Source organism: Chiloscyllium plagiosum, unplaced genomic scaffold (genome assembly GCF_037043375.1).
Source record: "Chiloscyllium plagiosum isolate Xiang-an unplaced genomic scaffold, Cpla_swu_hap1 HiC_scaffold_26, whole genome shotgun sequence".
NCBI lineage: Eukaryota > Metazoa > Chordata > Chondrichthyes > Orectolobiformes > Hemiscylliidae > Chiloscyllium > Chiloscyllium plagiosum.
The window spans coordinates 12,386,407-12,508,302 of record NW_028270164.1 but is presented as its reverse complement, the minus strand read 5'-3'; the positions used below and the strand labels follow the sequence as shown (position 1 = coordinate 12,508,302).

At 41.9% G+C, this 121,896-nt stretch overlaps 2 protein-coding genes and 1 non-coding gene across 6 annotated transcripts; 2 read left to right on the top strand and 1 right to left on the bottom strand.

Moving 5' to 3' along the window:
* Positions 1-14,042: 14,042 nt before the first annotated feature.
* On the bottom strand, positions 14,043-14,115 carry trnak-uuu (transfer RNA lysine (anticodon UUU)). Its single transcript has one exon. It is a non-coding gene; the product is annotated as a tRNA-Lys (tRNA).
* Positions 14,116-14,550: 435 nt separating this feature from the next.
* zc3h11a (zinc finger CCCH-type containing 11A) lies at positions 14,551-41,895 on the top strand. Of its 4 annotated transcripts, XM_043716418.2 has the most exons (19): positions 14,551-14,648; positions 17,894-18,108; positions 18,914-19,113; positions 19,683-19,802; positions 20,221-20,344; positions 22,707-22,922; positions 25,011-25,121; positions 25,391-25,471; positions 26,023-26,145; positions 27,244-27,348; positions 27,904-27,999; positions 28,891-28,956; positions 29,845-30,177; positions 31,663-31,875; positions 33,840-33,934; positions 35,358-35,667; positions 37,322-37,494; positions 38,050-38,123; positions 38,894-41,895. In XM_043716418.2, the coding sequence occupies exons 3-19, from the start codon at positions 19,060-19,062 to the stop codon at positions 39,147-39,149; spliced, it is 2,550 nt and encodes an 849-aa protein (XP_043572353.2). In that variant the 5' UTR covers positions 14,551-14,648; positions 17,894-18,108; positions 18,914-19,059; the 3' UTR covers positions 39,150-41,895. The 4 variants fall into 4 exon arrangements, with proteins under 4 accessions (XP_043572353.2, XP_043572355.2, XP_043572351.2 ...); XM_043716420.2 differs by having other exon boundaries at positions 14,589-18,108; positions 27,247-27,348; XM_043716416.2 differs by having other exon boundaries at positions 14,590-18,108.
* An 8,174-nt stretch (positions 41,896-50,069) lies between these two features.
* Positions 50,070-61,439, top strand: snrpe (small nuclear ribonucleoprotein polypeptide E). Its single transcript, XM_043716423.2, has 5 exons — positions 50,070-50,219; positions 53,100-53,126; positions 53,435-53,497; positions 57,307-57,385; positions 61,223-61,439. Exons 1-5 carry the CDS (start codon positions 50,166-50,168, stop codon positions 61,276-61,278), a joined length of 279 nt encoding a protein of 92 aa, XP_043572358.1. The 5' UTR covers positions 50,070-50,165; the 3' UTR covers positions 61,279-61,439.
* The last annotated feature ends 60,457 nt before the right edge of the window (positions 61,440-121,896 follow it).

The window sequence follows — 121,896 nt, the reverse complement described above, 5'->3', positions numbered from 1 at the left end:
TAACAATCTAAAAGGAAAATAATATTTCCAACAAAATATAGGAGAATGCTGATTGATCTCATACAGTATCTATGTTATTTTCTTTATACATTGACATTTCTTGTGAAGTGTGCTGGTCAATGTAAGATGAAAACCTTTGACGAAGGGTGTATTTTTTTCAGTCAATATTCAAATACTGTACTACAGGGTGAAAAAGCACAGCAAGTTCCAATATCGAATAGACTGCAGTAGCTCACTACCTTAAGGGCTCACCAGCGATGAGGGAAGGTCAGCAAATGTTCAAATTGTAAGAATAATTTTGTTTAGGTCCATTCTAACATCACCTACCCTTTTTCTACATGGATGTGAGGAAACTCTCTGCTGTTGAGTGTTTAAACATAAAACTAATACACATAAATATTAGTGATCACTTCTTTGTATCAGTGACTTTACTGTAAGTTTGAATTGCATTTATATGCATTATGTGTAACCTTGTTAGTGTGATTAATACAGCAAGCAGCCTGAGGTATACCTCAGAAAAGTCTGTTTCCCGCATTCTTTATCATCAATGGCTCTGCAGTGCCCACTACTGGTAATGTGGTAAATCATTCCATGTGTTTTGAAGAAATTACCAATTTGGCTTAATATCACAAAAATATTGAGGTAGTTTGACACTGCACGAGATCAATCAGCATTCTCCTATCATTCATTAGAAATATTATTTTCCTTTTATACGTTATGCTTCAGAACTGCCCTGATGAGTGCAAGATGAAAAGCTTCAAGAAATTATGCCTTTTCTTAGCTAATATTCCTTGTGCTTTATGACCCTGTCGTGCTGGGTTGGTACAATAGAGTGGCTTTCTAAGCGGTTTCAATCAACAATTAGGAGTCAATCAAGTTTTGGGTCTTTCCTTACCAAATCTGGGATTATATGTTAGAAGTAACCAGATAAAGTAAACAAGGAGGAAATGATGTCAATAGGGTTTGATGAAGTAGTGTAGAATATAGATGATGAGGGTTTTGTCGTATGAAGAGAGATTGAACAGTATACCCTCTGCAATTTAGAAGAATGAGGGGAGATCAAATTGAGGCATTCAATATAATAAAAGGTGTGGATAAAATAGACATGGAGTGGTTGCTTCCTCTTGTGGGGCATTCTAGGACAAGAGATAATGGGCAGCAAATTTAAAACCGAGCTGAGGAGAAAGTACTTCTCCCAAAGGATGGTGAATCTTTGGAAGTCGCTACCCCAGGTGCAGTGGATGCTTGGACAGTGAGTAAATTTAAGGAGAAGTTAGACAGATGTTCAACTGATAATGGATTGAAGAGTTATGGGTGGAAGAAAGGTAACTGGAGTGAGGAGCATATCAGCCATAATCAAATGGCGGTGCAGACTTGATGGGCCGAATGGCCTAATTCTGCCCCGCTATCTTATGAACTTATGAACTATAAAACACTGACATAGACTACTTGAACTGATTGGCCTGTTCCTGGACTGTAATTTACATTTATCTGATTTAGCCAAACAGAAAATGACAGGTTTGTGAGCAAAACACCTCACATAAAATAGACAACAGTGTTATGTTAATAGTAAAAATGAAACATCATTTTTTGAATTCCATCATCTGGATTATAATACCTGGAAAACTTCACAGACTAAAATGGTTTTATGGTCACAGCAATACCCTCACACCACAGGCTGATCCAGTTCAATATCAATGTCAATATCAATATCAAAAGTATCAATAAACAAGACCCAGTCCGAACTGAAATTAACATGTCATCAAAATGTCTGAAACCAGTCACTCAGAGCTGTATCCCCTACTTGATTTTTAGCTTGCTGGAAATGTCACACATTGGGTTGAAAGCCACCTTATCTATTGGATGAAAAAAACAAAGTCAAGCAAAGAAACACATGAAGTTTCTGCAATTTAGGCAATTGCTTTTGGCCAGAGCAGAGAGAAGAGCTCTCTTCAGAACTGGATGGCTTCCTGATTTTCTCTCAATGTCTTCAGAAACAGCATCCATAAAGCAAATCACAGAAGTATCCATTCTCCAACATAACTCCAGGATATCTACAAGTTTCATTACTGCTAAGGATGCAACTCATCAATTAAACAACCATGATCCCAAGTTAAAATATAATGCCTCAAAGATTTTAAGGACTTTTAAACTGTATTTTTTTCTTTCTTTTTGAACTAAGACATTCCCAACTTTAAAATTTTAAACCTGCTTTATGTGTCTGTTTGACATTTCAAACCTACAGACATACAAACGAGAGTAGGCCCTTCCAGCCTGTTTGCCATTTAATAACGTCATGGCTAATCTGATTTTGACCTCAACTCTATATTCCTGCATACCCTCGATAATCTTTCATTCCCCAATCATCAAGAATCTGCATCCACTTTGTTTTGAGTAAGGGAATTCGGAAAATGTATCACCTTCTGAGATAATTTGTTTTCCCTCTCAATGGGCAACCATTTATTTTAAACGATGAACCCCGAGTTCTACTTTCTCTAAGAAGGGCCAACATTCTTTATACTATCCACCCAGTCAAATCCCCTCAGGATCTAATACATTTCAGTTAAATCACCTTTAACTCTTCTAAACCCCAAAGGTGACAGTCCTAGTCTGTCTTCTCTTTTCTTAGAAGGCAATCTACTCATTCCAGATATAAGTCGAGTAAACCTTCTCTGAACTGCTTCCAACACATTAATATTCTTCCATAAGTATAGTTGAAGGGGATTCTGATGGTCAGGACTTACATGTATTTGGGAAGGCAAGGATTGATTAAGGATTGTCAGTGTGGCTTTATGTGTGGGAATCGTGTCTCGCTAACTTGATTCAGTTTTTTTTTGAAGAGGTGACAAAGAAGATTGATGAAGACAGAGTGGTAGCCATGGTCTATAGGACTTCAGCAAAGTGCTTGATAAGGTACCATCTGGTAGACTTGTTAGTAAGGTTAGATCACATGAGATTCTGGAGTAGAGTGGTGCTGGAAAAGCACAGCAGTTCAGGCAGCATCCGAGGAGCAGGAAAATCGATGTTTCGGGCAAAAGCCCTTCATCAGGTATATTCCTGATGTAGGGCTTTTGCCCGAAATGTTGATTTTCCTGCTCCTCGGATGCTGCCTGAACTGCTGTGCTTTTCCAGCACCACTCTACTCCAGAATCTGGTATCCAGCATCTGCAGTCATTGTTTTTACCTAGATCACATGAGATCCAGGGGGAGCTAGTCAATTGGATATGAAGTAGCTTGAAGGTAGAAGTTTAGTAATAGATGGTTGATTTTCAGAGTTTCGGGCAAAAGCCCTTCATCAGGTATATTCCTGATGTAGGGCTTTTGCCCGAAATGTTGATTTTCCTGCTCCTCGGATGCTGCCTGAACTGCTGTGCTTTTCCAGCACCACTCTACTCCAGAATCTGGTATCCAGCATCTGCAGTCATTGTTTTTACCTAGATCACATGAGATCCAGGGGGAGCTAGTCAATTGGATATGAAGTAGCTTGAAGGTAGAAGTTTAGTAATAGATGGTTGATTTTCAGAGTAGAGGCCTGTGACAAATAGTGTACCACAAGGATCAGCGCTGGGTCCGCTGTTTGTTGTCATTTATATAGAGTCATAGAGATATACAGCATGGAAATAGACCCTTCAGTCCAACCTGTCCATGCCGACCAGATATCCCAAACCGATCTAATCCCATCTGCCAGCACCCGACCCATATCGCTTCAAACCCTTCCCATTCATATACCCATCCAAATGCCTCTTAAATGTTGCAATTGTACCAGCCTCCACCACTTCCTCTAGCAGCTCATTCCATACACATACCACCCTCTGCGTGAAAATGTTGCCCCTTAGGTCTCTTTTATACCTTTCCCCTCTCACCCTAAACCTATGCCCTCTAGGTCTGGACTCCCCCACCCCAGGGAAAAGACTTTGTCTATTTATCTTATCCATGCCCCTCATAAGTTTGCAAACCTCTACAAGGTCACCCCTCAGCCCCCGACGCTCCAGGGAAAACAGCCCCAGCCTGTTCAGCCTCTCCCTATCGCTCAAATCCTCCAAACCTGACAACGATTTGCAGATGCCGGTGTTGGACTGGGGTGTACAAAGTTAAAAATCACACAACACCAGGTTATAGTCCAACAGGTTTAATTGGAAGCTAGTGTCTTCCAATTAAACCTGTTGGACTATAACCTGGTGTGGCGTGATTTTTAACTTTGTAAACCCTGGCAACATCCTTGTAAATCTTTACTGACCCCTTTCAAGTTTCACAACATCTTTGCGATAGGAAGGAGACCAGAATTGCACGCAATATTCCAACAGTGGCCTAACCAATATCTTGTACAGCCGCAACATGACCTCCCAACTCCTGTACTCAATACTCTCACCAATAAAGGAAAGCAAACCAAACACCACCCTCATTATCCTATCTACCTGCGACTCCACTTTCAAGGAGCTATGAACCTGCACTCCAAGGTCTCTTTGTTCAGCAACACTCCCAAGGACCTTAGCATTAAATGTATAAGTCCTGTTAAGATTTGCTTCCCAAAATGCAGCACCTCACATTTATCTAAATTAAACTCAATCTGCCATTTCTCAGCCCATTAGCCTATGTGATCAAGATCCTGTTGTAATCTGAGGTAACTCTCTTCGCTGAGAAAGTGAGGACTGCAGATTCTGGAGATCAGAGCTGAAAATGTTTTGCTGGAAAAGCGCAGCAGGTCAGGCAGCATCCAAGGAGCAGGAGAATCGATGTTTCGGGCATGAGCCCTTCTTCATTCCTGAGGAAGGGCTCATGCCCGAAACGTCGATTCTCCTGCTCCTTGGATGCTGCCTGACCTGCTGCACTTTTCCAGCAACACATTTTCAGCTCTAACCCTCTTCACTGTCCACTACACCTCCAATTTTGGTGTCATCTGCAAACTTACTAACTGTACTTCTTTTGCTCGCATCCAAATCATTTATGTAAATGACAAAACGTAGAGGACCCAGCATCGATCTGTGTGGCACTCCACTGGTCACAGGCCTCCAGTCTGAAAAGCAACCCTCCATCACCACCCTCTGTCTTCTACCTTTGAGCTAGTTCTGTATCCAAATGGCTAGTTCTCCCTTTATTCTGTGAGATCTAACCTTGCCAACCAGTCTCCCATGGGGAACCTTGTCGAACACCTTACTGAAGTCCATATAGATCACATCTACCTCTCTGCCCTCATCAATCTTCTTTGTTACTTCTTCAAAAAACTCAATCAAGTTTGTGAGACATGATTTCCCAATCATAAAGCCATGTTGACTCTCCCTAATCAGTTCTTGCCTTGCCAAATACATGTACATCCTGTCCCTCAGGAATCCCCCAACAACTTGCCCACCACTGACTTTACACTCACTGGTCTATAGTTCCCTGGCTTGTCCTTACCACCCTTCTTAAACAGTGGCATCAAGTTAGCCAACCTCCAGTCTTCTGGCACCTCACCTGTGACTATCGATGATACAAATATCTCAGCAAGGAGCCAAGCAATCATTTCCCTAGTTTTCCACAGAGGTCGAGGGTACACCTGATCAGGTCCTGGGGATTTATCCACCTTTAACATTTCAAGACATCCAGCACTTCCTCCTCTGTAATCTGGACATTTTGCAAGATGTCACCATCTATTTCCATACAGTCTATATCTTCCATATCCTTTTCCACAGTAAATACTGATGCAAGATACTCGTTTAGTGGCTCCACACAAAGGCCGCCTAGCTGATCTTTGAGGGGCCCTATTCTCTCCCTAGTTATCCTTTTGTCCTTAACATATTTGTAAAAACTATTTGGATTCTCTATTTGCCAAAGCTATTTCATGTCCCCTTTTTGCCCTCCTGATTTCCCTCTTAAGTATACGCCTACTGCCTTTGTACTCTTCTAAGGATTCACTCGATCTATCCCGTCTATACCTTACATATGCTTCCTTCTTTTTCTTAACCAAACCCTCAATTTCTTTAGTCATCCAGCATTTCCTGTACCTATCAGCCTTTCCTTTCATCCTGACAGGAATATACTTTCTGGATTCTTGCTATCTTTTTTCTGAAGGCTTCCCATTTTCCAGCCGTCCCTTTATCTGCGAACATCTGCCCCCAGTCAGCTTTTGAAAGTTCTTGCCTAATACCATCAAAATTGGCCTTCCTCCAATTTAGAACTTCAACTTTTAGATCTGATCTATCCTTTTCCACCACTATTTTAAATCAAATTGAATTATGGTCGCTGACCCCAAAGTGCTCCCCAACTAACACCTCAGTCACCTTCCCTGCCTTATTTCCCAAGAGTAAGGTCAAGTTTTGCACCTTCTCTAGTAGGTACATCCACATACTGAATCAGAAAATGTTCTTGTACACACTGAACAAATTCCTCTCCAACTAACCCCTTAACACTATAGCAGTCCCAGTCTATGTTCGGAAAGTTAAATCCCCTACCATAACCACCCTATTATTCTTATAGATAGCTGAGATCTCCTTACAAGTTTGTTTCTCAATTTCCCACTGACTATTAGGGGATCTATAATACAATCTCAATAAGGTGATCATCCCTTTCTTATTTCTCAGTTCCACGATAAATGATTTACATGTGAATGTAGGAGGCAATGTTAGCAAATTTGCAGATGGCACCAAAATGGTTGGTATAGTGGACAGTGAAGAAGATAATCTCAGAGTAAAATGGGACCTTGATAAGATGGGCCAATGGGCTAAGGAGTGGCAGCTGGAGTTTAATTTAGATCGGTGTGAGGTATTGTATTTTGGTTAGGCAAACTAGGGCAGGACTTATACAGTTAATGGTATGACCCTGGGGAGTGCTGCCGAACAAAGAGACGTGGGGTGCAGGTGCATAGTTCCTAGCAAGTATAATCACAGGTGGTGAAGAAGGTGTTTGGCACACTTGCCTTCATTGGTCAGAACATTGAGTATAGGAGTTGGGATGTCATGTTGTGGGTGTACAGGGTATTGGTTAGGCCTTATTGAGAATATTGCATACAATTTTGGTCTCCCTGCTATAGGCAAGATGTTGTTAAGTTTGAGAGGGTGCATAAAAGATTTATAAGGATGTCTCCAGGACTGGAAGGTATGAGTTTTAGGGCGAGGCTGAATAGGCTGGGGCTTTAACCCTTGAGTATCAGAGGTTGGGGGGGTGACGTATAGGGGTTTATAAAATAATGAGGGGTATGGATAGGGTAAATAGCCAAGGTTTTTCCAAGGGTGGTGAGTCCAAAACTACAGGGCGTAGGTTTAAGGTGAGAGGGGAAAGACTTAAAAAAGATATAAGGCCTAATTGTTTGATGCAGAGGGTGGTGTGTGTATGGAACTAGCTGCCAGAGAAAGTTGTGGAAGCTGGTACAAATACAACATTTAAAACACATCTGAAAAGTTATATGAATACAAAGGGTTTAGAGGGATATGGGCTAGTACTAAGTCAGATTGAGATATCTGCTCTGCACAGATGAGTTGAACCAAAGGAACTGTTTCAGTGATGTCTGACTTTATGACTCTATGGCTCTATGGGGGACTCTATAACTTGCAGAAGCTAAAAGGTCTGAGGTGGATAAATCATAGATGAACTACAACCCAGAAGTCTGAAGGAGGTAGCTGAGGAGATTGTAGAAGCATTGGTGGTGATCTGTTGGGAATCACTGGGGTCAGGGAGGGCCACAGAGGACAGGGAAGTGGTGAATTAAACACTCCTGTTAAAGAAGGAAGGGCAACTGAAGTCATGAAATTATAGGCTGGTTAGCCTGACCTCAGTTATTGGTAAGATTTTAGGGTCTTTTTTTTAATGGGTATTTTTTCTTGAAAATATAACATATTTTTACAAGTTTACAAATAAAAAAAACCCAAGTATAAACATTGATATACAATTAAATCTTAAATAAATAACAACCAAAATTTAACAAAAGATAAATACCGAGAGAAAAAAAACAAAACTCAACTAACTACTAATCTAACCTACAACTAACCAGCATGTATAATTAACTCTCTTACATTATTTAAATAAGAGAAAAAAAAACAACTGATGGATAACATAGAAATTGGGTAGTGAGATACATGCTCGGAATGTATTAACATAAAATCGTAATAAAAACCCATATTCGTGCAGGATTCCTCTCCCAAGGGGCCCCGGACCAGCCAGGTTCGCCATCTCAATTAAATAAAAGCCCTTGTTAGGATGGTCGAAATATCTGTATTTATATAATTCAAGAAGAGCTGCCATATTTTATGGAATAATCCGGTCTTTTGATGCACCATATTTGTAAGGAATTCAAGGGGAATACATTCCATAATTAATCTGTGCCAATTTGAAAGTCCAGGGGGGCCCTCAGCCAGCCAATAGGGTCTATTTTTTAAGCATGAGATTGCAGAGTACTTGGAAGTGCAAGGTAAAATGGGACTGAGCCAACACAGCTTCATCAAGGAGAAATCATGCCTGACAAATCTGTTAGAATTCTTTGAGGAGATAACAAGCATGTTAGACAAAGGAGAAGCATTGAACATGACCTATTTGGAATTCTAGAAAGTCTTTCATAAGGTGCTGGACAAGAGGCTACTAAATACGATAAGAACCCATGGTGTTAGGGGCAAAGTACTGGCATGGATAGAAGGTTGGCTGACTGGCAGAAGGCAGAAAGTAGGGATAAAGGGGTATTTTTCAGCATAGCATGCAGTGACTAGTAGAAGTCTGCAGGAGTCAGTGTTGGAACCATAACTATTCACGTTATATATTAATGATCTGGACGAAGGAACTGAGGGCATTGTTGCTAAGTTTGCAGATGATACAAAAATAGATGGAAGGGCAGATAGTGTTAGGGAGACAGTCAGGCTGCAGAAGAAATTGGACAGGCTTGGAGACTGGGCAAAGAAATGGCAGATGGGATGCGTGATGCACTCTGATAGGAGGAAGAGAGGAGTCGATTATTTTCAAAACAGGCCAGGCTTTGGAAATCTGAAGCACAAATGGACTTGACAGTACTCTTCAGAACTCTGTTAGGGTTAACATGCAGATTCAGTTGGCAGTTAGGTAGACAAATGCAAAATTAGCATTCATTTCGAGAGGGCTAGAATGCAAACCTTCATGCTGAGACTGTATGAGTCTCTGGTCAGACCAGCATTTGGAATAATACAAGCAGTTTTAGGTCCTATATCTAAGGAAGGATGTGCTGGCATTGGAGAGATTCCAGAGAGGGTTCCAAGAATTATTCAAGGGATGAAGGGATCGTCATCTGATGAGTGGTTGAGGACTCTGGGTCTGTGCTCGATGGACTTTAGAAGGTGAGTTTGGACCTCATTGAAACTTACAGAATACTGGGAGGCCTAAATAGATTAGACAATAAGATATTTGCATTAGCAGGAGAGACTTGGACATCAGGGCACATCCTCAGAATGAAGGGACAACCCTTTAGAACTGAGGTGAGGGGGGGAATTTCTTCAACCAGAGGGTAGTGAATCTGTGCAACTCATTACTGCAGAAATCTGTGGAGGTCAAGTCATGTAAGATGCAAATAGATTTGTTGTCGATTCATAAGGGGGGTCAAAGGTTATTGGGAGAAGCCTGGAGGATGGGGTTGAGAAACATATCAACCATGAAATCAAATGGCAAAGCAGAGTTGATGGGCCGGACGAACTAATTCTCCTCCTATACCTGTAGTCTTACATCAAACTGAACTGCTGAACTAGCATGACTCCCTTACAAACAGACCTGTAAAGGCAGGATGCTGGAAATCTGAGACAAACAGGGGAAAATCAGCAAATCTGGCAGCATCTGTGGAGAGAGAAACAGAGTTATTGTTTCAAGTGCAGTATGGCTCTTCTTCAGAACTCAGACTCTAGCACCACCCCACTGATAGTTGCTGGAGGGTAGGATGGAGTCTGTAGCTAAAAGTACAGTTTGCATCAATCTGATAATTTAGCAACACTGGAAGAGTGGTAGTGGTGAGGTGGAACTGAGGGTTTGTTAGTGAATATTTGGAAACCAGAGTTGTGTTTTCAGACAATGTTGCTAACAGGCAGCACGAAGAGAAATGGGGATGTTTGTCCCTCAATCAGCATAACAAAGGAAGATAACCTGTTTGTATGCATGGTACAGGCATTGTTTGTGAACTACAACAATGGTTACACTTCAAAAGTACTTAATTGGCTGTAAAGGGTCATGCTGCCATTGTGAAAGATTTTTTTATTTCAAAAATATACTTTATTCATAAAATACTTTAATGGTCTGTACAGTTGGACATGCCATACATATGTAAACATTCCATTTGTTTGCATACCGAAAACAGAGTAATCATTCCTATTTACAGGTCTGTACGATTACATTTTTAGCTGAGGCGTCAGCAGAGCCCAAACGACTGCGTGGGCCCCCTGTTCTTCTTTAGGCAGGCAGATGTTACACGGTGGTCTTTCCCCACCGCGCCTTGGCGGCAGCTGCCTCAAGCTTCAGCGCGTCCCTCAACACGTACTCCTGGACCTTGGAATGTGCCAGTCTGCAACACTCAGTCGGGGTCAACTCCTTCAGCTGGAAGATCAACAGGTTTTGGACTGCCCAGAGAGCGTCCTTCACCGAGTTGATGATCCTCCAGGCACAGTTGATGTTCGTCTCAGTGTGCGTCCCGGGGAACAGGGACGGAGCACGGAGTCCCGCGTCACGGCGCTGCTCGGGACGAACCTCGACAAACACCACTGCATTCCTCTCCAGACGTCTTCTGCATAGGCACATTCCAGAAGGAGGTGGGTGACAGTCTCCTCCACCCTGCAGCCGCTTCGAGGGCAGCGTGCGGTGCGGCTGAGAGTCCGGGCGTGCATAAAGGATCTCACAGGCAGAGCCCTTCTCACCACCAGCCAAGCCATGTCTTGGTGCTTGTTGGAAAGTTCTGGCGATGAGGCATTCTGCCAAATGGCTTTGACAGTCTGCTCAGGGAACCACTCGATAGGATCCGCCCTCTCCTTTTCCCGAAGGGTCTCAAGGACACTACATGCTGACCACTTCCTGATGGACTTGTGGTCAAAGGTGTTTTTCTTCATAAACTTCTCCAGGAAGGACAGGTGATACGGTACGGTCCACAACTCGGAGCGTTTCGAGGCAGCGAGGCCAGGCCCATCCTTCACAACACCGGGGACAGGTAGAACCTCAGTACATAGTGACACTTGGTGTTTGCGTACCGGGGATCCACGCACAGCTTGGTGCAGCCACACACAAAGGTGGCCATCAGGGTGAGGGTGGCATTGGGTGTATTTTTCCCCCGTTGCCCAGATCTTTGTACAGCGAGTCCCTTCGGACCCGGTCCATCTTTGATCTCCATATAAAATGGAAGATGGCCCGGGTGACTGCAGCGGCACAAGTTCTGTGAATAGGCCAGACCTGTGCCACGTATAATAGCAATGACAGTGCCTCACACCTGATGACCAGGTTTTTTCCCACAATGGAGAGTGACCGTAGCTTCCATCTGCCCAGATTCTGCCTCACTTTGCTGATACGCTCCTCCCAAGACGTGGCACACACCCCAGCCCCCCCGAACCAAATACCCAGCACCTTCAGGTGTTCGGTCCTGACGGTGAAGGGGATCGAGGATTGGTCGGCCCAGTTCCCGAAGAGCATGGCCTCGCTCTTGCCTCGGTTTACCTTGGCCCCCGAGGCCCATTCGAACTGGTCACATATGCACATGAGTCTGCACACAGACAACGGATCCGGCGACGCATCCATGTACAGGGAGGCCTTAACCTGCAGGCCCCCGCTGCCAGGAATAGTCACCCCTCTCAGGCTCGCATCCTTCCTGATGGACTTGGCAAATGGCTCTATGCAGCACACAAACAAGGCAGGAGCGAGAGGGCAGCCCTGCCTGACTCCAAATCTGACTGGGAAGCTATCTGATTCCCACCCATTGATTGAGACTGCATTGACATTGTTGGTGTAGAGCAGTCTGATCCAATTGCAGATTCCGTCCCCAAAGCCCATTTTGGAGAGAACATCTCTCATATACCTATGTGATATCCTGTCAAAGGCTTTCTCCTGGTCCAGGCTGATCAGGCAGGTGTCCAACCCTCTATCCTGCACGTAGACGATCGTATCCCTGAGGAGTGCGAGACTCTCAGCGATCTTCCTGCCCGGCACAGCACAGGTTTGGTCAGGGTGAATCACCAACCCCAGAGCAGACCTGACCCGGTTGGCGATTACCTTTGACAGAATTTTGTAATCTGCATTCAACAGCGAGATTGGCCTCCAAATTTTGAGTTCCTCCCTCTCCCCCTTCCGCTTGTAGATCAGGTTGATGATGCCTTTCCTCATGGATTCACTCATGGTACCTGCCCGAAGCATACTGACATACACCTCCAGCAGGTCCTGGCCAATCAAGTCCCACAGAGCAGAATAGAGCTCGACCGGTAAGCTGTCGCTTCCGGGAGTTTAATTCTTTTCGAAGGACTCGAGGGCGTTGGTCAGCTCGTCCAGAGATAGCGGCTAGTCCAGCCTCTCATGTGTTCTGTCGTCTAAGACCTCCGTGATAGAGGACAGGAACGACTGGGAGGCCGCGCTGTCGGTCGGCTTCGCGTCATACAGACTGGCATAGAAGGATTTACTGATCCTCATGACGCCAGCCTGAGATGATGTTACCGAGCCATCTTCTTCCTTCAGGCTACTGAGCACAGAGCTCTCTTTGTGCATCTTCTGGAAGAAGAAACGTGAGCACGTCTCGTCCTGCTCCACCAAGCGGACCCTGGACCGGAAGATTATCTTGGAGGCCTCCGAGGCAAAGAGCGAGGCTTGCTGACCCTTCACCTCCTTGAGGTCCTCCATGACATCTAACCCCATCGTCTGCAGCAGGAGCAGGTTCTGCATACTTTCCTGGAGCTGGGACAGTTTTCCCCGCCTCTGTCTCACCTCCTGAACACCTTTGAGGATGAAGAACCTCTTGATGTTCCCTTTTACTGTTTCCCACCAGTCCACTGGGGACTCAAAGAGGAGCTTCATGGTTCTCCAACCTGCGTGGTCCCTCTTGAGCTCCGGGGTCAACAGCTTTGTGTTCAGCTTCCACGTTCCCTTACCAGCCTGCTGCTCGTCCTGTAGGTGACTGTCGGCCAGCAGGAGGTAGTGGTCAGAGAAGAACACCGGCTTGACGTCGGTAGATCTGACCGAGAGCGTTCGGGACACAAACAGGTAATCTATCCTTGAGCGGATAGACCCGTCTGCCCATGACCAGGTGTATCTACGCTGCGCTCCGTCTGCAGGGGTGCTGAAGACGTCGTGCAGCTTGGCATCTTTTACCGTGTCCATCAGGGCTCTGGACGTGGTGTCCAGTTTACTGTCCCCCCCCCCCCCCCCCACCGGATCGTCCATCTGCATCAATGATACAGTTGAAGTCTCCGGCCAGAATGACCGGCCTGGACGTAGCCAGCAACAGTGGAAGCTGCTGCAGGACGGCCAACCGTTCACTCTTACCCACTGGGGCGTACACATTAATCAGTCTTAGGGGAGCATTCCTGTACATGATGTCGGAAACGAGGAGGCGCCCACCCACCACCTCCTTAACCTCGGAGATGGTGAAGTTGCCTCCTCGCAACAGGATACCCAGGCCGGAGGCGCGGCTATCGTTGCCCCCCGACCAAACTGACGGCCCATGGGCCCACAAACTCGACCACCCCCTGTAGCTGCTGAGGTGCGGTATCCCACACTCCTGCAGGAACAGGGTGTAGGCTTTAACATTGGCCAGGAAGGCCATCGTAGAAACACATCGCGTAGCCGATTTGATGCTACGCACATTGATGCTGGCACTATGTAATTGCAATGCCTCTCTCACTTTCTCCTTTTGAACAAGTGACGCTCTGGAGGTGGATCATCAAAGTCCACAAGACCTTTAGGTGCAGGCGCTGTATGCCATTCAGCCCAATGAGTCTGCTCCACCTCTGTCTTGGCTGTGGAGTACAGAAATTGCACCTTAATTGAAATTAAACAATTCTACATGACTATTATTTTATTAGAAAGGTTGCCACCTTTGAGAAGTTGTACATTTGCAGATATACTGTAAAGCACAGATATCAAACAACAAGAAAAATGAACGCCCGAACAGGGACTTGAACCCTGGACCCTCAGATTAAAAGTCTGATGCTCTACCGACTGAGCTATCCGGGCTCTGAATGAACACACTACCCACTGCCTATAAAACCTTTAACAGCAGAGCTGTAATAGTTTTACGATTGAGTTATATTGGATGCTTCAATTCACCACATAAAAACGCCACACAATACATGAAATTAAATGCATATCAAATTGCCGAAGATACCGAATAAATTTATTGCACAGAAGTAAATTCAAAAAGTTAGCTGCACTCAGGAAGAAGGGTAAGCTTCCCGTGACGGTTTGATGGGCGCCATGCTTGTTGCTGGCAGAAGGGCACAAAGGCGAGTGGAGCCGGCTCTTTTTTTTGCTTGGTGAGGCTTAAGAAGTAGCTTCCGGTGGGCGCCATGTTTTGAGCTGGCAGGGCGCCACGAACAGTTCCTGGCAGGCGCCATGTTAGTTATTGGCAGGGCCCCAGACCGCTTCCGGCGGGCGCCATGTTTATTGCTGGCGCTCCAGAGGCAGGCGGCGATAGCGGCACCGCGGCGTTTGGTCGACGGGGGGGGTTCGATTATAGCCGCGGATTGCCGGTCCCAGACCCGCTCTTGGTACTGGTTTTACCGTTATTACATCGCTAAGTCAGTGAGGGATGAGCGTAGGTGGCGCAAAGTCGGGTTTTGAATGACTTTAGATCGAGCGGATCGAAGGAGCGGGTAGGCCGCGGGGGGGTCGGAGAGAAGCCTCGAACTCGAGTGAGAGGGTTCCCGGGCGCAGTAGCCGGCTGAGACAAAGAGGCCGGTGTACTGCAGGAAGTACGGGTGAGATTCGACCAGTGGATCTCTAACCTTGTGTTTTTTCTCCTCCCCAGCATCTCCAAGTTTAATTGATTTTATAATGTTTGCATCCGAGCACCTTTTTTGATTTTTTTTTTGTGTGGGTGGGAGATTTTGAATGAACCTTTTTTGATTTTTAGTTCTCTGACATATGTCAGTAATCAGCCTGGGGTGGACTTCCTGAAGGTCTACCTTCACTCGGATTTGACGTGGCAACACCATTGCCCTTCTTGGGTATTAATCCTAACTCCATTTGCTATCTCCCATTTTATGTTTGTAAAGCCTAAGTGCTGCTGGCTGTCTTTTTTCGTGTGTGTGTTGCTCATGGCATTTAAAGTTTTAAACCCTCAGCTGATCTTTTTGTTGGGCTCTTCTTTCTTGATAACCAGTGTGAGGTACCCATGCCTTTGGACTTTGCCACTGGGGTAACCTAACTTCCCTTGTAAAGGTACTGACATTGTTGGCTAAATATGAGTTTGTGAAATCCAATCTGCCCTTTTCTGAGGGGTGAGATAGATCGATCAGGCTGAAGGAAGTTGGCCTGGTGTTCCTGGTTCTAAAAAAAACATGGTTATGCTCAGCTTCAGTGTGTGCTGAACTTTTTAAAAACATTTTTGGCTATTTGCCCTTCAACTTGGGTTGATTTGATATTTTTCCTTTTTTGTCCCATGCTTAAGTTGGTTCCTCTTGAAATTTTTTTTTGCAATCCTGCCTTGTAAATTGCATGGTAGGTGATATGCGATGAGTGCATCATAATTTACCTGTTGGGTAAATGTAAATGGAATATGATTTAAAAGTCATGGATAGGACAGTAATGATTATGGGTGGTTCGTTGGCTAAATTAAGTAGAGTTGCTTGCTATGCCATAAAATCTGTGTCATTTTTGTATATTGTAGCATTGTTTTGTTTTAAGACCTCTTCTGATTGTTAACTTAATTTCCTTCTGTGAAGAGCAGTCCTTAAACAAAGCATTCTTTTGATGTAAGTTCCCATTGATTTCTTTTTTAATGAAAACTCAGTTTTTGACTGAGCAAACGTATGGCTTTCCTTTAGGTTGTCACTATAGAATGACCTGGATGAGATGACATGGTTTTACAAGTGCAGAGAATATGTAATTGGCACTGGGGGAAGGCATCTTTCTCATTGCGTTTTACTAAGTTTGTGCTCTTCCCCAGGCTATGTTTAAATTTTGCATGATTGTCTGCAGAAAGCAGGGCAACACTAGCCTCTATTTGTGATTAAATGTCCTTTTCTATGTTGTCCCACTATTAATACACCTTTGTCTGTGGGGACTCTGCAAACCATAAAACAGGTGCATTTTAACAAAAGCTTAAGCATGTGTTTGTACAGGCTTAAACCACTTTTTTGGTATCTTACTTAAGTAAAGCGCAATGAGTAACAGATGAATGCAGATACCAGTATGTAGAGCAGCATTATGTCTCTTATGCATAACATTCCCCATGTGGGCATTCTGCTCAAATTGGTGTATTTTTGTTCTCTATGCTCCTGCCCAGCTCTTGAGCTGGTAGTCGAGCTAGGTGAAGCTCTGATGGAGCTATACATCTGGGAACCCTACCACAAGCATGGTCTATTTTCAGAACATCAAGTAATTAACCCGATTGTTGCATCTTTTGTAAATATCTTGTATTCAGATGGAGACCAAGCCCACTGACTTCAACATTTGCAGTTATCCCCAGAATTCAAAAACCCCACCCCACCCCCTTCTCCAGGTAATGCATTGTGCAACCACTCCTGAGATGTATCAGTATAGTGAAGTGCTGTGAAAATGCAACGCTTCATTTTGTTGTTTTTGTGTCAGTGTTAAGAGACCTGTCATTTTTGTACCCTGGTGGTTGTTGAGTGATCAGCATTCAAATCCCATTTTAAATTAATCAGTTCCTGAGTGAAAATGTAACTTTGTTTTGCATTTGGAAGTTTTTAAATTTCCATTTGTTCTCTTCAATGGGTATAACTGCAGAATTTTTATTTCCCCATGTATTCTTATTTGACACAACCTAACTGAATCCTTCTCTTTTAGATTCAGTTCATCTGAATTTGAATCCCAGTATGGACGAGGTGCTCCTTCTGAATGCAGTGTTAGCTACTACTAATTTTTAGTTGTAATTTTGTTGTTTGAAAGCTAACTGGTTGCAGATAACTCTAGGCATTCACATTGAAAGTATTGAACCATTCTGATTTTAAAGCTGCAGTATCTCCTTTTGCACATAATGTGTTTCTCTGTCTAGTGATATGTTGATCATGAGCTATGGTCACTTGGAAGAATATTTCATCCTGTTATCAAGTGGATGAGTTGTGCTTCAAGTACTCAGTTTCCTGCCAAAATGGTGCTTTGCACAGAAATCTGTAGTGCCTTCACTTGATGAAAAAGCTGCAGTGACTTCTCACACAAGTCTGACTTCTGCATGCTGTTGGCTATGGTGGGTGTTATGAAAAGTCCTCTCTGGGTACACTCCTGTAAAATCTAATTTCTCCAAAATATTCTTCCTGCAGGTACTGAATCCTGGCAGGATATTTGCAGTGTCTATTTTGATTCACTTGCATCATTTGGCACTGCTTGAGCTTACCAATCTTTGATCACATTCTGAGGAGTTGTTCAGACAGGAGCAGAGAATAACCCCACTGCAGGGTGTGTTAAGTCTTTTTGCAAATGGGGATACTCCAGTGAAAATGTGTTTTTGTTGACAGAGGTCTGAGTATCAAAGCATGCAGGGAATGCTGCTTACAAGTTTGGGGAGGTTGTTTGTGCTTTTCTTCAATAGGTGCAGCTGTCCTGGAGAAGCAGAATTGGACCCCGTGTGTTTTTTAAATTAATTAAATTAGCCATTTTCACCACAAAACAAATCCATAATCCAAGGCCAACCAAGGCTGCGGAATCTCGTGGAAGATTATAGAAAAAAAATAGGATGTTTCCCATCCGCTGTAAATGTAGCCGATGCCTGGCTGCATGGTTATGAACTTTTATCGGAGGAGTTGATTTTTTAATCCCTGGCTTCCTGCAGTTCAACAGAGAAGAAGATGGACTCATGCTAACACCTTCAAGTAGAGTATTTCTCAGGCACTTTGTGCATGCAGATCCCAAATATTTCTGTGCAGTGTGTGAAGATGGAGGTGATGCTGATCCATTTATAACTGATGGATTGAGTGTTGGTTGGCCTGCAGGATCACGTTGACTGGATATCTGAAGAAAACCAACCATATTGCTGACTATTCAAAGGTACATGTACTGTTACTTTCCAATAACTTACCTCTGCTACTGTAGTATTAGTTTGCAGTAAGTGTGTACTGGCTTTAGTATTCATGCAAGCATGGATTAAAAGACACCCTCCTTGTATTAACCGTTTTATTATTAGTTTTCACATTATCTGGCCCAAGAGCTGATGTACATAAAGCCAATGCAGTATTGATTTGGTCGGGGATTGAGACCAATTCACTTGGTCCTTGAAGCTAATATATTCATTACTTTTGAGGCATTTCACCATTGCATTTGAAATGCTGCCTGTAAAATATCTGTAGACTACATATTGACTGTGTCCTTTGATATTAAGGCATGGTTAGTACAATTTTCTTTACTTTGCCTTCCTAATTTATTCAGCAAAACATCATAGATTAGTAGCATATTGCTAATATGAAGTCCTTCATTGTAAACCACCACTTGAGTTGAAGTTATTTTGTGTACAGTCGGTTCTGCTATAATGTGGTAGTTCTGTTCTCATGCAATCCCGTGTTCTAGGAAAGTTGCATCGTAGCAGCACGATTGAAATTAATGGGACTGGAATTGCTTTGTAACCAATACATGCTTTAAAAGTTCGTTCTTTAGAAACAGTGTCCCTAGTTCATCAATTGCGTTACAGTGAATTAGAATGAAATAGATGAAAACTGCCATGTTGGTTGTCTCTAATGGGTGAAGCCTTTTGTATTTCATAGAAGTTAATGAAATTTAAACTTTATATTGTAACTACAGCATGTTACCCTCTTGTGTAAATCACTCACTTTGCAATCGTGTTTTTCTTTTGGTTTAGATAAAAGGTGAAGAACGTTCCAGAAGATTAGCATCTTATCGTCGCGCCGAACAGATTATCTTGCATTGCAACTGAACAGATAGGAGTGTGGACAAAGTAACATTGAAATCTTTGGTTTGTTTGGAAGGAGCTGTTATAATCCAGCCATGACTCATCAAGGAGATGATTGCTACTTTTACTTCTATTCTACATGTGCCAAGGTTAGAATGCTGCATTTGATTGAGTTATTGCAAAGTTGGTAGGCAGTTCTAAATGAAGTCGACCAGAACATAGCTAAAATAATTGTCCTTTAGTGAGGTTAACTCTTCTAGTATTTTTTAATATCATTCTCAACTAGCAACCTTCTAATTGACTAGTAGGATAAATAGTCAAACTAGTAAATAGTTAGTGTATACCACTAGATAAAGTAAGCACTGAACTTACACTCTCAGCAAACTTGCACACTTATCAACTAAGCATTGGATGCCAATAATGTAGAATATTTTTAACAAATTCTAAAATGTCTGGAAATTAGCTTTCCCAAAATGCAATTTTGTTTAAATAGGCATTTAACAAAAATATATTTTACTTATTTTTGTTAATACACACAACAATAATCTTTTGAGAATATCGTTCCTCTCAGCACTTGAGTGCTATTAAGAAACTACTGATGGTAACCTATCCTTGTGGTGTATCTCTAATTCAGTGGCGGGGGATATATTAACTAAGGTTGTGTTTGTTAATGAGATGAAGAGCAGGCTCTCTCATGTATATTATGTTTGCTTGACAGGGCGACAACTGTCTTTTTCGGCACTGTGAAGCAGCCCTTGGCAGTGAGACCATTTGTACCTTATGGCAGGAAGGGCGTTGTTTTCGCCAGGTCTGCAAATTTCGTCACATGGAGATTGATGTAGGTTGTCAATCAAGCTTCTCTATAAGTACATGTAGCTTCCAGGTTTCGAGTATGTATAGAAAGATGCTTCAGATCATATTTTCCAAATGTGCACCCAATGTTTGCAATCTTTTGTGTTCACTTAATATTTATGGTGTTTGTAGTTTTCTCGCTTCTCTGAAGCTGCGCCCTTGAGTTGTGCTGTTTAGACTATTAGGTAAAAACAAGGACTGCAAATATTGGAAACCAGAGTCTAGATTAGAATGGTGCTGGAAAAGCACAGCAGGTCAGGCAGCATCCGAGGAGCAGGAAAATCGACGTTTTGGGCAAAAGCGCTTCATTCTGACTATTGTCAGATTGTGATTTGTAATGAGATGAATATGTGTGATATTGCTACTAAATTGTCATGTGCCATCTTGTTTAATTTTCCTTTTAGAAACGGCGGAGTGAGATTCCATGCTACTGGGAGAAGCAGCCCACAGGGTGTACGAAGTTGAACTGTGCTTTCCGCCACAGCATGCCTCGCTTCGTTGAAGGAGTCTTCTTCCCTGCTACGAAAGGTCTGAGCAGTCTATACATTGCTGGCGTATACCTTGAGATTAGTAGTCTGGCCTTTTTTCTGGCAGTCACATTCTTTATAAATGTTTCTTCATTATTACCCAATTCTGCTACATTACACGTGGTAATACGAAACTCTTGAGTTATGCAAACTAGGAAGCGCTTCCATTTTGTTCAGTGGTATGGATGATGCCTGAGGGGGGAGCGAAGTTGATATCTGGAATAATTTGTGCCACATTTTTGGTTTCCTTTCAAATTTGATCTAATGAGCTGTCATTATACAGCTTCCATATTATTTAACAGCTCGTCTGACATCCTTATCTGGTCTGGCCTGCATGTGATCCACACCCATAGGAATATGGTTGCCTTACAACTGCTGTCTGAGCATTGAGGAATGGGCGATAAATGCTGTCATTACCAGCAATGGCCATATCCTGTGAATGTTTTTTTAAGAAAGGAATTTTACCTTTTTTTTTCTTTACAATTGTATTTCTGTGAATCTGTTCACTCAATAGCAGCAATTATAAAGCTGTTTTAGTTTTGGGGAGTTCAGAACAATGGGTGGCAACAAACCAATTGTGATAGAACTAAAATTTTTCATTTTGGTATTCAAAATCTTGCATCATATGAATTCTGAGCAGAAATGGCTGTTTGGCCCTTTAAGTCTGCTCTGCTGTTCTGTAAGATCAAGGCTCATATCCTCCTCTACCAAAATATCCTTTTGATTCTGTTGCCCTCATCACTGCTGCCTCACAGCGCCAGAGACCCAGGTTCAATTCCCGCCTCAGGCGACTGACTGTGTGGAGTTTGCACGTTCTCCCCGTGTCTGCGTGGGTTTCCTCTGGGTGCTCCGGTTTCCTCCCACAGTCCAAAAAATGTGCAGGTTAGGTGAATTGGCCATGCTAAATTGCCCATAGTGTTAGGTGCAGAGGTAAATGTAGGGAAAATGGGTCTGGGTGGGTTGCGCTTCGGCGGGTCTGTGTGGACTTGTTGGGCCGAAAGGCCTGTTCCCACTCTGTAAGTAATCTAATCTAATTATTAAAGAGTATTCAATGATCCCATCTCTCCTGAGGCACAGAGTTCCAAAGACTCCGCATTCTGAAAGAAAAAATCAACACTTATGTCCTGGAAGAGCAAGCCCAAATTTCAAAAGTGTCTACTAGCTATAAGAGTAAATATCCTTTCAACACCCACTTTGTCAGGACCATTCAGAAGCTTATAAATTTCAAATAAATCATCCCTCTGTTTTCTCAACTCTATTGAAATCAAGCCCAAATCATCGTCTGTCTTCATAGTTTGGAGGGATATGGGCTGGGTGCTGGCAGGTGGGACTAGATGGGGTTGGGATATCTGGTCGGCATTGTCGGGTTGGACCGAAGGGTCTGTTTCCATGCTGTACATCTCTATTCCAGTTATGAATGTAGTGAACCTCCTTTTAACCACTTCATTGCATTTACATCCTTCCTTTTAAATAAGATCAAAGCTATTCAAGATGTGGTCTTGAAAAGCAAAGCATAAAAGCTTTGCTTTTTTCTTGTTCAATTCTACTCCAAAGGAGAGCATTCCTTTAGCCACCTCTATCACTTGTTGTACCTGCTTACTAACTTGGTATGTTTTGTGCCCTAGAACACCTAGATCCCTCTGCACCTTAGGGTTCTATAGTTATTTACAGTTAAATAATACACTTATTCTTCCTGCCAAAATGAACTACTTCACATTTGATCCCATTATACCTGATCTGCCATTTTTTTTTTGCCATTCGCCTAGATCAACAGGTTTCAAAACCTACTTTCGCACCTGCCTTTGTATCAATTGCAAATTTAGCCACTATACATTTACTTAGCTTATCTGAATTATTGACGTAAATAGTAAAAGTTGAGATCCCGTACAAGACTCTTACTTGTTGCAACTTGCCATTCTAGAAAAAGACACTTCTTTTGGTTGTCTGGCTGAAAACAGTATGCAATCTTGTATTGCTGCTGGTATGTTATCCCTTTACTCCTGTTTTGTGCAATAGCCTTTTGATGTGGAATCTTTTTAACTATCTTCTGTAACTTTGTATTGTATACCAGCAGGATCCCTTCCTGCACAGCTAACCTTCCTTCCTATTTATCCTTTTTTTAACATTGCTAAAAACATGAAATGACTTGTAAACAAACAATGTTAATATTATCTTCCCCCTTAAAATTCTGTATAATGTGTATATTTTGCTGTATGTTTGCTGCTGTGATTCTCCAAAATGCATCATTGCCAGTTATCGACTGACTGCAGATTTTTCCAACAGGTGAATTTCTTGTGATTTTAGTGTTTAATATTTAATCTCAATTCTAGTGCTCACAGTGATTTCTTCACTCCTGTTCTTAGGTGTCCAAACCAAGCAGGAGGTGTCTGAGGCAGCTGATGAGCCCATATTACCACAGTTACCTGTAAACCAGCTGCAACAGCCCAAGATTCCAATTCAATCTAATCCATCCCCTCAAGTTCGGGGAGTAATGAAACTAGAGGCATCAGAAAATGTTCCAAGCCCCACTCACCCTCCGGTGGTTATCAACGCTGCAGATGACGATGAAGATGATGACGGTGAGTGAGTTTTATATTCTTGTAATGTGCCTGTTTCTTCCTCCTTTTTGACAGTTTATTCCCTCTCTTTCCCATTTTTGATTTGAAGGTACTGTTTCAGAGTTCCATGTATGTAAACTTTCTTTTGCAGTATTTATAAACTCTACCAGTCTTGTGTCATAGTCCATATTAAGTCAGGAAGTTATCTGGCATGCCTTTAATTAACACTAGAAGTAAAAGTGTCTTCAGGAGTTCAGTTCCTCCCTTCAAGATAATTTGAAGTCTCGCTGGATTTAGGAATTGAGTATCCGAACAGGATCTAATGTTGTTATTTAATTATAAATGAATTCTGTACTTCCATCTCCCTCATTTGTAAGGCTCCCTCATTTCAGCCAGTAAGCCCATTTTTAAAAAAAAGTCTAGCTGGTGTGTTCTCCACCCTCGAACCTTCAGTTTATTCATTTGCTGCTTGTGACTTATCTGGTCAGTTTCAGACTTTCACACATCCAGAGTGTAAAGAGATGTAAAATCTAATTGGGATATTATCAGTTGTCAGCAGAATACTTGCCATCGTTTTCGTTTCCATTTGTTTATTCATAAAGTTTAATTCAGATGTGGGACTCAGATCACCAATTAGGATAATAACTCATCTGCAACCAAAGTCTCTTTGGAATCATTGAGGCAAAAAATTATAAATGAGAGTTTGGGGTTGATTCTTCCTCTCATCTAAAACATAATGTCACTAATGTATAGGACCATTTTTTTTTCTTTTTGTTTATCTTCAAACCAAATTGATTTTGTAGTTACAGAGGAACCTCGATTATCCAGCAAGATCACGAGGTCCTGATACTTGGCTAAACTGTTAACTGGCATTCAATTATCCGGAATTCGATTAACCAAATGAAATACTCCCCGCCCTTGTTTATCGAATAATCGAGATTCCTCTGTACTTCGTTCAGTAGTTTTCTGGAACCTCGATAACTGGCTAGTAGTGTTTAAGTTTCTCCATTGCCTGCATTGAGATCTTCAAATGTTTGAAATGGTTGTGCTTTAAAATTGGTAGTAGTGTGTTAGGCATGAGCTGCTGTGTTTCATGTTGTCAGGTTCTGTCTTTTTTTTTTAGTTTCGCGTTTGTAACTGTATTCACTTTATGTGCAGGTTTCTCAAATGTTACTTTTTTTGCATGTTTAACCAATTTACCACTGTAACAACCCTGTTTTATAGATCACTGTGTTGCTACTTTAATATGATGGTAAAGATGGCCACCATTGGTTAATGGGTCTTTAGTCAGTCAGAGATTTTGTATAGACTCAGTTGGCTGAACAGCTGGTTTATGATAGAGTTGATGCCAGCAGCGTGGGCTTAATTCCTTCACTTGCTGAGGTTAACATGAAAGGTTTGTGAGAAGATTTGTAGCTCGGGTGCTCGTTGTTGTGGTTCTGTTTGCCGAGCTGGGAATTTGTGTTGCAGACGTTTCGTCCCCTGTCTAGGTGACATCCTCAGTGCTTGGGAGCCTCCTGTGAAGCGCTTCTGTGATCTTTCCTTCCTCTGTGATCAAACCACTACAAATGCCAGAGGAAAGATCACAGAAGCGCTTCACAGGAAGCTCCCAAGCACTGAGGATGTCACCTAGACAGGGGACGAAACGTCTGCAACACAAATTCCCAGCTCGGCGAACAGTTAACATGAAAGATTCTACTTCTCGGCCTCTCCCCTTGCCTGAGGCATGGTGACCCTCTGGTTAAAGCACTGCCAGTCATTTAATGAGAGAGTAGTCCTATGATCTGGTAGGACTATGACAACTTTACCTTGTATAGTTACAAGTGTATTGGATGACCATTGCCTTTATTTGAGAACTGCCACAGTTACCTGTAAACCAGTTGCAACAGCCTGAGATTCCAATTGGGTCTAATCCATGCCCTCAAGTTCAGGGGATAATGAAACTAGGGTCATCAGAAAACGTTTTAAGCTCTACTACCCCTCCTGTGGTTGCCAATGCTCTAGTATGGTGGCTTGTAAAGAGACAAACATATTTCATTTTACTTTTTTTTTAAAGGAAAGGCTGGGGTACTTTAGGGTTAATCACTAATATTTCCATTCTCATTGCAGATCAATTTTCTGAAGGAGAGGAAAATAAAAACACTCAGCCTCCTACTGCAGAAGAACAGAACGGCATCCGCATTACTTCTGCCAAGAGACAGGCTGTCCCTGTTAAGAAAGGTAATCCAGAACTAACTAGAAATGTGGGCCTGCTGGAATTAGTATTTGAGGTTACAGTCCTAGTATCTATTTACAAGCTTGTTACTACAGTTCAAGTGGATGTCATGTGGATGAAATTAAAGGGAGACAGATGCTTCCAGAAGGGAATGAGAAAATATCTATTGTTCCGGTGTTGCTCTCTACAGTCTGTCCTGACCAAACTAGTTTTTTTTCCAATGGATGCTGATTCACTTTGTTGAGCTAGTAAAGATCTTGTTTTCTATCACTAGATTGCACTTTGGATTTTGGTATAAAAACCTTGGAGCAGATTAGACAGAAGAAATTCATGAAGGAGAAAGTGAAGAAAATGGGTAAGTTTTAGATTAGATTAGATTAGATTAGATTAGATTACATTACAGTGTGGAAACAGGCCCTTCGGCCCAACAAGTCCACACCGCCCCGCCGAAGCGAAACCCACCCATACCCCTACATTTACCCCTTACCTAACACTACGGGCAATTTAGCATGGCCAATTCACCTGACCCTGCACATCTTTTGGACTGTGGGAGGAAACCGGAGCACCCGGAGGAAACCCACGCAGACACGGGGAGAACGTGCAAACTCCACACAGTCAGTCGCCTGAGGCAGGAATTGAACCCAGGTCTCAGGCGCTGTGAGGCAGCAGTGCTAACCACTGTGCCACCATGCCGCCCACATGCTTGCTGTCTGATTTATTTGATGAGCCATGGTCATATTATACAGCAGGGCAGGCTCGAAGGGCTGAATGGTCTACTTCTGCTCCTAGTTTCTTGGATTCTATGTTGTGTATGTGTTCTGGGAAGGTTTGGTGATGGTAGTATTTATTGTTTTGAAGGGTGGTCTGTGTGGAGAACGTAAACTTTGTTCTATTTTCTTATCATAGATGAGCTTCCAACAGATCTGGCAACACAGACTCAAAAGGTGGAGCCGAATCGTGAAAACCTAGTCATTGAAAAGGAAAATGTCAGAACAGTTTTCCGAAAAGTAACTGTATCTCCAAAGAAATGTGAGTGTTTTAAGTCAAGGCAGGGTAGTATTTCGTGACAATTCATAGAACTTAGAAAATGGAAGAGACGTTAGGCTGTAACAGTACTTCATTGATTACATTAATATTTGTCATTGTCTAATTGCTTTGAACAATGGGCATTCCTAGTTGAGTCTTTATAAACAACAACTTTATAAACAACGTTTAATTATTTAATCTTAGAGTTTGTTTGTTTAGAGCTGATATTTAAAATAATATCCAACTTGTGATTACCATTTTAATCAATAGTGTATTAAAGAGATTGGAAGTGTGGTCACAATGAAGGTTTGAGTACAGTTATTCTTGGGAGTATTTTTTAAAAGTCAGAAGGCAGTGGATTCAAAGAAAGCTTTTAACAGGGACTTGGTTAAACGCATGAAGACAGTTGCGGGGCTATGAGCCAAATAAATTATTTCTGTGTTAAAATGTACACTTAAAGTTCTTCACCAAACCTTTGGGAGTTGGCAGAGTACTTTTGTCACTCAGTCAGTGAAGGACCTGCAAGTCCTAAAGACTAAAGATACTCCAGAAACTAGTTTGACAATTGGTGATTTCTCTGGTAAGGGGATTAAGAATGAAATTGCACCGTGTCATTCCGAGCATGTGCTCTGTCAAAATTTGCTGAGTCTTGTTCTACACTAAATTATGCAGCCATATACATGTTTGTATACAGTGCTTTGGACCCCTGTTCCCGTATGTATTATATAATGGTCATATAATGAGGAACTAAACAAATAGTGAGATGATATGAATTAAAGATAATTTTCCTTGTTAAGGAAAGTGCTGGAAAAACAGTCAACATTTGTGGGTCCAATAATCCTTCATCAGAATACAGTCTAAAGAAGGGTTGCTGGACCTGAAGAGTTGGCTCTGTTTTCTCTCCACAGATGCTGCCAGCCCAGCTGAGTTTCTCCAGCAACTTCTGTTGTTTCAGATTTCCAGCATCTTTGTCAGGAAGGTGTCAGATGTAAAGTGCAAAACCTGGCATAATTTGTTCTTTGATAGAATACCTAAAATCGGGTTGGATTGCTCACCATTTGCCAAAGAGGATATCTATTTTCATTTTATTTTCTCCTCCAGTAGCCATTAACGAAGGTGAATTGCCTTTTAAACGCAGTCTTGCCGAAAGACTTGGCAAAAAGAAAGTGATGCCAAAGGAAACCCCTGAAGAGTTGCCAGTCAAAGGTATCTTTTGCTCCATGCTCCAGTTGCTAACATTAGCTATGTGGTTGAACATTTCAAAAGATCTCCCTTTCTCTGAAAAAGGGACTCATGTTTTATACAGCACTTTTCACAACCAAATATTTGTGGAATATTGTCACTGTTGTGACTTAGGAGATGTGACAGACAACTTATGTGCAGCAAGTTTACACACACCAATATAATTTGACCTCTGGATGTTCATCACAATTGCTATGTAACAGTGTTAATTACTTGTGTTCTTGACATTTTTAATTCTTATGTTTTAGAGACATTGAGTTGACTTGGTCTACTGAGATGTTGTAACTCCAAATCAATTTTGACCAAGATTAATTTTTTACACTCCCTCCCTCTAAATCTATAAGCTTTTCTCCAACCATCCTATGTATCTGGAGATTGCAAATGAAAACATTAATCTAGTTGTTATATCCCATGCTATTTGTAGTGAAGCAAAAGAGTCTTTTCTTGACTATCGTTTTACTAATTACATACTTTGTAAAAATGGCATTTTAAATAAGGTTTCCATTTTAATTTTTGAAGCTGAGATTGAAACAACTTTAAAGCGCAACCTCTCTGAGAGACTTGGCAAAAGGAAGATACTGGCTGAGGATGGCTCTGAAGAAGTGGCACAGAAAGGTATAGAAAACACTGGTGCAAATTAGAATTTGCTCAGCTGCGGTGTGACACTGAAGCTATTTTGATGAATAGGAATATGGAATACCTTTGGTAATCCACAGTTCAAGGTGGCATGTCTAGCAACAGAAGAAAGTCTTCTCTCCGATCTGTGACAAGCTCAGTAATCGAACTGTGGGGTTTCAGGAGTCAGCAAACCTTGATGCTTGCTAATTTTTCTGAGTCAGTCAGAAGCAGTTCTTCAGACTACCAAAAATGATGACTAGTATATCTCGCTTTGGAAGGCTTGCATTTATTAGACAATTTGTGCACTAAATATGCCATGCTGACTCCTGATCGAAGTTGGCAAATCCCATTCGAGCATTTGTGGAACGCATCAACCTAAAGTGGAAAAGGTGACCCAAAGTGCATTAGTGTATGAAGGGAAGACACCTGTAGGAACCAATTCAAAGACTGTTGTTATGTTTGAACGGGACTGCCAAGTAGCAGGTTTATTTTTTGCCTTCCATTCACTCTCACCCGTGTCAGCATAGTGGCAGTGCTGTAGAAAATCAGTTAGTGCCATATATACACTTTTTACTTTGTCCCATTTCTGTTTTATTTTGCACATCGGCCCCCAACCTTCTGCATAAAGTTCAGAATTCAGGTTATCTTTAATTCTCAGCTTTGCCCTATTCACTGAAAGGTACATAAGGGTGGCTTAGTGATTTGACCTAGAATTTATTTTCCATTTTCTGTAATAAACATCCGTAGCCTTGACTATATTTGCCTACTCAGTGCTCTATTGCTGCATAGTCATCACAAAATTCAGTGTTATATCTTCTAAATATTGAGATGAATGATTCCCAGTGCTCTACAGTCACTCAGAGATCTGTGTTTCTTTCTTTGTTTCAGTTCAAAATCCCAGGTCCATAAGAGAGAGGCTTGGTCTGCCTGCAGATATTACCACAGCAGAAAATGGTAAGTGGAAAGATTGAAAAGCTACTTCTTGTAGTCTGGAATGACAAGTGTTTATTTCCCCTGACCTGAATCTATCTTCAGCAATTGGGCACTTTTATATTTCCAACACTTGTTTCTTATCCCTAGATGACAGGCTGTGTTGTAGTCTTGGGTTCCTCAACTGCTCCTCGCTTATTAATCTGTATGTATTTAGCAGACAGCTTTTTTTTTATTTTCACACCTTACCCTGTGGCTTCAGTTGTGAAATGTGAATTTTGTATTCAGAAACATCGCTTGCAATCCAATACTTCAGTGGATCATGCTTGCACCGTGACCCATTCCAAAAGCGATTGTGCCAACCACAGAGCTTTATATCTATCCCTCAGGTTCTTCTCCATTTCACTGAAACAATTTAGCTGGGTCATTTCAAGTCTGGTCAAACCTCTGCATTTTTCAGTTAGTCTGTTCAAACCAGTGAACACAAATAAGAGCTGGCACACTTGCTTCTGTCCCTCAAAGGACCAATATACTGTACTCTTATTTTTCTTTCTGTATCTATATCAAGAAACAATGAATGTTTAAGACTTGCATTGGGAGGATGGCCAAAATATTATCAAATGACCTTGTTATTTACTTGTTGAGCGTCTCTTCATCCCAATCCATAACCTTGTTTTGTTGGCCGGGTGCAGTGACTTGTTATACTCTGCTCATCCCAGAAACATTTCTTTTTCTTTGCCATGCAGCATTACAGATCTTGGGTAGCAAATGATATACATATGACAATTATAGAAACATACAGGACTTTGGCATGATATTGCACTTCTATTGACTACTTGTTCTTGTCTGTTGTCCGCAAATCAGCTTTCAATTTGCATTCTACCAAGTAACAAAATTCATTTCACTTTACAGAAAAACCTGTTACTAAAACGGAAGGCTCTGGAGAAATAAGAGTGAAAACCTTGGATGAGATTCGCAAGGAAAAGGCTGCAAAGAGGGACCTTGTTGATGGCAATGGAGACTTTATAGTTGGTGTTGCAGGTCTTAATAAATCTACCCAGGCCTCCAGTTTCCTGGAGGAAGCATCTCAAATTATTAGGACAGTACGAGTAAAAACGGCTTCGGAGTCTCTACTGAAGAAGCAGGGGCAGCTTCCAGAGGAAACTGGAAAGAACAATCTATCCAAAAAGCACCCTGAAGCCACTCCAAGAAAGGAACAAAATCCTGGACTTGGAAAAGGAAAGGGTGAGTGGTGTCCCTTTTTGTGGCCTGTTATTTTAAAAAGAACACAACATAATAGTTTAGCTTGACAGCTGTCTATGTATTCATTAGCACAAGTTGTTTTTTTTCCCTTGTTACCCCAGATGAAATGAGAGCTCTACCAAGCAGCCTGTGTCTACTGCATATCAAAATTATTGGAAGGCCAAAACAATTGCCTTTTGATCCCTATCACAAACTCCGTTTCTTACACACCTATCACATTCCTCTCCTAAGCAACTGTTTGCAGCCAAGCCACACTGTTCATGTTGCCCGCCAAGATTAACTTTAAATCACAAATATGCATTGAATTTGTCGTTTTTCACATCCCTTAATAGCCTCGCCCCTCCCTTTTTCACTGTCATTTCCTCTAGCTGTCCAGACCTCTAAGCTGTTAATATTCTTTAAATACTCACCTTTTGGCCTCCAGTTTTAATGCTGCTTGTTTGGCTGTCCCTTTGGCTATCAAAGTCCCTGGGATTTCTTCTGTAATTGCCTCCTGTAAGGCATTTCTCAAAATCTATCTCTTTGACCAAGCTTTTGATCAACTGCCCTATTATCGCATTGTGTGGCTCAGTAATAAATTATCTGTTTGATAATGCTGCTGCAAAACTCCTTTTGAATGAACAACGCTGTATAAATAGATGTTGGATGTTTTCTGGTGGAATAAATTGGCTTATAAATATAATTGTAGAACTTTGTCAAACATATCATACCTGCATATGTGTATGGTTATAGAGATGTACAGCATGGAAACAGACCCTTCGGTCCAACCCATCCACGCCGACCAGATATCCAAACCCAATCAAGTTCCACCTGCTAGCACCCGGCCCATATCCCTCCAAACCCTTCTTATTCATATACCCATCCAAATGCCTTTTAAATATTGCAATTGTACCAGCCTCCACCACTTCCTCTGGCAGCTCATTCCATATACATACCACCCTTGGCGTGAAAAAGTTGCCCCTTGGGTCTCTTTCATATCTTTCCCCTCTCACCCTAAATCTATGCATTCTAGTTCTGGACTCCCCGACCCCATGGAAAAGACTTTGTCTATTTATCCTATCCATGCTCCTTATAATTTTGTAAACCTTTGTAAGGTCACCCCTCAGCCTCTGATGTTCCAGGGAAAACAGCACAGAGCTTAGAAAGAAAAACAAGACTTGCATTTACCTAGTGCTTTTTATGACCATAAGATCTCAAAGCACTTTATGAAGTGTAGGCATTGTTCTAATGTAGGGAATGCTAGCCAGTCAAATGCAAAGCAAATTCCCACATCACCAATAGGTATTGTACTTCAGGTATGTTCAAATGTTCTTTGGATGTTTTTATTTTCTTGTTTGCTTTTTTTTTAAAAAAAATGTTTCTTTTAATTTGCAGTACCGCTTCACCTGAAAGCTTTTACTTAGGACTTGTTACTTCATTGAAAGTTCCTTGTTCACTCCTTTTTTTAATCTATGTGGTGTCCTGCAGGAAAAGGTCAGAAGGTAGCCCCTGATGAAGCTGTAACTAAGCCAAAGCCGCTGGAACAAATAAGAGTTAAAACTCTTGAAGAGATAAGACGTGAGAAGGCACTGCGAAGACATGGGAACCAAGAGAGTCTCGCAACATCTCAGGAGAGTGAGAAGCCAAAGAATGAGACTCCACCTACCCGCAAGAGACTGCTGCGAATCACCAAACCTATAGGTGTGCTGTGATTTAATGAGGCTAGATCAAGGTGGAGATGTAATACTGTTAATCATCGGTGTTGTTACAACATGGGTTAAACCCCTCTGGTAATTTAAACCAGTCACACAGGAAAGATTCACCCCGTGCTGTCCTCTGTTAAAATTTCTAGAGGCAAAAAGCCATCCCAGAGGTCACTAAAGTAAAAATTAACAATTTTTATTCTTTAAGTCCAACAGAGACTATTAAAACCAACAACTATTTACAACTCCTTTCTCTTAAACCTATCTTTTACCTCCCATCTACAATACTATCCGATTTTTAAAAATCCCGAATAAGATATTTTTAAAAATTCAACTTTCAAAACCAGTCACCTGTCAAATCTTCTCTTTGTATCTTCCTCAGATTTTCCTCTGTCTTTTCAATGTTCTGCTGCGCAAACTTCTTACAGACAGGTACCTTTCAGAGAATTGTTCTGGCAGTCTGTGCTTGTTGGTGGCTTGGCAGTTCTCCCTCGAGCTGTTCAAAATGTCCGGTTTTATACCACAAAACATCAGATTGTTTCATTGATTTTAATATTATCAAAATACTAATTTGAAATTTGATTGGATTCTGGTATCTTGGAGCATAACTTAAATTGGCTGGCTGAATTTGAATTTGATTTTTGTGTTCCATAGCAACACAGCTGTACTACTGGTTTTGACTAAGTGTTACATTGTTACCTTGTTCCAGACTCTCTGTGCTTTGTCCTTGCTAGCTTTTCAACTCTCTTAAAGGTACAGTACCTCTACACCTTCATAAGTGTGGCAGTGAAAGATGGCCTTGGTTCACAAGACCATGGTGTGGAAAGGTTTTGGATGGAAAAAGGGGAATTGAGTCACTATTGGGAGTGAGCTGCAGACCTCCTGACAGTAGCCACAATGAGGGACAAAGTATATATAAAATATTGAGTGCTTGTGGTAAAGGAACAGTAATAATCATGGGTGACTTCAATCTGTATAAAACCTGGAAAGATCGCATTAGAAGTAAGAGTATGGATGAGGAGTTCAAAGGATTCTATTAAGCTAGTTTCTTAGAGCAGCATGTTCTGCAACAGGCTGTATTAGACTTAGCATTGTGTAATGTGACAGGATCAGTGAAATGACTCAAAGTTAATTCACATTATTTTAAAGAGTCAGAACATTGAGTACAGGAGTTGGGAGGTCGTGTTGCAGCTGTACAGAACATTGTATAGGCTACTTTTGAAATATTGTTTGCATTTCCTGTCAGGGATGTTGTGAAACATGAAAGGATTCAGAAAGGATTGCTAGGGATGTTGCCAGGGTTAGAGAATTTGAGCTATAGGGAGAGGCTGAATAGGCTGGGGCTGTTTTCCCTGGAGCATCGGAGGCTGAGGGGTGACCTTATAGAAGTTTATAAAGTCATGAGGGGTATGGATAGGATAAATAGACAAGGTCTTTTCCCTGGGGTGGGGAGTCCAGAACTGGAGGGCATAGGTTTTGTGTGTGTGTGTGTGTGTATCTGGGTATGGACCAAGTTCTGGTACACGGGACTGGAGTAGATGTGGATATCTGGTTGGCGTGGATGAGTTGCACCAAAGGGTCTGTCTCTGCGCTGTACCTCTATGACTCTAATAGCTGTATATCAGGAAGTGGAAGAGTGAGAGAGAGACTTAGCAAAATTGTAAACACAGGGTAAGTGGTATTGATGGACTTCTGGGCTGAAAAGCCCCCATGTCCGGGTAGACTTCATCCTAAAGGCTTATGAGGGAGTGGGTACGTTAATGATTTTCCAAAATTCCTGAGTTCAGGAAAGTTTCCATCAGACTAGAAAGTAAAATGTATCCCCTCTAACCAAGAAGGGAGGGAGGCATAAAAGAAAATATAGGCCAGTTAATTTGACACCTGTCTTTTTAATTAAACTGTTATTTTCTATCTATCTATGTGAAGTACATAATTTAGAACATTGTGCAATCTTTTGTGCAGAGGCTGTCCAGCCAGAAAAGGCTGATGTTGAACCGATGGATGTACAATCAGTGGATGCTGCTACCGCCCAGGGAGACACAAGGGAACTTAATAAGGTCAGTACAGTATATGAGGACATTAAGGATCCTATAGACTTTAAAGATCGTTTGTCATCTCAGCAATTGAAGTGAAAACTGTGGCGTTTTTCTGTTTGGCACTGTTTTGATTTTGCAATAGCCTGTTAATACGCTCAAAAACTCTTTGCATACAAGATAGTCTGCACTTGTCCTTTTAGACTGGACATAAATCCTGGAAAAAATATTGTAAGCAAAATCTAAAGCAATCTGCAAATTAATATTTTGTGTGTTTGTTTATGAGAGAGAGAAAGAGCCTTAGCACAGATTGAGGAGTAACCTTGAACGTAGTTGACATGAATTTCAATGCTTTTTCAGTGTTTGCTAAGAAAAATAGAGACTGTATATTACTTGGGAAATAAGAATCTTTAAGTGTGGTAGTAGAGCAAAGGGAACAAGAAGTACCAATGGACAAACTCTCTGGTTTATTTCCAGAGGAATAAAATTGAAAAGCTAGGGAGTTAATAAAACTATATCGAGCCTTGGTTTGATCACACTGAAGATTACTGAGCAGTTCTGGTTGCCACATTATAAGACAGGATGTAGAGTGACTGGAGAGGGTGGTGAGAGGATTTATCAAGGTGCATACTGCAGGATTGATAGCCTGGATCTTTTTATTTTGAGGGGTACAAAAATGCAGGCTGACAAACTGATAGGTTTTGATAGTGAATAGAGACAAGGCTTCCTCGCGAGGAAGAATATAAATAATGACATTTTTAAGATAGTTATCAACAAATCTAATAGTGAATTCAGAAGCAACTTCCTTACCCAAACTTCTTGCTATTTCAGGGATTAGATGAAGTGAATAACATAGGAGGAAGCTGAGTTTGAGAGAGAGGGAGAGTGTGAATAAGTATGTAGAGCTTAGGAGTATGAAGCAGTCATTTGGACCTTCACGTCTATCCTTAGCATTCAGTAAGTTCATAGTTGATGTGGCTGTTGTCTCAGCTCCACTTCCCTCTCAGCCCCCCCACCCCCCACTTCCTTCTCTTTTCTTTCTCCTTTCTCTCCCCGCCCCTTCAACTTCCTCCTTCGTCAAAAATCTATCTAACTCAGCCAAGACTCTGGATCAGGGTCCCTCTTCAGAGGGTCAGTGCAAACCCGACGGGCCAAATTACCCCTTTTCACTTGATAGGGATTCTGAGCACTCGTCCACTGCCGCATTCTGGAGAAGAGATTTTGGCATTCTTAATTTCCGTTATTGAGAAAAAACTTCTCCTTGCATTTGTCTTTAAACCACTTTCACCATGTCCTCCAGTTTTCATCTTCGTAGCGGTAGATTTTAAATGAGGGAAACATCGAAAAAGGCTCAAATAGCGCATAAATTAATGTTGCGTGGATACTTTGAACAGCTTGTCTGATTCAGTCTGATATATTGCATGTAATTCTGTCAAATTTGTTGCAGTCTGCAAATGGAAAAGAAAGCCTAAGGTTGCAGAAGGTGCAAGTTAAAAGTTTTGAGGAAATACTGAAGGAAAAACGCCTTCGGCAGCTGCAGGAAATTGAGAAACCGCCAAATCAAACTTTGCCAGGAGAAGAAGCAGCCACAAATAAAATGGGCTGTGACATCCAGGCTGGTGACCAGAATAGTCAGTCTGCCGCTTCAGAACCGAGAACAAACAATCAACTTGGAACTGAACAACCAGTTGTTATGACAGATGGGAAGCTGACTACTGCCAGACCTGAAGTGGCAGAACCACCACGTGCTCTGAAAGGTATTAGTCTCTTGAATTTGTACTTTCGTTTACATCTGATTATTGTTTGTTTGCTGCTGCATTTTTTGACCTGTATCTCCAATGCTTTTCCAGTTAGTGAGGAAGAATACTGATTGTTATCATATTAATAAATATTCAATTTTGATTGCTTAAATTTTAGCATGCTGTAAAATGTTATGTTTTCCTTTTCTCCCTTACCTCCATAAGATCATAGTAGTTCAATACTAATTGCAATACCATGCACAAGTAATTACATGTTTCTGTGTCATAGCATTGATGGAGGTTCAACACAAAGTTGAGTTGGAGCATTGGCCTGTGTTTCACTTCTGGAGTGTTTCTTCCACTCAGTTGCACTGTCTCTAGGTTATGTTGCTCAGACCTGACAGCCCTTTCCTCTGGCTGATATTTATGGGCATTTGAACTATGGTTAATTCTGATGCATATGTTTCTTTGTGAGACAAAGGCATGTTCTTAATCAGTGAGCTTCTGAGTCTGCCCCGAGTTTGAAAAGTCTGTCCTAACTCTAGACTATTAGTGTATCTATGCCATTTATTGTCTGCTCAGTTGCTAATGGGTAACTGATGAGTAGATAAAGACTTTCCATGATGTTTTTGCATAGTAGCCAACAACATAAACCAACAGTAAAGCTTTTGAACTGTCTCATTGAAGTTACGCCTATCTGTGAGCTAGCTATCCATTACTCTAACTTTGTGCTGCGTTTCTGTATTAAGAAATTTAGTTTTTCCATCTCTTAAGAATGTAATCTTTTCACTTCACCAAGATCTCTGCTTTGCTATGTTGCTTCCCCCTTTTTTTTTTTTTAACTAAATTTGCTTGTTTTCCCTTGAATCCTGCATCTTTAGTTTTTCTTCTCTCTGTCTCCTCTGTCTGTCTGTCTCTCTCTCTCTCTGTGTTTCTTCTCACGCGCTCTCGCTCTCGCTCTTGGTTACCTGAAAATCTGGGGGATCTGGTAATCAGTATCTGGAGTAAGCTAACCAGAAACACAAAAGTTCAGAAATCTCTCTCTTTTGTTTTGGAGAGGGCGTGGTTTATACAGAGTAACCTCGATTATCCAAAGGACACGGGCGGAGAGTATTTCATTCGTTTAATCAAAATCCAGATAATCGAGGTACCTCAGTACTTAAATGTCACTTATACCGATGAGCTTTTCCAGCAGGTTTTCAATTCGCAAAGAGCGCCAGCACAGACTGTGTTTGATACAAGTTATCACAGACTTTCTGCACTCCAGTTATCATCTTTAACCTACAAACTGACTCATGTGATCCCAGAAAGTGTTGCAGACTTGGCATCTCCATCCCAGCAACATGTTCTTTCCAAATGCAAACATTGTTGCTTTATGTCTTCTGCTTTATGGTGTTATTTCCAAAATAATATGTTTAGCTATTCATGTTAGAAACTTGATATTTTGGATAATATGTTTCATAACACTAGATAGAAGCTTGGACTCAGGAGGCTAACCTAGCTTCTTGCTGTGCTGGGAGCTGGAGATTGGATTTTTAAATATATTTTTAAGGACTGTTAAAAAGAATATAGGGTTGTAGAATGTTACATTTTGTTTCTAATGTCTAATTTTTGTTGGGTTACAGTAATGTATTTTCTGACAAATGACTCTAATCTTTTGCCTTTTTTTTAGTGAAACCCAAATTAAATGTGAAACCATCATTTGTGAAGAATTCCTGTCCTGTGAGACCTAACCCAAAACGCAAATCGCCTGACAGCCATCCTTCCAGTATTATGGCAGTTAAACCACTGAATACTGGAGCTACTGATCTGACAAGGCAGCCTCCAGCAGGCTCTACTATTGCAGTAAGAATCTCACCTGCTAATATCCCTAATAAATGATTCAACCTACATTTCAGATCATTTTTATGATCTGTGGGTGGGCTAAGGAATGATTCTAATTAACTGAACAATTGGAAAACCTTTTCTTTCCTATTTAAAACAAACACAAAGACAAACCTCTCTACAGCTCTTAAAGTCAAGAGAATCTTTTCTGGATTTGAGATGTTTTGTTTTAGGTGCAAAATAGTAACATCTGGTTAACTGCTCTGCCTTATGTTGTGGCAAATGGAGGCCTTGCAGGAACTTTACTGGTATATTTTCTAAATACACCAATTGTACTTAGTCCCCTTGAATGTAATTTTGAATTCCAGGATACTCTACATCTGATACACCTGTAGAGATCCTTCATTAAAAAAAAAGTTGGTCGTTTTTCCTTTTGTATGATCTGTATGTTGTGTTCGTTAATTTCTTGTACAGTAACTTGCCATCAGCTTTCTTTGACACAGAAGCATAACAAGCATCTTCTGAAGAGAATATTCAAGACATACTTCTGTAATTTTTAAAGTTTTCTGTCTTCAGCCCACAGCATTGCCAGAACAGGCAGAAGAGGTAACCTCCCTGACTTCACAGGTGCCAGAAAAGTCCAAAGAAAGGTGAGATGTCAGTTTCTTCATCTTGCCCTCAGTGTTTAAAAGAAGCAATTTGCCTAAGACCAAAAAAAAAGGCAGTCTTCTGAATGCGGGCCATTACAGGGTCATTGCCAGGTTGTGTAATCCTGTGGATCGGAACAGGAAGTAACAACAGGATTTAGGTTTAATGAGTGGTCAAACCTGGCATGTTGAGTTCAGCACGTGGAGAAAAGAACATCTATTTTGAATACAATAAAGACAAATCTGAACACTGTCGTAATAACAAGAAACTAGAAACTGGGGAGGCTGGGAAATGTATGTCAAGCCACAGAACTCAAAACTAGCATACAGAGAAAGCTTATCTATAAGGTCTGAAATAAAAAGGAAGCAGTACCTCCCTCATACAGAGCCTTGGTCAAACTCTGCCACAGTTCTCATTACGGAGTCTGAAAAAGGATATCGTGGCCCTGGAGGAGATGTGGCACGGATTCATCAGAATGTTATCATAGTTAGTTTGCTTCTTAATGCTTACCATCAAAATCGGACAGGAGTAATGGGTATCTGAGGAAGTGGAAACATGTTGTACTGCGTAATTGATCGAATTCTGCATGGGTGTGGAGGTGGCACAATTAACCACACTCCTGCAGTAGTTGTCTGGCACCAAATGATTATTGCAGGTTAACGTTAATAGTTCTAGTTTTGAAAAATTTGAAGAGTGAGGAAAATGGTGAACTTGAAGTGATTGCCAAAAACAAATTCTCTGGAAAGCTGACTTTGTTCCTTTTTATTTCCAGGAACATTGATCTTGCTGGACAGGGCAAGTCGACAAGCATCTCACAGTCAGAGATAAAAAGTTTTTCACCTCCCCAAGTGCCTGCTAAAGCTCGGAGGTTGAGCTCTACTGCATCTAAGTCTGCCACAAGTGAGGATGATTTTGAAGAGCTGATGAAAGAATTCTCAGATGATAAACTTGAAGCAGAAATTGATCTGGACCCTGGAAAGGATGAGGATGATTTGTTACTTGAACTATCGGAGATGATTGACAGTTAAAAAACTTAAACTTTGTTTGGACCCACTCAAACAGATTCAACTCTGCCTCTGGAATAAACAAGACATTAACAGTGGAACTACATTTTGTATGCCAAGGGGCTGTGTAATTTATAAAGCTGTAAACAAAGTTATGACTACATACCGTGTACAGATAGAAACCAGATCTGTTTTATGCACATGCTGGTTTTATGACCAATTTAATTCATTGATTCATTACGAACTTATGACCCCCCCCCCCCCCCAAAAAAAAATGCATCCAGACTTACACCGTTTGAAGAAAACCCAGTGATGAAGCTTATTAGCAGCTGGCAATATTTTTCAGTCAGCATTGCTTGAAAGAGCCTTGCCCGTATCTTGACAGTTCAGCACTAATAGTTGTGTGTGTTCTTTCTTTTGTAATGATAACCCCCCCGTGGGCTTGGTACCTTGGCCTTTCCTAACCTCACCTGACTTCAGAAATGAGGACACTTAAGGCTAATTCACTGGGTATTTCATTTATATGTGGAGCTATACCTAATCTAAAGCAAAGTGAAAGTATTTGGAGCAGCCTGGTTTATATTTTTTTTAAATAAAAACTTTTAGATTGTACACATGGACTTATAATTGAATCCTGATGGTGTATGCTTCAGAAAAATGATTACAAATTTAGCATTTAATCACATTAAATCACATTATGAGAGAAATTAGGATTTCAGGACTTCTAAGCATATTTTAAAATGGGATAAGCTTAAGTCTGTGTCCAGAATATTGTTATAACCTGTCTTGTCTGCAGTTCTTGAATGTTACTGGGACTATTATGAAGTTATATTAACTGTTTGAGAAACATGTTTTTAGTTCCCAGAGGGTTCTGGTTTATATTTGGGTGGTTAATTTGTCACTTTTGCAAAAAAAAATGGTGTTTATCTCTTAATGTATTTTTTTTCCCTCTGCCAACAGTTTGCAACCCATTGTTAATCTATCATTATTGTCGCAAATTCGCTTGTACCACACCATATGCTTTGGTCAAGTTGGAGGAGGCTCTGATCTGAATGTATGTGTATCTGCAGAGAATACTTGGTATTTGCAGACCATTCTGATCTCTGTCCACGGACATATATAGCTACTTGCCTTTGTATAATTTGTCGTGTTCACATTATGACTATAGTATAACAGCAAGTCTAAGAAAGTGTGGTTACTCTGAAGTTTTCTTAAAGTAATAGCCAGCGAACAGAAGATGTTGAGATGATACTGGTATTAACTTGAGGTATAATTTTCTGAATACAATCAGTGTTTTGGTTTGGGAAGGTGGCATAGTCTCTAACAAAAAAATCAAATACATTTGCTGCCACTTCAGTTGCTAGGCTGAGCATTGAAGAGGATTAGACTCATTGGGGTGTTCTATTTGGTGTGTAAAGTTGGAAGATTCAGCATCTGTAACTTGAACACATTTGAAGACATGACCAGAGATTTCTCAAGGATGGAGTAAAGCTAACAGTAAATAATCCAATGGTGTCCAAGAAGCTAAACCACTATATTTTGTTTTCCTGAAAACAGCCAAAGTCTAGCCAATGTTGAAAGATAAATACCCTAAACACTCCTTAATATGCAGCCTTCATGTGCAAAAGTTAGTATTGTTTATCTGTGAAGCCTGCTATATGCCAATTGTTGATATTGTACTGGGGTTACAGCTAAGCTTTTGATTTTCTGCTCGCTATGTGTTGGGCTGAAAGAACTGAAGAAAATCTGCTCCAACAGGATGCTTATAAACATCGAAAAGCTTTGCAAGGAGCAGAGTCAATTAGTTCGTTGGTAAAGGCCTGTTGTTGTTGAAGCATACCCATCTTGTGTGGATCTTTGTTGACAGAGATGGAGGAAGACAAATTGGTTCACTCCAAGTCTGATAAATTTGTAGTGCCTTAATTTAAACTATTTGCTTTCTGCACTGCAAAGTAGTTTGATTTCTGCCACCCCTTGCCCAACCAAACCTCCAATCTACCACCAATCAAAGCAGTAAATTATAAATATGCATCCAAAACACTGCAACTCTGATTTCTGTGCTCCAGAAATAATTCTGAAACTCTTTGAAAAGCAGCAGGAACTGCACTGTAGAAATCAGCGCTGGTAAGAAAAAAAACAGAATGAAAGTGCTGGAGCTGCAGTATTAAAATCCAGGAACTGGTTGTTTAGTGTCAAAGTAGACTTTTTAGCTGCTGAAACTACGAGAAATAAATAAATTGGTTGTGATCATGGAGGTCACGACTTGTGTTTTTTTTCATTTGCCAGTTTACTTGTATCTTTAAATTGATGGACTCCACTCCCGCCCAACTGGCTGATGAGAAAACAAATGTTTTTAAAACAATTGTAAACCCTACACATTGCATTTTACTCTGAACTGTATGCTTATACAAATGCAACTTCATGTTCCAGAGGACTTGCTATCCTGTAAAAATACTAGAGGTGCTTCTTCAAAGCAGCCTGTCAATATTCTGCAGAGGCAATGCTAGCTTTCTTTATGAAACATTGTAAAATCTTTTTGTTCAATTATGGTCTGCATTTAGGTTGACTAATAGAATTTGTGTGTTTTAGGATTTAAAGCAGATGGTCTTGTTTTTCTAATATTTCTGTATTTGTGCCCTTTGACTTGTGTACTTTTCTTTTTATTGTTCAGACATACATCCATGCTACTGGGTGATTTTATTTATGATTGTGCACACACTGAATATATGACCTTTTCTTTGTAATAAAAGGACTATATTGTTCAAATTTTGCTATGGATATAATTTTGCATCCTTGGAAAAGGCTAGGAAAATGTCACCTGACTATCAGCACAAATTAGAACTGGTCATTGCTTTTGTTAACTGACCACAGGAGAAAGATCAAGATTTGAGTTTGTGTCTCATTGCTGGCCTCTTTTTTTTTCCCTCCTTTTTCTTCATTTATATTTGTCTGAATATAGGCCATTTTGCCTTTAGTGCCTGCTATGTTAAATGGGGGTTGAACTACTTTAGCTTTGTGTTCCCCTCCTATTCCCATATCCCTCAATTCCCTTCAAGACTAATTCAGTTTTGAGTACTCAAATATGTTAAGTGCATAACATGATGGATCAATTTGAGGTGGAATCCTTACTATAACCCTCCTTAACATTCCTTAAAATCAAACTTAAAAAAACCAAACTGTTGGTCAGTTGTGCTCCTTAAGGCAAGTATAACTTTTTGCATAATAAAAGGTAACATCTTCAAAGTCTGCTGGACCATAATGCTGTTCTCCCATTCAAGAGGTGACTGGTAGTGATTTAATCTGAAGGTTCCCCATGACGGGTGAGGGGAGAGGCTGAAAGGAAAAGTCCTTTGTGGCAGCCTCAGTAAGTGCAGGAATTGAACATCTCAAACCAGCTACCCAGTCCACTGAGCTAACTGACTCCTCTACATTATTTAAATACTAATAGAACATTCAAAGCCAAACTGAAATGATCAAGGAGCAAAGGGGCCCTTCTGCCTGAATGCAAAGTTGCTCAAGGCAGAGTGGTGAAAACAAAAGCAATATACCACATGCTGGAAATTTAAAATATAAAAAAAACTGCTGGAAACAGGAAGCAGGTCAAACTATTATGGAGAAATGGCAGATAAGAGGGGTTGAAGATTATCAGATTCATGATCTTATTAAATGGCAGAGCAGACTGATGGGCTGAGTGGTATCTAAGAAGGAAAATAGTTAACATTTTCAGGTTTAAGGACAATCAGAACTGAGGAAGAAAAGCAAAAGAACAGATTTTCAAAACCTATTGCTGGCTTTCCTCCGTTCTAATGAAGGGTCAAGTAGCCGACCTGCAGTGAGGAGATTTTCCACATTTTCTATTATTTCACAGTAGTAATAAACGGTCATTTGTCTGAAACATTGTGTCATTTCCCAGTGGTTGATAGCCACTGCTGCTCTTAATGAATTTGATTCAGTTAGCAATTTCTAAGTCTGTAGATCGCATAAATTTGGGAAATGTAGTAAACAGACTTCAGGGGGACATGAACTGGTAAAATGGGTAGGCACATGGATGGATGAAACTTAACTCCAGGTAAAGCATTACATTTTGGTCAAAAGAAATATGAACTAAATGGTACAAATTTAAAGGAGCAGAAATTTGAGTGTATTTCCACATAGAAAACAGAGAAAGCTTTTAATAGACATGAAATTCTTTGCTTTATAAAAAAAAGTCTTCTCACAAACAAGGATTGTTTTCTAAAATTAATGAAATGCTGGTGTAGGCCCAGCTGGAGTATTGAATCTGATTCTACCAGCCACACTGTAGGAAGGATATCAAGGCTTTAGGTTTAGAGGATCTTAATGAGCTGGGCAACAGGGATGGAGAGAATAGACAAATTGGAGATTCGAGCTGAAAATGTGTTGCTGGAAAAGTGCAGCAGGTCAGGCAGCATCCAAGGAACAGGAGAATCGACGTTTCGGGCATAAGCCCTTCTTCAGAAATTGGAGATTCGGTAAAGTTGCTTATAAGATCATGAAATGAATTGCTTAGAATAAATAAGAAAATGTTATTTTCAGTATGAAAAATTTTGATAAGTCAGGCAATGAATTAAAAAAAAAACCTGGCAATAGAACCAGTAGTGACAAAAGGGGTGTTACAAAAATGGGGTAAACCCTTCTAATTTAATTCTAATTTAAACCACACACAAAAGCTCACCTAGCCTTGTAATCTGTTGAACTATGAGAGACAAAGAACTACCCAAATTCCACTATTTAAAGAAAATCTTTCAACAATTTAGTTTTGAACTCCTCGGGAAAACGTCCGAGTCTGAGCTTTTATCTGCCACCTGCTTCATCCTATGTTGTGCCCTCTTTAGGTTGTTTAGTTAACTCACCTACTCAATTTAATCTCTCCATCACCTCCAGTACATAATCTAAATGTGAGATCCCCGACTTTGTTCCTGTCAATTTCTCTGTAATTAATTTCAAAGGTCCTCTCACTTCATGCCTGAATATTAACTCAAAGAGAGTAAACTGAGAAGATTCGTTTGGGGCATCTCTCATGGCAAACAATACGAATGGGATACCTTTATCCCAATCATTCGGGTAATCCTGACAGTATGGTCTCAAAATGGTCTTCAGGGTCTGATGCCACCTTTCTAAAGCTCCCTGGGATTCAGGATGATATGCACTTGATTTAAAGTGCTGTAGACCTAAGCTATCCATGACTTCCTTAAACAGCCTAGCATTAAAATCAGACCCTTGGTCTGGTTGAATCTTTTTGGGTAGCCCACACGGCGTGAAGAAAGCTACTAACTGCTCTACCACCCTTTTTGCTTTAATATTCCGTAATGGAATTGCTTTCGGAAATCTGATAGATACATCCACTATGGTTAGCAACTACTGGTTCCCACTTTTAGTTCTCGGGAGGGGACCTACACAATCAAGTCCCAACCATGTGAAAGGTGCTTTGAATGCAGGAATTGGCAACACAGGTGCTGGTTTTGTTACTGCCTGTGGCTTACTTACCATTTGGCATGTATGACACGTATGGCAAAATATAACCACATCCTTGTGCATTCCAGGCCAACAGAAATGCTTTTGTATCTCAGCCTGAGTCTTCTGTACACCTAGGTGACCTCGTACAGATAGATCATGTACTCCCCGTAACACTTCCTATCTGCTACCGTCAACACAATCTGGTGCACTTCTGCCCATTTCTTTACTGCACTAACCTGCCATGGTCTCCACTTTCATCCTGGAATTCTATCTTTCAGATAATAACCCTCAGGAATATTCTCTGCCTCCTTTTCAGAGTACGCATCCACATATATATCTTTTATCGTCTTGTCTTTCTGTTGTAGTCCCTTAGCCCTTCAGTACTAAACACTTCTGTTTGACCCTCTGCCTGTTCAGGTTTTTCCTGCACCATTATGTCAAACATTTAACTGAACCTCAACTCCTTCATCTTTCTCTTTAGTTTTTGCTTCGTGCAGTGACTTATGATAGTGGAATCTTGTTACCACACAGTCTAAGAAAATACCAGGATATTCTTCTTTAACTCCTCAGTTTCCTGGTCTTCCTTGGGCTTCTCCACAACAAGGGGTGTCACTCCCACCTTGGATCCTGCTAAATCTGTATTCCTGGAACTGACATTCTGTCAATCCCTCCCACTGTTACTTCCCCAGTCTTGAGTTGGCACTCCAACCTGATCTTACATAAGGGAGCGCTAAATGTCTGCCCATCTATTCCACAAATTACCACTTTCTTGGGTAACAGCTCAGAAAGAATGCATATTCGCTCATCCCTTCCTATCTGCGACTGGTTAGACCTTGTATCTCTCAAAATTATAACTTCTTGCCCTTCTCCCCTGTTCTTTCTGAGTAAACGTTACTTACAAAGGCGAATTCTTTGTAGAGATCAAGCACTAACCCCATACACAGCCCCTGCCTAGGCTGTGCACACTCCTGCAGCTCCTTGGCCTTTTTTAGGGTTTCCTTCACTACTTTCACTAATGTTTATGTTCTTTTCCCACATTTATTCCTACAGTACCTTTCTGTAACGACCAGCACTGTGACTTTACGTGTTCCACTTTCTGGCAGTGAAAACACCTTCACCCAGCGCCCTTCATAAACCACTGGTACTGTAATTTTCTGTGTCCCACTCCATTACAGTGGAAACAGCTGAGGCCTTTCACTTCCTTTTCACCCTTTTGGGGTTCTTTTGGAACCTGTGGTAAACATTTACCAGTGTTCTCTACTCTTTGTTTTGTAGTGTAAGATCTCCCCATCTCTCAACTTCTATCCCTTACAGAATGAAATTCTTGCTGGAAGCTTGTCTTATACACCAATGTGTACTCATCTGCCATCTCTGCAGCTCTTCTCATTTCCTGAACTTTCTGTTCACCCACATGGAAGTGGGTTTTTAAACTCCTCCAGCAGAATAATCTCTCTGAGAGCCTCATTGGTCTTACCTATTTTTAAGGCCCGCACCAATCTATCAAAATGACTGTTTAATTCTTTCAAACTCAACCTAAGTCTGACCTGGTTCTTTCTTTATGTCTCAGAACCGCTGTCTATAAGCATTTGGTACCAATTTGTAGGCACTTAAAATAGCCTATTTAACCTCTTCATAATCCCTTGACCCATCTGACAGCGCTGCAAATACCTCACTAGCTCTGCCTACCAGTTTAGTCTGAACTAGCATTACCCACAAGTCCGTCTGCCTAGCCAACTTTTCAAATGGAATAAAGAAGGCTTTGATATCTTTCTCATCAAAATGTGACAATTTATATATATATACACTACCTTCTCTCTTCATTTCCATCCTGTTAACTTGATTTTCTTAAGACGCAATTTCTGAAGTTCAAACTCTCTCACTATTTCTCTTTCTTTTCTCTCTTTTTCTCTCTCTTTGCTCAGCTAAGAACGTTCTCTCTCTTTCTTTTTCCTCTCTTTCTCTGCTTCCTCTCTCTCTTTATTTCTTTATCTTCTAACTCCATTTTCCTCAATTGTAATTTAATTTTTTCTAACTCTACTGCACTTGTCTGTTTCTCTGACACACCTTCAGTGATTCCCTTAAAATTTACTTCTATCCCAATTTTAACCTCTTTGTTAATTCTGTAAGTATGATATTTTTTCTTTCCTTCTAAACTTTCTTGGCAAATTTGGGAATCATCTTCAAACCCAGAACCTTTTTAGCAATTTTAAGGGCCATTTCTCTCTATTTTAATTTAACCAACTACAAGTAACCAAAATTAAACAAAGTGTCTCATCTGTGTTTTATTTAAAGATCTAGGACACTAACTGGCAAGCATTTAAACCTACTCAGCTTTTCTCATACCCCAAATCTATTCAAACCTGTCCAAATTCCAGATGAGCCCCCAAACTGTTATGACATGGGCTAAACTCTTCTGCTAATTTAAACTAGACACACAGAAAAGCTCACCTCACCTGGTAATCTGTTAAAGTATGAATGACAAAGAACTACCCAAATTGCACTATTTAAAGAAAAATCTTTTAACAATTTATTTTTTAACTCCACAAAAAGAGAATATTAAACAACAACTATCCACACTGTAAGCCTACTTTGTCTGTTTGATTTATCTACCTCCCACTCTACAACAATATACTGATCCAATTAAAAAACCCTGATTAAGGTTTACAAAAACATCGAGTTTCAAAACCAGCCAGCTGTCGACCTTCCCTTTGTAGATTTTCCGGTGTGAGTTCTTCAGTCTTCGGCTGCCCAGGTCTTTCATTGATAAAGGTACCTTTCAGAAAATGGTGCTGTGGGCAGTCTGTATTGATGCTATTTGCTGCTCTGGCTAACTGTTCAAAATGCCTGATATTTATACCCCAAAACTTGATTTATTTCACTGGTTTGATATCATCAAAACTGTAAAGTTCAAATTCAATTGGGTTTGACTGGGTCAACTTCATAATGGGGGAAAAGAATTAAAATACCGTGATTTATATTCTATAATGCACTACTTGAAAGGGTAAAGAAAGCAGGTACACTCCAACTTATAAAAGAAAATTGGACATAAGTGGGAAAGAGTAGAGGAGAGGAATTAACGGAATAGCTTGCAACAGCCTGAACATCCACCTCATCGAACCTGACTAGCCTCACCAATGGCAGGGTGTGCAGATTCATGTCGGACAGTTCAGTTACCTCACGATTCACAACTCATGTTACCAGTGGCTGGAACAGCCCGCTGGATATCAAGCCCTGCCAGAAGTTGAAAATTTTATCAGAAGTCACAAAGTTACCAATTTTCCTATATGATCATACTCAGATTAACAGTAAATGTGAGCCAAGCTTCTGTACATAATGAGCTACTATTTGTTTGATTTGAATAGTTGTTTACCTGTAGGGAAAATCTATGAACAAGTAACATATTACTCTACTAACCCTTTTCATAAACACCTCCGACACACACATGCATGCCAACAAAAAGACAGTTTAAGGATGAAAGGGTATTAAATGTTGGTGAAACAGTTCAATAGCATCAGGCTTCAGGATTCGATGGAGGAGTTCCTTTTGTTTCTAAGTCCTTCAGTCCTCTTATCCTTTGGATTCTTTCACTCCTTACAGGAGGCACACAGCAACTATTTCACATATTAAATGATGTTTGCCTTATACTTTAAAAACAGCAGCTTACATCAACAAATGTGAGAAAGAAAAGTGGCTTTCTTTAACTTCAGGTAATTTAACAGAGAGAGACAGCCTACCACTCCTTCCAGAAGTCTAAGAGCTTCTTACTGCATTGTTCACACCCACAAATCTACCAGGAGTCCAGAAACTAACCTGACAATTATTAGCATCCATAACTGGTCACAATTCCATAAACTAATTAATTTGTTGTTGCTGGCCAAATCTTTGAAACTGGTATCATGCCATCTATTTACATCCTCCCCCACTGCTTGCAAAGGAAAAGTGTAATATCACTTACAATAGGCTCAGTAACTTACCTTTTAAAAGTACAACAGTTCCTTCCTCAGTTGTTTGATATGAAATAGTCCTTTGACCAAATCAATACACAATCAAATATAATGTAACATTAAAACATATATTCTTTACACTGCGGAGTAGAAAGAAGTCATCCTTGGTCTCAAGAGTCTGATTAAGAGCATGATATTGCTTTCTGAACAATCAGGTTGAACTCAAATGTTAACTCTGCTTTCTCATCACAGATAGTGCCAAATCTGCTTAGTTTCTCCAACACTCCTTTTATTGCCTGAACAGAAGACCAAAATTGCAATCATGTCACAAAGTTGCACATTACTGAATATAAATAGCACAGAAAAGGCATGGTTGGAACATACCTCACTATACTGGACTAGAACTTCAGAGTCTTGAGAGCATATGGACATAAACACACAAAGAAGTTTAGTCCTTACCTAACGTAATAAGTCAATGATTAGCATGTACAACAACATTTAATGTATAATGAATATAGAATAATAGAAAGTAGCACAAATTGGCGAGTGGGCCCTTTAATCCTGCTCCCCCATTCAATATGATCATGGCCAATCAATAGTGTTTATTTGAGATCTAAATTTGAGCTCGGTCCTTGGCTTTGCTTTGCCTTCAAACAGTCTGTAAAGAACCTAAAATTAATGGTGTGGCATCAACCACACAATAAGGAAATGTTGCTCATAACAGAAGACACATTTTCTCATAAGATTTCCTCTTGCACTCATCAGGTGAATTAAAAAACAGCTTCATGGGAAAACCAATGTTTATTTCTTTCACAGCAGGGCGCTCATGGATAAATGTGTTGGCATAGAAATTAATACGGGGATGGAAATGTGTTGCTGGAAAAGCGCAGCAGGTCAGGCAGCATCTAGGGAACAGGAGAATCGACGTTTCGGGCATTAGCCCTTCTTGCAGGGATCGGAGCCGGAGTCATGGCGTACCGCGGGCAGACACAGAAAGTGCAGAAAGTGATGGTGCAGCCCATCGTATCCTTCCAGTGGGTGGGGAAGGGTTCCGATCGCGGGCGGGAAGGAGGCTAATGCCCGAAACGTCGATTCTCCTGTTCCCTAGATGCTGCCTGACCTGCTGCGCTTTTCCAGCAACACATTTCCATCTCTGATCTCCAGCATCTGCAGACCTCACTTTCTCCTCATAGAAATTAATACACCAAATAATGATGAGTGACAATTAACTGTCAGACTGAGTTTAAACTTTACACCAGGCGGAGGGAAGGGGATGAAAGAATAAATATCTCTAAATGCTGGTTCAGTGGCCCCCCTACTCCAGTAAAACAGAAAGGTTGTGATAAGAGTGTTATTTTAACTTGTTGTGGGGCTAGTTTCCCAGAACCAATATCTCCCTGTGGAGCAGGTCACAGCCTCAAGCCCCGCCCATTTATTACCATAGAAGCGGGTCCCCGCCCATTTATTACCATAGAAGCGGTGCCCGCCTCCCAGAATCCGCCGCGCAGCTCGGGGGGAGGTCAGAGGTCACGGTGCGTGAAGCGGGAGCCGCCATTTTGTCTCCGTTTTCTGTTGGTTGTGTTTTCTTCTTGAGGCGGTCGCAGGGATCGGAGCCGGAGTCATGGCGTACCGCGGGCAGGCACAGAAAGTGCAGAAAGTGATGGTGCAGCCCATCGTATCCTTCCAGTGGGTGGGGAAGGGTTCCGATCGCGGGCGGGAAGGAGGATCAAGCTGCAACTCGAGGCCGCGGGCCTGGGCCTGGGCCTGAACCCGGACCAGACTCTCGGCCCGGGCCTGCACCCGGCATCGCGGCCGTGGAGCCAGCCTGCCCCTTTCTCTCTCCATGAGGCCTCCTGTGTCGGTCAATTTGCCGTGTCATTGGATGGCGAGCGGCTCCGCAGCACGAGCTCCATGTGCTGCCGGAGTCCGCCCTCACTCCCATTGAACCCCGGCTTTTTAAACTCACTGTTTTAAGGTTATGTTCCGTCCCGTGTTTAGAGCATCCTCAGGACCTGGAAGAACCGGTTACTCCTAGGAGTTTAGAACAATAAGAGACTTTATTGAAACAAAGTGGGATTTTAGGGAGATGCAGAAAACGTCTCGCTTTGTGGGGAAGCTTAGGTCTAGAAGATATAATCTCTCAGAGCAAGGAGTCCATTTAAAACAAACGGGGAACTTATCCTGACCGGTGGTAGTGAATCTGTGGAAGTCTTTACCACTCAGCTGTGGAAGCTTTGTCATTGAGTGTATTAAAGGTTGAGGTAGATTTTTATTTTTTTTTTTTATTTTATTAAACAAGTTACAAAACAGTTTACAAAAAACATTGACAGCTGTACACAAAAGGCAGCAGTTTTACAAGGGAGGGGAGCAGCAAAGCTAGGCGAGGTAGATTTTTAATCGGGAAAGGAATCTAAATTTATTGGTCAAAAGACAGGAAAGTGGAATTGAGGATTATCCGATCAACCATGATCTCATTGAATGGCAGAATAGTCAGTGGTCTAAATAGCCTACTTCTCTTATGTTTTGTAGGAATTGTTGAAACTAATAATCTGATATGCAGTGTGGTATGTTGTGGCAAGTGTAAAGTAGTTGTTCAGTTGTTTGGCACGTGGGGAGCCCTCATAAAGTATGATTGACATTTATGTAGCGCCTTTTAAAGTAGTGAAAAGCCATGAGTATTACTGGACAAAATTTGTGTCCAGGCCATATGAGATATTTGATTAGATGGCAAACGCCTGGTTAAAGAGGTAGATTTTATGATTTGTCTGGAAAGTGGGGTATGCAGTTAAATATATGCAGTCATAAATAACAAAGCACCTATAATCAGGGATGCTCAAGAGGTTTGAATCAGATGAGGGCAGAGATTTGAAATTGCTGGAGAAGTTCACCAGGTCGGTCAGCATCTGTTCAGAGGAAGGGTCACTAGAAACATTAACTGCTATCCCTGCGCAGATGCTACCAGACCTGCTGGACATTTCCAGCACTTTGTATTTTTGTCTTTGATTTTACAGCACCTGCAATTCTTTTAGTTTTTATGACAGATTTGTATAGTTGAGCAATATTGCATGGTGGAACTTGAAAACAAAGATGAAAACTTTCACATTGCAACATTGTTTGACCAGGAAACATTATAAATTGATTGAGTGTAGGGGTGGTGGATGAAAGAGCAATCCATTTGTTTGAATTGAAGTTAAATACTGCAGGATAAATGACATGGGAATATGTGCAAAATTGTGCATCATTTTGAAGCCACTTTATTATGCTACCATTATGAATTCCTATGTCAATGTTTATAAGAGCAAGTTTTGGTATAATACTGTTGCCCTGTATTTGTATCCATTCTGCAACTGAAGTTATCGAGAAAATATAATTATAATGTTGCTGTATTTACAGGATCATGATAAATGTGGGTATGGCAGTTTTACTGAGTGGAAACTTTTGTAAACGTACCGAATCTAAACTTTCATCAGGATCTGGACATTAATATGGGTTTAGTCTCAGACCTGAATGTCACCTAGGTAGTGGAGTTAGCTGTCAGTACAAATTTGGATGCACCCAGCTTCATTGATTTTTGTTTTTGTCAGAGCCAGGTATAGACTTGTCTTCTGAATTTGATTCTATAGGCTAAAAGGGGGAATACTACTGGGGTTCATCTTCCTGATCCCCCAGTATATGCATTCTGAAAATGGTTGTTTGTGAATGTGGGATGAGGGTACCATTTGAGTTTACGATGCTCTGCAGTTTGTAGACAGTTATTTGAGATACATTTATTAATAACTATTTTTGGATTGACTTCAGTGCTGACATTAATCGTAGTGACTTCCCAGGCAAACACAACAGTACTGTGACTGTAAACAATTTTGAGATAGGTATAACTATGCATCATATTTTCATTAGAATGGTGCCCATACCACAAACTGATTATCCAACTAAGCTCAGTGGTGAGTATTTTGTTCAGATAACGTATTGTTTGGATAACTGATCTGATTGTAAAACAAGTGGTAATTTGAGTGCCGGTTTTTCAAACAAGTCTCTGTTATCTTTCAATGTCCGCTATAATGCCGTTTAACTGGTAACTGAATGTTGAGTTGCCTAATGCCGTTTTTACAGGTCCTTGGGATCTTGTTCGGATAATCCGAAATTTGGATAATCGATATTCAGACAATTGAGGTTGCCTGCCCATCTCATTCAGATAATCAATATTGTTCTATGTACCTCGTATGCTGTCTATAACCAGTCTGTGGTATGGGCACCATTCTAATGAAAATATGATGCCTCTTATGATGGAGATGTTTATTATATAATATATATGTAAATATGGTAAAAACAATGACTGCAGATGCTGGAAACTAGATTCTGGATCAGTGGTGCTGGAAGAGCACAGCAGTTCAGGCAGCATCCGAGGAGCTTCAGCAAAATCGACGTTTCGGGCAAAAGCCCTTCATCAGGAATGTGGATTTTGCTGAAGCTCCTCGGATGCTGCCTGAACTGCTGTGCTCTTCCAGCACCATTGATCCAGATATATGTAAATATGTTCCTTAACTGAGTGCAACAGAATCTTATTTTCAGATACCTTCAGAATGTAAGTACTTACTGTTTAACTTTTTACATAATTAAGTTATTGTGGCAGTGGTGTTTGATTGTACCTGCTCATAAGTGAACCCGGCTTAATAATGACTGCTGCAGTAGTTCATCAAAGAGCAGTTTAAATCTCGGCTTAATTGTATTCTTTTTGCTGAGTCAGATTTTGAGTTCATACCCATTCCAGAGACTTGAACACAATCTAATCTGACTCTAATGCATTACTGAAGGAGTGTTGACAGCTTAGAGATACTGTTTTATTCAAACTATCTGGATATAATTTGTTTCTGACTTTTTTCTTTACTTCAGAGATCCAGGATCCAAGTATGGTTATATGAACAAGTCAACATGAGGATAGAAGGCTGTATAATTGTAAGTATGAAAATTAGCCTGGAGTTCTGTTGTGTAGTTAATTGGGTTGTGAAAAGTGAATCAAGCTGTTTTGGTTGACAACAGACCAGAAAACCTGAAGTTGCATCAAGTTAGTGCAACCATCAGATGTTTACTATAAGTGTGATGCCAGCTATAAATGCGATGTACTGTTTCCTTGTGCAAACTTGTACAAGATGGAACGATGGTGGTTTAAAGTATAACCAACCCCAATAATGCAAGCATGAGCCCTAATCTCAAGACTAGCTATACAACAATGCAACTTGAAAGAATTAGCTTTATTTGCTTTTGGAGTTGACTGCATGGTATCATCAGTAGAAAATGGTGAAAAATACAGAGGATTTGCAAACCTTTATCTATAGCCTAACAGCAAGATAGATTAATGAAATTGGAGTCCTTAATTTGTGGTTTATCTGCAGTTATTAACATGAATGATCATACAGATAAGGAGTCCTCTTTACCTGCTCTGTTATTCAGTCAGATTATGGCTGTTCTGATTGAATAGCACATCCGCATTCCTGCCTACCCGCAATATCCATTAACTCCCTTGTTAGGCAGGAATTTATCTGTACAGTCAGTCTCTGGGTTGCAAGCAGGTTCTATTCTGGGGTTTGTTTGCAAGTCGATTTGTCCACAAATTGGAACACAATACAGGGCAATATAAAGGAGTTGTTCATAAGTACAGGAGATGTACATTTGTTAGGTCTTTAATTAAAAAACACCACTGTATGAGATTGCATTTGTAAATTGGGACCATGCTGGAATAGTATCTTCTTGTGGCTATTTGTATACTGTATATGCTTGTACAGGAATAATTTTTAATTAATTGTGACTCCATGTGCTGCACATTGTTCTTGTCTGTCCTGTAATGGTATTACATTTTTTGGTGGGGATAATATTGCATATATCCCTAGCTGATCAAATTTCATTTTTTAAATTCCAGCAAACCAGTAGAAAAACTGGCTTTCATTAAATTCTTTTTGTTGAGAAAAAGTTTTTAAAATTAAATCTTGGTGGAAACTTGTTTGTACATGCATGGACAACCTTTTTGAAGTTGGTTGCATAAATAGATATTATTGGGGTACTGGGACAATACGTTTGCGTAAGAACTTTTCATTGCATGTGTGATGTGTCCTGAATGTTCTTGCTAATCCAATTGTTAATCATGGATATTATGGCCGATGGGGGAGGATAAGGATGATATTTCTGACAGAGGCCTGAAAACATATGAAACATTCAAGAATTTGCTCACTCCGCTAAACCACTATGATACATTTTGTCAGCTTGAGCAGCAGTATAAGTTCAAGCCACTTGCAGTTGCAGAAAACTACTGATTTAGTTATCATTTACTCAGTGAGGACATATGGAGAATTTGTTGTTGCTTTGTCGAAAAAATCTATCCTTCTGTTGTAATTTAAAATTTTTTATTGAGAGCATCTGGGACAGATTTGTGTGTGGTTTATAAAATTAGAGAGCATCTACAGTAAGTTATTGGCATTGCTCAAGTCCTGAAAAGATATCATGCGGACGCCTCTATTTTCTGGGGAAGAGAATTCCAAAGGCCCGCGAATGTCTGAGGCAAAAAAGAAGTTCCTTATTTCTGTCCTAAATTGAAGGCCATTTCCTTCTTAAACTGTGTCCCAGTTTTTCCCACAAGGAGATAGATCTTTTCAGCATGCACCCTGTCAGTTCATTTCAGCATCTTCTTTATGTCAATTGTGTCGCCTCTACTCTTAAACTCTAATAGGTACAGACCCAGCCTGTGTAACCTTTCCTCATAAGATGAACCCCTGCTGTTCCCTGTGTATCCTAAGTATCAGTCAAGTGGACCTTAACTGAAATATTTGTAATGCTATTGCATCATAGAACATAGACATAGAACATAGAACAATACAGCACAGAACAGGCCCTTCGGCCCATGATGTTGTGCCGAACATTTGTCCTAGCTTAAGCACCCATCCATGTACCTATCTAATTGCCGCTTAAAGGTCACCAAAGATTCTGACTCTACCACTCCCAGAGGCAGCGCATTCCATGCCCCCACCACTCTCTGGGTAAAGAACCCACCCCTGACATCTTCCCTATACCTTCCACCCTTCACCTTAAATTTATGTCCCCTTGTAACACTCTGTTGTACCCGGGGAAAAAGTTTCTGACTGTCTACTCTATCTATTCCTCTGATCATCTTATAAACCTCTATCAAGTCACCCCTCATCCTTCACCGTTCCAATGAGAAAAGGCCTAACACTCTCAACCTATCCTCGTACGACCTATTCTCCATTCCAAGCAACATCCTGGTGAATCTTCTCTGCACCTTCTCCAAAGCTTCCAATCTTTCCTAAAGTGAGGCGACCAGAACTGCACACAGTACTCCAAATGTGGCCTAACCAAAGTCCTGTACAGTTGCAACATCACTTCATGACTCTTGAATTCAATCCCTCTGCTAATGAACGCTAATACACCATAGGCCTTCTTACAAGCTCTATCCACCTGAGTGGCAACTTTCAAAGACCTGTGAACATAGACCCCAAGATCCCTCTGTTCCTCCACCTCACTAAAAACCCTACTGTTAACCCTGTATTCCGTATTCTTATTTGTCTTTCCAAAATGGACAACCTCACACTTGGCAGGGTTGAACTCCATCTGCCACTCCTCAGCCCAGCTCTGCATCATATCAAAGTCCCTTTGCAGCCGACAACAGCCCTCCTCACTATCCACAACTCCACCAATCTTCGTATCATCTGCAAATTTACTGACCCACCCTTCGACTCCCTCATCCAAGTCATTAATAAAAATTACGAACAGCAGAGGACCCAGAACTGATTCCTGCGGAACTCTACTTGTAACTGGGCTCCAGGCTGAATATTTACCATCTACCACCACTCTCTGACTTCGACCGGTTAGCCAGTTTTCTATCCAATTGGCCAAATTTCCCTCTATCCCATGCCTCCTGACTTTCCGCATAAGCCTACCATGGGGAACCTTATCAAATGCCTTACTAAAATCCATGTATACTACATCCACTGCTCTACCCTCATCCACATGCTTGGTCACCTCCTCAAAGAATTCAATCAGACTTGTAAGGCAAGACCTACCCTTCAATCATTCCTGCATCATTCCTTAAATAAAGACTGTTCATTTCTACTATTTGTAATCTGTATAGTTGTGCTCTTGAAACTTAATGAAGTCAATGGATTAAATTGTAAGTTGTTGGGGTGACACTTTGTGTGAAATGTTAAGCTACTGTGCTGTCTGTCTGTTGCACTGGATATTAGATACTATGACACTTTTTCAAGATGTGTGTGTTCTGGTGTCCTGGTCACTATTTCTCCCTCAACTGATTATATCTTTTTCAAAATTTTAGTTTTTTTCAGGAATGCTGCTGGTTTTTTGTTTTCATGGGGGCATTAAGTTGTGTGTGTTTTGATCCCAAACACTGGTAACATTCAAGATTTGCATACTGAGAGCAACATTTGGTTTAACCTCAAAACCTGATGATTTATCATAGATGTGACAAAAAAAAAGTACTCAATTAGTAAGAACATCTTTGGATACCTTTTCTGTGGGTTTTTGGTGTGTCAGATCGATTTTCCAGCAGTAGAGGTCTCTGATTTCAGTAAAATCTATTAGCTGTATTCCCCTGCACAATTCTGGAGCATGGCTGAAATTCTCTAGCTTGAGTTTGTGAATGTGGATTTTGGTCCTGATTTGTAATTAATCTTCTTCTCTTAAGCTTGGCAAATGACAGTCCCAGCTGTTATGTAAAATAATGACTTTTTTTTTAACCACAGGGGTTTGATGAATATATGAACCTTGTTTTGGATGATGCAGAAGAAATTCACATGAAATCAAAATCAAGAAAACCATTGGGTAAGTTGGTTAACATAGTCCTCCTCTTTCAATAGTATATCTTTATTAAGAAATAATTGGAAGAAATTAATTGTGAAATCTCTTTTCTCCATTTAAGCTTTCCAAGGTATGTTCTCCTGCAGTGGTATCTTTTCTATTTAATCTGTTTCCTCCACTAAAACTCTCATTGATGCATTTGACATTTCAGTCTTTCTTTCAGGAAAAAAATTCATAGACTGTGTTCTTTCTTTGGACATAAGTGTCACTGGCAAGGCCAGCATTTGTTATTCATCCCTAGAACTGACTGAAATGGCTCAGCAACAGAGAGTAGTTAAGAGTCCGCCACATTGGTGTGGATCTGGAGTCACATCTTGGCTAGAGCAGGTCCAATGACATTATATACCACTAAATCAGAGTGTTTGTTTCAGATTATTGTCAGGTTGCTCTGTGAAATTACTTTACTGGATCTGCTTAACTTGGTGCTTAATGTACCAAAGTAGTGTGACATAATAGCGGGGGAAATCTTGAGTAAAATGACTACAGACAATGTAGCACTATAGTTGGTATCAGTTCTTTATGGATAGTAAAAAGGCAAGTCTGTGTGGCTTACTGCCCTGATTGATATCTGCAGTTAACAATGAAAAATGTTAATTATGGGTGGAGTGTGGGTCTGATTGCGTTGCACTTCCAGGAATGTTAAAGAATTTCATTCAAGTGGCAGCCTTTTGTCTCGTAAGATGATGGTTTGAGGTAGGGTGGTCAACTGTGTAATAAGTTCATCATTTTCTACAAAGACTTAGCTGAGTTTTTTGAAGAAGTAACAAAGAAGGGTTTAGGGTAAGAGGGGAAAAATTTAAAAGGGACCTAAGGGCAACTTTTTCACGCAGAGGGTGGTGTGTGTATGGAATGAGCTGCCAGAGGAAGTGGTGGAGGCTGGCACAGATACAGCATTTAAAAGACATCTGGATGGGTAGATGAATAGGAAGTGTTTAGAGGGATATGGGTCAAGTGGTGGCAAATGGGACTAGATTGGGTTGGGATATCTGCTCGGCATGGACCGAAGGGTCTGTTTCCGTGCTGTACATTTCTATGACTCTATAAGATTGATGAGGGCAGAGTAGTAAACATGATCTATCTGGACTTCAGTAAGGCATTCGACAAGGTCCCCCATGGGATACTGATTAGCAAGGTTAGATCTCATGGAATACAGGAGAACTAGCCATCTGGATACAGAACTGGATCAGAGGGTGGTGGTGGAGGGTTGTTTTTCCAGACTGGAGGCCTGTGACCAGTGGAGTGCCACAAGGATCGGTGCTGGGTCCTCTACTTTTTGTAATTTACATAAATGATTTGGATGCGAGCATAAGAGGTACAGTTAGTAAGTTTGCAGATGACACCAAAATTGGAGGTGTAGTGGACAGTGAAGAGGGTTACCTCAGATTACAACAGGATCTGGATCAGATGGGCCAAATGGGCAGCAAAGTGGCAGATGGAGTTTAATTCAGATAAATGCGAGGTGCTGCATTTTGGGAAAGCAAATCTTAGCAGGACTTATACACTTAATGGTAAGGTCCTAGGGAGTATTGCTGAACAAAGAGACCTTGGAGTGCAGGTTCATAGCTCCTTGAAAGTGGAGTCGCAGGTAGATAGGATAGTGAAGGCGGCATTTGGTATGCTCTCCTTCATTGGTCAGAGTATTGAGTACAGGAGTTGGGAGGTCATGTTGTGGCTGTACAGGGCATTGGTTAGGCCATTGTTGGAATATTGCATGCAATTCTGGTCTCCTTCCTATCGAAAAGATGTTGTGAAACTTGAAAGGGTTCAAAAAAGATTGACGAGGATGTTGCCAGGTTGGAGGATTTGAGATACAGGGAGAGGCTGAACAGGCTGGGGCTGTTTTCCCTGGAGTGTCGGAGGCTGAGGGGTGACCTTATAGAGGTTTACAAAATTATGAGGGGCATAGACAGGATAAATAGACAAAGTCTTTTCCCTGGGATTGGGAAGTCCAGATCTAGAGGGCATAGGTTTAGGGTGAGAGGGGAAAGATGTAAAAGAGACCTAAGGGGCAACTTTTTCACGCAGAGGGTGGCATGTGTATGGAATGAGCTGCCAGAGGGTGTGGTGGAGGCAGGGACAGTTGCAACATTTTAAGAGGCATTTGGATGGATACATGAATAGGAAGGGTTTGGAGGGATATGGGCCAGTTGCTGGCAGGCGGGACTAGATTGGGTTGGGATATCTGGTCGGCATGGACATGTTGGATCGAAGGATCTGTTTCCATGCTGTAAATCTCTATGACTCTGTGAGAAGGTGCACTGCAGATCTATTTGTATAAGTTCATTGGCGGAAAGTTGCAGTTGAAAAAGAAAACAAATATCCAATCCTTGAATTTGGTCTGTTTTATCATTTCAGTTGCTAAAATTTTATTGTACTTTGGAAAAATTCAATTATATGTTTACATCATACAATCATTTGATGTAAGGAATAATAATTGCCTAATGGTGCACGGTGTAACATCCAGTGCAGTGTCTCAAATAATTAACATTAAAGAATACATGTTGTCCATTTCTGATACTTAAATGTTTTTGCATCATTATTTTGCCAAGGCAGCCAACTGTAAATTACACAGCATTAATTCTAAATTTTTATAGTTGAAACAGAAGTCCATTCCCTTTTCACTTCTAGTTATATGCTTTTGGTTGTCTTTCATCAGACATCTACCAGTTTTGCTGAGATGCTGGCATTTTCTCATGAGTGTAAAGAGTTATGGATTTGAGTCTTATTCCTGCAGTTTAGAGCATTACAATGTTGAAATGTCAGCCTAGCTTCTGAGAATGTGCTTGTAGTGAGGGTAATGTCACCTTTGGAATGAAGCATTTACCTGAATACAGAAAAAGCGTCTCAGATAAAAGAATCCAGGATTTATTGGCTATAGTGCTTTGCATACCAAAAGCAAGGGAACTGCCTTATTTGCAGTGTAGTGTTCTGGAAGTATTCTTTCCTAATTTAGTCAGTGATAGTTGCTGGGTTGTGAAGCACTCCAGTAAAACAAACCATATTATTCTTTGTATTTCTAAATGTGTGGTAGGCATCCCAGAGCAAGTAGTGACTGGTTACTCCTATTGGGAGTCAAATGCAATTGCTTCTATTATTTCAATTTGCACCAAAATGCTAATTCACTTCAATAGTTTTGTGATCTTTTAACTGCACTAGTGTTGAGAACTTTCTTAATCATTTCTGTACCTATTTAAGTCATAGAAAGGCCTTCCATTAATGTATTGGGCAGGGAAGCTGACCAGATTTTCCTGTTGTTGAAACAATAATCTCTTCCTTTTTGTGCAAGCAGATATTGGGCCTGTGGGTTACTTTGTCATCTGAATGAATACTCCCCTTTAGGTAGTGAGTTTTCTGCTGAACTTTAGAGTAGGATTTGAATCCACAACCAGCTGACTTTGCTGCCAACTGACTCAAATTGATAGAGAGTAGATAGAAACTGGACCTATTAGAGTAAGTAAGGGTCAAGAGCAGGGGGGGGGCACTGATCTAAACTAATTGACAAAGGAACCAAAGACCGCATAAAAATAAACATTTATGGAGTATTTATGAACTGAAATCTGCAATGAATATACCATACTGAAAAGATAGTGGAGTCGGTTTTAATTACTGTTTTAAAAATAAATTTTAGTAAGCTCATAAAGGAGGAACGAAATGTCAATATAAGGGGAAAAGGGGATGTGATGCTGTAACACGAAACATCGTACCAGTATGACTGACTGTGTTGACACAGGGAAGTTAAAAGGAAATGGTTGTATGTTTTCGATAAAGTCTGTTCTTAATGAGTTTTTCTCTGTCTTTCAGGTCGTGTTATGCTAAAGGGGGACAACATCACCTTATTACAGAGTGTCCACAGTTAGGAATGGATTCACTGGCATTTCAATGCCTTACTTACTATGGGAAAAATTGAACACAACCTATTGATAACATTTCAGATACACTGTCGAATGAGTGACCAGGGCTTAAACTTTTTTTGAACCTCACTACAGTAATAATTTTGAATAAAAAAGTTATAACTGTCTATCCTTCCATGTTATTTGTAGTTGAACACAAAGATTGATACAATCTTATTTACTTCAGTTTGTTCCTGTAATTTCTGACTACTGCCAGCGCAAACTGGATAGTATGCTATTTGGCACCAAGGGAAAGCATGTTAGGATGCCTGCTGAAGTGATAGTCTGCAGTTTATTGTCTTGTGAGAGTATATAATGTTGCATTTTCTATTGTCTGGCAATCAAATGTTGAAATCAAATAGATTGATCCTCCAGCTGATGACTTAGGTGAACCTGACCAGAATAGCAGCTACATGTTGATCATTGTTGGAATCTGGCAGAGTGTCAATTATCATCTTTGCAGTTAGTGAAGAAAAAGCAGGAGAATGCCTAAAACTTAAATCTTTGATTAGCATATCATTGAAAAGAAATGACATTGTACGATTGCTATGTAAGTATTGCAGGCAAAAAAATTCTAGTTAAACTTTTAATGGTATGCCAATGAAAATCTGACTCGCCCAATATCTTGCATTTAATATTCTGGTGAAATTTGCTTTGCTTTTCAAATGGTTTAACATTTTCTCTTAAGAAAAAAGTTACAGACTTGTATGTGGCACCAAGAGATGGACAGTATAGTACAATGTTAACAATTGCCTTTGTACAAAGGGTTTAAGTGTGAGAGCTACCTGGTATTCCCTGTTTCCCACTCGGAGAAAGTAAATATTATTATCTCACTGTGACATTAGGTCAAAAGTGAATTCAGTAGAACACTAGCAGTATAATTTTTAGCTTAAAATTCTCAATTTTTAAATTTGTGTAATTTTACCATAGAACAAAGTTTATGATGAACAATTGTATGGCATACAAAGTCCTTTTTGGGTTACCTTGCACAGACTAGGTGATGTCCTGTTTAATGTAAAACCTGTTCTTAGTTCTTTTCCTGTCTTTGCAACAAAAGAATGCGCAGTTGGTCTTCCCAGTGGGCATTCAGAAGACCGAGGTGTGATCACCTATCCATTGGCTGTGTGACTTGTTCTCAACGCCTGTCAGCAATAGAATACATGTTAGCAGTTGATGTATACTACGTTTCCTGTAATTTTTTATTTAATCATGGTAGACCTGATGGATCAGGCAGTGGGTACAATGATGTTTTGCTTTTCAGCCTTCACTTATATAACTAAACATTCTCTATATGGCATACCATATTGTTTCTCGCCCTTTCCACCACAAGCTGCAGCTGACATGTCAACTTCTAGACACAGTTTATCAACTGTCACCCAACAGTGAACACCATCTTTATCTGAATATGACTACATGATTTCAGATAGTGACATTGTACTGTTTTATTCGCAGTAAATTAATTTTTTTATGTATACAACTGATGTAATGTGTGCATAAATATGCGGTGTTAGCATCATGATTCTCTTAATTCTGCGTATTCACCAGTTTCATGGGTTACATTCAATGCTGTTTATATGTTGAGAATATTTGAAACAGCTGAAGTACTAAGTTGTCAAAAGCTAAACTTTATTCCCTCTACTGACCTCAAAGAAAAGCACATTAATCTGGTCTTTGATTATCTTGTCATTATGTGAAGTTGCAATGTCATCCTGTATAAAAGCACTTCCTGCAGCTGCTTTTGACATTTTCACTGTTAAAACAGTTACTTTTTTTTTGGAGGGTAAGGTTGATAACATGTAGAGAACGAATTAATGTGTGTGGGTTGGGGGTTTGAGTCAAGTAGAATGTGTTTCTATAGGTAGTATATATAGAGTCAGTGAAACCTTTGAGTTGTCATATAACCTGCAATAAAAGAAGACAGTAGTTACACAAATTTACATATTCAAAGTCAAGTTAAATGTCACTTAATACATAAAAGCAACATTTTTTCGATTTATCTGTACATTTAATTTTGAATTTGTTTGTCACTACTGTCACCATTTGAGATGAAAATTTTTTTCATCCAGATTGATGAGCTTGTGGAATACTCTGTCACGGAAAGCAGCTGAGACCAGAATAGTGAGTGTTTTCAAGCATTAGGTACAAACGTAAGAAACAGGAGTAGGCCATCTGGTCCTTCAAGCCTGCTCTGCCATTCAACAAGATCATGGCAGATCTTTTTGTGGGCTCAGCTCCACTGAGCCCTGGTTAACCATAACCCTGAATTCCTTTACTGTTCAAAAGTCTATCTATCTTCGCCTTGGAAGCATTCATGAGGTAGTTTCAACTGCTTCATTGGGCAGGCCATTCCATCAATTCAGAACCCAGTGGGAGAAGGAGGTCTTCCACAGCTGGGTCTGAAATATGCTCCTCCTTGTTTTGAGGCAATTTCACCCCTAACCACCAAGTTCTACTTTCACCCGCCAGTGGAAATAATCTTCCTGATTCTAACTCATCTATTCCCTTCATATGTTTCCATAGGGGTCTCCCTCGCTTCATTCTTCTAAAATCCAGTCAGTACAGACCAGTCTATTCAATCTATCATCCCTCAACTCTGGGTAATCCAGGATGGAGGATGGGAAAAATTTCTGGCTGTAACAGCTGCTCCCTTTTTGTGAGGTATTTTATGTGTTGGAGGTGATTTCCTTGAATTCCAGGAGCAGCAATTACTGTTTATATGCTGTTGCATTATTTTGGAACTTTGGAGGGGGAAAAAAAGTCAACACAACACCTTTTTAAAAGGGAGACGAATAGACAAAGGGAGCACATGGTAGGTCAGTGCAGCAGAGGGAGCGAGAAAGAAGCCCACACTGCTAACTGACATAGCAGTGAACCTGCACAGTTACTGCCTTTGCTGTTTGAATTCATGTGTCGGTGGACATCGGAATGTATCTGGGAAAATTAACAAGCAGTGAAATTCGCAACTAATTTTGGAGGAACTTGGGATTCTGGGCTCCTTCCTATCGGCAGAATGTTGTCAAACTTGAAAGGGTGCAGAAACAACTTACAGGGTTGGAGAATTTGAGCTATAGGGAGAGGTTGAATAGGCAAGGGCTGTTTTCCCTGGAGTGTTGGATGCTGAGGCTGACCATATGAAGGTTTATAAAATTATGAGGGACATGGATAGGATAAATAGTGTTTTTCATGGGATGGGGAGTCCAGAGCTAGAGGGCATAGGTTTAGGGTGAGAGGGTAAAGGTATAAAAGAGACCTAAGGGACAACTTTCAAGCAGAGGATGGTGCGTGAATGAGCTGCCAGAGGAAGTGGTGGAGGCTGGTACAATTACAACATTTAAAAGCCATCTGGATGGGTATATGAACAGGAAGGGTTTGGAGGGGTATGGGCTGGGTGCTGGCAGGTGGGACTAGATTGGGTTGGGATACAAGTTGGACCAAAGGGTCTGTTTCTGTGCTGTACATCTCTATCATTCTAACCTAGTGAACTTCCTCTGCACTCCTTCCAGTAGCGTTACATCTTTTCTCAAGGAGACCAAAACTGTACACAGTACTCCAGATGTAGCATAACCTCATTCTTTTTAAACTGCATCCTCTAGCAATGAAGGGCAAAACTCTGTTTACCTTTATAATTACTTGCTATTTCTGCAAACCCTCTTTTTTATGACGTATGCACAAGGGGATCCAATTCTTCTGTATGTTTAGTTCTTAGAGCAAATGAGATCAAAATGTAAATGATGGAAGTGGGAACAGGGTTCAGAGTTGGATGATCAAACATGATATTGTATAGTGGAGCAGGGTCAAATGGACTTTTTTCCGCCGCATTTTATATATTTCTAAAGAAAATCTAAGGCTTTTTGCTTGTTTCTAGTGTAGTGTTTTAAATGCTGTGAAGAGTTTTGCAGAATCTATTGCAATAAACCATACCCTGAATTTTTCTTTCAAGTGTTTTAGCTACTTGTAAAAAGCCTTATGATAATCTCCAAACAAAAACTACAGTGGGTGATGGATATCCAAGATTAATTTACTCTATATTAAGTAACTTCTGTTTTGAGCTGAATTTTGAGGGAATAATCTATTCAAAGGCCAAATAGATTGTTCTTATTTATAATTAAGAGACAAAAGTGATGGGTAAAACCAACAAAGAGAGAAGTAAATTGAGCTGAAGTGTTTGGTGTGAACTTCTAATTTAAAAGCCTCAAAATAATGGATGAAGGAAGTCAGGGACTTCTGATCTTTTATCCAGGAACTGAACTTGGGAATGAATAATGGGAACTTTAAAAGAGACAAATGAGGTAAGTTCTGAGGAAGTGGTTCAGAGAATTGCTGGAGTGCACAAGGAGTCCTTATTTTTCCATGGAAGATCTGAGTAAATGCATTGGTGCATTTTTCTCATCATCCTGCTTTCTTCCAGTTCAGATATTCCAATCCTCCATTGAATGCTTCAATTGAAGCTGCATCTATGCATTTGGTAAATATGTTCCAGATCGGAACCAGCCACTACTTGGAAAAGTTTTTGAGTTGGAATTATTTTTTTTTTGCTAATTATCTTAAATCAAGTTCTCTGTCTCCTTGACCCTCCGATCAGTGAAGCTGTTTTTATTCCCGATTTACATTGGGGATTTGATCTGGGCATCTGGACATTCAACCTTCTCTAAGGAAAAACCTACATAACTGGAATTCCTCATTTCAGTTCTGAATCTTTTCTGTGCTCTCCTGAATGTCTTCACCTCTTTCCTAAAGTATGATACCTAGAACAGTCACATTACTGCAGTTGAGGTAAAACAGTTCTGTATACAAGTTTCTCATAAGCATGTTGCTGTTGTGCCGTATACCCCTATTGAAGCTTGGGATGTTGTATGCTTTGTTAGCTATGCTCTCAATGTATCCTGCTACTTCAATGTTTTATGCATAGTTATCTCAAAGACACTCTGCTTCTGTATCCTTTTCTGTTTGTGCCATTTAACTTACAATTCTATCTCTGTTTTCCCTGCTAAAATGATTCACTTTATATCTGCCTCTTGCTTGTCTGTGCCACTGGTCTTTGTCCTTTGAATGCCTGCATTATTCTCACAGTTCACAATGCTTCCGAATTTAGTATCAAGCATAAATGTTTTTTCTGTCATTAATATACATTAGGAAGAGTCAGGGGGGCCTTGGGAGTAAGGGAGCACTGACCCCTTGGAAACTGCACATCAGGCCTGGAAAGCATCCATAACCACTAATTTCCGTCACTCACTTAATATCCATTTTGCAGCTGTTCCTTGAGGTTAATGGTGAGAATATGATCACCCTATTAGACAAAGTGCCTTCTGTTGTATCCTACTCTAAGAAGAATCTCCAGATTTGTATTATTCATTGAAATGGACATCATTGGCTGGGCAAGCATTTATGCTGCATGTCTGATTGTCTTTGAGGAACAAATAGTGACCTAAACATTGAAGAATTCCTCTATTTACCCTCGAGTATTGGCTTCAGTTCTTTTGCATCCACCTGAAACGTCATTGTCTCATTTGAAATAGCACCTCTGGCAATACAATATTCCTCTGGTGTCTATCAGCTTGGATTATTTGCTGAAGTTTTTTTAAATTTTCATTTTGTGGGATGTGCACAATGCTGGCTATTTATTTACTGTCCTTATGTGCTCTTGAGAAGGTGGTAGTGAGCCACCTTCTTGAACCACTGCAGTCCATCTGCTGTGTGTTGACCCACAATGCCATTAGGAAGGGAATTCCTGGATTTTGATCCAGCGACAGTGAAGGTAGTATATCTCCAAGTCAGGATTGTGAGTGACTTGGAGGGAAACCTGACGGAGGTGGCCTTCCTGATCTCTAGGGTTGGTCTTGGTCTTGTTAGCTAATATCTTGACATAATTGATCATGGGAGAGGCATTGAGGGATAATAACTATTATTCTTAAAATCCCTACAGTGTAGGGACAAGCCTTGCAGCCCAACAGGTCAGCTTCCAAGAGATCAATTGTGTTAGGGGATTCTGTAGTCAGAGGTACAGACAGACATTTCTGTGGCCAGCAGAGAAAAAGCAGAATGGTGCGTTATTTCCCTGGTGCCAGGATCAAGGATGTCTCAGAGAGGGTACATAATGTTCTCAGGGGGAGAGGGGCCAGCAGGAGGTCATTGTCCACATTGGAAGGGAAAAGGTTGAGACTCTGAAGGGAGATTACAGAGAGTTAGGCAGAAATTTAAAAAGGAGGTCCACAAAATATCTGGATTACTCCCAGTGCTATGAGCTAGTGAGGGCAGGAATAGGAGGATAGAGCAGATGAATGCATGGCTGAGGAGCTGGTGTATGGGAGAAGGATTCACATTTTTGGATCATTGGACTCTCTTTTGGGGGAGAAGTGACCTGTACAAGAAGGACGGATTGCACCTAAATTGAAAGGGGACGAATATACTGGCAGGGAAATTTGCTAGAACTGCTTGGGAGGATTTAAACTAGTGAGGGGGGTGGGGGTGGTGATGGGACCCAGGGAGATAGTGAGGAATGAGATCAATCTGAGACTGGTACAGTTGAGAACAGAAGTGAGTCAAACAGTCAGGGCAGGCAGGGACAAGGTAGGACTATTGAACTGCATTTAATACAATACAAGGGGCCTAACAGGGAAGGCAGATGAACTCAGGGCATGGTTAGGATCATGGGACTGGGAAATCATAGCAATTACGGAAACATGGCTCAGGGATGGGCAGGACAGGCAGCTTAATGTTCCAGGATACAAATGCTACAGGAAGGATAGAAAGGGAGGCAAGAGAGGAGAGGGAGTGGCATTTTTGATAAGGGATAGCATGATAGCTGAGGGATGATATTCCCGGAAATACATCCAGGGAAGTTATTTGGGGGAACTGAGAAATAAGAAAGGGATGATCACCTTATTGGGATTGTATTATAGACCCCCCAATAGTCAGAGGGAAATTGAGAAACAAACTTGTCAGGAGATCTCAGCTATTTGTAAGAATAATAGGATAGTTAGGGTAGGGGATTTTAACTTTCCAAACATCAACTGGGACTGCCATAGTGTTAAAGGTTTAGATGGAGAGGAATTTCTTAAATGCGTACAAGACAATTTTCTGATTCAGTATGTGGATGTACCTACTAGAGAAGGTGCAAAACTTGACCTACTCTTGGGAAATAAGGCAGGACAGGTGACTGAGGTGTCTGTGGGTGAGCACTTTGGGGCCAGTGACCATTATTCTATTCGTTTTAAAATAGTGATGGAAAAAGATAGACCAGATCTGGGTGGCACAGTGGTTAGCACTACTGCCTCGCAGCGTCAGAGACCTGGGTTCAATTCCTGTCTCAGGCGACTGTGTGGAATTTGCACATTCTCCCCGTGTCTGCGTGGGTTTTCTCTGGGTGCTGCAGTTTCCTCCCACAGTCCAAAGACCTGCAGGTCAGGGGAATTGGCCATGCTAAATTGCCCGTAGTATTAGGTGAAGGGGTAAATGTGGGGGTATGGGTTGGTTGCGCTTCAGCAGGTCTGTGTGGACTTATTGGGCCGAAGGGCCTGTTTCCACACTGTAAGTAATCTAATCTAAATTGGAAAAAGGCCAATTTTGACGGTATTAGGTAAGAACTTTCGAAAGCTGATTGGAGGCAGATGTTCGCAGGTAAAGGGACGGCTGGAAAATGGGAAGCCTTCAGAAATGAGATAACAAGATCCAGAGAAAGTATATTCCTGTCCGGGTGAAAGGGAAGGCTGGCAGGTATAGGGAATGCTGGATGACTAAAGAAATTGAGGGTTTGGTTAAGAAAAAGAAGGAAGCATCTGTCAGGTATAGACAGGATAGATCAAGTGAATCCATAGAGTCATAGAGATGTACAGCATGGAAACAGACCCTTTGGTCCAACCTGTCCATGCCGACTAGATATCCCAACCCAATCTAGTCCCACCTGCCAGCACCCAGCCCATATCCCTCCAAACCCTTCCTATTCATATACCCATCCAAATGCCTCTGAAATGTTGCAATTGTACCAGCGTCCACCACTTCCTCTGGCAGCTCATTCCATACATGTACCACCCTCTGTGTGAAAAAGTTGCCCTTTAGGTCTCTTTTATATCTTTCCCCTCTCACCCTAAACCTATGCCCTCTAGATCTGGATTTCCCGATCCCAGGGAAAAGACTTTATCTATTTATCCTGTCTATGCCTCTCATAATTTTGTAAACCTCTATAAGGTCACCCCTCAGCCTCCGACACTCCAGGGAAAACAGCCCCAGCCTGTTCAGCCTCTCCCTGTAGCTCAGATCCTCCAACCCTGGCAACATCCTTGTAAATCTTTTCTGAACCCTTTCAAGTTTCACAACATCTTTCCGATAGGAAGGAGACCAGAATTGCACGCAATATTCCAACAGTGGCCTAACCAATGTCCTGCACAGCCACAACATGACCTCCCAATTCCTGTACTCAATACTCTCACCAATGAAGGAGAGCATACCAAACGCCTTCTTCACTATCCTATCGACCTGCGACTCCACTTTCAAGGAACTATGAACCTGCACTCCAAGGTCTCTTTGTTCAGCAACACTCCCTAGGATCTTACCATTAAGTGTATAAATCCTGCTAAGATTTGCTTTCCCAAAACGCAGCACCTCGCATTTATCTGAATTAAACTCCATCTGCCACTTCTCAGCCCATTGGCCCATCTGGTCCAGATCCTGTTGTAATCTGAGGTAACCCTCTTCGCTGCCCACTACACCTCCAATTTTGGTGTCATCTGCAAACTTACTAACTGTACCTCTTATGCTCGCATCCAAATCATTTATGTAAATGACAAAAAGCAGAGGACCCAGCATCGATCCTTGTGGCACTCCACTGGTCACAGGCCTCCAGTGTGAAAAACAACCCTCCACCACCACCCTCTGTCTTCTATCTTTGAGCCAGTTCTGTGTCCAAATGGCTAGTTCTCCCTGTATTTCATGAGATCTAACCTTGCTAATCAGCCTCCCATGGGCAACCTTGATGAACGCCTTACTGAAGTCCATATAGATCACCTCTACTGCTCTGCCCTCATCAATTCTCTTTGTTATTTCTTCAAAAAACTATGAGACATGATTTCCACACACAAAGCCATGCTGACTGTCCCGAGTCAGTCCTTGCCTTTCCAAATACATGTACATCCTGTTCCTCAGGGTATTCTCCAACAACTGCCCACCACCGAGATCAGGCTCACTGGTCTATCGTTCCCTGGCTTGTCCTTACCACCCTTCTTAAAGAGTGGCACCATGATAGCCAACCTCCAGTCATCCAGCACCTCAGCTGTGACTATCGATGATACAAATATCTCAGCAAAAGGCTCAGCAATCACTTCCCTAGCTTCCCACCGTGTTCTCGGGTACACCTGATCAGGTCCTGGGGATTTATCCACATTTATGCGTTTCTAGGCATCCAGCACTCCCTCCTCTGTAATATGGACATTTCGCAAGATGTCACCATCTATTTCCCTACAGTCTATATCTTCCATATCCTTTTCCACAGTAAATACTGATGCAAAATACTCATTTAGTATCTCCCCCATTTTCTGCAGCTCCACACAAAGGCCGCCTTGCTTATCTTTGAGGGGCCCTATTCTCTCCCTATTTACCCTTTTGTCCTTAATGTATTTGTAAAAACTCTTTGGATTCTCCTTAATTCTATTTGTCAAAGCTATCTCATGTCCCCTTTTTGCCCTCCTGATTTCCCTCTTAAGTATACTCCAACTGCCTTTATAGTCTTCTCAGGATTCACTCGATCTATCCTGTCTATACCTTACATATTCTTTCTTCCTTTTTCTTAAGCAAACTCTCAATTTCTTTAGTCATCCAGCATTCCCTGTACCTACCAGCCTTTCCTTTCACCCTAGCAGGAATATACTTTCTCTGGATTCTTGTTATCTCATTTCTGAAGGCTTCCCATTTTCCAGCTGTCCCTTTATCTGCAAACATCTGCCCCCAATCAGCTTTCAAAAGTTCTTGCCTAATACCGTCAAAATTGGCCTTTCTCTAATTTAGAACTTCAACTTTTAGATCTTGTCTATCCTTTTCTATCATTACTTTAAATCTAATAGAATTATGGTCGCTGGGCCCAAAGTGCTTCTCGACTGACACCTCAGTCAACTAGGTAAAGACAATGACTGCAGATGCTGGAAACCAAAGTCGAGATTAGAGTGGTGCTGGAAAAGCACAGCAGTTCAGGCAGCATCCGAGGAGAAGTAAAATTGACGTTTCGGACAAAAGCCCTTCGTTAGGAATACAGGCAGAGAGCCTGAATGGTGGAGAGATAAGTGTGAGGAGGGTGGGGGTGGGGAGAAAATAGCATAGAGTACAATAGGTGAGTGGGGGAGAGGATGTAGGTGATAGGTTGGGGGTTAGGGTGGAGTGGATAGGTGGAAAAGAAGATAGGGCAGGTAGGACAAGTCGTGGGGACTGTGCTGAGCTGGAAGTTTGGAGCTGGGGTGAGGTGGGGGAAGGGGAAATGAGGAAACTGTTGAAGTCCACATTGATGCCCTGGGGTTGAAGTGTTCCGAGGCGGAAGATGAGGCGTAATTACACCGGCACCACTCCCCACCTCTTCCTCCGCTACATTGATGACTGCATTGGCGCCACCTCGTGCTCCCGCGAGGAGGTTGAGCAATTGATCAACTTTGCCAACACATTCCACCCTGACCTTAAATTTACCTGGACCATCTCTGACACCTTCCCCCACCCCCACCCCACCCCCCCACCCCCCCCCCCCCACCCCTTCCTGGACCTCTCAATCTCCATTAATGACAACCAACTTGACACCGACATTTTTTACAAACCCTCCGACTCCCACAGCTACCTGGATAACACCTCTTCCCACCCCACCTCCTGCAAAAATGCCATCCCGTATTCCCAATTCCTCTGCCTCGACCGTATCTACTCCCAGGAGGACCAGTTCCACCACAGAACACACCAGATGGCCTCCTTCTTTAGAGACCGCAATTTCCCTTCCCACGTGGTTAAAGATGCCTTCCAACGCATCTCGTCCACATCCCGCGCCTCCACCCTCAGATCCCACCCCTCCAACCGTAACAAGGACAGAATGCCCCTGGTACTCACCTTCAACCCTACCAATCTTCGCATAAACCAAATCATCCACCGACATTTCCGCCATCTCCAAACAGACCCCATCACAGGGATATGTTTCCCTCCCCACCCCTTTCCGCCTTCCGCAAAGACCATTCCCTCCGTGCCTACCTGGTCAGGTCCACGCCCCCCTACAACCTACCCTCCCATCCTGGCACTTTCCCCTGCCACTGCAGGAATTGCAAAACCTGCGCCCACACCTCCTCCCTCACCTCCATCCAAGGCCCTAAAGGAGCCTTCCACATCCATCAAAGTTTTACCTGCACATCCACTAATATCATTTATTGTATCCGTTGCTCCCGATGCTGTCTCCTCTACATTGGGGAGACTGGACGTCTCCTAGCAGAGTGCTTTAGGGAACATCTCTGGGATACCCACACCAATCAACCACACCGCCCTGTGGCCCAACATTTCAACTCCTCCTCCCACTCAGCCGAGAACATGGAGGTCCTGGGCCTCCTACACCGTTGCTCCCTCACCACCAGACGCCTGGAGGAAGAATGCCTCATCTTCCACCTCTGAACACTTCAACCCCAGGGCATCAATGTGGACTTCAACAGTTTCCTCATTTCCCCTTTCCCCACCTCACCCCGGTTCCAAACTTCAAACTCAGCACTGTCCCCTTGACTTGTCCTACCTGCCTATCTTCTTTTCCACCTATCCACTCCACCCTCCCCCTGACCTATCACCTTCATCCCCTCCCCCACTCACTTATTGTACTCTATGCTACTTTCTCCCCACCCCCACCCTCCTCTCACTTATCTCTCCACCCTTCAGGCTCTCTGACTGTATTCCTGAAGAAGGGCTTTTGCCCGAAATGTCGATTTTACTGCTCCTCAGATGCTGCCTGAACTGCTGTGCTTTTCCAGCACCACTCTAATCTAGACCTCAGTCACCTGCCCTGCCTTATTTCCCAAACGTTTTGCACCTTTTCTAGTAGTACATCCACATTCTGAATCAGAAAATTGTCTTGTACATACTTAACAAAATCTCCTACTCCTTGGATGCTGCCTGACCTGCTGTGCTTTTCCAGCAACACATTTTCAGCTCTGATCTCCAGCATCTGCAGTCCTCACTATCTCCTTGTACATACTTAACAAATTCCTCTCCATCTCAACCCTTAACACTATGGCAGTCTCAGTCTATGTTTGGAAAGTTAAAATCCCCTACCATAACCACTCTATTATTCTTACAGATAGATCAGATCTCTTTACAAGTTTGTTTCTCAATTTCCCTCTGACTACTTGGGGGTCTATAATTCAACCCCAATAAGGTTATCATCCCTTTCTTATTTCTCAGTTCCACCCAAATAACTTCCCTGGATGTATTTCCAGGAATATCCTCCCTCAGCACAGCTGTCATGCTATCCCTTATCAAAAACGCCACTTCCCCTCCTCTCTTGCCTCCCTTTCTGTCCTTCCTGTAGCATTTGTATCCTGGAACATTAAGCTGCCAGTCCTGCCCATCCCTGAGCCATGTTTCTGTAATTGCTATGATATCCCAGTCCCATGTTCCTAACCATGCCCTGAGTTCACCTGCCTTCCCTGTTAGGCCCCTTGCATTGAAATAAATGCAGTTTAATTTATTTGTCCTACCTTGTCCCTGCCTGCCCTGACTGTTTGACTCACTTCTGTTCTCAACTGTACCAGTCTCAGATTGATCTCATTCCTCACTATCTCCCTGGGTCCCACCCCTCCACCTTACTAGTTTAAATCCTCCCAAACTGTTCTAGCAAATTTCCCTGCCAGTATATTCGTCCCCTTCCAATTTAGGTGCAATCCGTCCTTCTTGTACAGGTCACGTCTACCCCAAAAGAGCTTCCAATGATCCAAAAATGTGAATCCTTCTCCCATACACCAGCTCCTCAGCCATGCATTCATCTGCTCTATCCTCCTATTCCTGCCCTCACTAGCTCGTAGCACTGGGTGTAATCCAGATATTACTACTTTCGAGGACCTCCTTTTTAAATTTCTGCCTAACTCTCTGTAATCTCCCTTCAGAATCTCAACCTTTTCCCTTCCTATGTCGTTGGTTCCAATGTGGACAATGACCTCCTGCTGGCCCCTCTCCCCCGTGAGAACATTCTGCACCCTCTCTGAGGCATCGTTGGTCCTGGCACCAGTGAAACAACACACCATTCTGCTTTTTCTCTGCTGGCCACAGGGACATCTGTCTGTACCTCGGACTAGAGAATCCCCTAACACAATTGATCACTTGGAACCCAACGTAACCCTCATTGCATTAGAGCCAGTCTCAATACCAGAAATGTGGCTGTTCGTGCTACAACAGAATTCGTTATATAAAGTTCAGATGTTTGGGTATGATAAAATCAGGAGCAAGTGAGGACTGCAGATGCTGGAGGTCAGAGTTGAAAGGTGTGGCGCTGGGAAAGTCCAGCAGGTCAGCTGATGAAGGGCTTATGCCCGAAACATTGACTCTGCTGCTCCTCAGATGGTGCCTGACCTGCTGTGCTTTTCCATTGCACACCTTTCGAATAGGATAAAATCAGGTAATGTAAATGCTGAGGTGAAAATGGGTACTGCAGATGCTGGAGATTAGAGTCAAGGTTAGAGTGGTGCTGGAAAAGCACAGCAGGTCAGGCAGCATCCGAAGAGCAGGAAAATCAACCTTTCGGGCAAAAGCCCTAATGTAAGTGCTGACCTCTCTTTGTTAGAAGTGGAGTTGCAGGACCAGTTGTTATCATTGGGGGGCAGCAGTGTTCTTTCTAAATACAAACTTTGCTTATATGATCCATTGAGGATTATTAATTACTACTCACCTAGTGTCTTGAATACAGTTAATTTATCATTCCTCCAACCCCCTTGGAGTTTTGCATTTTTTTTGTGTAAAATGGATGAGAATGTAGGATAAAAGAAATGCTTTACTCTATCCTGCATTTTACATAGCAGATAGAATATTCTGCTTGTTTTTATGTTTTTTCTGAAAAATTATTTGAGTTTTGTTTCCATCCTGCATTTTCTACCTGTGATGTGTTAGAGTCAGGAGCAAAGGTATCTGTTATGTTCTTTTGTTTTGATGGAAATGTACCAATTCCACAAAGATTGGCAAGGCAATAATGTGTCTATTTGAAGGTAAGATCTATGTATAGTTATAGTGTCATAAAGATGTACAGCATGGAAACAGACCCTTCGGTCCAATCCGTCCATGCCGACCAGATATCCCAAACCAATCTAGTCCCACCTGCCAGCACCCGGCTCATATCCTTTAAAACCCTTCCTATTCATACACCCAGCCAAATGCCTCTTAAATGTTGCAATTGTACCAGCCTCCACCACTTCCTCTGGCAGCTGATTCCATACACGTACCACCCTCGGTGTGAAAACGTTGCCCCTTAGGTCTCTTTTATATCTTTTCCCTCTCACCCTAAACCTATGCCCTCTAGTTCTGGACACCCTGACCCCAGGGAAAAGAGTTTATCTATTTATCCTATCCATGCTCCTCATAATTTTGTAAACCTTTATAAGGTCACCCCTCAGCCTTCGACACTCCAGGGAAAACAGTCCCAGCCTGTTCAGCCTCTCCCTGTAGCTCAGATTCTCCAACCCTGGCAACGTCCTTGTAAATCTTTTTTGAACCCTTCAAGTTTCACAACATCTTTCCAATAGGAAGGAGACCAGAATTGCACGCAATATTCCAACAGTGGCCTAACCAACGTACTGTACAGCTGCAACATGACCTCCCAGCTCCTGTACTCAATACTCTGACCAATGAAGGAGAGCATACCAAACACCTTCTTCACTATCCTGTCTACCTGCGACTCCACTTTCAAGGCGCTATGAACCTCCACTCCAAGGTCTCTTTGTTCAGCAACACTCCCAAGGACCTTACCATAAAGTGTATAAGTCCTGCCACTTCTTAGCCAATTGGCTCATCTGGTTAAGATCCTGTTGTAATCTGAGCTAACCCTCTTCGCTGTCCAATTTTGGTGTCATCTGCAAACTTACTAACTGTACCTCTTATGCTCGCATCCAAATCATTTATGTAAATGATAAAAAGTAGAGGACCCAGCATCGATCCTTGTGGCACTCCACTAGTCACAGGCCTCCAGTCTGAAAAACAACCCTCCACCACCACCCTCTGCCTTCTAACTTTGAGCCAGTTCTGTATCCAAATGGTTATTTCTCCCTGTATTCCATGAGATCTAACCTTGCTAATCAGTCTCCCATGGGTAACCTTGTTGAATGCCTTATTGAATTCCATATAGATCACATCTACTGCTCTGCCCTCATCAATTCTCTTTGTTACTTCTTCAAAAAACTCAATCAAGTTTATGAGACATAATTTCTCACACACAAATCCATGCTGACTGTCCCGAATCAGTCCTTGCCTTTCCAAATACATGTACATCCTGTCCCTCAGGATATTCTCCAACAACTTGCCAATCACTGACGTCAGGCTCACTGGTCTATAGTTCCCTGGCTTGTCCTTACCACCCTTCTTAAAGAGTGGCACCATGATAGCCAACCTCAGCTGTGACTATCGATGATACAAATAGCTCAGCAAGAGGCCCAGCAATCACTTCCCTAGCTTCCCACAGAGTTCTAGGGTATACCTGATCAGGTCCTGGGGATTTATCCACCTTTATGCATTTCAAGGCATCCAGCACTTCCTCCTCTGTAATATGGACATTTTGCAAGATGTCACCATCTATTTCCCTACAGTCTAAAACTTCCATATCCTTTTCCACAGTAAATATTGATGCAAAATACTCATTTAGTATCTCCCCCATTTTCTGCAGCTCCACACAATGGCCGCCTTGCTGATCTTTGAGGGGTCCTATTCTCTCCCTAGTTACCCTTTTGTCCTTAATATATTTGTAAAAATTCTTTGGATTCTCCTTAATTCTATTTGCCAAAGCTATCTCATGTCCCCTTTTTGCCCTCCTGATTTCCCTCTTAAGTATACTCCAACTGCCTTTATAGTCTTCTCAGGATTCATTCAATCTATCCTGTCTATACCTTACATATGCTTTCTTCTTTTTCTTAAGCAAACCCTCAATTTCTTTAGTCATCCAGCATTCCCTACACCTACCAGCCTTCCCTTTCACCCTGACAGGAATATACTTTCTCTGGATTCTTGTTATCTCATTTCTGAAGACTTCCCATTTTCCAGCCGTCCCTTTACCTGCGAACATCTGTCTCCAATCAGCTATCGAAAGTTCTTGCCTAATACCGTCAAAATTGGCCTTTCTCCAATTTAGAACTTCAACTTTTAGATCTGGTCTATCCTTTTACATCACTATTTTTAAACAGATAGAATTATGGTCGCTGGCCCCAAAGTGCTCCCCCACTGACACCTCAGTCACCTGCCCTGCCTTATTTCCCAAGAGTAGGTCAAGATTTGCACCTTCTCTAGTAGGTACATCCACATACTGAATCAGAAAATTGTCTTGTACACACTTAAGAAATTCCTCTCCATCTAAACCTTTAACACTATGATAGTCCCAGTTGATGTTTGGAAAGTTAAAATCTCCTACCATAACCACCCTATTATTCTTCCAGATAGCTGAGATCTCCTTACAAGTTTGTTTCTCAATTTCCCTCTGACTACTTGGGGGTCTATAATACCATCCCAATAAGGTGATCATCCCTTTCTTATTTCTCAGTTCCACCCAAATAACTTCAACAGATATATTTCTGGGAATATCCTCCTTCAGCACAGCTGTAATGCTATCCCTTATCAAAAATGCCACTCCCCCTCCTCTTTTGCCTCCCTTTCTATCCTTCCTGTAGCATTTGTATCCTGGAACATCCAGCTGCCAGTCCTGCCCATCCCTGAGCCATGTTTCCGTAATTGCTATGATTTCCCAGTCCCATGTTCCTACCCATGCCCTGAGTTCATCTGCCTTCCCTGTTAGGCCCCTTGCATTGAAATAAATGCAGTTTAATTTATTAGTCCTACCTTGTCCCGGCCTGTCTTGACTGTTTGACTCACTTCTGTTCTCAACTGTACCCGTCTCAGATCGATTTCTTTCCTCACTATCTCCCTGGATCCCACCCTCCCCCCCCCCCCCCCACCTTGCTAGTTTAAATCCTCCCGAGCAGCTCTAGCAAATTTCCCTGCCAGTATATTCGTCCCCTTCAAATTTAGGTGCCATCCGTCCTTCTTGTACAGGTCACTTCTACCCCAAAAGAGATTCCAATGATCCAAAAATGTGAATCCTTCTCCCATACACCAGCTCCTCAGCCATGCATTCATCTGCTCTATCCTCCTATTCCTGTCCTCACTAGCTCGTAGCACTGGGAGTAATCCAGATATTACTACCCTTGAGGACCTCCTTTTTAAATTTCTGCCTAACTCTCTGTAATCTCCTTCAGAATCTCAACCTTTTCCCTTCCAATGTCGTTGGTTCCAATGTGGACAATGACCTCCTGCTGGCCCCTCTCCCCCATGAGAACATTCTGCACCCTCTCTGAGACATCCTTGATCCTGGCACCAGTGAAACAACACACCATTCTGCTTTTTCTCTGCTTGCCACAGAAATGTCTGTCTGTACCTCTGACTACAGAATCCCCTAACACAATTGATCTCTTGGAAGCCGACGTACCCCTCGTTGCATTAGAGCCCGTCTCAATATCAGAATCTTGGCTGTTCGTGCTACGTTCCCCTGAAAATCCATCACCCCCTACATTTTCCAAATCAGCATACCTGTTTGAAATAGGTATATCCACAAAAGACTCCTGCACTAGGTGCCAACCTCTCTCACCCTTCCTGGAGTTAACCCATCTATGTGACTGTATCTGAGACTTCCCCCCTTCCTATAACTACCATCCATCACATACTGTTGCTGTTGCAAATTCCTCATCGTTTCTATCTGTCTCTCCAACCGATCCACTCGATCTGATAAGATTCGCATCCAACAGCACTTATGGCAGATATAATCCGCAGTAACCCTTAAACTCTCTTTAAACTCCCACGTCTGACAAGAAGTACATATCACTGCAAAGGCCATTTTTGCTCCTTCACAATCTACAGATCCAGGAAATAACACCGTCTTATTCCTCGACAAACACAGCCCCAGGTTAAATTAATAGCTATGAGTTATATTTTAAGTTTAACCAAGAGACTTATCTCCAAAAACATATAATCAAGAAAGAATCCACTATACTCACTACTGCAGCCTTTCTCTTGGACAGACTTAAAACAACAATTGACTGATCTGATTCTGTGCTGTGAACTTCGCCCAACAGTTCCTCCAAGATTAGTTGTGAATTTCACTGTTTGTTAATTTTCCCAGATACACTCCGATGTCCAGCGATCCACGAATTCAAACAGCAAAGGCAGTAACTGTTCATCTGATCTTTATAACTGCTGCTAATAGAGAAGTCCCAAGAAGTCATGGGATTAATACATCACAAATGTTGAGTTATGTAATTGTTGGCAATAGTTTAAAACCTGTCACTTTAAAAGTGCATGTCATCATTTAACAACATCCCTCTGTTTTCCTAATTAAAGATTCTGCATGAACGAATCAAACAAATGTTTACATGACACAACAAATTCCAAAATCATAACTGTCACTAGCAAGAGAATTTAATAGCAGGAGCAGAAATGTCTTGCTGCAATTGTACAAAGCCTTGTTTGAGACCACACTTGGAGTATTTGTGTGCGGTTTTGATGTCCTATTCTGAGGAAGGATGTTCTGGCTGTGGAGAGATTGCAACAAAGGTTTTGTTTTGGTTAGGACTATATTCACTGGAATTTAGAAGGATGGAATCCATAGAAACCTATAAAATTCTAACAGGGCTAGGCAGGGTAAATGCAGGAAGGATGTTCCTAATGACCGTGGTATCTAGAACCAGGGACCTGGGTTCAATTTCAGCCTTGGGTGACTGCCCATGTTGAGTTTGTCTGTGTATGAGTTTTCTCCCAGTGCTCCAGTTTCCACCGACAGTCCAAAGACCATGCAGGTTAGGTGGATTGGTCATGCTGAAATTGTCCGTAGTGTTTGGGGATGTGTAGGCTAGGTGGGTGGGTCATGGGAGATGTGTGATTATGAGATGCAATCAGCAGCTGGATCTGGGTGGGGTGTTCTTTGGAGGAGTGGTGTTGACTTAATGGGCCGAATGGCCTCCATTTGCACTGTCGGGAGTCTGTGCTTCTAAGTCCAATAGGAAACCAAGGGTCATGGTTTAAGGTTAAGGGGTAGGCCACTTAAGACTGAGATGAGAAATTTCTTCACCTAGAAAGTGGTGAGCCTATAGAATTCCTTGCTACAGAAAGTGGTTGAAGCCAAAACATTGAATGTTTTCATGAAAATGTGGGCTTTTAGGGCTAAAGGGATTAAAGGATATGGGGAGAAAGCGAGATTTGAATGATCAGCCATGATAATCTTCTGTGCTTCTGTTACGGACAATAGATTCATCCATAGCTTTTGCCACTGCAAGAGGTGTAAAACCTGCACCCTCACCTCCCCCCCTCACCTCCATCCAAGGCCCCAAAGGACCCTTCCACATCCGGCAGAGATTTTCCTGCGCATCCAAACACCTCATCTACTGTGTCCGTTGCTCTCGTTGTGGTCTTCTCTACATTGGGGTGACAGGATGCCAACTCGCAGAACGTTTCAGAGAACATGTCCAGGACAGATGCATCAAACAACCCTGTGGCTGACCACTTCAACTGCCCCTCCCATTCCACCAAGGACATGCAAGTCTTGGGCCTCCTCCACTGCCAAATCCTAGCCACTCAACGTCTGGAGGAAGAATGCCTCATCTTCCGCCTAGGGACCCTCCAACCATGAGGCACAATGTTGATTTCACCAGTTTGCTCATCTCCCCTCCCCTCACCTTATCCCAAATCCAACCGTCCAATTTGGCTCTTGCCTCTTGAACTGTCCTACCTGTCCATCTTCCTTCCCACCTATCCACTCCATCGTCCACTCCAACCTATCACCAACAACCCCACCTGCATCCACCTATCACCTTCCAAGCTACCTTCCCTCAATCCTCTTCTCCTATCCCCCTATTTATCCCCCTTGGCTGCCCCACATTACTGATGAAGGGCTTATGCCTAAACTTTGACACACCTGCTCCTCGGATGCTGCCTGATCTGCTGTGCTTTTCCAGTGTCACATTTTTGACTCTTCCATAGCTGCATGCCAACCGTGGTCTAACCAGTCAGCAATCTCATCTCGTCCTGTAAATTCTGATTTGGATTGGCTCAGGCTTCGAGGGCCGAAGGGCCTGTTCCTCGGCTGTAAATTTTCTTTGTTCTTTGTTCTGATGAAGGAGCAGCACTCCGAAAGCTAGTGCTTCCAAATAAACCTGTTGGACCAAAACCTGGTGTTGTGTGATTTTTAACCTAGAACTTTTAAGAACCTTGAAGGTTTTGCTATTGCAAAATAGCCAATCACCTATAAGATAAAAAGACAGAAAAATGAACAGTGAGCCTCAAACATTCATAAAGGAGCATTAAAAATGTTTTTTGGCTTTTGGAATGCACCATGAAAGCTGTTTAATAGTCACAGACAAACTATATGTCTTATAAACTCAAAGTTCATACACTGTGACAGAGGTCAGACATCTTAATGGACAAATGGTAGGGTTTATCACCCACTCTTCTTGAAGATTGAGACAAAGACACTGAAGCAATTATATTGGATTCTGAGTATAGTTCTTTTTTCATATCTTAATTGGTTGAATAGCAAACATTGTGTGGACATTTGAAATGGCTTGGTCATGCAGTAATTATCTTTGTTTATATAGCTACCACTCAGAATTGAAGGAAAACAGCATTAAATACTTACTTTTACACAGTAATCACTATCTGTGTAAGTGAAGTGATTGTCTTTGAGTAGTATATGTTCTATGACACAGTTTCACTGTAAAGAATTGGCTCTTATTCATATACCCATCCAGATGCCTTATAAATGTTGCAATTGTACCAGCCTCCACAACTTCCTCTGGCAGCTCATTCCATTCACGTACCACCCTCTGAGTGAAAACTTTACCCCTTCGGTTCCATTTATATCTTTCCCCTCTCACCCTAAACCTATGTCCTCTAGTTCTGGACTCTCCCACCCCAGGGAAGACTTTGTCTATTTATCCTATCCATGTCCCTCATGAATTTGTAAACCTCTATAAGGTCACCCCTCAGCCTCCGACGGTCCAGGGAAAATAGGCCCAGCCTGTTCAGCCTCTCCCTATAACTCAAATCCTCCAACCCTGGCAACATCTTTGTAAATCTTTTCTGAACCCTTTCAAATTTGGAGACTAGAATTGCATGCAATATTCCAACAGTGGCCTAACCATTGTTCTATACAGCTGCAACATGACCTCCCAACTGCTGTACTCAGTACTCTGACCAATAAAGGAAAGCATACCAAATGCCTTCTTCACTATCCTATCTACCTGAGACTCCACTTTCAAGGAGCTATGAACCTGCACTCCAAGGTCTCTTTGTTCAGCAACACTCCCTAGGACCTTACCATTAAGTGTATAAGTCAGGCTAAGATTTGCTTCCCGAAAATGCAGCACCTCTCATTTAGCTGAATCAAACACCATCTGTCACTTCTCAGCCTATTGCTAGAATTCTTGATTGAGGATTCTAAGTGCTGATATTGCTGTGCTTAAAAAGAAAGTTGATTCTGTGGTACTATACCTGTAAATTTGTTTTACCGTGAGATGATTTTGCAGTTTTGACAGTTCATAGGAGAAAAGATATTTCATTTCAGGATCCAGCCTGTTGTTGGAAAAATGGCAATGTTTCATTACTGATCTGCAATATCTTTTAGTTGATTCTTTAATCTGACAATAAGTTTGACTGAGTAGGCTAACGATGGACAAAGACAGTAGAATCACTTAACAAAATTTCTCTTCCAATGGTGGAGTTATGGACAAGACACAATCCCTCCCTGATAGGATTGTGGATCTACCTACAGCACATGGACTGCAGCAGTTCAAGAAGGCAGCTCACTACCGCCATCTCAAGGGGCAAATAGGGAACAGGCAATAATTATTGGCTCAGCCAGTTCTACCAATGAATATTCACATTTTCTAATCAACCCATTCAGAGATGTTAGGACACAACTCTGGAGCAGGTGGGACTTGAACTTGAGACTCCTGGCTCAGAGGTAGGGACACCACCAATGCATTACAAGTGAATGTAAAAAGGATCTAAAATTAAAGTGAGGAGTAATATCGGAAAGCTTTTTTTTGTACAAGATCCTCAAAATGTAGAACTTAATTCAAAACAGCAGTTGGTCAGTTCTGAGATCAAGAGCTTTTTGTTCAGCAAGGGTAATGTAGCTGAGGAGGTTAAAAATCTCACCACACCTGGTTATAGTCCAACAGGTTTATTTGATTCTGTAACCTGGTGAAGTGTGATTTTTAACTTTGTCCAACACCGGCACCTCCACATCCTAACAAAGGAGGGTATATAGATATGAGATCAACTGTGATTTAGCTGAATACTGGACCATGCCCAAGTGTTCTAAAAAATTCTCAAGGTCAGGTTCGTAGGAGAGTAGTCTGACACAGAACAAACGACCAAGAGGCGAGACTGCTAGAATATGGGCATTTTATTCCCCGCAGTGTCGCACAACGGGTCTGGCTTATACTCACTCTACATGTTACAAAAACTGGGAGCCGTCAGTTCTCGTAGAGCGGTTGCCAACAACCCACGCTCGGCGGTTAAACGTAACCCCGGAGCAGACTCACCGAACTGGAGACTTTTCCAGCTGATATACTCCCTTCCAGATATAAACATTCATGTGAACAGCAGAGCAAGGCTAAAAAACACATTCCATTCTGGTTACATACAGATAAGAAGATTCACACGGGACTAAGCAACACCTCCATTCCGGTTAGATTCACACATGTATTGGGACATAATTTTTAACCGTTTCACCACATTCCACTGCTTGGAATTTTACACCACATTCCACTGCTTGGCCCAATACATGTGTTACATTATGCTTAATTCAGTTCAATTCGTTTCAGTTAATTTCAGTTCAGTCAATTCAGTGTAATTCAATTCAGTTCCGTCCATTTCAATTCAATTTAGCTCAGTTCCATTTTGTTCCGTTCAATTTGATTCACTTCAGTTCCACTCAGTTCAGTTCAGTTCAATCCCATTCAATTCTGTTAACTCCGCTTCAGCCTTTTGGACATGCCCACATCCTCCGCTGTACCCCAGGCAAGGGGTTCTTCGGCAGGACTGGGATCCTTTCTCAAACAAACTGCCACGTACATGCCCACATCCATGCCATCCCGGGACGGTCGGGACCTCCACAGTTTGTTCTTCTGGTTTCTTAGTCGTTTTCCAAAACATTGTTCTGTATCAAAATCTCTCCTCAATTGCGATTGACCCTGCTCGACTACGCCAAATGTTCTAAAAAATTCTCAAGGTCAGGTTCGTAGGAGAGTAGTCTGACACAGAACAAACGACCAAGAGGCGAGACTGCTAGAATATGGGCATTTTATTCCCCGCAGTGTCGCACAACGGGTCTGGCTTATACTCACTCTACATGTTACAAAAACTGGGAGCCGTCAGTTCTCGTAGAGCGGTTGCCAACAACCCACGCTCGGCGGTTAAACGTAACCCCGGAGCAGACTCACCGAACTGGAGACTTTTCCAGCTGATATACTCCCTTCCAGATATAAACATTCATGTGAACAGCAGAGCAAGGCTAAAAAACACATTCCATTCTGGTTACATACAGATAAGAAGATTCACACGGGACTAAGCAACACCTCCATTCCGGTTAGATTCACACATGTATTGGGACATAATTTTTAACCGTTTCACCACATTCCACTGCTTGGAATTTTACACCACACCAAGGAGCCGAATAATCTCCTGTTCCCAATATTCCGATGTTCCTAAGCAATCAGGAACAGTTAATAATTAAAACGATGCTGGGAATGCAAGGAAAATTGTATATAGCAAGCGGGTAATGGATGGCATCTCTTTAACTGAGAGTAATGGCTGGTGATGGTGTGTGGTATCGACAGTCAAATGAAAATAGATTCCTTAGACAAGCACAGAATGGAAAATGTAGGAGAAATTTCCATCGCACAGGTGAGTTAATCATTTGCTTGGAAATTTAATATTTTTTATGTTCATTTTCTCTGCAGTTAAGCTGTGGAATGTGACTGTTGACGATTGAAACTCTTCCTATTTCTGAAGCACGATTACCCCTCCATTGAACCAACAGAATGAACCTCAGAAGAACATCCCCTTACTGTGTTAGTCTGATCATTTCCCTTCTCCCACATTCCCACACTCACCCTTCATGAAGCACTCTGAATGATGTCACTGCTGTTAAAGAAGAACATAAGAAACAGGAGCAGGAGTAGGCCATCTGACCCATCGAGCCAGCTCCTCCATTCAATGCTGGTCTTTTCATGGACTCAGCTCCACTGATCCACCCACTACCAGTTACAGGCAAAGTTAAAAATCACACAACACCAGTTTATAGTCTAACAGGTTTAATTGGAAGTACACTAGCTTTCGGAGTGCCGCTCCTTCATCAGGTGATAGTGGAGGGCTCAATCCTAACACACAGAATTTATAGCAAACATTTACAGTGTGATGTAACTGAAATTATACATTGAAAAATTGATTGTCTGTTGAGTCTTTCATCTGTTTGAATACCATGATAGTTTCACCAGGTATACACCAGGTACATTGACGACATTTTCTTCCTCTGGACACATGGCGAGGAGTCACTAATAAAACTACACAGTGACATCAACAAGTCTCATCCCACCATCAAACTCACCATGGACTACCCTCGACTTTCTGTCTAATTCTTGGACACATGCCCTACGCGTACACCGGATCTGCTCAGATGAGTTACGTGACGGACACCTGGAAGTACTCAGGGATGCCCTCACAAGAACGGGGTACGATGCCCAACTCATCGACCGCCAATTCTGATGTGCCACAGCAAGGAATTGTAATGACCTCCTCAGGAGACAGACATGGGCTGCAACCGACAGGGTACCCTTCGTTGTTCAGTACTTCCCAGGGGCTGAAAAACTACGCCATGTTCTTTGTGACCCGCAACACATTATCAATGAGGATGAGCACCTCACCAAGACCTTCCCCACACCTCCACTACTTGCCTTTAAACAACCGCCAAACCTCAAACAAATCATTGTTCGTAGCAAGCTGCCCGGCTTTCAGGACAACTCCATACAACCCTGTCACGATAGGCGCTACAAGACGTGTCAGAGTGTGGACATAGATACCACCATTATGGTGGGGACACCTCCCACCTTGTACATGGCAGGTACCCATGTGACTCATCCAACATTGTCTATCTTATACGTTGCAGGTAAGGATGCCCGGAGGCACGGTACATTGGGGAAACCGAGCAAAGGCTACGACAACGGATGAATGGGCACCGCGCAACCATCAACAGACAGGAGGGTTCCCTCCCAGTTGGGGAACACTTCAGTGGTCCAGGACATTTGACCTCGGACCTTCAGGTGACCATCCTCCAAGGTGGACTTCGGGACAGGCAGCAGCGAAAAGTGGCCGAGCAGAGGCTGATAGCTAAGCTCGGTACTCATAGGGAGGGCCTCAACCAGGACCTTGGGTTCATGTCACATTACAGGTGACCACCATTGCACTATACACACACACAGATATTCCTACACACACACACTCTCACACACACACACAGGCACTCCTATACACATACACACGGACACACATTCACACAGACGCACACACAGACATCCACACACACCCTTACAGACACACACACACACCCACACTCACACATGCATCCCCTCACAGACTTCAGACACTCTACACTCACTACACACACACACATACACTTTCTCACACTCACAACCCCCAACCCAGACAGACACACACACACAGACCCACATGCACACATATATTTTGTGGGGTGAATTTGTACTTGCAGGGTTACTTTGTACTTTGCTCAAAAACTGCATGCATTCATGTAGAACTCCGTTATCTCACTTTTTAGATTAGAATCAATCTAAACATCGTGGCATAGACAGAGAACACAGGGGGCTAACACCTTCAACATATTGTCTAGCTATCCCCATTGTTAATAGCTAACCTGAGAATGCAACTTTTAAAAAGAAGGTTTTGTGATTTACACATGAAAGAAGTGAAACTATCACTGTATTCAAACAGATGAAAGACTCAACAGACAATCAATTTTTCAATGTATAATTTCAGTTACATCACACTGTAAATTTTTGCTATAAATTCTGTGTTAGGATTGAGCCCTCCACGACCACCTGATGAAGGAGCAACGCTCCGAAAGCTAGTGTGCTTCCAATTAAACCTGTTGGACTATAACCTGGTATTGTGTGATTTTTAACTTTGTACACCCCAGTCCAACACCGGCATCTCCAAATCATAGTTACAGGCAATTGTGTGTCAGGTTCCAAAGCCACTGGCAATTAGTTGGCTAAACCCATTACAGTCTACTTATGGAGCATTAATCCTACAAAGCTACTAAACCCATCTGCCCTGTCTGGTGGATATAAAAGATTTAGCAAGAAGAATAAAAAAAATTATTTAAAGAAATTGCAGAGCTCTGAGACGCAAAGCATCCTAATGTATGAATCCCAAATGGTTAATAAGCGGATAGAACAAGTAATTACTAAAACGTTTAGAATGTTTTCGTTTACTATGAGGGACATTGAATCCAAAAGTAAGGTGTTTGAAAGAGGAGTTTTATGGTACATGCAACATTAATTCTGTTTCTCTTTCCACGGATATTGCCAGACCTGCTGGGTTTCTCCAGCACTTTGTTTTATTTCAATTCTCCAGCATTTGCTTTACTTGCTTTATTACAGTAAGGAGGCAATTTTTCAGTTTTATAGGGCAATGCTAAGACCATAGCTGGAGTATTGTGTACAGTATTGTTCCACTTATTTAAGGAGATGTAAATGTGTTGATTCTAAGATTCCAGCACTTTCTGTTTTTATTTATCATTTCCAGTATCCTCAAGATTTTACTTTTACCAGACTAACACTTGGAATGAGTGGCAGTGGAAAAGCACAGCAGGTCAGGCAGCAACGTGGAGCAGGAATTCCTGATGAAGGGCTTATGCCCGAAACGTCGACTCTCCTGCTCCTCGGATGCTGCCTGACCCGCTGTGCTTTTCCAGCACCATAATTTTCGACTCTGACTCTCCAGCATCTGCAGTCCTCTCTCTCTCATAACACTTGGAACGGCAGATTGCCTTATGAGGAAAGGCTGGTCAGACTGTGCTTGTATCCACTGCTGTTTGGATGAGTAAGAGGCAACTTCATTAAAACATAGAGGATCCGGAGCACACTTGATAGTATGAATGTGGAAAGGGTGCTTGCTTTTGTGATAGAATCAAGAACTGCTTAAAAATATAAGGTCACCCATTTAAGACAAAAGAGAAATTCATTTCTCGCAGACAATGTTAAAAGTTTGGAAGACACTTACTCAAAAGGCAGTGTAAGCTCGATCCTTGAATATTCCTCAGGCAGAAGTAATTAGAATCTTAATAATTCATGGGTTAAAAATTATCAGGGGGAGGAAGGAAAGTGGATTGTTCTCCTTTATTGAGATGGCAAAGTGGCTCAGTGATTAGCATGCTACCTCACCATGTCACGGAACCAGGTTTGATTCCACCCTTGGGTGACTCTCTGCAAGGAGTTTGCATGATCTGCACGGGTCTCCTTCAGGTGCTCTGGTTTCTTCCCACAATCCAAAGATGTGCAGGTTAGGTGGATTGACCTTGCTAAACTGCCCTGTCATGTCCAGGGATGTGCAGGCTAGGTGGGTTAGCCATGGGAAATGGAGGATTAAAGGGAAAAGGTAGGGGAGGTGGGTCTGGATGGAAGGGTCAGTGTGGATTCAAATGGCCTGCTTCTACACTGTTGGGATTCTATCCTATTTAAGGACAGATGTAAATATGTTGGAAGCAGTTTACCAAGTGAAGGTTTACTAAGACTGCAGCACTTTCTAAATCAGCCATAACCTTATTGAATGAAGGAGCAGTCCTGAAGAATCAAGAAAGCTAATGAAACGCTGGCCTTTATATTTAAATGATATAGCATAGGGATGCAGAAGTTATGCTGCAGCTATACAAAACCCCAGTTAGATCCACTTGTAGTTCTGTGAGCAGATGTGTGTGCCATACCTGAGGAAAAATATACTGCCTTGGATGGATTATGTTCTTAGGAATGATACCTGGCCTGAATGTCCCTATGTTCTGCTCTTAATGCCGTTTGTATGCACACCATGACACAACGTTGAAGAAAAGCAATCTTCTCTCCTGGTCCAGGCCAATTTTCATCCCTCAATCAACATTTATTTGATTCGATTTATTATTGTCACATATATATAGATACAGTAAAAAGTTTTATGTTGCGTGCAGTACAGGCAGATCATACTGTACAAAGTATATTGGGGTAATAAAACAGAGCGAGTAATACAATGTTACGGCTGCAGAGAAGGTGCACGGCAGCAAGATCTACATTTAAATTTAAAATTTGAGTAGTCTATTCAGAAGTCTGGTAACAGTGAGGAAGAAGCTGTTCTTGAATCTATTCTTACGTGTACACAAACTTTTAAATCTACTTTCAGGTTTAAAGATTCTAAGAGAGCATTGTTAGTAATTCTGATAGTCTTGGAGTTGGGGTTTAGAAGGACAGAGTGATTATAAAATATGTGAGAATAAGATCTACTGTAGATGGCTCGCAAAAAGTCTCCACGCTCTGGTGCCATCTTGAATATCACAAAATACTGACTATCCCATCATTATGCCGTTGCAATTTGTTGGAACTTTGGAAGATTGGCAGCCATGTTGCCTTGCAACAGGGAGAAAGCGAGGACTGCAGATGCTGGAGATCAGAGTCAACAGTGTGGTGCTGGAAAAGTAGTTGGTCAGGCAGCAATAAAGGAGCAGGAGAATCAACGTTTCGAGAGTTAGCCCTTCATCAGGAAGAGCCTTGTGGGCCGGGGTGCTCAGAAATAAATGGGAAGGGGCTGGGGGTAAGGTAGCTGAGAATGCAATAGATAGATGAAGGTGGGGGAGAAGGTGATAGGTCGGAGAGGAGGGTGAAGTGGATAGATGGGAAAAACAATGGACAGGTCAAGAGTGCAGTGCCATGTTGGAAGGTTGGGACTGGAATAAGGTGGGGGGAGGGGAAATGAGGAAACTGGTGAAATCCACATTAATCCCATGTGGTTGCAAGGACTCAAGGCAGAAGATGAGACATTCTTCCTCTAGAAACTGGGTGGTTAGGGTTTAGCGATGGAGGCGGCTCAGGACCTGCATGTCCTTGGTGTAGTGGGAGGGGGAGTTGAAGTATTCAGCCATGGGGCATTGGGGTTGGTTGGTATGGGTGTCCCAGAGATGTTCTCTGAAACGACCTGCAATTTGGCGTCATGTCTCCCTAATGTAGAGAAGACCACATCGGGTGCAATGGATACAATAGATAACATTTGTGGAACTCCAGGTAAATTTCTTTCGGATGTGGAAGGATCCTTTGGGGCCTTGGGGGAGATGTGAGCACAGGTTTTGCACTTCCTGTGGTGGTAGGGGAAGGTGCTGGGAGTGAGGTAAAGGCTGGTTGGAGGGAAGGGGGTGGGGTGCGGGGGAGGCATGGATCTGACAAGGCCCCTGTGCAACAGGGGCCACACTTTTAAAAAAAAGTGTTGGGTTTGGGACAGGCATGATGTAATTGCAAGTCTTCCTCTAAGTCAATTGGACCAACTCAACCAAGAGTGGAGAAGAAACTGTCTTTTGTAGAAATTGGCAAAAAAAAGAGAAAATGCTGAAAATGCACAACAGGTCGGTCAAGATGTGTATCAATACAAAATGACGACTGTACATTGATATTTTAACCCCATCAGTCAATGCTGGAGTTGACTGAAATCCCTGCAGTGTTGAAACCATCACACCATACAGTTTATTTTTTGTTCTTTATTGTACACCAAATCTTTATTTTCTGGTAGCAAGAGCTCAGCATGGTGAAGAAAGAAAACTGAGAAGTGCAAAAGTTGGAATAATTTTGATTGTTTATGGGTGGCTTTTGCTGATGGCTATTTTCATATTTTATCCTGATTTTCACAAGGAAGTGTCACAGGAAACCATTCTGTCACTCCACCCAACAACAAGAATGTAACCGATCTGATTTAGATTTTATTTCCTCTTTCGTATCTGCCCCAATAACCTTTGAGTCCCTTGCAGCTCAAAAATCTGTCAAAATTATTCTTGAATAATGGCCCAGGCTCCACCACATTCTCGAGAATTCTAAAGATCAATTGCCCTTACAGAGAAAAGAAATTCCTCCAACTCCCATCATAAATGGGAGGTGTCTTATTTTGAAACTGTGCCCATCCCCTCCACACCATTTCTCAATTTCCCTCATGGAGAAAAATTGTTTCAGCAATTACTATATCAAGATGACTCAATCTTACATTTCTGTTTGCCTGTATTAAGTTGGTATTGGTATATCCTTACCTATTCAGTTGTGACATTTTTTTGTTTCATTTTTGTCTTTTGCAGCGTTGCAATGTACTTGTGACAGAGACCTATACAAATAGGCACAGTCAGTCCATATTTCTGAATGAATCCCCATCTGTCCCCCATGCTGTCATGTTAATGTAAAAGATTCCACGGCCTTACTTCAAAGAAGAGCACAGTGCCCTGACCAATCCTCACTCTTCCATAAACATCACTGAAAGTGAATTATCTGGTCATTATCACTGCAGCTTATTGGAGTTTAAGATATGAGATATACTCATTGCCATTCATTGTAATCTACCTTGACTCCAATACAAATTGTATCCTTTTATCTTCTCAACGTCCAGAATTCTATCAATTGTGGATTAGATTAGATTAGATTACTTACAGTGTGGAAACAGGCCCTTCGGCCCAACAAGTCCACACCGCCCCGCCGAAGCGCAACCCACCCATACCCTTACGTTTACCCCTTACCTAACACTACGGGCAATTTAGCATGGCCAATTCACCTGACCTGCACATCTTTGGACTGTGGGAGGAAACCGGAGCACCCGGAGGAAACCCACGCAGACACGGGGAGAACGTGCAAACTCCACACAGTTAGTCGCCTGAGGCGGGAATTGAACCTGGGTCTCTGGCGCTGTGAGGCAGCAGTGCTAACCACTGTGCCACGTGCCCCCCAGTGCCGCCCAGTGCCACCGTGCCGCCCAGTGGACTTGAACATTCTCAATGACTGAGAATCTGCTGTCCTTCAAGTTAGAGATATCTAAAGATTCGTATTCTTTGAGTGAAATTCATCCTTATCTCAGTCTGAAATGATCGACCCTTCATCCTGAAGTTCTGTCTCCTAGTTCTAGAATCTCCAGCCGGGGGGAAATAACCTGTCAGCATCTACTCTGTCAAATACCTTGAGAATTGCATATGTTTCAAAGAAATCACCCCGCTTTCTTCAAAATCGCAGACAGTATCAAGCCAATCTATTCAATTCTGTCCTGCGGAGGCAATGGCTCGTGGTATTATTTCTAGACTATTAATCCAGAACTTCAGCTAATGTTCTGGGGTCCTGGGTTTGAATCCTGCCACGACAGATAGTGGAATTTAAATTCAATACAAAAATATTTGGAATTAAGAATCTACTGATGATCATGAAACCATTGTGCATTGGGGGAAAAGAAAACCTTCTGGTTCACTAATATCCTTCAGGGAAGGAAATCTGCTATCTTTACCTGGTCTGACCCACATGTGACTCCAAACTCACAGCAATGTGGTTGACTCTCAACTGTCCTCTGAAATGGCTGGAAGAGCCACTCAGTTGTATCAATTGCTCAAGAAGTTCAAGAGGTAGCTCACCACCACATTCTCAAGGGCAACTAGGCATGGGCAATAAATGCTTATAGAACATAGAACATAGAAGAATACAGCGCAGCGCAGTATAGGCCCTTCGGCCCTCGATGTTGCGCCGATCCAAGCCCACCTAACCTACACTAGCCCACTATCCTCCATATGCCTATCCAATGCCCGCTTAAATGCCCATAATGAGGGAGAGTCCACCACTGCTACTGGCAGGGCATTCCATGAACTCACGACTCGCTGAGTAAAGAACCTACCCCTAACACCTGTCCTATACCTACCCCCCCAGCCCACAACACCCATGTCCCATGAGCAAATAAAGAAAAAAAACTCTCCTTAAAGGATAGAGAAGTAACAGCTGTCTATTTTCTGTAAACAATCGCTTTGGAAATTTGACTATAAGCAAAGCACAGGTGTTACTCACATCTCTGATCTTAGCATATCCTCCTGAGGTATCAGCCCAATCTCTGAAACAAAGTGAACAACATCTTACAACTGTCAGCTGGTAGCTTCTCCATAAATCTTTCTAAAATAAAAACAACAAAGTGAAAAAAAATCAGATCATGAAGAAAGATTGTCTTGCATTGCATCACTTTTTAATTTGAGGTGATTCATTATTATTTTTTATCAGAGATTTGTATATTGTTGTTTAGGTCCTGAATAGTTTTGTATACATTTCTCTCTTTCCAAGATGGCCTTTCTCAAAGTGTGTTTTTTTTTTAATTTTCCATCCACTTGTCTTTCCACAAGGAAAAATCAAATGAGCTGGTTGTTATTACCAAATGAGCAAGATGGGCTTGCAGTTAGAGACTGAGAGAATTGTACTAAAACTTTTGTAGAACCAGCCAAATAAATACCATGGCTAGTCCAAATGGAGGTTCAGGGCCAGGACTCCTGTAGTGAGTAACTCATCTCCTGACTCCCCAAAACCTGTTCGCCACCTATAAGATACAAGGCAGGCATATGATGGACTTACCCTAATGGGTGCTACTCCAACAGTACTCAAGAAGTCCAACATCATCCAGGACAATGCTGTCCACATCCATCACTTTTAACATTCACTTCCTCCACCACCAAAGCATCTACAAGATGCCCTGCAGCAACTTAGCAAGGTTCCTTAGACATTGTTTTCCAAACCCCTACCAACAAGAAGGACAAGGACAGCAGATACATCAAATGCTACCACCTGCATGGTCCCCTCCAATCACACAGTTTTCTGACTTGAAACTAAATCACTTTGTTCTCTGTCAATGAATCAAAAGGCTGGAACTCACTTCCTAGCAGCAACTGTGGGTGTCCCTCCACCCCTGGACTGTAGCATTCAAGAAGGCAGCTCACCACCGACTTCTCCAGGGCAATTAGAAGTGGCCAATATATGCAATGCCAGCCAGCAATGCCCATATCCCATTAATTAATTTTAAAAAGTATTTTGATATATCCTAATTAATTCCAAAGTGGATAATCTCTCCTCTAACAACATTGAAATCTGTTTGCCATTGTTTTGTCCCTCCCCTTCATCTATCAATATCTTTTTGTATTGTTAACTGCTTCTATCTATATTGCAAGCAATATTGCGTACCTTAAAGTCACTGTCAAATTGGATGTGTAGCTTTCCATCCCAGAACCTAAGTCATTAATAATATTAGCTTAAAAATGTGTTGCTGGAAAAGTGCAGCAGGTCAGGCAGCATCAGAGAAGGAGAATTGACGTTTCGGGCATAAGCCCTTCTTCAGAAATCAAAAAGGTATTGATAGATGAAGGGGAGGGACAAAACAATGGCAAACAGACTTCAATGTAGTTAGAGGAGAGATTATCCACTTTGGAATTGATTAGGATAGATCAAAATACTTTTTAAAATTAATTAATGGGATATGGGCATTGCTGGCTGGCATTGCATATATTGGCCACTTCTAATTGCCCTGGAGAAGTCGGTGGTGAGCTGCCTGCTTGAATGCTACAGCCTGAAATGTCGATTCTCTTTCTCCTTTGATGCTGCCTGACCTGCTGCGCTTTTCCAGCAACACATTTTTAAGCTCTGATCCCCAGCATCTGCAGTCCTCACTTTCTCCTCATTAATAAGTATGGTCAGTCTGATAGCAGCAGTTCAATGTTAAAATGCTCCTTGCACGTGTTCTTCCGTAAGTAAACATCATCCTTGTTCTGATGGTCTACCATTCTCTCTCACATGCGCACTCAAATATGGGGAATAGTCAAGACCTAAACACAATTCCTTGCAGAACACGAGATGCCAACTGGAGTCCATATTCCTGTCTGCCTCCTTCCCTACAGCCAATTGGCCAGTGTTGGAAGGAACTGTGTAGTGTGGCCTAGATATAGATTTGGACAGATATCAGCTGGCAAATGGATACTCTGCAGTGAGATTCCTGCATTGAAAGAAAGAACCCCAACAAACATAGGGAATTGATCTTTGGTGCTCACTAAAATAATTTGCTCCACAGTAGCTTATCTGACTAAAGAAGCAGAGTAATTTTCAGGCAAGGTTTACTTTGAGGAGAGGAGAAAGTGAGGTCTGCAGATGCTGGAGATCAAAGTTGAAACTTTATTGCTGGAACAGCACAGCAGGTCAGGCAGCATCCAGGGAACAGGAGATTCGACGTTTCGGGCACAGGCCCTTCTTCAGTCATTCCTGAAGAAGGGCCTGTGGCCGAAACGTCGAATCTCCTGTTCCCTGGATGCTGCCTGACCTGCTGTGCTGTTCCAGCAATAAAGTTTCAACCTTACTTTGAGGAGATGCAGAGATAATGGCAGCTATACTGGAGATCAGGAATTTTGGCTGGGCCACGTCCATATTTAAATCATAATAATTCTAACACCTGCTCCACTAATGTAGTCATGCAGTACCTTGTGAGGTCTGTTATAATGGTTAAAGAAAAGATGATCAACTTTCAAATTTCATTATCATTTTATTATTTAGTACTTGAGACAGATCTTGAGCTAACTTTTTTTTTAAAACAGGAGTGAATACTGATTAAGAAAGCATCAGTAATCACCTGACACAGTTGAGCCAAGCTTGTGAAACCAATATGGGAGAAACAAAGACAGTCTGAGGCAAAATTAATTAAAACTGAAACCAAAGTTAGGTGTGAAGAAATTCTCGGCTCCTATTTTTGATTCACACCTTCATATCTGGATGTTTTACAGATTGGGATGATACCTGAGAGGAGAAAGAAAAACATAATTCTGCTCTGTTAGTTAGAAGGATTTGAGTTGGAAATATCCAGGAGCGTTCTGTAGATTGAACTTCAGAAACCAGAATGATTCAATTGTCTTGAGGTGAAATTTTCGAAGTCTCTCTTATGGAGAAAGGTTTTACCTCATTAACGAGTGACCATTCCTCACAGAGTTGGTTATAATGACTTTTCATCTCATCCCTGACACACTCTGCTGTGTAATTAAGATCACCAGGCCTTTGGTTTTGCCTCATTAGTTTGCTCAACCAGGCAACATTGACTGAGAAAATTGACTCATGTTCCCCAGTTTCTCAGATATTATAATGCACCATTATATTACAAGTGTAAATTGAATCAGCTAAATTCTGTGATAAGTATTTTAAATTGGAATTAGAAATTTAAAAGGAACCAAGGTCCTAGAAAAAAATTGGGTGACCTTTGGTCTTTCTTGGAGTGGACATGATTGAAAGGTTTTATTTAAAAGACAGAGATTCCTAGTGACACAGCGAGACTAAGACCCTGGTCAGCAATTGACATGCAGCCAAATGCATTGTGAGGATTTCCTACTGGCCTTCTAATTAAAAATGAGACGACTCCATCACAGTCCAGTGTGTTGTGATATTAAAGGGCTGGTTTCTCTGTGTAAATGGGAATCTGAAACTTGCTGACTGTAGGGGTATTAGTGGCAGAAACTCTAATAACCTTAAAGAAATATTTTGATGCGCACTTGCAATGCCAAGGTATACAAGGTCTAGTGCTGGAAAATGGGATTCGAATTATTAGGTGATTGTTTTGATCAGTAGCAGACTAGATGAGCCATATGGCCTTTTCTGTGCTGTAGACGTGGATTAGTGGTGCTGGAAAAGCACAGCAATTCAGGCAGCATCCGAGGAGCGGTATTCCTGATGAAGGGCTTTTGCCTCCTCGGATGCTGTCTGAACTGCTGTGCTTTGCCAGTTCCACTAATCCAGAATCTGGTTTCCAGCATCTGCAGTCATTGTTTTTACCCTGTCTATGACCCCAAGTCTGTTCTGCCATTGTCAATCTATACCTCATTAGTTTCACATCCTCTAATATCCTTTCATCACAAATAGATCAGAATTTAGAAATTATATCTTCGTCTCTCCTTGGGCCATCCACTGGGATTCAGGGTGAGATTTGGTGCAGGTTTTTCCCCATAGTAATTGTAACACTAAGGATCAGAATAGGCTCTCTGAGTTTGCCTTGAGTCAGTTAATGTAGGGTGGCTACTGAAGACTTCTAGGTGATTCTAGAAAAGCAAAAATCTTCACTTCTGATCATTGTCTAGTGTCTCAGAGAGGGCAGGACTGTAAAGGGTGGATGGTAAGTTACAGTTCTGTGCAGATCCTATCTGGAGTGCCAAGTTCAGTTCTGGGCATCACAGTTCAGGAAGGAACATCGCTGTAGAGTGGGCACTTTGAACACACTCATTCACAAGATACCATGACCAAAAGGGAAAAGTTATGAGGGCCATGTTGCATAGACTGAGCTTGTATTCTCTTTCAATTTTAGGGCTAGAGTGATATGTTATGGGGATTGGTTAGCTCAGTTGGCTGGATGGCTAATTTGCAGTACAAAATAATGCCAACAATGAGGGTTCAATTCCTGTATTTGCTTAGGTTACCACGAAGGGCTCTTTCCCCCATCTGACCCATGCTTTCCCTCTGTAATGAGAGGGGAGCCATGTGCTCTGGTAAGACTATGATGATGTTACCTTTTACCAAAAGAGAATAGGGGCTGACTGAATTGCTCTACAGAGAGCTGGCATGGATTCAATGGGTGAGTGGCCTCCCTCTTTTCCTGATTCCCACCACCTGGCCCAAGGAGAGATGAAGAGATCATTTCTAAATTCCTGTGAGGAAAGGATATCAGAGGATGTGAAACCAATGAGGTACAGATTGGTCATGATCTAACCAAATATCAGAACAGGCTCAGTGTCATCAAGATCTACAGCACAGAAAAGGCCATTTGGCCCTTTGAGTCTGTGCCAGTCAAAACAACCACTTAAATACTCTAATCCCATTTTCCAGCACTTGGCTCAGAGTCTTGTATGCAAGTGTACATTGAAATATTTCTTTAATGTAATGAGAGGTTTTGCCACCACTACCCTTACAGGCAGTGAGTTCCAGATTCCCATCATCCAGTGAGTGAAAAGAATTTCCTCACATCCCCTCTGAACCTTCTACCTCTATTCTACAAGCCATTCTTTAGTGCTGTTTGCAAATACATGTGAGGGTCTTGTGATGATTATTCTGAAACAGAAGCTGGACACTCTCCAGTCCTGAAGCACCACTGAGGGGCTTGAAAGGAACAAGTTGCCTTTCTAGGGTGCTTGGCTTTGCCAAAGCCCAAGAAGGAAGGACCACCAGCAATATCCTCTGGACAGTACTCACCCAACATGACACTAATCCCAACAGTTGCCTTGGCAGGTATTATCCCTCGAAATCTGAAAAATTCACTGACAGCTTTTCAACTGTTTTATTTGATCCCTATCTTGTGTGGGATTTTTGGTGAACCAGTGAGAGAAAAAAAATTGCCAATTTGATGCTCATGTGGTGACAATGACGTCCAGCATTTATATTCCCACTGGTGATGAAATGTTGTGGTTTTCTCTGCTGGAGCAGTAATGGGTTACCCTCTTCACCTAGAATTGAAGATTGTGAGTTCAAATCCCACCCGATTGATTTGAGCCCAAATTCCAGGTTAACAAATCCAGGGGAGTGTGGCACTGTCAGAGGAGGCATTTTTCAGTTAATGTTAGCCAATGGTGTCATTTTACCTCGCAGATAGATTTGTGCCACCAGCTGACCATGTGGGCGGCATGGTGGTACAGTGGTCAGCACTGCTGCCTCACAGCACCAGAGACCCGGGTTCAATTCCCACCTCAGGCAACTGACTGTGTGGAGTTTGCACATTCTCCCCGTGTCTGCGTGGGCTTGCTCTGGTTTCCTCCCATAGTCCAAAAATGTGCAGGTTAGGTGAATTGGCCATGCTAAATTGCCCGTAGTATTAGGTGAAGGGGTAGATGTCTGGGTGGGTTGCGGTTCGGTGTGGGCCTGTTGGGCCAAAGGGCCTGTTTCCACACTGTAAGGAATCTTGGAAAAGAATAGGAGAGCTGAAATCGTGGCCAAATATTTATCCTTCAGTTCACATTAATAAAATAAGTTTGATTGTCTCATTGTTATTGCGTTGCTGTTTGTCAGTAAGCTGATCGCTGAAACTCAGGAGTGCTTTTGTTGGCTGTGATCCACTTTGAAATCCCTTGTGGTCATAAATGGTGGCATATAAATGCAATTTTTTTTCTCTCACTGGTTCACCAAAAATCCAACACGAGATAGGGATCAAATAAAACAGTTGAAAAGCTGTCAGTGAATTTTTCAGATTTCGAGGGATAATACCTGCCAAGGCAACTGTTGGGATTAGTGTCATGTTGTGTGGGACAACGGATCCTTTCAAATTGATATTGGTTGACACAAATACAATTTTTTGAAGAAAACCTAACAATTCTGACAAAATCTCACTGGACTCAAAATGTTAACTTGGTTTTTCTCTCTGCACAGGTGCTGCCAGACCTGCTGAATTTCTCCAGCAACTTCTGTTTTTGTTACAGATGTCCAGCATCTGCAGTTTTTTTGTTTTTACTTTCACCATCTCTGTCTGTCTGGACACCACGTGACCTCCCTGAGACCTCCTGATCGGGAAGATGGCTGACTACCACTAGGAGTCGCCAATCCTTCAGCTCAATGACCAATCTCTCAAACATCAATGGCACTAACCAGATATCCGCGAACGAATCCAATGAGTATCTGCTCCGAAATTTCCACGGTGGTGTGTTTGTGAATATTATTTGATTTATTTATTGTCGTGTGTATTTTGTTATTGGCAAATCTCTATAATTTGCCAATGGAGTTGGCAAATCATAGAGATGTACAGTAGGGAAACAGAAAAAAAATACAGTGAAAAGTGTTGTATAGTGTCACCCCTCTCTGACGCCATCTTAAAACGCAGAAAAATAAACCAAAACATAGAATATAAGGGCAGAAAAATGAAGAAATAAAGAAAAAGTGTTCAACGTTACAGTCCTTCTTGTTAAGTGCTCCACCATGGCCTTGGTGGCCAGGCTCAAGTCCCCTTAGCCACATCACCACCATTGGAACATAAGTCGGCATTATCTCACCTGCACCGATGCCATCACCACTGGGTCTTCAATGGACCTCACCAACATAGGTGCCGCCGATATTCTCACCATTGGGTCCCCAATGGACCGCATCAATATAGATGCCGCCGATATTCTCACCACTGGGTCCTCAACAATCCGCACCAATGTAGATGCTACCGATACTCTTACCATTGGGTCCTCAATGAAATTCACCAGCATAGATGCCACCTATGCCTCTAAAAGCCCAAATTTGACTCCCCTGCTCCCATGAGTCTACTTCAGGCCCACGTTGCCACTGCAGCAGAATATGATGCTGCTCACAAAGCTGACTAGTGATTGTGTTTTCTCAGCAGAGGATGTGTGTCATTTCTGGCCTCCCAAAGGGTTTCTTTAACGAGGCTGCCATGAGATGCGACTCTTCCATGGAATTGTCCTGGATTCTCCAGGAATTGAAGGTAGACCTCTGGGAGACCAGGCTGCAGTGAGCAAAACTGGAGATAAATCAGCAGGGCATTGAGCCAGATTGTACATAAAATGGATACATATATATTTTGTTTTGCAAAAACTCTTTTTGAACCATTTTCACTAACTCAATATTAAAAGGCTCAGGAGGATGGGTGAAAGGGACTGTTAAACAAAGTTGACAATCAGTTAATGATGATCTGATTGGTGTTCGGAAGAAGAACATTAGCTCTGTCTCACTTTTTCTCTCCACCGATGCTGCCAGACCTGCTGAGTTTCTCCAGAACTTTTTGTTTTTGTTTGTTTCAGGTCTCCAGCAACTGTAGTTCTTTGTTTCGTTTTTGACAGCCATCTGGAGTGCCATGTTCAGTTCTGGGCATCACAGTTCAGGAAGGAACATCGCTGTAGAGTGGGCACTTTGGACATACTCATTCACAAGATACCATGACCAAAAGGGATAAGTTATGAGAGCCATGTTGCATAGACTGAGCTTATATTCCCTTTCACTTTCAGGGCTAGAATGATGCATTTAGGGGGTTGGTTAGCTCAGTTGGCTGGATGGCTATACGGAGTGATGCCAACAATGAGGGTTCAATTCCTGTATTTGCTGAGGTTACCATGACGAACTCTTTCCCCATCCGACCTGTGCTTTCCCTCCGTAATGAGAGGAGAGCCATGTACTATGGTGACATAATCTTTTACCAAAAGAGAATAGGAACTGACTGAATTGCTCTACAGAGATCTGGCATGGATTCAATGGGCTACATCCTAGAGGTCTGAGAGAGGTGGCTGAGGAAATAGCAGAGCGACTGAACATCTTCCAAAATCACTGGATTCAGGGAAAGTCCCAGACAATTGGAAAATTCACTGGTGTAACCCTCTTGTTCAAGAAAGGATCAAGACAAAAGATGAAAAATTATAGGTTATTCGACTAACCTTGGTTGTAGGTAAAATTCTGGAATACATTGTTAAGGGTGAGATTTCTAAATTCTTGAAAAGTTGGGTTGGATTAGAACAAGTCAGCATGGATTTAGTAAGGGAGGTGGTGCCTGACAAACCTGTTAGAAATCTTTGAAGAGGCAACAAGTAGTTTAGACCAAGGAGACCCAGTGGATGTTATATATCTAGACTTCCAAAAGGCCTTTGATAAGGTGCCTCACGGGAGGCTGCTGAGCAAGGTGAGGGCCCATGGTGTTCAAGGTGAGCTACTGGCATGGATTGGGGATTGGCTGTCTGACAGAAAGCAGAGAGTTGGGATAAAAGGTTCTTTCTCAGGATAGCGAGTTTTGAGAAGATTTGTAGCTCAGGTTGAGGTTCTGGATGTAGGTTTGCTCGCTGTGCTGGAAGGTCCATTTCCAGACATTTCTTCACCCTACTAGGTAACATCTTCAGTGGGCCTCCGGGTGAAGCACTGCTGATAATTCCTGCTATCTATTTGTATATTTGGGTTTCTTTGGGTTGGTGATGTCATTTACTGTGGTGATGTCATTCCCTGTTCTTTTTCTCAGGGGGTGGTAGATGAAGTCTAACTCAATGTGTTTGTTGATAGAGTTCTGGTTGGAATGCCATGCTTCTAGGAATTCTTGTGCGTGTCCTTGTTTGGCTTGTCCTAGGATGGATATGTTGTCCCAGTCGAAGTGGTGTCCTTCCTTATCTGTATGTAAGGATACTAGTGAGAAAGGGTAATGTCCTTTTGTGGCTAGTTGATGTTCATGTATCCTGGTGATTAGTTTTTTGCTTGTTTGTCCAATGTAGTATTTGTTACAGTTCTTGCACAATATTTTGTAAATGACATTGGTTTGGCTTGTTGTCTGTATAGGGTCTTTCAAGTTCATTAGCTGCCGTTTTAGTGTGTTAGTGGATTTTTTGGCTACCATTTTCGGAACAGCTGCTGGTGACAAGTGGGATCCCGCAGGGTTCAGTGTTGGGGCTGCAGCTGTTCACTTTATATATTAATGATCTGGATGAAAGGACTGGCGGCATTCTGGTGAAGGTCGCCAATAATACGAAGTCAGCCGGACAGTCAGGTAGTACTGAGGAGGTGGGGAGGCTGCAGAAAGATTTAGACAGTTTAGGAGAGTGGTCCAGGAAATGGCTGATGAAATTCAACGTGAGCAAGTGCGAGGTCTTGCACTTTGGGAAAAAAGGATACAGGCATGGACTATTTTTTACATGGTGAGAAGATTCATAAAGCCAAAGTACAAAGAGATCTGGGAATGCTAGTCCAGGATTCTCTAAAGGTTGACTTGCAGGTTGAGTCCGTGATTAAGGAAGCAAATGTAATGTTGTCATTACACACCTCAGGAAGGACATACTGGCACTGGAGTGTGTCCAGCAGAGATTCACATGGATGATCTCTGGAATGGCAGGCCTAACATATGATGAACGGCTGAGGATCATGGGATTGTATTCATTAGAGTTTAGAAGGTTGAGGGGAGATCTAATAGAAACTTACAAGATAATGCATGGCTTAGAAAGGGTGGATGCTGGGAGGTTGTTTCCGCCAGGCGGGGAGGCGAGAACTCATGGGCATAGCCTTAGAATTAGAGGGCGTCAATTTAGAACGGAAATAAGGAGACATTTCTTCAGCCAGAGAGTGGTGCGCCTGTGGAATTCATTGCCATGGAGCACAGTGGAGGCCGGGACGTTGGGTGTCTTCTAGTTAGAGATTGATAAATTCTTGATCTCGCAAGGAATTAAAGGCTACGGGGAGAGTGCGGGTTAGTGGAATTGAAACGCCCATCAGCCATAATTAAATGGCTGACTGGACTCGATGGGCCTTGCTTCTACTCCTATGTCTTGTAGTCTTATGGTCTTATGGTTTGATAAAGAAGTCTCGCCACTAGCGGTGTGAGCCAGGAGGAAGAGCAGTGCGTTACGAGGATGAACAAGTGAGTAGACCTGTGGTACGACAGGTGGCAGGTTATTATGTGTGATGAAATCTCCAGGACTGTATTGAAACAGTGATGATATTTTCACCAAAACCCCCTACAGGCCTATTGCTACTGCTTCACTTTGTTACTGCTTCTGCCCGGACATCTGCTGTAATGATATTTCATAGTTTTTGTCTTGCCCCAATGCCATACAACCAATATAACTTGCTTTACAACTACTGTTTGAATCCATCATCCAACTACCCATAGGTAAAATCCTCTTTCTGCTGCTCTCCATAGGGATATCCACAGCTTTCGGGTGAGAGGGTAAAAATTAAAAAGGGACCTAAGGGGCAACTTTTTCACAAAGAGGGTGATGTTTGTATGGAATGAGCTGCCAGAGGAAGTGGTGGAGGCTGGTACAATTATAGCATTTAAAAGGCATCTGGATGAGTATATGAATAGGAAGGGTTTAGAGGGATATGGTCCAAGTGCTGACAAATAGGATTAGATTAGGTTAGGATATCTGGGTCAGCATGGATGAGTTGGACCGAAGGGTCTGTTTCTGTGCTGTACATCTCTATGGGACTCTGATCAAAAGACTGAAATACTGCATTTTCTTTCTTAGATGTCTTTTTTTTTAAAGAAGTCTTTCTTTCTTACAATTTCAAGCACCTCTTCATCTATCTTATTGTCAGTATGTGGAATTTTTATCAAAGACCTTTACACGGGCACTTTACTTAGATCTTCACACATTGTCCAGATTTCTACAGGGTATAGGAAAATGGGTCGACTGTAGCACCTTATGATTTTGTTTCTTGTCATTAACACACATGCTTTAACTTCACAAAATTGCTTCAGGCTGCCTCTACCCTTCCTCTTCCTTTCAAAATCACATTCATTATCTTCTGTTATCATTTGTCCGAAATGAAATAAGTTGTTCCAGTGTGACACTGTTGTCTTTGACTTTCGCTCCTGTTTCTGTTATTATGTTCTATCTAACTACCATTGTTCTGGTCTTCTGGAGCGTTCAATCTGAAAGGGCAACTGGGGGAGTGAGTGTTGGATTCATAGGAATGAATTTTTAAAAATATGAGCATCAATGTCCGATGCAATTATTAATTACTTAAATTAAAGTTAACAGTTGAAATTAGCAAATAGAAGAGATAAAATATTGATCTTCCACCAGACACAATAAAACAGGAGAAAAGCACACAGCCTCTTTCTTAAAAAAAAATATATTTGATTGTTGAACCAGAATCGTTTGCTGGATGGTGCAGAAGCTCATTAAAGGAAGTGCGATCTAATCTCTCACACCTTAGACAGGAGGTGGGGGGGAAACAGCTGGGGATGAGCACTGTAACAGCAGCAGCTTGTGTCAGAAAGGAACCTGAACTGGAGGCCACAGCTCTTTGAACAACTTCCCCAACACCGTTATGCACAAATCAACCAAATTACCAAGAACGGGTCGATCGAGGGATTACTGCGGGCAGATCTGCATCCGTAACCCTTGCGGATCTCGCTTGTAATAACTACCAGCAAGCAGAAAATGTCATTTTCTTTTGTTAGTGAAAGATTTTGGGTTAGGATCAATGTCACTTCTTTCAGTGGTCAGTGAGGTGACATCAGGTGACCTGTGGGGCAAAGACCATGTCCTTTACAGAGAAAATGCAATTATTATAACTTCTGGAGAAATGTAATTTTTGCCAGTACAAAGTCATAGAAATATCAGCACAATAGGCCACTCAATTGCTCACATTCCATCCTAGCGTCTCTGACCTTATCGAAGTTGATAAAGTCGTGAGGGGCATGGATAGTATGGATAGTAAAGGTCTTTCGTCCAGGATAGGAGAGTCCAAATTTAGAGGACATAGGTTTAAGATGAGAGGGAAAAGATTTAAAAGGGACTGAAAGGGCAACTTTTTCATGCAGAAGGTGGTGTGTGTATGGAATGAACTGCCAGAGGAAGTGGTGGAGGCTGGTACCATTACAACATTTAAAAGACATCTGGACGAGTAGATGAATAGGAAGGGTTTAGAGCATTATTGGCCAAATGTTGGCAAATGGGACTAGATTAATTTAGGATATCTGGTTGGCATGGATGAGTTGGACTGAAGGGTCTGTTTCTGTGCTGTACAGCTCTATGACTCTATAATCTCCTTTCCTGGGGTGATCTGAGATTCAATTTAGCTCCAGGACTTTACGTAGTTTGCCTTGTATTTGCATTATTTCTGTACGTCGCAGATTGTGCACTTCCTTGATTATAAAATCATTATCATTTTCAGATCTAGTCCCATTCATCCTTCCTTTTCTCTGTAATCTCCTCCAATCCCACAGTCCACTGAGATATCTGCAATCCTGAATTCTAATGTCATTATACCATAAGATAAAGGTACAGACGTAAACCATTCAGTCCATCACATCTTCTCTGCCATCACTCAAATCATGGCTAATCTCATAATCTTTGAATCCACTTTCCTGCCTTTTCTCGTGATTCCCTTACTGGTTAGCAATCTGTTTATCTCAGCTTTATATATACTTAACAACACAGTGTCTACAGCCCTCTGCAGTAAAGAAGGCCATGAACATATTATCCTTGAAGAGAAGAAATTCTGCCTCAGCTCTGCCTTAAATATGTGTGCCCTTACTCTGAGATTCTGCTAACTAGTCCCAGACCTTCTCACAAAGGGAAACAATCTTCCCATATCTACCTTCTCAAGCTGCCTAAGCTCAGCAGGTCTGGCAGCAGCTGTAGAGAGAGAAAGCAGAGTTAACGTCCAGTGACCCTTCTTCAGAATGGCAGTTCCTCTTTTTGTTTCAGATCACCAGCATCTATGTTTGTTGTTTTATTTTGCACCTGACAATCTTGTTCATTTCAGTAAGGTGGACTCTGGTTCTTTCAGGACTTATTTACTCCACAATCAGCAACTGGACTTCGAGTTGCAAAGGACCTCAACTCTGGAATGTTTCCCCCTCATTTCTCACCTCTCCACCTCAAACTCCTGTTTTAAAACTCTCCTAAAACCTACCTCTTCACCCAAGCTTTTGGGGAACAGCCCCTAATCACTCTTTATGCAGTGGGCTACACTCTCAGCTACCTCCCCCTGCCCCCCACCATTTATTTCTCCACCCCAAGGCTCCCTACCTCATTCCTGATGAAGAGCTTTTGCCCGAAACATCGATTCTCCTGCTCCTTAGATGCTGCCTGACCTGCTGTGCTTTTCCAGCAGCACACTCTTGACTCTAATCTTCAGCATCTGCAGTCCTCACTTTTGCCTGATATTTCCTAATGTTCTGTGAAGTAGTAGAGACATTTTACCTGGCTAAAGGGCCATTTCAATGCAAGTCTTTGGAAAAAAGTGCACATAAATGTATATCATGGGTGTATTTGTTAGATCAAATTTATACATGTATATGTTTCTGATCAAAAATGGAACTTTAGTAAATGCAGAAACTTTTTACATTTCTGTTATCAGTCACAATATCTTGATTAATGAGAACTACTTTGCAACATTTATTCTGAATCTTTTGTAGAAATTATTTGGAGCAATGTTATAGCATTGCAATGCAGGAGTGCTGCTTGTTGTAGTGCAGAGAGGCAGATTGGACAGGGAGGATCTCAGGGCTAAAATGGAGCCTATCTCTGATTTTCTTTCACTGTCTTTTACAAACAAGCACAGCAAGAGAAAGACCTTATCATTTTCTTCCCCCGCTGGTTTTCTACACCCTCATGAAGCACACTGATTTCAGAATCTCTGTGTACTGGAATATGACTCAATATTAACCTGTGTGTTGCTCACATATTGGGACAAATCGTGAAAATTGCTCAGTCTGTCTTTCTCAAACACACCAAAGTTGTGTGAAGACGATTGTACAGTGTGATTTTTTACAGAGCCAGGCTTGGGTGACTCCTTTAACACTGGACTACAGTATATATAAAGACCTCCTGCTATTTTTGTACCAAAGTGAGAATTCTCCCTCACTGGTGCCAAATAGATCCATCACTAATAATCGCGTTCACAGCTAAGTTCGTTCCCTGCAGCTTTGACACCAATGACTATTAATCTTCCAAAAGATGCTGGAAGTGTGACAAACAATAGAGTAAAGGATGCAAGAGGATACAGAAAGATGTATGAGGTGTATCACAGATATTTATATCAAAGTTAATGTCACACAACACCAGGTTATAGTCCAACAGGTTTATTTGAAAGTACAAGTTGTACTTGTACCTGTTGGACTATAACCTGGGGTTGTGTGATTTTTAACTTTGTCCATCCCAGTCCAACACTGACACCTCCAAATCATATTTATATCAAACCAGTGTATGGAATATCATTGTGATTATTGCTAAATCCATCCACTTTATGTGAAGACTGTGCATATGTTTATAATTTGACTCTGATATTGTCTGCCCTGAATGTGCGCATATGTTGTATGTCCATGAGCGAAGGACACATCAAAATAGGAGCTAACTGTTATGCAGAACACCCTCTGTTTCAAGATAATTCAGTCTGCTGTCTGCTCAAAGCCACACAGTTTAACAAAAAAAAAGAGAGCCCTTGACTCTGAAATTATGCAATGGAGTTTCACAAGAGAAATAAAGGAACTGTTCTCCTCAAGAAACAGCAACCACTTCTGTTACAGCCCAAGTTGCATCATGCTGGATAATGGGAATTGCAATGTTAGAATCCAAAAGGACATAGATAAGTTGTTGGAGAGGGTGGATAGGTGACAAATGTGAGGTGATGCATTTTGCTATGAAGAACATTGAATGGCAAGATAAGATAGCAAATAAAGGGAATGCGGGAATTTAGAGACCTGTGATGTACATGTCAGACTACTGAAGATTGCAGGGCAGGTTATGAGGACAATTAATAAAATATCCTTGGCTTTGGTAATAGAAACATAGAGAACAAAAGCAAGGAGGTGATATTGAACTTTTATAAGACAGTTGTTAGACCTCAGCTGAAGTGTTGTGTAAGGTTCTGGGCATCACATTTTAGAAAAGATGTGAATGCATTGGAGAGAGTGCAGAAGCAATTTACAGGAATGGTTTCAGGGATTTGAAGTTTCAATATGACGCTACTTTGAAGAAATTTGGATGGTTGCCCTTGGACAGAAGAAGGCTAAGGGAGATGGTCAACATCATAACTGTGCTTGATGGAGTACATACAGAGAAACAGTTCCTACTCATAAACAGTTCCTACTCATAAACAGTACAAGAACCAGAGGGTACAGGTTTAAAGTGATTTACAAAAGGAGAAAATGATGTGAGCAAAAGCTTTTTCACACAATGAGTAGGGCACAGAATGCACTGCCTGTAACATGGACGAGGAAAGCTCAATTAAGGCAGGAAGGTAATGAATGATCATTTGAAATGAAATGATGTGCAAGGGTATGGGGAGAAGGCAAGAAATTAGCAGTAAGTAATAACGCTTATTTGAAGAGCTGGCATAGATATGATGGGCTGATTGGTTTCCTACTGTGCCAAAACATTTCTCCAAATAAATACTCGGCTAGCTAGAGATGCCCATATCCTCTGCATGCTATTTTGTAAAACAAGAGTTACATATTATCTTTACTTTAATGGATCAAAGATTCAATTAGTTTGGTTAGACGAGCTAAAAAATGTAAATATTTTTAATATAAAGGCTGGACTCATCAAGACTGCTCAATAATGAATCAATGATGGCAAAACTTTGGGTATAATTCTCTCCTCCTTTGTGTGGCAGTATTCTAAAAGAGGCCTCGCCAATGTCCTGTACAGCTGCAACATGACATTCTAACTCCTATACTCAATGCACTGACTAATGAAGGTAAACGTGCCAAATACTTTCTTTACCACCCTATCTACCTGCAACCCCACTTTCAAGGAACTATGAACCTGCACCCCTCAATTACTTTGTTCGGCAACATTCCCCAGGGCCCTACCATTAACTGTATAAATCCTGCCCTCATTTACTATACCAAAATACAGCACCTCACATTTAAACTCCATTAAACTCTATCTGCCACTCCTCGGCCCATTGGCCAATTTGTTGTATTCTGATCCTGTTGTATTCTGAGATAACTTTCTTCACTGTCCACTACACCTCCAATTTTGGTGTCATCTGCAAACTTACTAACTATACCTCCTTTATTCACTTCCACAAATTTATGTAAATGGCAAAAAGCAGTGGACCCAGCATCGATCCTTGCGGCACTCCACTGGTCACAGGCCTCCAGTCCAAAAAACAACCCTCCACCACCACCCTCTAACTCCTATTTTAAACCAATTTTTTTTATCCAGTTGGCTAGCTCCCATTGGATACCATGTGATCTAACCTTGCTAACCAGTATACCATGTGCAACCTTGTCAAATGTCTTACTGAAGGCCATATATACAATGTCCAGCACTCAGCCTTCATCAATCTTCTTGAAAGAACTTAATCAGGTTAGTGATACACAATTTCCTATCCATAAAGCCATGTTGACTATCCCTAATCAGTCTTTGTTTTCCAAAATCATGTAAATCCAGTTCCTCAGGATTTTCTCCAACAACTTGCCCACCACTGACGTCTATTATTCCTTACCAGCTTTCTTAAATAATAACACCACGTTAGTCAACTTTGTCTTCCTGCACCTCATCCATGGCTATCCATGACACAATTAACTCAGCGAGGGGCCCAGCAATCATTTCCCTAGTGTTCCACAAAGTTCTGGAATATACCTGATCAGTCTTGTGGATTTATTGACCTTTATGTGTTTGAAGATGTCCAGTGTCTCCTGTTCTGTGATATGGGCACTTTTTATAGCATCATTGTCTATTTCCCCAAGTTCTCTAGCTCCCATGTCCTTCTCCACAGTAAACACTAATGCGAAATATTCATTTAATATCTCACCCATCTCTGTGGCTCCACACGTTGATCTTTAAGGTGCCCTATTATCTCCCTAGTTACTCTTTTGTTCTTAATATATTTGTAAAATTGCTTTGGATTCTCTTTAACCCTGTTTGCCAAAGCTATCTCATGTCCACTTTTTGCTCTCTTGATTTCCCTCTTGAATAGAATCCTACTGCCCTTAGACTCCTCTAGGGATTAATTTGATCTCAGCTATCCATACCTGACATATGCCTCCTTCTTTTTCTTGACCAGAGCCTCAACTTCTCTAGTCAGTCAGTGTTCTCTACTCCTGCCAGTCTTGCCCTTCACACTAATAGCAGCATACTGTCTCTCAACTCTCGTTTTCTCATTTTTGAAGGCCTCCCATTTTCCAACCCTGTGAATAGCCTCTCCCAATCAACTTTTGAAAGTTTCTGCCTAATACTGTCAAAATTGACCTTACCTCAACTTAAACCTTTAACTTTTAGATTAGGACTATCCCTTTCCATCAATATTTTAAAACTAATGGAATTATGGTCACTGGCCCCATTGATGCCTCAGCCACCTGCCCTGCTTTATTTTTCAAGAGAAGGTCAGGTTTTACTCCTTCTCTATGGGGAAAAGTATGAATAAGAGAATTTTTCTTATATACATTTAACCTCTCCATCCAAGCCCTTAACACTATGGCAATGCTAGACTTGCTCCACACTGCATGCCCAGTACACTTACAGCATATGTCGGTAGTTTATGCAGCAAACACTCTGAACATGTTTCATCCATATGGCCATATCAGAAAATGAAAGGAAGTAGTGCTTAGTCAGGTCAAGGGGGAGGGGGCATCAGTCATTGAAGCTTCCTGACACAACTTGACTCTGCCGGTATAGTGTGAAGAGTTGCTGCCACAGCTGGCCTTGTGGCTGGTCTGATTCCAATCTGGCAGCAGACCATGCTAGTCAGACACTCGGTCCTACCAAGAGTCCAAGAATCTGTGTTCTTGCAGTCCAGAGATTGGGCTACAGTCAATCCTGCAGATCAAGAGCAACCAGCTCATGTGTCATCTGCTGGAGCAGAATGTGCTTAGCTGGACTTGGTAGCCACCCCATCTCAATGGCCATGGAGGTCACCTTATGCTAATGCATCTCCTATACACTGACCAATAAACACATCCAGGATAAATTTTCTTTGGCTCTCAGCTGTTTATGTCCTTTCCTTGTGATGGCCTGTGCAGTGAAAGTCTTCACCCTTGCTATCCTATCCCAGGCTCAGGGAGCTACTGACTGCCAAAACTTCTTAAGACAAAAATTGGAATTAAGATGATGACCATGAGTCCAATGTCAATTGTGAAAACCCATCTGGTTCACTAATGTCCTTTAGGGAAGGAAATCTGCCATCTTTACCTGATCTGGCCTACATGTGACTTTAGGCCCACAGGAATGTGATTGACTCTTAACTGCCCTCTGGGTAATTAGGGATAGGCAATAAATGCTGGTCTAACCAGTGATTCCCTCATCCTGTGAATGAATAACAAAAAAAAAGACATCACCTTCCAAACCCACGATCACCAACACCCAGAAGGAGAACGGCAGCAGATACGTGGGAACATCATCTCCAAGTTCCCCTCCAAGCCACTCACCATCCTGACTTGTCACCTTCTCTGTCACTGAGTCGGAATCCTGGAATGCCCTCCCTAACAGCACTATGGGTGTACCTACACTGAATGGTCCAAGAGGGCACTTTGCCACCACTATTTCAAGGGTAGCTAGGGGTAGGAATTGAATGCTGGCCTGGCCAATGATGCCTACATCCCAAGAAAGAATTTAAAAAATGTTATTGCAAGACATTTTGTAAGCACTTCTGCTAATGATAACAATTTTCCCGCCAGAATCTGAGCTTACAGTTGTATGGTCCACACCTGCAGGACTATACTTGTTGCCTGTGAAGTTTGCTATCAAAACTGGCTATATGATTTACTCTTAATGCATTTTCTCAAAGGTCCTCAAAACTGTAAAACTCCTTGGCCAAGATATAGAAAAAGCACAAGATTCCAGCACCCAGATTGGTGATTTCTGGGATGTCCCTGATTTTTAGGCCTCAGGCTGCATCTCAGTGAAGCCAGTGAACTCAACAGAAGCCAGAAGAAAGTGAGGCTAAAGGTCAGGACACTTGTGGTATTGTGGGTAATTAGTAGGTGACTGGTTTCAGTGCTGTGAGGGGCTTTTGGTTCCTGAGGAGGAGTCAGCATTGTGGGGGTTGGTGAGAGGCACAGGTAAGTGTCCCCCTGAGGCTCCACATTCAGTGCAGGAGTGGTTAGCTGTTGTGGGCACCCAGCATGTGAAGCACGCAGGTTGGTCAGCCCATCAAGTGTATACTAGCTCTCTGCAAAGCAATTCCAATAGTCCCACACAATCTAATCCTGTTATGCTTGCAAGTATTTGAAAATCAAGAACTGGTCATACCAGAAGCACAAGTCTTGCAAATAAGATTTGAATGTTCCCAACATACCCTCCTGCTAGCACTTAATTGAGGCATGGTGCCTTTACTGGAACCGTATACATGCTCTTAACACAAAATAATAGCTGCACAGACCCGGGTTCAATTCCCGCCTCAGGCAACTCCCTGTGTGGAGTTTGCACATTCTCCCTGTGTCTGCGTGGGTTTCCTCCGGGTGCTCCGGTTTCCTCCCACAATCCAAAGATGTGCAGGTTAGATGAATTGGCCATGCTAAATTGCTCGTAGTGTTAGGTGAAGGGGTAAATGTAAGGGAATGGGCCTGGGTGGGTTGCACTTCGGAGGGTCAGTGTGGACTAGTTGGGCCGAAGGCCCTGTTTCCACACTTTAAGTAATCTCATCTAATTAGTCCCTTTCAGTTCTCAACTTTCACGCTGTATCTGCCACAAGACAAGCTTCAAACACAAGCTCAAAATTAATCTTTCTGAAGGATGTTGTGTTTTCTCCTAATCTTTTCAAACTTTGATGAGGCCCCTGCTCTTTGGGCCTTGCACCTTTGTGTACTTCTCTCAATAATCCAAATGCTCTATCATGTTGTATGTCACTCTGTTCCTGCATCAAGGTTAACTCTTCCCCCAACAGACAGTCTAGGGCCCCATAGTGTCTGCTGCTTGTTACTTAATTCCATATCTTTAAAGTTTTCGTTCGCAAAGCTCAACGTGAAGATCACTCCTTTCCTGTAACGATTAGGTAAATACTGGTTTGGTTGTCTGCTGGAAAGCAAAACTAGGAAGAGCTTCATAAAAAAAATGAAACCTATCTCTCAGAGAAGCGAACTGGTAAATATTGATTATTGTACTTCCATTTCAAGAGATAGGCATTACACAATTACCTCTCATCTCTTTGATATGACATTCCATGTCAGCTACAAAAGAAAATCTATTTCTATCTTCAATTTTAGGGTTGTTACGTTTGAAACCACAGAGCACAACAGCTCCATAATTCATCACAAATTGGCAATCTCACATCACAAAGCCAGAAAGATATGTATGGGGAGTGGAAATTCCTCTGAGCTTGGAGGCAGGGAGATATTATTGGGGCAGTGTAGAAATAAACAGCTCAGAAGATAATCAGGTTGTACTTCTTTAGTGCTGACAGGATTAGGAGGGGACCTAATTGACATTATCAAATTTGTCTCACCTTAAACCTATGCCCTCTAGTTCTGGACTCCACCAACCCAGGGGAAAAAAACTTGTCTATTTACCCTATCCATGCCCCTCATGATTTCATAATCTTCTACAAGGTCACCCCTCAGCCCCCGATGCTCCAGGGAAAACAGCCCCAGACTATCCCACCTCTCCCTATAGCTCAAACCCTCTATCCTGGCAACATCCTTGTAAATCTTTTCTGAACACTTTCAAGTTTCACAGCATCACTAACTAGAGGGTATAGGTTTATGGTAAGAGTGGAAAGATTTAAAAGGGTCCTAAGGGGAAACTGAGTAGGAAGTGTTTAGAGGGATGTGAGCCAAGTGCTGGCAAATAGGACTAGATTAGGTTAGGATATCTGTTTGGCATGAACAAGTTGGATGGAAGGGTCTGTTTTGGTGCTGTACATCTCTATGGTTCTATGACTTATACAGCATTCTTCATGACCACAGAGAGTTCCAAAACACTTTAAAGCTAGTGAATTTCATTTAAAGTGTGGCCATTGTAATGTAATGGCAGGGTTGGGTTAGCTCAGTTGGCTGGATGGTTGGCTTACGATGCAGTGTGATGCTGACAGCGTGGGTTCAATCTCCACACTGGCTGAGGTTGCCATGAAGGACTCTTTTTCTCAATCTCTCCCCTTGGCTGAGATATGGTGGACCTCAGGTTAAATTACCACCAGTCATTTCTATCTAATGAGACAGCAGCCTAATAGACAATAGACAATAGGTGCAGGAGTAGGCCATTCAGCCCTTTGAGCCTGCACCGCCATTCAATATGATCATGACTGATCATTCCTAATCAGTATCCTGTTCCTGCCTTCTCTCCATTACCCTTGATTCCACTATCTTTGAGAGCTCTATCCAACTCTTTCTTAAATGAATCCAGAGACTGGGCCTCCAATGCCCTCTGGGGCAGAGCATTCCACACAGCCACCACTCTCTGGGTGAAGAAGTTTCTCCTCATCTCTGTCCTAAATGGTCTACCCCGTATTTTTAAGCTGTGTCCTCTGGTTCGGCACTCACCCATCAGCGGAAACATGTTTCCTGCTGCTAGAGTGTCCAATCCTTTCATAATCTTATACGTCTCAATCAGATCCCCTCTCAGTCTTCTAAACTCAAGGGTATACAAGCCCAGTCGCTTCAGTCTTTCAGTGTAAGGTAATCCCGCCATTCCAGGAATTGACCTCGTGAACCTACGCTGCACTCCCTCAATAGCCAGAATGTCTTTCCTCAGATTTGGAGACCAGAACTGCACGCAGTACTCCAGGTGTGGTCTCACCAGGGCCCTATACAGCTGCAGAAGCACCTCTTTGCTTCTATACTCAATTCCTCTAGTTATGAAGGCCTGCATGCTATTAGCCTTCTTCACTACCTGCTGTACCTGCATGCTTGCCTTCATTGACTGGTGTACAAGAACACCCAGATCTCTCTGTACTGCCCCTTTACCTAAATTGATTCCATTGAGGTAGTAATCTGCCTTCCTGTTCTTGCCACCAAAGTGGATAACCATACATTTATCCACATTAAACTGCATCTGCCATGCATCTGCCCACTCACCTAACTTGTCCAGGTCACTCTGTAATCTCTTAACATCCTCATCACATTTCACCCTGCCACCCAGCTTTGTATCATCAGCAAATTTGCTAATGTTATTGCTGATACCACCTTCTATATCATTAACATATATTGTAAAAAGCTGCGGTACCAGCACGGATCCCTGCGGTACCCCACTGGTCACTGCCTGCCATTCCGAAATGGAGCCGTTTATCACTACTCTTTGTTTCCTATCAGCCAACCAATTTTCAATCCAATCTAGTACTTTGCCCCCATTACCATGCACCCTAATTTTACTCACTAACCACCTTTGTGGGACTTTATCAAAGCTTTCTGAAAGTCCAGGTACACTACATCCACTGGATCTCCCTCATCCATCTTCAGAGGTACATCCTCAAAAAATTCAAGAAGATTAGTCAAGCATGATTTCCCCTTCATAAATCCATGCTGACTCTGTCCTATCCTGTTACTATTATCCAGATGTGCCGTAATTTCATCCTTTATAATAGACTCCAGCATCTTTCCCACCACTGAGGTCAGACTAACTGGTTTATAATTTCCTGCTTTCTCTCTGCCACCTTTCTTAAAAAGTGGTATAACATTAGCCACCCTCCAATCCTCAGGAACCGACCCCGAATCTATTGAACTCTGGAAAATAATCACCAACGCATCCACGATTTCCCTAGCCACCTCCTTCAGTACCCTGGGATGTAGACCATCAGGCCCCATCAGGTCAACCTTCAGACCTAACAGTCTCTCCAACACCAAATCCTGGCAAATATAAATTCCGTTAAGTTCGGGTCCTTCAGCCACTGTTACCTCAGGGAGATTGCTTGTGTCTTCCCCAGTGAACACAGATCTGAAGTACCCATTTAACTCCTCTGCCATTTCTTTGTTCCCCGTAATATATTCCCCTGTTTCTGTCTTCAAGGGCCTAATTTTAGTCCTAACCATTTTTTTGCCTTGCACATACCTAAAAAAGCTTGTACTATCCTCCTTTATATTATTGGCCAATTTGCCTTCGTACCTCATTTTTCCTCTGCGTATTTCTTTCTTAGTAATCCTCTGTTGCTCTTTAAAAGCTTCCCAGTCCTCAGTTTTCCCACTTATCTTTGCTATGTTATACTTTTTCTCTTTTAACTTTATATGTTTCTTAACTTCCCTCATCAGCCATAGCCGCCCATGCCTCCTCCTGGGATCCTTCTTCCTTTTAGGAATGAACTGATCCTGCAACTTCTTCATTATACACAGAAATATCCGCCATTGTTCCTCCATGGTCATCCCTGCTAAGGTATTGCACCATTGAACTTTGGCCAGCTCCTCCCTCATAGCTCCATAGTTCCCTTTATTCAACAGAAGTACTGTCACTTCCGAGTGTACCCTCTCCCTCTCAAATTGCAGATTGAAGCTTATTGTATTATGGTCACTACTTCCCAATGGCTCCTTCACTTCGAGGTCCCTGATCAATTCTGGTTCGTTACACAATACCAGATCCAGATTTGCCTTCTCCCTGGTAGGCTCCAGCACCAGCTGCTCTAAGAATCCATCTCTGAGGCACTCCACAAAGTCTCTTTCTTGTGGTCCAGTACCATCCTGATTCTCCCAGTCTACCTGCATGTTAAAATCCCCCATAACAACTGTAGTAACATCTTTACGACAGGCCAATTTCAGCTCCTGATTCAACTTACATCCGACATCCAGACTACTGTTTGGGGGCCTGTAGTTGACTCCCAAGAGGGTCTTTTTACCCTTAGTATTTCGCAGCTCTATCCACACTGACTCTACATCCCCTGACTCTAGGTCCCCCCGCGCAAGGGACTGAATATCCTCCCTTACCAACAAGGCCAGCCCACCCCCTCTGTCCGTCAGTTTGTCCTTACGATAGCACGTGTAGCCTTGAATATTCATTTCCCAGGCCCTGTCCACTTGAAGCCACGTCTTAGTTATCCCCACAATATCGTGTCTGCCAATTTCCAAAAGAGCCTCAAGCTCATCCATCTTTTGTCTAATGCTTCGTGCATTCATGTATAGTATTGGTCTGGTGAAACTATGGTGACTTGACGTAACCTAAATGTAATGGCATTTGCCACCATTATCAGTATGTGATACTGATGATGTGGAGGTGCCAGTGTTAGACTGGGGTGGACAAGGTCAGAAATCACACAACACAGGGTTATAGTCCAACGGGTTTATTTGAAATCACAAGCTTTCTTAGCACTGCCTCTTCATCAGGTGAAGTATGTGGTACTAAACTGGGTTGTTTGAGACATTTGACCAAGATCTATATTGTGTCCAAGGTCTGTTTAGTGATTGGTCTTGAGGATATGGCCACTGGTGAGTCTTAACAGAAGAGGCACTCATCTTATTTCACAAATTGGTTTATTGCAAGTTAGGAATAAGGATGGATTGCATTACTAATCAGGCATAGTTACTCAAGATAGAAGTAGGATTTTCAGTGATTATAACATTAAAATGATTCTTGGAGCTAGGCACAAAATGTACAGAGTAGGAACATGCTGAAATTGAGAATAAGAAAGAAAACAATGGGCCAGCAGATCTTTGATGAACACTGATTTCAATAAAAGATAAGAAGCAACAAAGTTCACAGAGAACAATGGGTTGCGACTTTGAGGTGGAGGTAGGTTAATGTAATCTTGCAAAACTTGCAGGTAGCTGATCGATGGTAGGTGGGTCTAAGAATATTGTTCAGAGCAAGAGTCCAACAGCTGAAAGGATAATTCAATCAGATTCAACTGGAACTTTCAAAGGTCATCCACTTGGCAAGCTCTTATTTGCAGGTTGCTTTGCTTCTTGTTTAAACATCCCCTCCCAGCAAATCATATGGTTTGACGAATCAGACAATTAACAAACACTGTCCCCCAAGTACCACAGCAACAAAAACAGGGGAGGATAGGAAGAAAGGCAGGGATTAAATTAAAATAGAGTTGGAGGGGGCGATAATGCACCCCGTCCTCGCAGTTTCCACCCGTCTCAACAGACATTGAGCTATTTCTAGGGTTATGAGGAAAAACTTGTGAGTGCCACTACGTTGGGTTCTTGAAGAAGGATCACTTGACCTTGAAACTTTAATTCTGCTTTCTGTCCACAGATGCTGCCTGACCAACTGAGTTTCTCCAGCAATTTTTGATTTTGTTTCTAATTTGCAGCATCTGCATATCTTTGGGGTTATTTTGGATTGCTTTTTCAATGAATAGTCACAATTTCAATTGTCCAGATGGCCTCATTTCTGTGCTGGAAGACTCTACGATCAATGCCCTGGATTAGGATGCATAGCTGCATCTGCAATGCGTTGTTGGTCAATGCACAAGCTTGGAACAGCTAGCCACAAACCCAATGTCCCATTTGGATTCACTAACGTTGGTTTGTATGAGAACCATCAGCAAATGTGGGAAGTTCACTTCAAGGGGGCGGGAATCTGAGCAGAAACAAATTTTAGAATCAAATTATACTAAAACTACAAGGACAGCAGGAGAAAAACAGCAGGTGCTAGGTGGATAGATGGGAATGTGTAAGTAGAAACTCAAACAGATCACCCATGATCTTATTGAATGGCAGTCTAGGCTTAAAGGGCCAAATTGCTGACATTTCCTCCTAATTAATCTATTCATTTGCTATTTTTTTCACAATCCAGCTCCAGTGTACCTTTAGTTATTAATTCAAATATATATTGTTCTTCTGTACGTTTTTGCAAATAGATTCACCTCGTAAGAAGGCACGATGCTTCCCATTGTGATACGTTAGAAATCACTCAACACCAGGTTTATTTGGAAGCACTAGCTTTCGGAGCGCTGCTCCTTCATCACCTGATGTTGTGTGATTTCTAACTTTGTACACCCCCGTCCAACACCAGCGTTTCCAAATCATAATGCTCATTGTGATACATGCCACACTGTTGACTATTTATCTTGACCTTCACTTTACCACCATCATTTTTTCCAAACTTTATAGCTTCTTTTTAATTAAGTTATACTCTGTAAGCTGTAAAGACTGTGCCATTTTATTTTTCAGTACTTTTGATTGTGAATAGTAAAATAACTATGTTAAAACCAAGGTTTGTTCAAGGATTACCTCATGTTGTTTGAAAGCAAGTAACCTGGCACTCATTATAAGCACTGTTTACACAGCTGCTGGTTCAAACAGGAATAGAAGAAGGTGCAGATGAGCTGGAGCCAAAGATGTGCATAAATGGAGATTCAGCCAGTGACAAGTAGCTGATTGATCTGTGAGCTAGTGACACATTACCGATGCCATAGACTGCTGGCTTGCAAACAATTGTGTGATTGGTTCTCAGGCACTTGAATGGCTTTGGGGTATGAACAAGACACGGAGAAACCACCCAATCTCCAGAAGTCCAGGAGCTGGCTCATTTCTCTGCAACAAAAAGAAATAGTTTAAACCTGAAGAAATCCAATATATTTTTCCTTTCGCAGTTGCTCTAAGCTGTGACTTTTAATTAATAAGTCAGAGGATTTCTGAAAGGCTGAACCAGCCACCCTGTGTTTTCTGCAAACCAGTGAGAGCATCCAGAGAAAAAGAGTGAAAAACAGCACTCTGATAAGCAAAAGAATCATCTGAGCAAACCCTGTCAACTGGAACCACTGAACTACCTTCCTAGTCTCTCCTTCTGCCAATAACACTGTGTGTTGTGTGTGTGTGTGTGTGTGTGTGAATCTGCATGTATGAGCATGCACGCATGTGTGTGCACGTGCTTGTCTGTGTGTGTGTGGGTGCATGCCTACGTGTGTGCGTGTCTGAGAGAGAGAAAAACAGAGGAAAAGGGGGAGTTTATAAGGATGTTAAAGTTTAAGAGTTTTAACCACTACAATTAAATGTTGACGGTTCATAATTGTTTATCTAGAGTCTATTTACTTGTCATAAATAGTCCCTCCTGTTTAGTACAGAATCTTGGTCTGTATTTTCTGTCAAAACGACAGGTAAATTGGGGACTTCAGCATACTGTTTAAATCTTGAACTTTTGCAACCATTCTGCGAATAAGAGGGCTTGATTTTCAGTGTGCAACACCTATGAGGTATAATGAAATTTCCACCTCTACATTAATCCTATGTTTTAATATCTGTGGATGTTCTGTTGCAATAATCACTTCAGGCAACTTAGACCTGAACAGAAGGGCTTTCACAGATCTTCTTAGTCCCTGGGTACAGAGAGTATGGCAAATCACAGAAAGAGAAGAGCTTCCTTTTTCATAATCCAAATAATGTAGTGTCTATTGAAATTATTGAACAGAAACTTGGCTATGTTCTCTCTAGGCAGACAGTTGTTGCCTCCCTCAATCCACTACACACTGAACCCAAAACAATTCAAAAGCACCTGGCAGAACAGTGGAGACCTCTCTGGTATCTGTGACCAATACAGGGGTGTATTTGTCTCTAACTGCCGTTGACAAAACTGATGATCTGTCATGATCACATTGCTGTTTATGGGAAACTGCTATGTACAAATTTGTTTCTGTGCTTTCTACAGTAAAGCTGCCATTCCCCCAAAGAATCATAGGGCTGCTCTCTTGTTAGAGAGAGAGAGAGAGAGAGAGAGATACTGCTGGTGATTTAATATGAGGGTCACCATGCTGCAGGCGAGGGGAGAAATTGAGAAGGAGAGTCCTTCATGACAACCCTCAGCTGGTCTCGGAGTTGTACCCACGTTATTGGCATCACTCTGCAAAACAAACCAGCCAGCTAAGCTAACTGACCCACCCCCAGACAAAGGATCAAAACTAATTCATCAAATGTGGTGTACTTTGGGACATCCTGAACTCAGAAAAGGTGCCATGTAAATGCAAGTGCTTTTTTTTTTAACCTGGCACTGAAGCTGACCTTGGTCTTCACACTTATGTTCTTACCTTGGCAGAGTCCTCCCTT

Bases quoted from the DNA above. Each gene is read 5' to 3' on its own strand.
- zc3h11a (XM_043716418.2), top strand. From the start codon at position 19,060: ATGACTCATCAAGGAGATGATTGCTACTTTTACTTCTATTCTACATGT. The intron at 25,122-25,390 runs GTAATCCAGAAC...TTCTATCACTAG, and splicing joins GGCTGTCCCTGTTAAGAAAG to ATTGCACTTTGGATTTTGGT. The intron at 35,668-37,321 runs GTATTAGTCTCT...CCTTTTTTTTAG, and splicing joins ACCACCACGTGCTCTGAAAG to TGAAACCCAAATTAAATGTG.
- snrpe (XM_043716423.2), top strand. From the start codon at position 50,166: ATGGCGTACCGCGGGCAGGCACAGAAAGTGCAGAAAGTGATGGTGCAG. The intron at 53,498-57,306 runs GTAAGTATGAAA...TTTTAACCACAG, and splicing joins GGATAGAAGGCTGTATAATT to GGGTTTGATGAATATATGAA. The intron at 57,386-61,222 runs GTAAGTTGGTTA...TCTGTCTTTCAG, and splicing joins AAAATCAAGAAAACCATTGG to GTCGTGTTATGCTAAAGGGG.